The sequence below is a fragment of the Prunus dulcis genome, chromosome 1, assembly GCF_902201215.1.
Source record: "Prunus dulcis chromosome 1, ALMONDv2, whole genome shotgun sequence".
NCBI classification, from domain to species: domain Eukaryota; kingdom Viridiplantae; phylum Streptophyta; class Magnoliopsida; order Rosales; family Rosaceae; genus Prunus; species Prunus dulcis.
Window position 1 is genome coordinate 9,167,425 of NC_047650.1, and position 139,499 is coordinate 9,306,923.

At 36.4% G+C, this 139,499-nt stretch overlaps 14 protein-coding genes, 2 non-coding genes and 3 pseudogenes across 27 annotated transcripts; 11 read left to right on the top strand and 8 right to left on the bottom strand.

The window, feature by feature from the left end:
* Positions 1-571: 571 nt before the first annotated feature.
* Positions 572-36,786, top strand: LOC117634882. 3 transcript variants are annotated; one of them, XM_034369159.1, is made up of 63 exons: positions 572-879; positions 2,238-2,319; positions 2,568-2,671; positions 2,789-2,884; positions 3,031-3,075; positions 3,579-3,629; positions 4,275-4,378; positions 4,540-4,657; positions 5,055-5,156; positions 5,330-5,530; positions 5,877-6,034; positions 6,396-6,554; positions 7,494-7,586; positions 7,752-8,103; positions 8,412-8,525; positions 8,707-8,802; positions 8,900-8,967; positions 10,152-10,272; positions 10,354-10,575; positions 10,698-10,922; positions 11,022-11,131; positions 13,306-13,402; positions 13,776-13,874; positions 13,970-14,110; positions 14,307-14,375; positions 14,697-15,185; positions 15,347-15,667; positions 15,835-15,966; positions 16,076-16,189; positions 16,351-16,535; positions 16,977-17,085; positions 17,161-17,304; positions 17,877-18,152; positions 18,796-19,470; positions 19,815-20,030; positions 20,540-20,640; positions 21,891-22,186; positions 22,294-22,378; positions 23,264-23,965; positions 24,062-24,380; positions 24,834-24,992; positions 25,100-25,263; positions 25,354-25,534; positions 25,655-25,924; positions 26,023-26,229; positions 26,677-26,731; positions 27,274-27,404; positions 27,520-28,476; positions 28,565-28,641; positions 29,375-29,825; positions 29,948-30,034; positions 30,398-30,553; positions 30,647-30,831; positions 31,089-31,616; positions 32,412-32,589; positions 32,693-32,835; positions 32,924-33,050; positions 33,358-33,579; positions 34,426-34,782; positions 35,076-35,234; positions 35,337-35,621; positions 35,950-36,240; positions 36,338-36,786. In XM_034369159.1, exons 1-62 carry the CDS (start codon positions 865-867, stop codon positions 36,106-36,108), a joined length of 12,444 nt encoding a protein of 4,147 aa, XP_034225050.1. In that variant the 5' UTR covers positions 572-864; the 3' UTR covers positions 36,109-36,240; positions 36,338-36,786. The 3 variants fall into 3 exon arrangements, with proteins under 3 accessions (XP_034225050.1, XP_034225057.1, XP_034225066.1); XM_034369166.1 differs by having other exon boundaries at positions 36,341-36,786; XM_034369175.1 differs by lacking the exons at positions 21,891-22,186; positions 22,294-22,378.
* A 7,807-nt stretch (positions 36,787-44,593) lies between these two features.
* Positions 44,594-46,535, top strand: LOC117637319 (annotated as a pseudogene).
* A 1,613-nt stretch (positions 46,536-48,148) lies between these two features.
* LOC117634905 (zinc finger BED domain-containing protein RICESLEEPER 2-like) lies at positions 48,149-51,917 on the top strand. Of its 2 annotated transcripts, none has more exons than XM_034369194.1 (3): positions 48,149-48,238; positions 48,827-50,449; positions 51,793-51,917. In XM_034369194.1, exon 2 carries the CDS (start codon positions 48,829-48,831, stop codon positions 50,419-50,421), a length of 1,593 nt encoding a protein of 530 aa, XP_034225085.1. In that variant the 5' UTR covers positions 48,149-48,238; positions 48,827-48,828; the 3' UTR covers positions 50,422-50,449; positions 51,793-51,917. The 2 variants fall into 2 exon arrangements, with proteins under 2 accessions (XP_034225085.1, XP_034225077.1); XM_034369186.1 differs by lacking the exon at positions 51,793-51,917 and adding an exon at positions 50,550-50,730.
* Positions 51,918-52,746: 829 nt separating this feature from the next.
* On the top strand, positions 52,747-54,406 carry LOC117637415 (annotated as a pseudogene).
* A 2,054-nt stretch (positions 54,407-56,460) lies between these two features.
* LOC117637506 (zinc finger BED domain-containing protein RICESLEEPER 2-like) lies at positions 56,461-58,294 on the top strand. Its single transcript, XM_034372447.1, has 2 exons — positions 56,461-58,117; positions 58,250-58,294. The coding sequence occupies exon 1, from the start codon at positions 56,461-56,463 to the stop codon at positions 58,087-58,089; it is 1,629 nt and encodes a 542-aa protein (XP_034228338.1). The 3' UTR covers positions 58,090-58,117; positions 58,250-58,294.
* A 1,571-nt stretch (positions 58,295-59,865) lies between these two features.
* LOC117637592 lies at positions 59,866-61,679 on the top strand (annotated as a pseudogene).
* Positions 61,680-62,268: 589 nt separating this feature from the next.
* Positions 62,269-66,961, top strand: LOC117616540 (hydroxyproline O-galactosyltransferase GALT3). 6 transcript variants are annotated; one of them, XM_034345882.1, is made up of 8 exons: positions 62,269-62,586; positions 63,018-63,950; positions 64,282-64,517; positions 64,636-64,914; positions 65,577-65,705; positions 65,801-65,977; positions 66,065-66,172; positions 66,408-66,961. In XM_034345882.1, exons 2-8 carry the CDS (start codon positions 63,143-63,145, stop codon positions 66,612-66,614), a joined length of 1,944 nt encoding a protein of 647 aa, XP_034201773.1. In that variant the 5' UTR covers positions 62,269-62,586; positions 63,018-63,142; the 3' UTR covers positions 66,615-66,961. The 6 variants fall into 6 exon arrangements, with proteins under 6 accessions (XP_034201773.1, XP_034201774.1, XP_034201775.1 ...); XM_034345883.1 differs by having other exon boundaries at positions 63,039-63,950; XM_034345884.1 differs by having other exon boundaries at positions 63,047-63,950.
* A 2,797-nt stretch (positions 66,962-69,758) lies between these two features.
* Positions 69,759-72,331, top strand: LOC117615335 (probable protein phosphatase 2C 13). Its single transcript, XM_034344401.1, has 2 exons — positions 69,759-70,157; positions 71,068-72,331. The coding sequence occupies exons 1-2, from the start codon at positions 69,948-69,950 to the stop codon at positions 72,058-72,060; spliced, it is 1,203 nt and encodes a 400-aa protein (XP_034200292.1). The 5' UTR covers positions 69,759-69,947; the 3' UTR covers positions 72,061-72,331.
* Positions 72,332-72,988: 657 nt separating this feature from the next.
* On the top strand, positions 72,989-75,413 carry LOC117630502 (dihydrolipoyl dehydrogenase, mitochondrial). The gene is made up of 2 exons (XM_034363213.1): positions 72,989-73,392; positions 73,915-75,413. The coding sequence occupies exons 1-2, from the start codon at positions 73,114-73,116 to the stop codon at positions 75,163-75,165; spliced, it is 1,530 nt and encodes a 509-aa protein (XP_034219104.1). The 5' UTR covers positions 72,989-73,113; the 3' UTR covers positions 75,166-75,413.
* Positions 75,414-75,859: 446 nt separating this feature from the next.
* LOC117614126 (craniofacial development protein 1-like) lies at positions 75,860-78,610 on the bottom strand. 2 transcript variants are annotated; one of them, XM_034342824.1, is made up of 5 exons: positions 78,539-78,610; positions 77,592-77,681; positions 77,359-77,480; positions 77,059-77,265; positions 75,860-76,659 (listed from the first exon to the last, which is right to left on the bottom strand). In XM_034342824.1, the coding sequence occupies exons 1-5, from the start codon at positions 78,579-78,581 to the stop codon at positions 76,297-76,299; spliced, it is 825 nt and encodes a 274-aa protein (XP_034198715.1). In that variant the 5' UTR covers positions 78,582-78,610; the 3' UTR covers positions 75,860-76,296. The 2 variants fall into 2 exon arrangements, with proteins under 2 accessions (XP_034198715.1, XP_034198714.1); XM_034342823.1 differs by having other exon boundaries at positions 77,059-77,268.
* A 982-nt stretch (positions 78,611-79,592) lies between these two features.
* Positions 79,593-80,409, bottom strand: LOC117638679 (stress-response A/B barrel domain-containing protein HS1-like). Its single transcript, XM_034373776.1, has 2 exons — positions 80,163-80,409; positions 79,593-79,986 (listed from the first exon to the last, which is right to left on the bottom strand). The coding sequence occupies exons 1-2, from the start codon at positions 80,303-80,305 to the stop codon at positions 79,731-79,733; spliced, it is 399 nt and encodes a 132-aa protein (XP_034229667.1). The 5' UTR covers positions 80,306-80,409; the 3' UTR covers positions 79,593-79,730.
* A 1,882-nt stretch (positions 80,410-82,291) lies between these two features.
* On the bottom strand, positions 82,292-83,748 carry LOC117638695 (stress-response A/B barrel domain-containing protein HS1-like). The gene is made up of 2 exons (XM_034373791.1): positions 83,505-83,748; positions 82,292-82,641 (listed from the first exon to the last, which is right to left on the bottom strand). The coding sequence occupies exons 1-2, from the start codon at positions 83,642-83,644 to the stop codon at positions 82,452-82,454; spliced, it is 330 nt and encodes a 109-aa protein (XP_034229682.1). The 5' UTR covers positions 83,645-83,748; the 3' UTR covers positions 82,292-82,451.
* A 1,841-nt stretch (positions 83,749-85,589) lies between these two features.
* On the bottom strand, positions 85,590-87,868 carry LOC117638687 (galactinol synthase 2-like). The gene is made up of 4 exons (XM_034373782.1): positions 87,396-87,868; positions 86,416-86,736; positions 86,179-86,313; positions 85,590-86,051 (listed from the first exon to the last, which is right to left on the bottom strand). The coding sequence occupies exons 1-4, from the start codon at positions 87,684-87,686 to the stop codon at positions 85,785-85,787; spliced, it is 1,014 nt and encodes a 337-aa protein (XP_034229673.1). The 5' UTR covers positions 87,687-87,868; the 3' UTR covers positions 85,590-85,784.
* A 3,881-nt stretch (positions 87,869-91,749) lies between these two features.
* TRNAG-GCC lies at positions 91,750-91,820 on the bottom strand. The gene has a single exon. It is a non-coding gene; the product is annotated as a tRNA-Gly (tRNA).
* Positions 91,821-91,909: 89 nt separating this feature from the next.
* TRNAG-GCC lies at positions 91,910-91,980 on the bottom strand. The gene has a single exon. It is a non-coding gene; the product is annotated as a tRNA-Gly (tRNA).
* A 611-nt stretch (positions 91,981-92,591) lies between these two features.
* LOC117631813 (30S ribosomal protein S1, chloroplastic) lies at positions 92,592-95,602 on the top strand. The gene is made up of 7 exons (XM_034365127.1): positions 92,592-92,993; positions 93,391-93,666; positions 93,844-93,924; positions 94,215-94,496; positions 94,584-94,694; positions 94,983-95,069; positions 95,309-95,602. The coding sequence occupies exons 1-7, from the start codon at positions 92,700-92,702 to the stop codon at positions 95,414-95,416; spliced, it is 1,239 nt and encodes a 412-aa protein (XP_034221018.1). The 5' UTR covers positions 92,592-92,699; the 3' UTR covers positions 95,417-95,602.
* Positions 95,603-95,782: 180 nt separating this feature from the next.
* On the bottom strand, positions 95,783-102,701 carry LOC117631799 (nuclear export mediator factor Nemf). 2 transcript variants are annotated; one of them, XM_034365105.1, is made up of 14 exons: positions 102,403-102,701; positions 102,158-102,270; positions 101,969-102,065; positions 101,737-101,861; positions 101,004-101,538; positions 100,673-100,858; positions 100,104-100,397; positions 99,872-100,024; positions 99,423-99,577; positions 98,681-98,786; positions 97,623-98,564; positions 97,163-97,235; positions 96,637-96,996; positions 95,783-96,257 (listed from the first exon to the last, which is right to left on the bottom strand). In XM_034365105.1, exons 1-14 carry the CDS (start codon positions 102,505-102,507, stop codon positions 96,061-96,063), a joined length of 3,441 nt encoding a protein of 1,146 aa, XP_034220996.1. In that variant the 5' UTR covers positions 102,508-102,701; the 3' UTR covers positions 95,783-96,060. The 2 variants fall into 2 exon arrangements, with proteins under 2 accessions (XP_034220996.1, XP_034221004.1); XM_034365113.1 differs by lacking the exons at positions 101,737-101,861; positions 102,403-102,701 and having other exon boundaries at positions 102,158-102,269.
* Positions 102,702-103,977: 1,276 nt separating this feature from the next.
* On the bottom strand, positions 103,978-117,748 carry LOC117631819 (E3 ubiquitin-protein ligase UPL6). 2 transcript variants are annotated; one of them, XM_034365145.1, is made up of 26 exons: positions 117,287-117,748; positions 115,627-115,724; positions 115,382-115,509; positions 114,459-114,570; positions 113,829-114,009; positions 113,235-113,417; positions 112,790-112,984; positions 112,359-112,440; positions 112,012-112,130; positions 111,595-111,899; positions 111,325-111,421; positions 110,958-111,101; positions 110,676-110,759; positions 110,517-110,603; positions 110,124-110,264; positions 109,638-109,763; positions 109,066-109,164; positions 108,927-108,994; positions 108,752-108,818; positions 108,362-108,532; positions 108,114-108,203; positions 106,904-106,984; positions 106,280-106,353; positions 104,958-105,029; positions 104,755-104,844; positions 103,978-104,611 (listed from the first exon to the last, which is right to left on the bottom strand). In XM_034365145.1, exons 1-26 carry the CDS (start codon positions 117,443-117,445, stop codon positions 104,545-104,547), a joined length of 3,120 nt encoding a protein of 1,039 aa, XP_034221036.1. In that variant the 5' UTR covers positions 117,446-117,748; the 3' UTR covers positions 103,978-104,544. The 2 variants fall into 2 exon arrangements, with proteins under 2 accessions (XP_034221036.1, XP_034221028.1); XM_034365137.1 differs by having other exon boundaries at positions 113,217-113,417; positions 117,287-117,737.
* Positions 117,749-135,320: 17,572 nt separating this feature from the next.
* On the top strand, positions 135,321-137,667 carry LOC117616365 (transcription factor MYB108). The gene is made up of 3 exons (XM_034345667.1): positions 135,321-135,826; positions 136,412-136,541; positions 136,710-137,667. The coding sequence occupies exons 1-3, from the start codon at positions 135,625-135,627 to the stop codon at positions 137,425-137,427; spliced, it is 1,050 nt and encodes a 349-aa protein (XP_034201558.1). The 5' UTR covers positions 135,321-135,624; the 3' UTR covers positions 137,428-137,667.
* The last annotated feature ends 1,832 nt before the right edge of the window (positions 137,668-139,499 follow it).

The window sequence follows — 139,499 nt, forward strand, 5'->3', positions numbered from 1 at the left end:
CAAAAATATATTTCAACATATAAAGTGCCCTCTCAATGCAAATTTTTTGACTCCACCACTGCACCTTAGGTTAAATTGGTGAGCAAAAATGCTCTCCCAAAATGCATATTAAGATTTCACATAACTCATTAATAAATCATAACTACATTTATTCACTTATCTTCAAATTATTTCCAAAATGGGAATTAACAAAAAGACAAAATCATTACTTATTTGTAAGGTTGGACGTTGTAGCCTTTGTGTGGGTGGCGTCTTTATTAATTGCTTTGTTTATGTATTCGGCTGTCTCTGATTGTCCTGCTTACTGGCTAGAACCATCCCTGTGCTTTGTTCTTGTTTCCGGGGGTTTTGTCCTCCGTTTAATGAAATATCATTTCCGTCCAAAAAAAAAAAAAAAAAAAAAAAACAAGACAAAATCAAACGGCACCTGAACGTGTAGCGACACTACAGGTGCAATTTCAAAAGGAAAAAAGGGCAAAAATGGAAAATGAAAATAAAAATATGAGAAAAATTATTAAAAGAAAAAGGAAAAGGACACTGCTTGAAACCAAGCACCTGAGAGTACGATATTGCGTAATTTTACCCGGTACATATATATACAGAAGAAGGCTCACTCACACGCCTTGTTACCTCTTCTAGTTCCTACCCAGATTGTCCTCATTTGCTCCACTTCCTCTTTGTCATTTCCTCTCAAACCGTTCGCTTCTCTCTCTCTCTCCTGCCGCAAGGGTTTGAGTTTTCAAATCCTAATTTGACCCGGCTTCAATGGCAATGCTCGGGCGCCGATCACACTCAGTTCGCGCATTGTTTAGGTTGTGATCTCCGGCCGATCGCGTCCGGTAGGCATCGGTTCGATTCGCCGCCATGTTTGAAGCACACGTAAGGCTATTTGTTCTTCTTCTTTCGGTTTTAATTGTTAACGCCATGAATTTGACTATCTTGGTGCTCTAGTTTGATATATTTGATCGGGTTAACTTGTTTAATTCTTGAAATTTGACGAAATTCATTTATTTATTGGCTTTGCTGGATTCGTATTATTTCCTCTATGATTTTTTCTGTTTTTCCAGGTATTATGTATATCTAAGTGATTATTCAAAGGAACTCAGGATTATTATTAATCTTTAAGTCTTCATTATATGAATTGGCTGGCGTGACAGCGGAGAACTGGTTTCTTTAGAATGTTTAAGCCCTGAGAGTATAATAGGAAGTGATTGTTCTTTCGGTTAAGATAAGCTAGTGTGCATGTTGGGATTTTTGATGGCTAGCACTCCGCAAATGACAATGCAATGGGTTGAGCATTTTGAGTTCCATGTTTCACATACTTATAGTGTGATTTTTTCATTTTAATGAAACCTATTTTAAAGACCAAATGAAGTTGCCCAAAAGTTGATAAACCCAATGCTTGACACGACACATAAGAATGATCATGATGAATAGTTTGGTTCGACAGCATCACCAACACTCTCTCTCTCTCTCTCTCTCTCTCTCTCTCTCTCTCTCTATACACTATTGGTATGCGCGTGATGAAGTTGCTAGAATGAAAACATTGAAAGTGGCAAGCAAAGAATGCTTAGAATTCAAAACTGGATGTATTTTTTAACTTAAAAATCATTGGAAGATTCGAATTCAGACTGAAAATGATATATTATGAAGTTTTTTTCCTAACTTATAACTCCAAGGTTTTCAGTTTATAAAAAACATTGTCACAACCATGTATACAATCTTAACACGCTTACCTACAATCTTAACATACTTGCCGTCAAGTCTCCTCATAAGTGGTGAGACACGAAAGGTTAGGAGTGGAAAGGATGTGTTAAAAGCAAATCAAAGTTCAATCACGATGGACCTGCGATGCAGTGAGCTGACAGAGATACAATTAATGAAATTCACGGACTGCCTAAGAAACAACAGTATCCAGTTCATATTCCGCAGAACATAAGGATATCTCTGAAATCATTGGAAATTCTTAGTCCCATAAGAAAATCACTTTCCCCGATTTTGGCTTGAAGAGCCTGTATTCCAAAATCTCTGCATGTAATATAATTTTGTGTAAGTTTATAATGTAGTTTAGATTTAGATTAAAATCTTGTCCTTGCTTGCAATTTTTCTTTCTTGATAACAAAAGTTATGTTTACCCTATGAAAAAAGGGATTTACGTTTCAACACTAACGAACATCATGTTTGATCGTATCTAGTAGCTCTACATGAAATGATAACTTATAATGCTTTGTTGGTAGGTTCTGCACTTGCTTCGAAGATATTTGGGGGAATATGTCCATGGACTCTCAGTTGAAGCTTTAAGAATCAGTGTCTGGAAAGGTCTGTATTATGACTTTAGTGGGCTTGAGCCGCATATTTTCTCATCCTTCCTACCTAATTATTTAAGATTACTACATTTGGTCATAATGTTTGTGGAACTTTTAAGCAATGTGGTTACCGTCTTTGCAAAATGTACTGGCATACAGTGGTTTAAAATGACTCGCTGATGTGGCCCTTTTTTCAAAATAATGGTTGGTGTTTTTCTTTTCCATAGGACTCTACACTCATATCTTTCCTCTAATTAACAGGTGATGTTATTCTAAAAGATTTGAAATTGAAAGCAGAGGCCCTAAATTCACTAAAACTTCCAGTCACTGTGAAAGCTGGTTTTATTGGTACCATTACATTAAAGGTAGAAACTTCTTCACTACTTGCTCGCTGGTTGGGTTTTGGTTCTTAATTTCCGTTAATCTTATGGTCCCTTTCTTTTTGATGTCCTAAATTGCCTTGTTTCTCTTATAAATCATAGGTTCCCTGGAAAAGTTTAGGCAAAGAGCCTGTGATTGTTCTCATTGACCGTGTATTCATTCTTGCTTATCCACTTACTGATGGCCGGACCCTCAAGGTAGGGTGATCTTTCTTTTGTGTGAAAAAATTATATTTCAATTGCATATTGTTTGATGTCTCTTTTCTTATGTCCTAAGATCGTCTTGTTTTACAATTACTGTCATCATCAATTTGATAATTCTACTTATTAATTTTGTTTTGCAGGAGGATGGGGAAAAACTATTTGAAGCAAAACTTCAACAGATTGAGGTGAAATTTATGCACATGTAATTGTGTCTATATATGCTCTGTCAATGTATGGTTTTGATGGACATCTCATTCATCCCATTTGTGATGTTGTCTTTATTAGTAAAATTTGTGTTTCTTATAAAAATACTGGTAAAAGGAGCAAAATAGAAAATTCATATTGCGAGGATTAGAACTGGAAGAGCTTTGTCAGTTGAATTTGACAGTATAGTACGGGTCTATGACTGGCCTAGTTATCCTATATAAGGAGGTAGATAATTAAGATTAGTTGATGTAGAAAAAAAAAGATTCAGGAAAAAAATGCATACAGCACCTATGTTCTGCCTAGTGGGTTTTCTTATACATTCAAATTGAAGTGTTCATTGGTCATGGTATATGATAGTTTTTATTTATTTATTTATAAATATTATGTTTCGATAAAATTTGCATTTTCACACGGGAAGTTTTCAGATTTAATCCCAAGTTAAATATTTAGAATTTTTTTCTTCTTCTTATATTGCGTGCAGGAAACAGAGTCAGCGACTCTTGAAGCAATATCAAAGTCAAAGCTAGGAAGTGTATGGTTCTTAATTTTATTGATCTTTCACTTTGGGACTCTTTTATTGGTTGAACTTAATATGCATCCTGAATGGTTTTTGTAACCCCTCTCGTATATTTTGTCTTGCTTATTTCAGTGGAGTTGCCTGTGGTATATGTTTGTGGCACATATTAGTTAGACCCGCATTTTTCTTTTATGATCTTTTTTTTTTATAAGGAACACAAGACCTGCCCAAAATTCTCGTATATTTTTTAGTGAGGTAACCTAGCTAAAAATAGGTTTTGGATGAGGCCACAAACAAGATGAATCTTCTTGGCATGTAGTTTTCTCTCTCTCTTACCTCAAAATAGGTTTTGGATGAGGCCACAAACAAGATCAATCTTCTTGGCATGTAGTTCTCTCTCTCTCTCTCTCTCTCTCTCTCCCCCTCTCTCCCTCCATCTCACTATTATCACAATTGTGATTTATTCTTCCATTGTGTTTAAGTTTTAGGAATGGAGATCTTTCTTTGAGCTTTCTCTTGTGTACTTCTGATGTAGTCATTTTTCTACTTGGTTCATTGATATACTTATCATTGTTTACTGAATGAAATAGATGGTATAGTTTCGTTCCCATTGTTTGGGACAAAATTTAGCGGTTCGGTTGACAGCTGACTGTTTTGCAGCCACCTCCTGGAAATTCATGGCTAGGTTCCCTTATTGCTACCATTATCGGAAATTTAAAGATATCAATTAGCAATGTACATATTAGATATGAGGACTCAGTCAGGTTGGTAAAAATGTGCTTCCTTTGTTTCCTTGAAAGTCTGATATCTTTATTAATTTTGTTTACACTCAACTCAGTTTATTTCTACTTTTCTGTCTGGATAAATTGTATTCAATTTGAACATGCTCTTTGTGTGCTTCTAAAAACAACTGTTTGTTTTGTAGTAATCCAGGGCATCCATTTTGTTCGGGTGTAACTTTGGCTAAGCTTGCTGCTGTTACAATGGATGAGCAAGGGAATGAAACATTTGATACAAGTGGTGCACTTGATAAGTTGCGGAAGGTTAGCCTAGTCTTCTGTTCTTGTGGGCCTTTTCGAGAATGCATCATCTGTGGATCACAATTTCAAATTCCACTTTGTATAATTTTCTCTATTGTTTTGATGTCTATCTGGACCAAGCCACCTAACAAAAGAAGCAAAGCCACACTTAGCTGAACTGAAAAAACCAAAAACCAGCAGCAACACTTTGCACACAACAAGAGACCAATCAAGATGAATCGCACTATAGGGAACATCCCTAAATGCTTAGATAAGGACGTCCAACCCTTGTAGCATTGCTTTGATAATTAACTTTTAAAAATGTCTATTGTGTTTTGTGGGTTTTGCATATTTTTTATGCTTTTACTGGTACATTTAATATTTAATCTTATGTTGCCTACAAATAATCTCCTTGTGACAGTCGTTGCAACTTGAAAGGCTTGCTATGTATCATGATTCAGATAGTGTTCCTTGGAAGATAGACAAGGGATGGGAAGATCTCACTCCCGAGGAATGGGTTCAGGTTTGTTCTTATACTGCACTATTACTAGTCTGTATACTCTTTTATATTAAATGCATCTACTTTTGGTCATGTTGTATATCCTAACCAAGTATTGTGTGCAACCAAAAAACCAAATATTGTGTACTTCCTAATAATTTTGCTTTCCTCTTTTCTTTGCATCTATGTTGTACTAGATATTTGAAGATGGTATAAATGAACCTGCTGATGATCGTGGAATGGTGTCTAAGTGGGCTGTAAATCGCAAGTATTTGGTGTCACCTATAAATGGAGCTCTAAAATATCACCGCGTTGGAAATCAAGAAAAAAATGATCCGGAGGTTCCATTTGAGAAAGCTTCTCTTGTCCTTAGTGATGTTTCTTTAACAATTACTGAGGTGTGCAATTTTTCCTTCCTATCCTTTGCATCCGAATTCTCACCTATTCTGCTGCTGAGAAGCAGTATCTTTATATATTTTTTTCTTAATTCTGGGTGAGAGTTAATAAATGACAATTAATATTCTTTTAGGGCCTCCTTCAAATTTTAGTTTCTCTTGTTCCTCCCTCCCTCCCTTCCTCTCTCTCTCAACACTTTCTTCTAATACGTACTGCTTTTCTTAGCTCTCCAAGGAGAGTTTGAGGTGTTAATTTCTTCTTTTCCACATCCCATAAAATTTCTTCTTTTTCATACTTTCTTGGTAAGCAGCTGCAGTGCTATAACAGATTTTCACTTGTTCTTTTCAGGCACAATATCATGATTGGATAAAACTATTGGAAGTTGTTTCAAGATACAAGACATATGTTGAAGTTTCCCATCTAAGACCTATGGTGCCAGTTTCAGAGGGTCCTTATTTGTGGTGGCGTTATGCTGCTCAAGCAGGCCTGCAGCAGAAGAAAATGTGGTAATATATATGTTTCTGTATACTTGATAGAGAATTATTCATGTATGTACATATGTTATTGTCTATGTTTGTAGCATAGGCTGTTTACGGTCTGTTAGGTTTCCTTAATTCAAGGCTTACATGTTAGCTTAATTGTTCTTGTTCTTATTTTCTGAACATATATCTGTCAATGTTATAAACAAAAAATTGGGATTGAGTTCAAGAGTGCTTAACTTTCAGAAGATCTTTATTTTGATAAGCTTAACTTTCAGAAGTTGGTTCAACCTTTTCACCACATGCTTTTGGTATATTGCAAATTGGGAATGCACTTCTACGAATCTCCCAAAGTCGATTCTGACTTTACGCCTGTTTTCCTAATCAGTTACCGATTCTCATGGGACCGCATTCGGAGTCTCTGTCAGCTTCGTCGCCGCTACATTCAGTTGTATGCTGGTTCATTGCAACATTTGTCAAATGTTAATAATGCAGAAATTAGAGAAATTGAGAAAGATCTGGATTCTAAAGTAATTCTTTTATGGAGGTAAATGATTTAAATTGTGCATATATACCTACTCCTGTATGATTAATTCTATATTTATCTTGCCGTATGCTTCATAGTTATTATTTCAAGTTCAAAGGAACAACACTCGAGTCTGGATTAAATTTGGATTCTATTATTTATATGAAGTGCAAGAGACCTTTCACTTTTTTTTTTACTTTTGATTTTTCAACGTATAGTCTGACAGAATAAACATACAATTGATCTTCATGGGGAAATTACAGAACATGCTCCCGGAGCCTTTATTTATTTATAAGAAATTAATTAATCAAGATAAAAAAATCAATATAAAAAAGCATTAATTTCAAAATACAGGACAAGATGTCAACTGAACTATCTAGAGTATTGAGTTAACCCCATCTGGTATGCTTGGTATGGAATGTACAAAGTGATTAGCTAACGTTCCCTTATATTACTTGAAATGCCAAAGTATAAGACTATCACATGTGATTAAACTTGGAATTTAGTCTTGGGACCTGCTAGGAATTTATTTATATTGTTCAGTTCAAATTAATACAAATCGTTAAGTTATATGATTTTGTCTTCAACCCAAAAGTTACCCTTGCATGTCAGAGGTTTTGACGGGGGATAGGGCAATTTTGTCATGCTTTTGTAAGTATACCAAGACCTATCAATGTTACCCCTCCTTTCAATGTGGTAATCAGATTATCTTATTCTGAATTACTTTACTTGACCATATAGTGTTCAATTTAAACTTTACTTTCCATGGAGGGCGTACTGAAGAGGCATTTAAGGATTTTTAAAGGATTTATATCTTTAGCGTCTCTACGTATTTTACTTTCTTGGCTTCTTTGCTGAAGGGACCACTTTTTATGTTCTTGTAGCCTTTCTCTGCTAATATATACTAGGAAAACATACATTACATTTGTACTAATTGTATGTTGGGCATGTATCATATAGGTTACTTGCACATGCAAAGGTAGAATCTGTTAAATCCAAGGAAGCAGCTGAACAGAGGTCGTTCCAGAAGAAAAGCTGGTTTTCATTTATGTGGTTAGTCTGATCCCCACCATTGCAATCTCTTTGTGTTCTGTGATTGTTCTTGGCCATGTGCTGTGCTTAAGTTATTTGAACCTCTGTCTTTGTGAAAAATCTGCATGCAGTTTTTATCTATGTATGCCTCCCAATTTGTTTAGTTTCACTTCTTTTTTTCCTTAGGCGTACACCTGCTGAAGGTTCTACTATTGTGGATGCTGCTGAGGGATCACAGTTACCGGAAGAAAGACTGACTAAAGAGGAATGGCAGGCAATTAATAAGTTACTGAGTTATCAACCAGATGAAGCATTGACATCACACTCAGGAAAGGACGTGCAGAATATGATCCGGTTTTTGGTAACTGTGTCTATCGGTCAAGCTGCTGCTAGGATCATTGATATAAACCAAACTGAGATTGTGTGTTGTAGATTTGAGCAACTTCAAGTGTCAACCAAGTTTAAACATCGAAGTACCTACTGTGATGTGTCATTGAAATTCTATGGTTTGTCAGCTCCAGAAGGCTCACTTGCCCAGGTTTGTTGCCACATAAATGTCAGCATTGTTATTCACAGCAATAGGTTTTAAGTTGGTGACGGGAAAATGTGATGTGAGTTCGAAACTGTTTTGTACGAATTTTTTTCTTAACTTAGTAGCATTTTACAAATTGTAGGGTTTTTTTATTATATAAAATTGTTACTTGGTACTTCATTTTTTCTCTCAAATATTAGTGGATTTCTGATATTAATTTGACATGGAATCAAAATGGTGCTGTACTTTAAATTTAAATTTGTGTTGTGCAAGGTTATTCATCTGTTCTTCCTTTCTTTTTTCTCTTTTGGCAGAGTGTCTCTAGTGAGAAGAAGGTGAATGCACTAGCTGCTAGCTTTGTGTACAATCCAGTTGGAGAGAATGTTGACTGGAGGCTGTCGGCTACAATTTCTCCTTGCCATGTCACGGTGATTGTCCAATCTTTGAATATAGGGAAATAGCGGGAGTGAAACCTACTTCAAAGAACCATCTTCTTGAAGTGGTTACTTGCATGGATCCCTAAGGCTCAATTTTGGTTTTATTTGCATTCCCCCCTTTCGTCCAACATCCCTTTTACGTGGAGCTTGATGAATCTTTTTTTATTTGCAGGTTTTAATGGAAAGCTTTCATCGCTTTTTAGAATTTGTGAAAAGGAGTAATGCAGTTAGTCCTACTGTTACGTTGGAAACTGCAACTGCTTTGCAGGTAATGTTATCATCTTTGTTATTATTTTTGATTTGATATGTCTAACATGATCATAATAGTGTTGGACTAACCTTTTATCCTTCATTTCTGAGAGCAGATGAAAATTGAGCAAGTTACTCGTAGAGCACAGGAGCAATTTCAAATGGTATTAGAAGAACAAAGCAGGTTAATATACATTGTTATTTCTTATTTCACTAATTAATACCTCTAGTTGTTCAGCTTTAAGTCTAAACATCTAAACTTGTTTTTTCTTTCCAACGCTCATATGTTGATCGGAAAATTATATTGGCCATGAACTGATTACGTCTCATGGTGTAAAGTATTGGGTATTCAAGGAACCAGGTGCTTTTCTTAAAAAGAATATGGTAAAGGTGGACAGTGTTGACAGAAGAAGAATTTGAGCATTAGATAAAAGTAGGGGTGTCAATGGCAGTTAGGATAAGATAAGACTGAGTAGGCTAAGACATTGCTTTTCATGCACGATTTGAAGACCAATACAGATGTGTTGTGGTGGTGAAAGGGAGTTGTTATGGTTAGTAGTGATCTAAGTTTAAAACTTTCCTTATGTCAAGTGGTCAAAAGTACTTGGTTGTATAGTGAGAGCGAATAATTTCTTGGTTGCTATAGTGATGTTTCCTAATAATTGTGAGTAAGAAACTGGTGACGATAAGTCCCTTGCATTTGCATTTGTATAATTAATCTGAAAAATGTTGCAGTAGAGCTCGAATATTGTTTTGCATTATCTGTGGTCAAGTGTTCATTTGATAGAGAGATGGTTTTATGACATGGAGGTGAGTATTTTCTGAGGGTTGGAGTATCCTCAGCATTTAGATTTTGCAACTAGTTTCTGTAACACTGAGTTTTTAGTTTCTTGAATAGGATTGAGCTCCAAGTTTTATGGGAAACAAAACTTTCATTAACTAGAAAATAAGTACAAAAATAGTGAACAAGGAGTCCACATCTTATAAAAATTTGAAGCCTGCAACAACTCTACCCTACGAGAGATACATCAACACATTAACCATAGAATTGTAAAAAACGACAGAACAGCTGCTTTCCAATCTGATAAAATAACAAAGAAGGACAACTCTCTAAATACTGAAGTCCAAAGCTACAGACGTCCAAAATAAGCCTAAGCACTACATGATATCCCATAAGCACTCCACTTAGAATTCAACAAGCACATTCTCAAATACCCTTTTATCCCTTACCACCCATAATACCTAGAAATTTGCCATCGTAGGTGAAAATTGGAAACGATTCTATCTCTATTTTGTTTGTATTCATTCTGTACACTCTAAAGAAAATGAGTTTTCAACTTTTGACTTACATTACTTATCCTGTTTCAGGTTTGCTCTTGATATTGACTTAGATGCTCCAAAAGTAAGAGTTCCCATAGGAACTTGTGGCTCTTCCAAATGCGATAGCCATTTTCTTTTAGATTTTGGTCATTTCACGCTGCACACCAAGGTATGCCTTTTTCTTATGTAACTTTTAAAAATAGCCTCAGGTTGAATTTGCAATGCCTGAAATGATAAATAATCACTGCAGGATAGTCAGCCTGATGAACAGAGGCAGAACCTATATTCTCGGTTTTTTATAACTGGAAGAGATATTGCTGCCTTTTTTATGGATTCTGGTTCTGACTGTCAAAGTTGCACTTGGGATGTACCCAATAATGATAATCACCCACTTTTATCTCCTTCCCCAGACAATGTTGACAATTTTTATTCTCTCATAGATAGGTGTGGAATGGCTGTACTTGTTGATCAGGTACTTTATCTTGTCGCACTCCTACTTTTAAAACAAATACTATTTTATGTATGAGCCCTAGTCTGGCTTCTATTAGTTATTAGAATAATTCCTAATAATAGCTATGCATCTTTTAATTGAAGATCAAAGTGCCCCACCCAAATTACCCGTCAATGCGCATTTCAATTCAAGTGCCAAACCTTGGGATTCACTTTTCACCATCAAGGTTTCAGAGGCTTATGAAACTGTTAAACATATTCTATGGTACTTTGGAAACTTGTGGTCAGCCTGCTGTTGATGATTTTCAAGCAGAAACTCCATGGAGCCCTGCAGATCTTTCTGGAGATGCTAGAATTTTAGTATGGAGGGTATGCCCTCAATTCTAAGGACAACAAGTTGGTGGTTTTCTTAATATTTCCGTGCCTGGTGTTAATTATTCCTCTTTTTTATTTTTATTTTCTTTTCAGGGGATTGGCAATTCTGTGGCTACATGGCAACCATGTTTTCTTGTGTTGTCGGGAATAAATCTTTATGTGTTGGAGTCTGAAAAGTCACAGAGTCACCAGCGACACTCAAGGTTGCTTTTCTCCTCCCTCTCTCTCTCTCTCTCTCTCTCTCTCTCTCTCTCTCTCTCTCTCTCTGCCCCACCCCTCTTTCCCTTTTTGTTAACAAGGCTATATATTTATCAGGACTGTTGCTCAAGGTTTCTATTTTCCTCATCTATTTTGTTTTCTTTCTGGTTCTCTATTGTTGTATTTTTGTTTAGATTATATTAATAAAATTATGATGTGTTTTAACTTTTTTGTTTGATAAGTAAAAGATAAGTTTACCTGAACCAGGTGAATTTTAGGTACAGGGAGCATACATAAGAAACACCAGAAATTTACAACCGAAATTTCACTGAATCATCATAAGATCCTGAGTTAAAGGATTAACGAGACTAGCCAACAATGGGATCATATTCGCAACATTGCTATATTGATGTCTTGGAATACAGAACATTATGACTTTCTTGCAAATGAGAAATGAAAGAGGAGATGATCCACTGTCTCATCACTACCTTTGCACATATAGCCCAATCAACCCTCCAAACGCTGGCAAGAAACATCCCATCTATCCCTTAACAACTGATAATATGGTCTACATTTAATAATACTCCCTTTGCGAGGGAGCTACTACAACTTATCAGGTTCCTTCCTCCTTATCCTTACAGAGTACAGCAAATCCAGAAATGCACAAACAGGCTCTAGTTTCAAATGTGTGCCAACTTATTAAAAGTTGGAGCCCACTGAAATCCCCCACTTGATAGTCTCAAACCATATAATCAGTGATCAATGCTTCTTTGTTTGAAGCAATGATTCAGGCTGTGTTGTGTAGTATTCCTATCTACTACATGTCTCTCTTCCGGATTCCTATTGGAGTAGCCAATAGAATCGAGAAGCTTATGAGGGATTTCCTGTGGGAAGGCTTGGATGGGAAAAGTAACCACGCTGTGAGTTGGGAGGTGGTGGGCAAGGCAAAATTCTGTGGAGGGTTAGGGGTGGGTTCGTTGAGGGCTAGAAGTGCGGCTTTGCGGGCAAAATGGCTTTGGCGGTTTCCTAACGAACCTCATGCTCTTTGGCATAAAGTGATCAGAAGTATTTATGGAATGGATACAAATGGGTGGGATGCAAAACCTGCGACTCGGGGATCTTGCCGCAGCCCTTGGAGGGACATTTCTAGCGGCTATAATTTGTTTCTTCAAGGCTGTGTTTTTGTGGTAGGTTGTGGAGTTAGGGTCAGATTCTGGGAAGATGACTGGAGCAGGGGTGGTGTTTTGAAAGAGGTGTTCCCAAGACTCTTCAATCTGTCCAGGAAGCAAAACCACAATATTTCCTCTTTTACGAGCTCGGATGGGCTCCTTCTCAGCTGGGATTTTGGTTTCAGAAGGAATCTCAATGAATTGGAGATAACGGAGGTGGCTAGATTGTTGGATCTATTGGAGGGTGTGAGGTTGTTCACCTCCAGATTGGATAAGAGAATATGGAAGCTTGACCCCTCTGGTCTATTCACCTGTCATTCTCTCTGTTCTCATATTCAGAATTGTGGTGAGGGGGAGATCTTCCCCCCGTACACTCAAATTTGGAAGGCCAAGACTCCTCTGAAAGTTAAGATCTTTGTGTGGCAAGCGGTGTTGGGAAAACTAAATACTGGGGATACTTTACAGAGACGTTGTCCCTATTTGTGCATTAGCCCTCACTGGTGTGCTCTATGTAATAAGGCTGGGGACAGCGTGGACCATCTCCTTCTTCATTTCCCTTTCTCCCTAAAGTTGTGGGAAACATTATTGCAGGAAGTTAACACGGTGTGGGTAATACCAGAAGGCTGCTTTGAACTTTTTTCCATCAGAATTGATGCTTTGGGAAGGGGAAAGAAGGCAAAAATTCTCTGGGGTAGTCTGATGCAGGCAGTGGTTTGGAACCTATGGCTGGAACGTAACAGGAGAATTTTTGAGGATTATAAGGGAGTGGGAGTGGCAGAGTTATGGGATAGAGTGAAGTTTTGGGCTGCTCTTTGGGCATCAACTTCCCTTGCCTTTAAGGATGTACCCTATCCTTCAATTATGCGCAATTTGCTAGCCGTAGTATCTTAAGGGGCTGTTTTATGTTTGGTTGGCTAGTTAGGTGTTGAGTGGCCTTGTGTCTGTTTCTTTTGGCTGCAATTGAATGTTTTATGCTCCTAACGGAAAATCTTTTCATTGGGATGCTACAGCATGGCTGGCAGACAAGTGTATGAGGTTCCTCCAGCCAACATTGGTGGTTCATCGTTTTGTCTCGCTGTGAGTTACAGGGGGATGGACAATCAAAAGGTATGTCAAATTTGGTTGAAGTGATATTTTAACATTAAGGGTGTATCCTTTTTACTTAAAACTGAAAAAATGGCAAGTTAGCGTTGAGTCTTAGCATATGCCAATTTGCTTTCAAACATCTCTTCACCATGTCACTCATTCTTTTGTCAATCGTTTGGAGAAGCAGTAATTACAGGGGAATTGAAAAGTTATATCTCTGCTTTAGACTTTTTATCTGGATGTTTGGATTGCGGAAGAACATACATATGTTTATGTTCATTTTGTTCTAGCCCTTGTGCTTGGTGCTGGGATTTATTTCCTTCTTTAGATTTAATTTTTTAGTTTAATTTAATTTAATTTAATTTTTGTTGTTGCATATTTGTTTCTTTTGCAGGCTCTGGAGTCTTCTAGTACCTTGATTATAGAGTTTCGGGCTGAGGAGGAGAAGGCCATTTGGTTGAAAGGACTTATACAAGCCACATATCAGGCTTCTGTACGATATAAAATCTCTCTCTTGGATCTTAAATGTCCTAATTTATTTATATCCTTGGTCCTTATTTTTGAAATTTGTATTTATTCTGGATATAGGCTCCTCCGTCAGTTGATGTTTTGGGAGGAACAAGTGATCCTGTCACTGACTTTGGTGAACCACAGATCATGAACTCAAAAACAGCTGACCTTGTCATTAATGGGGCATTGGTGGAGACAAAGTTATTTATATATGGAAAGGTTAGTGTTTCTTTCAGTAGATCCATCTTGTCAAAGTAACTACGGGGTCCTCATCATTCTTGGTTTTGGTTATTTTAGCAAATTTATAGCCATGCATAATTGTTCTTTAGGAGGCAATGAAGACAGAAGGAAAAAAGTTACAAGCCTACTGATTAAGCAATTTGAATTATTTTTCCTTCTATTTTGTATTGTGCAGACTAGTGATAAACTTGATGAAGAACTTGGTGAGACTCTTATTCTTGAAGTTCTTGCCAATGGGGGGAAGGTTTGTGTGACTATTTCATACTCCATTATGATTTATGACAGCTTGTGTCTTGCGTTCACATGAAAATTTTGGATGTGGAAGTATATGAGATTTTAAAGTAATATATATATATCTACTGAGATTGCTGTCTTCTTCATCTTCATGATTGTTTCTATGTTTCTGATCTCACTTGCATATTTGCATCAGAATAGTTGGGGTGTGGGCGGGGAAGAAGTTTCCCTGTAATTTGCTTTTTCACTATCTTCTTGTTATGATGTACAAGTGTTCTTGGGTCCTTGTCATGTGTTTTGGTATTAAATACTAGGCCATTTTCTTTTACAGCTACACATGAGTCGTTGGGAAGGTGACCTGACACTTAAGATGAAACTGCACTCTTTGAAAATCAAAGATGAGCTTCAAGGTCGCCTGTCAACAACCCCACAGTATTTAGCTTGCTCAGTGCTGAATAATGACAATTCAGTTTCTTCTCCTGTCATAATTGATCCACACTGGAAAGAAATGTCTACTTTGCTTCATGCGGATGATGATACTTTCACAGATGCCTTGCCAGATTTTATGTCTATATCAGATGCAGGTTTTGGTTCACAAATTATGAATATGGATACAAGTGCAACAGCTGAGGACATCAATGATGGTACTGGATTTGCTTCTACTGACAACTTGATTCTTGAGAAGAATCTGGTAAAGGGAAAGGTCATTTCTGGAGAGATTTTTTATGAGGCGGAGGGTGGTGATAATTTAAATTTTGTATCTGTTACCTTCATGACTCGGAGTTCTTGCTCGCCTGATTATGATGGTATTGATACACAGGTACTGACTGACGTGGGCAGTTGACCTAGTTAGAGATCCTCGATCTTTATTGTATTTGTTTAATTTGCAATGACAAACTAAATTAATTTAAGCTTTGTTTCTAATAAAATAGAAAAAAAGTTTAATTTGCACACTGACCCTTTGTACTGAATTTTTGTCAGATGAATCTCCGCATGTCCAAACTGGAATTCTTTTGCAACAGACCCACTCTTGTTGCTTTAATTGATTTTGGCCTGGATTTAAGCTCTGTGTACTGCACGGAAAGTAGTGCAGACATGAGTAAACTTTCAGATGATAAACCTTTGATGAACAAAGAAAAGATTGAAGAAAATGGGCGTGTCAAAGGGTTGCTGGGTTATGGTAAAGGTCGTGTAGTATTTTATTTAAACATGAATGTTGACAGTGTGACTGTGTTTCTTAACAAGGAGGATGGCTCTCCATTTGCAATGTTTGTGCAAGAAAGTTTCCTGCTGGATCTCAAGGTGATGGGAATATTGTGATTAATAATTATTTAAATCTTCCCTTTTTATTTCAATATGTGTGACATGTAAGTAGTATTTTTAGTTGAAATTTACTTTTATGTGTACTTTCAGTTGATATTCAGCCTTTGTTAACTGTATCAACTGACTTGAGTTATTTGTTCCTTAAGGTGCACCCAAGTTCTCTTTCCATTGAAGGCACCCTAGGAAATTTTAGACTCCGTGATATGTCTCTTGGAACAGATCACTGTTGGGCTTGGCTTTGTGATATACGTAATCCAGGTGTTGAATCGCTTATCAAGGTATAGATGACCCTTTTGATCAACTATTGTATTGCAGACATCCAGTTTGTTTTATTCAGATATTTCTTCCGTTTTATGAGATACTATTATTTTTTCATTTGTTTTGCAGTTCAAATTTAATTCTTATAGTGCTGAAGATGATGATTATGAAGGATATGATTACAGTTTACGTGGCCGACTTTCTGCTGTCCGCATTATATTCCTATATAGGTTTGTTCAGGAGGTATGTTTGACATTGCTGACAAATTCATGGGAATATATTATTGTTTGCAACCCAAATGCTTAAAGTTTATATTTTTGTGGTTTTATATTCTTTATTTTATTGTTAATGATAATTTATCTTTGTTTTGAATTATGAAATATTTTATGGGCATGCTAATGCAGATAACAGTGTACTTTATGGAACTTGCCACCCCACATACTGAAGAGGCAATCAAACTTGTTGATAAAGTTGGAGGGTTTGAGTGGCTAATTCAGAAATATGAGATTGATGGAGCTACAGCATTAAAGCTGGATTTGTCACTTGATACTCCAATAATTATTGTTCCGAGAAATTCAAGCAGCAAAGAGTGCGTAAATTTGAATGCTAGTTCTTACTGGATAATGTATATCCGATTTACTTAGAAAGTTGAGTTGCATTTGGATGAATGGATTGAGAAATATCTGATAAAGGGTATTAAATAAAAGTTATGAAAATGGTTCTGTTCAAATTTCAAACAGTTAGCAGATGAATAGTTGTCACAGATTAGAGGGGCATAGTGTGGTGTTGATAAAGAGAGGTGAAAGCTTTAGTGCTATTGCTGGTGGTGCTGCTTGTGATTGATGTGCCTGCAGTGGTGCAGTGCTGAAGAATATGCTGGTGTTAATAGTGGCTGCAATGAGACAGTGTATAACTGAAGAATTTGCTTAATGACCGGATTTATGACTGGATGTTAGATTTTCAAAGTTGAATGCATTTGTTATACCAGTATTGAATATTGACATTGCCTCTATGTTTTGTTCAATTGCAGTTTCATTCAACTTGATTTGGGCCAGCTAAAAGTCACAAATGAATTTAGTTGGCATGGTTCCCCAGAGAAAGATCCTTCAGCTGTCCATATTGATGTCCTTCATGCTGAGGTAGATGATTATTGTCTTTTTGTACATCATGATTGAAATACGGAATTATTCATTACCTCTGACATCAAATTGCAGATTCTGGGGATCAACATGTCTGTAGGAATTGACGGTTGCTTGGGTAAATCAATGATACGAGAAGGCAAAGGACTTGATGTTCATGTGAGGAGAAGTTTGAGGGATGTCTTCAAAAAAGTCCCAACATTTTCTCTTGAAGTGAAGGTAACTTTTGCTTGTGAAATTGTAGAATTTCATTGCGTTTATCTTTCTGATCTTGCGGCAGGTTTCACATCTTTGGTAGGCATTATGGTGGTGGGGGGCAGTTCATCTTATGGTTGTTTATATTTACATAGGGCATTTGGGTAGGGTTCATCTTGTGGTGGTTGGTAGTTAATACATGTATTGGATGATATTAGTACATGGGGTTCAACAATATAATGTTTCACATGGTGAACATACTTGGGACTTTCTGGGCGTTTTGGATCGATCCTTGATTTTTTTGTATTCAATAGATTGGGACAACATGTTATATGGTTTGTGTCGTTACTTATTCAGCTTGATCTGATTTTTTTAGATTCCACTTATATGGTACAAATTCTTAATTAACTTTATTTTAATTGTTCAACTGTTTTTGCTTTCTAGACGGCTACATAGTTGAATGAATTTGACTTTCCTGAATTTCAAATAGGTTTTGAATTGATGTTCTTCCGTCTTTCAGTTTATTGGATTTTTACTGTCAGGCATGCAGAATGTCTCAATCATCTTGTTGAGTCCTTTTGATTGTCTTAAACTAGGTGGGCTTATTGCACGCTGTCATGTCTGACAAAGAATATAAAGTCATTCTGGACTGTGCATTCATGAATTTATGTGAAGAGCCAAAGCTTCCCCCTACTTTCCGTGGTGGCAAATCTGGTACAAAGGATACAATGAAGCTGCTGGTTGATAAAGTCAACATGAATAGTCAAATCCTTCTATCACGAACTGTTACCATAGTGGCGGTTGTAGTCGATCATGCCCTGTTGGAGTTGTATAATGGCATTCATGCTGAGTCTCCTTTTGCTCAAATTGCTGTGAGTATTTACATCAGTTATATTTTGGTGAAGTTTATTCTCAAATTATTATTTTTTGAATAGAAACTTTACAAATTCAAAAGAGATAAACAAAGAAACAAGCAAGTGGATAAGGAATCCACAAGAGCAAAACAAAAGCAAACAGCAACCTCAAGACCAAAACAAACAAAGGAAAGGACAAAAACAAACAAGAAGGCCACCCAGGAAAAAGAAAAGAGCAACACATCACTTCACAACCGCTAAAAAATCTCTCATAATAGAAGAGAGAGCCAAATCCTTAAAAACAGGAGTGACCAGAGCCCATAATGCTGCCCAAAACTTCACTCTATCCCACATCTCAGCCACCTCCACGCCCTTCTTGTTCTAAAAAATTCTTCTGTTACGCTCCAACCATAAGTTCCAGAACACTGCATACACCAAGCAACCCCACAGAACTTTAGCTTTCTTCCCCCTACCCAGCGCATCAATCTTGTAGGATAACAGCTGAAGGCAACCTTTAGGTCCTGTTTTAGCTTCTCTGAGATTTCAGCTTTTATTTTGGTGTTAAGACTTTGAACAAAGAGTGGTTGGTTGTTTTCTGACATGGTATGTTTTCTCCGAACATGTGGTTATGGATTTATGTAATTGTTTCTCTGCTTTACAGCTAGAAGGTCTTTGGGTATCATATCGGATGACTTCATTGTCTGAGACAGATCTCTACATTACCATTCCAAAGTTTTCTGTTGTTGACATTCGCCCTGATACAAAACCTGAAATGCGTTTAATGCTTGGATCATCCACTGATGCTTCTAAACAAGTTTCTTCTGGAAGTTTGCCATTTTCTTTGAACAAGGGGAGCTTTAGAAGAGCAGACTCTGATGCCGGATTTCATGTGGATTTACCAGTGTCAACAATGTTCTTGATGGACTATAGATGGCGTAAATCATCCCAATCATTTGTGGTTAGGGTTCAGCAGCCTCGAGTTCTTGTTGTAGCTGATTTCCTTCTGGCTGTGGGTGAATTTTTTGTGCCTGCATTGCGGACAATAACTGGTAGGGAGGAAGTGATGGATCATGAGAATGATCCCATTAGTAAAAACAGTAGCATAGTTTTCTCTGAACCTATTTACAAACAGACAGAAGATGTGGTGCACCTGTCTCCAAGTAGACAATTAATAGCAGATTCTTTACACATTGATGAATATACATATGATGGATGTGGAAAGACCATCTGTTTAAGTGGGGAAATGGACGCAAAAGAACTCCATTCAACTAGGCCTCGACCCATTATTATAATTGGACGTGGAAAGAGGTTGCGGTTTATGAATGTCAAAATTGAGGTACTGATCCTTCCCCTTCATCTGTAACAATATTTGTGGCTGTTTTTTTAGTTATTTTAATGCAGAATCAAAACAGGCCTAAGATTTCACTACTATTTAGATGGTGTGCAATTGGTGTCTTCCAATAAAGAATGAGAAACTTCGTGTATGACAAGGATATAGAAACCGGAAAAGTGACTATAGAAGATGGAGATTATGTGATCATGAGTCTTGTTTTGTTTTATTTATATATATTCTTGGGTGGTTTGTCTCATGTCTTAGTATTGGGCATGTGTATAGTAAATTCTTTCTTGAGTTTGCTGCATTTTTCAACATTTGATTGATACTTTCCTGTTATACATCAGAATGGTTCTCTTTTGAGGAATTATACATGCTTGAGTAATGATAGCAGCTACTCAGTATCCTTTGAGGATGGTGTAGACATCATGTTGCTGGACAGTTCCTCATCTGATGATGACGACAAGAAGAGTCTAGAATACTTGCATAACTCGTCTGACACCTCAAATATTTCTTCGTATTCTGAAAGTGATCCAATCCCAAGTTTCAGTTTTGAAGCACAGGTAAGTAAATTATTAATGATAAGGCTTAATTGGTGATTTGCCCCCTGAACTTGTACCTAAGTTTTGTTTTACACCCTGTCCTTTTTTTAAAAAGAAAATTAAGGAGCCGAACTAATTTTTTAGCCAATTTGCCCCCCCGACGTCAAAATCTGCCACTTCCCATCCATTCTGCCGTCAAGTTGGTGTTTTGGTGGAGACGAGAAATGACAAAAGTAACCTCCAACTTGATGGCCAGATGGATGGGAGGCATTTTATGTCCGGGGGCAAATTGGTGAAAAAAATTAGTTCGGGTCCTTAATTTTCTTTAAAAAAATTATAGGGGGTAAATCGAAACCTAGGTACAAGTTCAGGGGGCAAATCACCAGTTAACTCTTAATGATAAATCTGTTTATGGCGTACTAGTTACTAGGTATAAGGGGATCAATGTCTCTAGCACGGCATTTGCTTTTGCTTTTGTTGATAACCTTTTGTGTAGTTATGCTGGTTCTGATGTACTTACTGATTTTTAGGTAGTTTCTCCTGAGTTTACCTTCTATGATGCTTCAAAGTCTTCTCTGGATGATTCATATGGTGAAAAGCTTCTCCGTGCAAAGTTGGATTTTAGCTTCATGTAAGAGTTGTCATATTTTATTTTCACATAATAATTTCATATTTTCCAGGGAAAAGTTAGGGTGCAATATAACCTAACTGGAAATATGAGTTGAATTTTATTTTATATATATACACATATTGATGTTGATGGATTTATTGTGAGCATATTTCAGAGATATCTGTACTGATATAGGCAAAAATCCATGGATATTCATTTAAAAACAGACATTTTTAGTAAAACTCTGGGGAATTATAAACCCATCATTAATGCATCAATTTTAAGCAGTAGTAATCTTTATTAATTAGTATATCTATGATAACTATATGATATTTAGGGCGAATACAATATGTGGCGTTGATACATTAAAAACACACAATTTTTTTTTCTTGTAACTGATAAAAAACACAATAAAAAGTACCCATTGTCATCCATCACTTAAGGTACCACCATCTACAGTAGCCAGTTCTTTGAATGTGCTTATCATCACTCATCATCGTTGTGTATGTGTGTAGTGTTGATCAGAATTTTATGAAAATTTTGATGATCTACACAGATTGATAACCAAATCTTTTTCTTTTTCTTTAAAAAAAAAGAAAAAGAACAAACTAATTGTACTGAAATATTGAAAGATGTAATTGATGTGCACAAGCAGTCCACAAAAGATATTAGGCACAGCCTACAAGAGCACTACACGAACAAACACCACTCAGTCCTAAAAACAGCAACATTAACCACCCAATTGACACTCAATGACCAAGACACAGCAGCTTCCAAATCCATGTTCAAGAAAAAGAAGGGCAGTTCGGAAATCAGGAGAAACTTAAGGCCAAATAGAGAAGCCTAAAGTCTTGATTTATTGGCATAGTTCATCCTTTGACTCCACAATTATCCCTAAAAAATGATGGTGTTTCCCTGCTTTTGGTTCTTTGAATCATATGTGATTAAGTTCTAGATTTTCCATCTTCAAGTAATGTTTCCTCTTTTTTCTTTCCACCTATATTTGTTGTGGCTGATATGTCTTAAGACAAAATGCATATGTGACTTGTAGTTGCCTCAGTTCTTTGGCGGCTTTTGGGTTGATTATAGACACACACACACACATACATGTATATATGTATTCTTTTCCATCTCCATTTGCTCTCTCTCTTCTCATAAATGATACTCTTGAGTGCTTGCATTCTGGAAATTTACCACTTATATTTCAAAGTAGTATTGTAGTGGTAAAAGAATTTGCACTAATTGAGCTATATAACCTGTTAATCTAACAGGTATGCATCTAAAGAAAATGATACCTGGATTCGAGCCCTGGTGAAAGATCTTACAGTTGAGGCTGGTTCTGGTCTTATTGTTCTTGATCCAGTAGATATATCTGGGGGTTACACTTCTGTTAAGGACAAAACAAATATGTCTTTGTTATCAACTGATGTTTGCTTCCATCTTTCACTGAGTGTTGTTTCCCTTATACTTAATTTGCAAAGCCAGGCAACAGCAGCATTGCAATTTGGAAATCCTATGCCCTTGGTTGCATGTACCAATTTTGATCGAATTTGGGTGTCCCCAAAAGGTCTTTCATCAGATTAACTGGAGCAATTTGATATCTTACCTGTACTATTTTTTCCATGAGTATTGCTTTCCTGTTAGTCATCAAGAGTTTTGTGTATATTTATGCAGAAAATGGATCCTGTTACAACCTTACTTTTTGGAGGCCTCGAGCACCTTCAAATTATGTTATATTGGGAGATTGTGTGACATCAAGGTAGAATTTAATGGACTTTTTGTTTTGAGAAGAAATAGAATTTTATTAATGAACTGGAAATAGCAATCTGTAGACAAGCAGTTCACATCAACAGAGATGAAACTAAAAGCTCCTATTTGACAAGAATAGTTATCAAAGAATGTTGTTCCATGCTGCATATTCTTATTTGGGGTAATAGTTATCAAAGAATACAACAAGTATGCTATGATTTATGCAGAGGCTCTCAAACTGTAATAAATTAGAAAGGAAGGTAATGTACATATCAGGAGTGCAAGTTAATCCGGTTAGTTTGGAAGGCAGGAATAAGTTAGGATTAGTTGTCTAAGGTTAAAGATGGATTGGATCTTGCCTGTATGTTTCGCGGTTCTGAATGTGAAGGTGGACTTCTTTTCCACAGTACTTTTTGAGTGGATTTTAGTAAAAGTCCCTTCTTTTCCACAGTACTTTTTGAGTGGATTTTAGTAAAAGTTTCATTCTTTTCACAACAAAAGTACAAGTCAATCTCTGAGTCTTGAGAAAAAGATCTCTTTGTTTTAGGTTGCCAGTAGGTAGAAACATGCCACGCATATGCTGATGTCCCTTCATCATGTGGAATTAGTACTCTTTGAGGAGTTTTAATAAAACATGTTTAATAACAAAATAGATAGTGCATGCATAATGGTGTAAACAATAATATAAATCATGATTTGCATTTGAAATGAATAATTAAATGAGATGAACTAATTAATAATACATGGAAGGTTTAGGGTAGAGCTTGGTAGCTTCTTGTATTTAGTTTATTTTTAAATGTCGCTCTATTTGAGTAAGATGCTTTCTCGTGTAGTTCTATTATGTGTGTTCAGATGCTATATTTATTTATTTTGGGTTTTTGTGATATGTCTTCAGGCCAATTCCTCCTTCACAGGCAGTAATGGCAGTGAGTAATGCATATGGGCGTGTGCGTAAGCCAATTGGTTTCAATCTCATAGGCTTGTTCTCTGCTATTCAAGGATTTGGTGGTGGTGATTCTGATGTTGGTAGTGATTGTTCTCTTTGGATGCCTGTAGCACCACCAGGATACATAGCGTTGGGTTGTATAGCAAATATTGGGAAAGAACCCCCACCTAATCACATTGTTTATTGCATTCGTTCTGATCTTGTCACGTCAACAACATATTCAGAATGCTTATTTTGCTCTCCATCAAATCCTCAATTTGCATCTGGATTTAGCATCTGGCGTGTAGAAAATGTTCTTGGATCATTTCATGCCCATTCTTCTGCTGAATGCCCTTCCAAAAACAATTGTTGTAACCTCAGTCTTCTTCTTCTTTGGAATTGGAATCGGCATCATTCTTCTCCTAAAGAATCTGCCTCAAATTTGGCTGTTGATCATAGCTCTGGATGTCAGCAAACCAGAAACCAGACTGGAAATTCTTCTGGATGGGATATTGTCAGATCAATTTCAAAGGCAAATAATTGTTATGTGTCGACCCCTAACTTTGAGAGAATCTGGTGGGACAAGGGTAGTGACCTCCGCCGACCAGTCTCAATATGGCGACCCATTGCACGTCGAGGCTATGCCATAATGGGTGATTGCATTACCGAAGGGTTAGAAAATTTTATCTCTCAGTTTTCTTTATCAGTCTTAGTCATTTGATTTATTTTTTGTATTTTTTATTGACCATCATGTGTTCATTCTTTCAGCTTAGAGCCACCAGCTGTGGGCATAGTTTTTAAGGCTGATGATCCCGAAGTATCTGCAAAACCCGTGCAATTTACTAAAGTTGCGCATGTTGTAGGCAAAGGTTTCGATGAAGTCTTCTTCTGGTACCCACTTGCTCCACCTGGTTATGCTTCTCTTGGTTGCATAGTCTCCAGAATGGATGAAGCCCCATGTGTAGATACGTTTTGTTGCCCTAGGATGGATCTTGTTAACCAAGCTAATATTCTTGAGGTGCCAATTTCAAGATCTTCGACTTCTAAGGGATCTCAATGCTGGAGCATTTGGAGAGTTGAAAATCAGGTTAGGTTTCTTTCTTTCTTTCTTTTTCTTCTGACTCCTATGTCACATTAAGTCACATTAAGCTCAAATCTCTCACCTAATGACACTAAAAGGAGTATCCCTAGATTGCTTTGACAATGATGTTCATAAAGAAGCTAAATATGTGATTCGGTCCCATAAAAGTCCACTTCCGTGCCATGTCATCAAGTATCTTGTTATTTCTTTCCATCCAAATAATCCAGCAAGAAGCCAAAACATGTTAAGATGAATATTCAGTTCTCTCAGTCTGAATCTGGCGTGTACATATGTAGCTGCCATAGCTGAAGTTTGGAATAATTGTCTGTGAAAAGTATCTTCATGTGAAGTTTTTATTTCATATTTTATTATAATGTGTTTGTATTTAGCTTATTCTGTTGGTCGTGTCACAAGATTTCAAGTTTTTACATAATTTAGGGCTCTCTTCTGTTTTTGCAGGCATCAACTTTTCTTGCACGGGCTGATCTGAAAAAACCGTCAAGCAGATTGGCTTATGCTATTGGTGATTCCATGAAGCCAAAGGCTAGGGAAAACATAACTGCAGAAGTGAAGCTAAGATGCTTCTCTTTAACTGTTCTAGACAGCTTATGTGGAATGGTATGTCTTATAAACACATCCTAAGTCTGCAGTCTGATGTAAAGATGGTTCTCTTTCTTCTTACTGTTAATGTTTTTAGATTTTATTGAGTAACTTGGATCTTTCAGATGACACCATTATTTGACACGACAATCACCAATATAAAGCTTGCAACACATGGTCGACTGGAGGCTATGAATGCAGTACTGATCTCCTCTATTGCTGCATCAACCTTCAACACCCAGTTAGAAGCGTGGGAGCCACTTGTGGAACCTTTTGATGGAATATTCAAGTATTATATTGTTTCTTTCTATTTGGTCTTAATACAGTTTACTTGATTTTTTTGTAATATTCAAGAATTATTTTTCTTGGCTTTTTCAAGGTTTGAAACATATGACACCAATGTACACTCGCCATCAAAATTTGGGAAGACAATGCGCATTGCTGCTACCAGTATCCTTAATTTAAATGTCAGTGCTGCAAACCTTGAAACTTTTATAGGGAGCATTCTTTCATGGAGAAGACAATTAGAACTTGAACAGAAAGCAATGAAGATAAATGAGGTAATACTAGTGATGATTTGTTGTATAACAATGCTTTCCTTTTTTTTGGGGGGTGGGTGGGGGGGTGTTGTGTGGGGAGGAGTGCAGTAACTATACTCTGAACACCAATCATCTTTGCAGGAAGCTGGTGGTCTATGTGAACAAGGAGAGGATCAGACTTTGTCTGCATTGGATGAAGATGACTTTCAGACTGTGATTGTAGAGAATAAACTTGGGTGTGATATATATCTGAAAAAATTTGAAGAAAATACAGAATCAGTGGATCGGTTGCGTCATGGTGATTGTATTTCTATATGGGTGCCACCTCCAAGGTTTTCTGATGGGTTCAATGTTGCAGATGAATCTAAGGAAGCGCGCTATTATGTTGCTATTCAGATTCATGAAGCCAAGGTTGTAAATGTTGTTAGATTATCTATTTTCTTACCCTGAGATTATGTATCATTTTGTTTCCTTCTTTCAGGAGTTAAGATTGATGCTTTTGTTTGCAGGGTTTACCTATTGTAGATGATGGCAACAGCCATAACTTCTTCTGTGCTTTGCGCCTTGTTGTTGATAGTCAGCCGACAGATCAACAAAAACTCTTTCCTCAAAGTGCCAGGACAAAATGTGTTAAGCCTGCACTTTCGAAAATCAATAACTTGAATGAAGGCAAGGCGGAATGGAATGAACTTTTCATATTTGAAGTTCCTCGGAAGGTATCTAAAAATTTATTATCTTCTATTTTTGACGCACATTTTCCTCGGAAGACAACCATCAATTATGTGACAGGATTTCTTGATTTTTCTCCATACAATGCAATATGTATATTGCAAGAGTAATTAGAAAGATCACTAAAACAAATAATAAAAATACATATTGAAGAAGGTGATAATTTAGAAGTTTCGTCTTCTGTGTTTATGTATTAGAGAAACTGCATTTATACCTCAAGGCCCCGTTTGGTTCACAGAAATGAATTGATATGAAATCAATCCCCATAGTTTCCCACGAACCAAATGCAGCCCAAAATTCTGAAGTTCATCAGATTATGCTAAACCTTACATTGAACGCCACTAATTAAGTTACACTGTTGATGACATTAGCAAGCATTTAGACTTGATATTCTGAGTGTTAAGTTTCTGAGCTTGAGTGTATAAGTGTTGCAGGGACCAGCTAAACTGGAAGTGGAGGTGACAAACCTTGCAGCAAAAGCAGGAAAGGGTATGTGGCAACCCTTTTCTTTCTTGTGAACTCGCATCCACACATATTGATTCTTGCATTTAGGTTGCTGATTCACATGCTTATTTAAATTAAAACTAGTAAACCTTACACTCAAGAGGGGAATGAAATCTCCAACATCTTGAATATCTTCTTCCATGGTTCTTACTACATGTAACAATCTTGTATGTTCATAATCATAGGAACTTCTCTCATAACCTATCTGTTGCTGCTCTGAATGTGCTTCTCAGAAGTACTGTTCCCAAATACCAGCTCCACTTTGTAACTGCCTTTTTTAAAATTTTTAAATTTTTTTTTTTTTGCAGTTCCTTTTATTAATCCTGTTTGCCTAACAAATGAATCATGATTGTTCTCTTTTTGGTTGTTTCTTGTTTTAATTTTTTTTGTCAGCCCTTTCGGGTCTTTTTGTGCTGAAACTACGTATTTATGGTTATTTACCCTGCTTTCTTTGCAATTTCCCACCGAATAATCATTTAGACTCAGACTTCTCATACATTGTTTATGGTCTCAAAACAAAAATACAGGTGAAGTGGTGGGTGCACTCTCATTTTCTGTTGGGCAAGGTGCAAATATGTTGAGGAAAATAGCTTCCGTGAGGGTATTCAATCAAGGTCATGATAGTCAGAGTGTAGTATCATATCCGCTAAGGGGGAGGGTGAGCTTTCTTATTTCACATTATTTTTGCATTGATTGGTGACGTCAGTTGTGCACATGTACTGTTTGTGGAATTGAGTGTTCTTTTCATGCTTATATGATGTTGTACTTTGAAGGAACATAACAATCTTGAGGACATGGACGAATGTGGATGTCTGTTGGTTTCAACTTCTTATTTTGAGAGGAAAACAACTCCAATTTTTCAAAGAGATCTAGAGGCTGAAAATGCAAGTGATAGAGACATAGGTTTCTCTGTTGGTCTTGGCCCGGATGGTGTTTGGGAGAGCATTCGGTCATTGCTTCCATTGTCAGTTGTCCCCAAATCACTACAGAATGATTTCATGGCACTGGAAGTTGTCCTGAAAAATGGCAAGAAGCATGCAATTTTCAGGGGTCTTGCAACAGTTATAAATGAGACTGATGTTAACTTGAAATTTTCAATTTGTCATGCTTCTCGGATTCGAGGTTATGATTCCTCTTTAGGAAAAAGTGATAACATAAATCCTGGAGGTTCTTTTGTTTTACCTTGGAGAAGTACATCAAATGATTCCGACCAGTGCTTACAAATTTGTCCTTCTGTTGATGATCCTCAGCCTCCATATTCATGGGGTTCTGTCGTGGCAGTGGGTTCTGGTTATACATATGGAAAGGACCTGACTCTTATAGATCAGGTTGCACTCTCTCGACAATATACTTCAAAGCAGGAAAATAAGATACCTAATGTTACTTTTAGGTTGAATCAGCTTGAGAAGAAAGATATACTTTTGTGTTGTTCTAGTACCATAAATAAACAATTTTGGCTTAGTGTTGGGGCAGATGCCTCAGCTCTTCATACTGAATTGAATGCACCTGTTTATGATTGGAGAATATCTGTCAACTCTCCTATGAAGTTGGAAAATCGACTTCCCTGTCCGGCTGAATTCACAATCTGGGAAAGAACAAAAGATGGAAAATGCATTGAACGACAGCATGGTATGATCTCTTCACGTGGGGGTGTTCATATATATTCCGCAGACATTCAGAAACCCTTATATCTTACATTGTTTGTTCAGGGTGGTTGGGTTCTGGAGAAGGTAGTAGTCTGTCTAAATACAAGTGACTTACTATACATATCTATACGCCATTGTGAGTTTAATAAATATAGTTGTTTTTTTCTGGCAGGACCCCGTTCTTGTTTTGAATCTTTATTCCAATGACCATGTCTCATCATTCTGGATGTTTCACCAGAAAAGTAGAAGGTTTGTGGTTCCAAAGAAAAATGTTTATTAAAATTTGTTGTTCTTTTTGTTGTAAATTATGTTGTTTTGCTGTTGTTCCCATGTTCACAAAAGCTCAAGCTGCTAGGATGTAGTTCGATTCATATTATTTACCACTATAGATCCCAACTCGTAATTTTCAATTTTCCTTCCGTTATATTTGACCCCCAAAAAAAAAAAAAAAAAAAGAGGGTTTCAGTTGTAAGGATTACTCAGTGTCTCCCCCTCTTGTGCTATGTTAAGTTTTTTTCTTTTTTGATTTTGTTGGGATTACCATTGTTTCTAGAAGTTTAAGATTTAGGATGTGGACCAAATATTTTTCATATTGTAATTTTCAATTGATATTTGCTATTTGCTATTACTATTAAAGTTCCCCCCCACTGGGATGCAGTTCTGGCTTTATCACTAACTCGGAGCCATTGAAATGGTTATTAAATTTGTCACTCTCCCATAATGTGGATTACAATACATCTGTTCTTCTTTGGCACTTGCAAATGGAAATATTTGGAAGTGGAGGGAAATAAATATATGATCTTTCATCATATTTTTTTCCGCTATATCTGTGTGCCATTACAAATGTGTTAGGATGATGTCTTATTGGTATTTCTGAGATCTGTACGTATTGGAAAATAAAAAGACTTCTTGTAATTAGTACGAAGAATTTTTTATTTATCAATTATCATATCCATGATCTCCATTACCTTCATATTTACAGGAGACTGCGCGTGAGTATTGAACGTGACATGGGAGGGACCACTGTTGCCCCCAAAACAATAAGGTTCTTTGTTCCATATTGGATCACGAATGATTCATCTATTCCTTTGGCATATCGAGTGGTGGAAGTAGAACCTTTGGACAATGCAGATACAGACTCTCTAATACCTTCTAGAGTCAAGTCTGCAAAAACAGCCTTGAAAAGTCCTACAAACTCTATGGACAGGAAGCTTTCTTCCACTAGGAGAAACATTCAAGTACTTGAAGTTATTGAGGACACTAGTCCTGTTCCTAATATGCTTTCTCCACAAGATTATGCAAGCCGCAGTGGGGCTTCGCTGTTTCCATCTCAAAAAGATGTATATCTGTCCTCACGAGTGGGCCTTTCTGTTGCCATTCGTCATTCAGAAATATACAGTCCTGGGATATCTCTTTTTGAGCTGGAAAAGAAGGTGACTATAAGAACATCAAATTGGCTTCTAATATTTCTTCTTTCTCCTTTTAATTACTATTGCTTCGGAGTTGCTGAAATTTGTTCTCGATCATATGATGCTTCTTGAATTTTCATTTCCAGGAAAGGCTTGATGTCAAAGCATTCAGTTCAGATGGATCTTATTACAAGCTTTCAGCGCGACTGAACATGACCTCAGACAGAACAAAGGTTGGATTTTAATATCTTATGACTTAAATCTTTAATGATTCTCCTCTGAGGAACTGCAAGAATGTGATGATGGGCTTGCCAAATTAGACTGATAAATATTGTCTATAGATCTGATTTTAGGAAAATAAGATGACCCATAGCCCAAAAAAATATGATAAAAGATTCTGGTCAGCAGGCCATTTGCATGTTTAGAATGAACAGGAGGATCATTGCATGGGGAGGGTTTTTCTCATTTGTAAAAACTGTAGTTGCTTTTTCGTACTTGGTGGTAGTCATAAGCCATGCGTTTGTTAAGTTTCATTGATATGGGTATGTATATATATTTTTCTTTAATAAAAAAATTTCTCAATGGTTGATATTCAGGTTGTGCAATTCCAGCCCCACAGCTTGTTTATTAATAGAGTTGGTTCCAGCCTGTGTCTGCAGCAGTGTGGTTCTCAGTCTGTGGCATGGATTCATCCCACAGATTCTCCAAAACCCTTTTGTTGGCAGTCTTGTGCCAAAGTTGAATTGTTGAAGGTCAGTGAAGTTTAATAATTTTTCATATTCACTTAATTATCATGAATAGCATACATCGTCTGACTCCTATGTGGGGTTTATTTTTCTTTTCAGTTGCGGGTGGATGGTTACAAATGGAGTGCACCATTTAGTGTTTGTAATGAAGGCATCATGCGTGTTTGCTTGAGGAAGGATACTGGAAATGAACAACTTCAGTTTCGAATAGCTGTAAGAAGTGGAGCAAAGAATTCAAGCTATGAAGTTATTTTCCGTCCAAACTCTTCCTTGAGTCCTTACAGGTCACAGTTTACTATCTCTTGTGAAAGTTTGTGAAATAAAAAAAGATGATGTTGATGGCAGTGTATTTATCATAAGAACAAAAGAATTCTTTTTGACTTTATATTTTGGGAAAATTTTCTTGAACTAGTTGTGTCTATTAATATGGAAGTCTTCTTATTGCAGTACAATAAAATCATATGTACTAGTTTCTTCTTCTTTACTTGTATACATGTGTTTGTTGTTTCTTGGTCCAATGCTGATAATTTTCTATCAACAGGGTTGAAAATCGTTCCATGTTTCTACCCATCCGAATTCGGCAAGTGGATGGTACTAGTGATTCGTGGAACTTTCTTCTTCCTAATACAGCAGTTTCTTTTTTATGGGAAGATCTTGGCAGAAGGCGTTTATTAGAAACCCTGGTAGAGGGCGAAGACCCATTGAAATCAGAGAAGTATGATATTGATGAGATTTCTGATCACCAACCCATTCACGTGGGAAGTGGACCTTCTAAAGCTCTACGTGTTACTGTTATAAAAGAAGAGAAAGTGAATGTCATTAAGATCAGTGACTGGATGCCAGAAAGTGAACCTGCTGGAGTTTTGAGTAGAAGCCAGTCATCACTTTTGTCTCAACTTTCTATACAGCAACAATCACCTTTTCTCTCTGATTGTGAATTTCATGTTATCATTGAGCTAGCTGAGCTTGGGATATCCATTATTGACCATACACCCGAAGAAATTCTCTACCTTTCGGTTCAGAATCTTCTGTTTGCATATTCAACTGGCTTAGGCTCTGGAATCAGTCGGTAAGTTTGCTTTCAATTGAGACTTGATGGCTTAGAGAACAAAGTGCTTAATTTATTAGTCAATGGATCCAAGTAAATCTTTGCTGCCTTTTTTCTTTGCTTAATTTATTAGACAATTGAGACCTGGAATGTTTTCGCAATGATATCTACTGTTGTATTTTTCTGTTGGTCTTGCTAATAAATGTTGCTAGTAGAATTTTAGGTCTGTAGACACCTTGCCCTCTGTTTTTACAATTTCATTTTTATTATTGATAGTTTGTTTATTAGCAGAAAAAGAAAACAGAAAACAATCATACCACCTAGGGACTGAAAAATCTGGACCAAACAAGAATCAAAGCATTGATACTATATTGTTTATAATGCACCAATGCGCATTGATGAATATTATTTTCAGTTAGTTATAATCTTTCATGAAATATTTCACATTCCATGTATACACTTCGATACATTTCACTATCACTTAAAATTGAGTCTGTCTTAGTAAAATAAGATTTACAGTATTCTAGAGGTCAATAGTTGGTGACTGGCTTTCATATTATGCGGTCCATGTAAGTCTCAACAGACAGCTTTGTGGTTCTTTCCTGTTAGCAGATGTATATGAGAATCACAATTCTGAAGTGTAAACTTAGCTTAATTTACTCTCCAACTGACCAACCTATGGATTACCTACAAATTGGCTACTTAATTAGACAAAGGCTGAGGCCCCTTAGGATGCTATTGTTGAATTGTATTTTTGTTTATCTCTTATGATTGACAATTATTAATTCAGGAATTATGTTCTTGTCCTGTTTGCAGGTTGAAACTTAGAATGCATGGGATACAATTGGATAACCAGTTGCCATTAATTCCAACGCCAGTTCTTTTTAGGCCACAGAGAGTTGGGGAAGAGACTGACTATATCTTGAAACTTTCAATCACAATGCAATCCAATGGGTCGCTAGATCTGTGTGTCTATCCATATATTGGTCTCCATGTAAGTACAAGAAAGTTCTCATTGCCTAGAAGAAGATTTCTGATTTTTTTTACTTCCTGTTTTCCCCCAATTTATATTAACTATATGTCTACTGATTATTCAGGGACCTGAGAACTCTGCCTTTTTGATAAACATTCATGAACCTATCATCTGGCGCATTCATGAAATGATTCAGCAGGTCAACCTTAGTCGGTTGTATGATACTCAAACAACTGCTGTTTCTGTTGATCCAATCATTGAAATTGGGTATGCAAGGACTTTCAAAATTGGCATATCATTGTATTTTGCTACATTTAGTTGTAATTCCCGTAATTTATGGTACCTTTATTTGCAGAGTTCTTAGCATCTCAGAGGTTCGATTCAAAGTGTCAATGGCTATGTCTCCAAGTCAAAGGCCAAGAGGTGTTCTTGGCTTTTGGGCATCTTTGATGACTGCATTGGGCAACACTGAGAATATGCCAGTAAGTGTTGGGATTCTTCCTCCTGCTATTTCTTGAGGTTTTCTTCTCTGGAATTCCTCCCAGAATATCTTGTCTGGACCTAAGTAATTGTAATGTGAAGGCTCATTATCAAAGTCTCGGTGTTGAATGCTTTATCATGGGATAACATACTTAGAAATATGTATTTGGTAGATTGTAGATGACTTTTAGCTTTGCATCGCATACTTATAAACTCTTCATCTGACTTTGCAATATATACATGGACTGTTCTTGCATCATATATTTCATAGAGCACATTTAACGCAATATATTTACATTTGTTATTCAGGTGAGGATAAATCAAAGGTTTCATGAGAACGTGTGCATGAGGCAGAGTTCAATGATTAGTATTGCTATTTCAAACATTCGAAAAGATCTCCTAGGCCAACCTCTTCAACTGCTATCCGGTGTTGATATATTGGGTAATGCAAGTAGTGCACTTGGACATATGAGCAAGGGCATGGCTGCCTTATCATTTGATAAGAAGTTTATTCAAAGCCGACAGAGACAGGTTTGCTTTAGAGTTTGTCATTGGAATTAATATACTTACACATAATTGCTTAAAATTGGATATCATTAGTTGCCAAAGTTCTTTTCTTTTGGCCTGTGGACTGATTATTTTATCATACGTTACAAATTTATAGTTGGTACTTTATCGTACATGTTAGGAGATAAAATAATAAAAAATAATTATTGGCCCATATGCTAACTTAAACTTTTGGGACTAGTGGTAAACGAAAAAAAATTTATCACGGTATGTGAGCAGGAGTTTCTGAGTTTGAGTCCCTGATTGCATCTTTCCACTATAAAGTTGAATTCCACATATTGGGCTTAATGGTGGTAGGAGACCTGCATGCCAGGGGTAGTGAATTTATAAAACAATTGATGGCCACATCCTAATCGCTTAAGCTTTTGGGACTTGTAGTAAAACTGACAAACTTTATCAATACATGCGATGCTTTAGAGGAATAAACTGGAACCTTTTAATTCTTATTGCAAAGTGACTAAAATTGTTTTTAAAATTTGCTCATTTTGGACCTTGGTTATTAAGTAAGGCTTTCTATCGCCGGACCATGACCACCCTGTGATGAGATTGTCCGGATTTGCATTGGAGTCTTGTTGCGCCATGAGCAGATTTTAAAATTTTAGTTTGATCTTTTGATAGATGTTTAGTACATTGATTTCTTAGTTAACCATTTTTATATTAATTTGTTCATATATGGTCTGGCACATGAAAACAACCCGTGCAATCTACGATACTCTCCTTATGTTGTGCTTTTCGATCTCTTGCTCATTGCAATTTCTACACTCATGAATCTCAATGTCTGCAATTTATTTAAAAAATTTACTTTGGCAGGAAAGCAAGGGTGTGGAGGACTTTGGTGATGTTATTAGAGAGGGCGGTGGAGCACTGGCAAAAGGTCTCTTCAGAGGAGTCACTGGGATATTAACAAAGCCGCTTGAAGGTGCAAAAACTTCTGGCGTTGAGGGTTTTGTTCAAGGTGTTGGGAAAGGATTAATAGGTGCAGCTGCACAACCAGTGAGTGGGGTTCTAGATCTTTTGTCAAAAACTACCGAGGGTGCCAATGCGATGAGAATGAAGATAGCATCAGCTATAACTTCTGATGAGCAACTGCTTCGCAGACGATTGCCTCGTGTTATTGGCGGTGATAATTTAATTCGGCCATATGATGGGTACAAGGCACAGGGACAGGTACTAGTTGTTTGACTTTCTTTAAAATCTTTCAGTTGGAAATTTTATGTTAATTGAGCATGGGCTGGTTTTATTGATATCCCCTTTATTGCTCACTCTACTCCCAACTTAAACGTAAAATGAAAAGTTATGGTTGATACCCCTTCATATTCCATACTTTCTCATCTTCTTCAACCTTAAGTAAATCTACTTTTATGATTATTTGTTGGTTGATATCCAGCTTGCTGTCTTGTTTGGTTATAATCTACTTGTATTCAGTGGCTAAAATTAATGAATTTTCTTTTGTCATGAAGGCTATATTGCAGCTGGCAGAATCAGGTTCATTTTTTCTCCAGGTTGATCTGTTTAAAGTACGTGGGAAATTTGCCTTATCAGATGCTTATGAAAATCACTTTTTACTCCGGAAAGGAAAAATTCTTCTAGTCACTCATCGAAGATTGATACTGTTGCAAGTAAGTTAGCTGGATTAGAATCATTTCTATCTATCCCCTCCTATCTGCTATACACCATACTCAAAAGTCACCAAACAATGACTTGTATTTTTTGTCATTCAGCAACCCTTCACCGTAGCTCAGAGAAAGTTCAACCCGGCTAGGGATCCATGTTCTGTACTGTGGGATGTACTTTGGGATGACCTGGTCATAATGGAAAAGTCATATGGAAAAAAGGACCACCCAAAAGCCCCACCTTCACGGGTCATTCTTTATTTACAAGAGAAATCAACTGAGGCGAGGGAACAAGTTCGAGTTATAAAATGCATCCCTGATACCCCCCAGGCTCTTGAGGTGTACTCCTCGATTGAACGAGCAATGAACACTTATGGGTCAAACAAACCAAAGGTTCGTGTTTAATGCCATCTCTTTGACCATAGAATGCTAAAATTATACCTGCAAACTAAAAATGAAATTCTAAAATGTTTTATTCCCTTGCATTGAAAGTTTCGACAAGAATATAAAATTTTCTGAAATAGATTGCATATGATAAGTTTGTCTTGAGTCATTTATTAATGATCTGTTGTTGGCGTAGCTGATAAATACTTTATTTTTGGGGGCTCATTCGCTGCACCCATATAACAAGTTACTAAAGTTTGAAATATTCTTCCTAAATAGTTTTGTTATGCGACATTCTTCTGGATACTTCATAATGAAAAACTTTGCTTTAATTCAGAGAATGCTGAAAAAGAGTGTGACAATTCCATATGCACCAATGTTTGATAGCGCCAGCGCTGAAGCTATACCAAAGGAAGGGGCTAGCGTCTTGTCGCCCAGACAGGTGCCTACATCAATTCCTCGTAGTTCAACTTTTGGCAGCAGCAGCAGCAATTGATTTCTAGATCATTGCCCTTGAGGAAATATGGTTTTTGGGATTTCTGTTGTGGGTCAGGTCATGAATTCCGACTATTGGTGTTTCTTTTTCTGGTTTCAGCCTGCATGTTCAGATGTTCTCACCGTTTGACAGGTATTCTATTTGTGATCGTTGCATGAATGTGTTGCAGTTATATTGATGTGTGTATGGATTCAAATATTTAATGACATTAATATTCAATTTTGTTCAGAAGTCTTTGCAGATTACAACAATGAAGAGGTGGTTTGTGTAGGTGTTTTATAAGAAGTCATGTCAAGGACAAGTGACAGAGACCTTGTAGGGCATGGATATGAATGGTGTAGCTTCAATTACACATCCATAGGTTTTTTATATTTATAGATACCACTCTCCTAAATATGTACAGGTTTGAACATTCCATGTATATGTCTTAGAATAGTCAATGTATATGAACAGAAATTACTGAAGGTGATCAAGCCGATTGGTTTAAGATCCCACTGTAGATCTGGTCCCGTATGAACATGATGATATATTATAGGTGACGGATAGGCTTAGGAAGTAAAATCCTAGTGGTTGAGCACCCTGTTTAATGTACGGTGTAGTGTAGCGTATAAATTGCCTTCAAACAAAAGTTAAAACCTCACCTGTTCAATTATAAAGCTGTAATCTTTTTGGTTTTCATATCTTTGCTGCATGCAAGTTACTACGTAGGAGTTTTTGTCAATTGTCAGCCTTGAATATAAACTAAATTTTGTCAGCAACTTTCCTTTTCTTTTTATTTGATCAGAAAAAACACCCAGCTCAAAAAATGAAGGTTCTTTAACTTTTATTTTTAGTTTTCCGTGGCCCGTGGTAAAGTTGTGTTTCTTGTTTTGTTTAAGAGCACTTCCACCAGTTGACTCTTGCCATGGCAAGATTAGCCCTAGGACAGGCACTATTCACGTGAATAGTGGCTGCCCTAGCCCCCTCCAGCAAAATGTGTTTCCAGCAGTTGGGGCTTGCCATGGCAATTACTATTCATTTTTTTGTTTTTTTTCACAATTTTGTTTACTTAAACAATTAATTTGGATAATATTTTCTGATAAGATTTTTGGGTTCCTACGTGTCAATACTATTCATATCGGATAAGATTTTCGGTTTCAAATTTCAGATAAATTTCAAATAAATTTCAAATTTCAGATACATTTCAAAATTCAAATTTCAGATAAATTCAAAATGTCAAATTTCAGATACATTTCGGAATTCAAATTTCAGATAAATAAATTTGAAATTTGAAATTTCATTTGAATTTCAAATTTCAGATAAGATTTTCACCCTCTAAGATTGCGCCACGTGTCATATCTATATGTGTACATTTTTCTATAAAATCAGAGGTTCAGCTCATACCTCCCACACCAATTCTTCTCTACATTTCCATTTCTCAAATTTTAGATTTCATTCTCCATTCTCAATGGCAGACATGGAAGAGGTTTTGGAGAGGCAAGAGAGAGAAACTAGAGAAAGAATGCGTAGACGAGCTGCAAGCAAAAGGGCGCAGAGAGAACTAGATGAGCAACTTGGCATAGCAGTTGCTTTGCTGGAGGAAGAAAACCAGGGTCGCCGTGGTTCACGAGAAGGCCGTCGCCCAAATGTGGACAGACATAGACATTCCCGGGGTAAGAATCTTATGGAAGATTATTTTATCCCACAATCTCTGTACTCTGATGTTCATTTTCGAGGGAGATATAGAATGCAACCTCATTTGTTCAAAAAAATCATGCATGATATTTGCAATTATGATGAATATTTTGTTCAAAAGAGAAATTGTGCTGGAAATTTGGGACTTCTTCTAGAGCAGAAGTTCACAGCTGTGATACGAAAGTTGGCGTATGGGTCATCTGCTGATCAGGTGGATGAGATTGTTCGGATGGGGAAGTCCACTATTTTGGAGAGCTTGGTGCGATTTTGTGATGCAGTGGAAACTCTGTACACCAGAGACTACCTCCGCAGACCTACGCCCAGTGACCTGCAAAGGCTTCTCCAAAAAGCTGAGTCTCGAGGATTCCCTGGCATGATTGGTAGCATTGACTGCATGCACTGGCAGTGGAAAAATTGTCCAACTGCTTGGCAAGGGGACTACGGAAATAGAAAAGGGCAGAAAAGTATCATCCTGGAAGCAGTTGCTGGTTTTGATACATGGGTTTGGCACGCCTTCTTCGGAGTTGCCGGATCTCAAAACGATTTGAATGTCCTAGGTCAATCCCCGGTGTTCAATGATGTTTTGAGAGGTGAAGCCCCAAATATCACATATGAAATTAACAATACCATCTACCAGACCGGGTATTATCTAGCTGATGGCATATACCCGAGGTGGACAACATTTGTGAAAACAATTCCACATCCCCGATCCCATAAGCAAAAAATTTTTGCTCGCTATCAAGAGGGGTACAGAAAAGATGTTGAGAGGTGCTTTGGTATCCTTCAAGCTAGGTGGGCTATTATCAGGGGCGCGGCACGTCTATTTGACGAGGAGGTGCTTAGGAGTATAATGATGACTTGTATCATCCTCCATAACATGATTGTGGAAGATGAATATGATTACGATGCTGATGACGTGTATGAACCAAATCCCATGGACACGGCCCTAACACGAATTTATGAAAAACCAGTGGGGCCAAATGGAGAAGCAATGCAGCATGAACCGTTGGTTAGAGACGGTAGTTTCATGCCCCGTATGATTGATCGCTACACGGAGATGCAATCGTCCTATATTCATGAACACCGTCAAGTTGACTTGATGGAGCATTTATGGGCGGTGAAAGGCAATGAAGGAAATGAAGGTGAATAAAGTGAAGTGAAGAAGTTGTTTTTATTTTATTATGCTTTGGTTGTGGGTTGTTTATTTTTTATGCTTTGGTTGTGGTTTGTTTTATTTTATTATTTTTTATGCTTTGGTTGTGGTTTGTTTTATTTTTTATGCTTTGGTTGTGGTTTGTTTTATTTTTTATGCTTTGGTTGTGGTTTGTTTTTTATGTATGGAATGTTTTGAATAAAAAGGAATTTTGTTGAATATTTTCTTTATTGAATAAAAGAAAAGCAATACAACTAATAATAAAATAAAATACATGAATTAAACAAAACAAAAAATACAATGAAATCAAAGGTACATGAATTAAACAAAAAAAAAAAAACAATGAAATCAAAGGCAAGTAAACTAAGACATTAAAGGCAAACAAACTATTTTAATGGTTTCCATCATTTAACCAATCCGTGTTGCTAGGTCCATCGTCACGAAAAAGTCTTCGTCTCATAACATCCCTTCGTTCTAGCTTCCAAAATTGTTTTGTTTCAGGAGACATATGGCTTGTATCCATGGCCATGGTTTCCCGATCTTTTTTTTCAATGTTTTGTTCGCGTACATACTCCCTTTCTTTGCGTACATACTCCCTTTCTTTTGCATATTCTACTTGAACTGCCATATCGTGCTCTTGTTGTTTCAAGTCCATTTCAATTCTCATGGCTTGGTGCTTTGAAAGTTCCTCCAAAAATTGAGATGCATTCTTGCTAGAATTACTCCCTCTCTTCGCCTTCGCCGCCTTCCTCCCAATAGGCCTTGGATTATTTTCAATGGGTGAGTCGGTACTCATCGGGGAATCCATAGGTGAATCCGATGCCGGCGTCTCATGAAGTGGAGTCTCGTTCAAGACTACCGTCGGACCGGTTGGAATAATTTGGAATCTCTTACAAGTCTTCACCACCTCCCAACAATGGGTATGGTTGAAACTTTTTTTCCCTTGGCCGGTAGCACCAAACCACATTTGTGCTTGTATAATCTATAAAAAAAAAAATGAAATGGAAATGCAAGAGAATTTTTAAAATATTGGCAATGCAACATGTAAAAAAAAAACTAATGGAAATTAAAGAAATAAAAAAAAAATGCAACATGTATTAAAAAAAAAAAAGAGACATATTAACAAAATATATAAATTGCAAGAAACATTTAAATAAAAATTAATATGACATAGAAATTAATAGAAGAAAAATGACAAATAATTTACCTCATTGCTAAGATTTTCTCCGCTTCGTTGGTTGTCAATCGCTTTTGCTAAAGCATTTCTCCATTTCCCCAACTCTTTATTAAGAACTTTCCACCTACTGGATAATGCCATTTCTGTACGTGTAGAACCAATTGCCCTTTCACAAAATGCTTGATGAATTTTTTTCCACATATGAGAAAATTTAATCTCATTGCCCGTTACTGGACAATGACTAACTTGGACCCAAGCCTCACACAAGCTAACATCTTCCATCATGCTCCATGCCCCTCCATTTTCATTAGAAGAACCCATAATATGCTAGAAAAAAATTACAACTTCAAAGTGAAAAAATATTGAATAGAAAGTGAATAAATTTTGAGGAGAAAGTGAACAATAGTAGAAAGAGAAGAAAATATATGAGGATTTGGTGTTAAAAGTGAAGAGTATTGGTTGGTATTTATACACAAAAAATTATGTAATTTTTGTGTATTTTTTTTTTAAAAAAATTCGATTTTTTTTGGCAGAAAAATTGACTGCCGTTGGATTGAAGAAAAAATTCCAATCGGAGCGACCAGAGGCCGCCACGTGTCAAGAAGCCGTTGGCGGCACTGTAGCGCTGATTTGAAATTTTTTTTAACGAATGCACGCGCGCCAACGGTAAAAAAAATTTCAAATCTTCAGGGCTGACGCCATGCTGGCGTCAGCTATTTTGTCCCAAACCTCGGGCCCGAGCTCGGGCCGATTTCGCCTTCGGGCCTGCCCGTTTTGGTGGCCCCCACGCTCGCCCGGGCTGGACCTTTGCTGCTGGACGTCGTTTTTTGAGCCAAACCCCCCCAGCCCTAGTCGTCCAGCACTGCTGGACTTGCTCTAAATGAAGTGTAAGTGGATAAAATTGGAGTGGGGAAATCACCACTCTTATTATATTCCAAATATTGTGAATTTGGGCCCAAAAACTTCATCAACTCGGCTATTTAGGGTCCAAAATTTGAGACCAAGCCCCTCCTAGGTGTTACGGTCAGACGGAGCCCAACTTCAGTGGCTTGCTTCAGGAAGAGGGAGCTGCGTGTAGAAGGCTTTTCGAAAAGGCTGATCTTGAATTGCTTTCAGAGTTCGGTCAATATACGATTGAGGCATTAATAGTTCATGTAAGACCTGGATCTTATGGTTGTTGAGATCCGACGGCCACCATTTGAATTTGCTTCTTTTGTCTTTTTCCTTTTCAGGTAAGACAGTTTCCTTTGTTGGCCATCACGTGTCCTTCATTCAAGTATTCCAAAAATTATTATAGTTGTTTTCCCCAAAAAACAAAAGGGAGATTCACTATTATACCCAATATGGGGGCCCAAATTATAAAAATACCTTATATAAAATGGACTTTAGAAACACACCCAAAGCCCATTTACAACATAACAAAAAAGCTTTTAACTTCTTATAAATTACAAAACTGCCATCAATTTCTTAAAAACAAGCCCAACCCCAAAATCTCATAAAAATACCCAAAGCACTCAATAGGGCATCAAAGTAATTTAATAATCAATATTAAATTCAATAAGGCTAGCTATCATTTTTTGGATTTTTTTTGGGTTTGTTTATAAGAATTCAATTGTGTAGGGTTTATTTATAATATTAGTGCTAGAAATGGGTATATCACTAAATATCCCAAAACAAAAACAATAAAATGTTATCGTTTTTTTAATATATACAAACGATATTAGAGGAGTGCCAGCGGAGGCCCCCTCTCAAATCTTCATTGAGTCTATTGTCTTCTTAATACAATCATACTTTTCTTAACTAAATTTTATTTATTTCTTCCTATTTTTCTCTTATTTTCCCTTCTCACTATCATTGCTAACCTTTCAATATCTCTTATTGCTCCGACTCTTGATTTTATAGTGATAAATTATCGTTCAAATTTTCTTTGTGAGTATTTTTTATAAAGTACATTTCATTTTTGCTAGGATCGATAATGAGTAGATAGTTAATATAACATGTAAAATAATGAAGGATATAAATTAAAACTAGGGATTTTGTAATCAGTTTGGTTGTCACTCTAAAAAAAAATTATTTCAAAATATGAGGTGCCCCCTCTGTGAAGATTTTCTGATTCCGCCATTAGGGAGGGGGCTTTTCTCACACACTGTTAAGTTGTTATGAAAATTGTAACCTTAGGGGTCTGTTGTTATGGAAGTTGTAACCTTAGTTGTAAGGTTCTTTGTAATCTTAGTTGTAACCTTGATTAGGGGTGGACACGGTACGGTACGGTACAGTATTGAGCTCGTACCGCTACCGATATCGCAAATTAAAATCGGTATGGTATGGTATGTGATTATCGTTTGCCAAAGTTGGTATCGTACCGTACCGTGCCAAATCTATATTGGTACGGTATCAGTACCATTTCGGTACCAAAATGACACAACTAAAAAATGCAAGACGGAATAAAAAAGATAATAAAAATAACTACTAAATTTCATAATTCATTCGTATGATATGCCTTGAGAATCCAAAACTTCATATTGAAGCTTGAAGACAAAACACCACTTTTATCTGTACAAATTAGATCCTAATAAAACATATTTAAGCCACTACAAATGCGATACCCTATTGTTTCATAAAACATCTATTTCATGAAAAAGAAAATCTTCTCAAGAAATGAAAAGGAAAAAGGTCTTGGAGTACATAAAGAAATTAACCTCAACTTAATTGATACTTGACCAACCGGATTGCTCATGTCTCAAGCTTATTTAACAAGATCCTCTCTGAAGAGTATGAATTATTCACAAAACCGAGTAGCTCGCTCTCGTTAAACCACAGTTAATTAGCTCCAAATAATATTCAATACATACTCCTGCGAATAGTAGCCAAATATGGAGAAAAGTGGAAGTTAGATAATTATCAAATTAATATCTTTAGTATATATATATATATACAAATTAACTAATTAGGATCTAAGTTGCATAGACATTGATCAAAGAAAGTAAACAACAGCTACCCCAATCCCTAGCAGCCTCAAGAAATTCTTCTTTTTTATTTGTACAAATTTGTAAAACGGGACTTTGGAAAATCTCCTTCCTTCCTTCACAATTCATCACAACAACTATATATTTATATTTGAACATGTTTATATTTCGGTACGGTACGGTATTGACCGATACCAAATACTTGATACAGCTATCATACCATACTCTATTGGCATGGTACGGTACGGTACCGATTATCTCCCTATCCCAAATGAAACAGTATGAAATCGGTAAGGTTAGTGTACGTTCAATATTTCGATTTTAGATGCTCACCCATAACCTTGATAGTGTAAATAAAGGCACTTTTTCACTAGACTATATCCATTGACTTAAATATTATATTTTATCTACTTCTCTTTCGTATTTAATGTATTAAAATTTTGTTTTTGAAATTTGAAAGTTTTTAGATTAAAATGTTGAGAAAAATAAATCACATAAATCAAAATCAACTTAAAGCAAATGACACACAAAATTGTTTGAGGCTTGCATGGTTGGAGAAAAAAAACTTTTTGAGTGAGTCCGAGATATATACAGGAAAAAAAAAATCTCTTCAAGTAATCCTCTAGCACTGGAGATGCCTAACTCGCTTAATTTATTAACCACATTTTTTTATTTAACCAAACCATTGACGTCTTTCCGTCAGAAGAAAAAATGTAAACCAATTGACAGGTTGAAAAGAGAAATGATTTGATGTACGCAGAAAAATTACAGTGGGAAACGAGGGGGTGAGAGATAAACAAGAAACGAAAAGACTCTTGCTAATAAGCTAGCCACGCGTACGGTTATAATGCTGTTCTTCTTTACTTTCCCGCTAACATGAAGCATTAGCAACACATACACTCTTTATCTCTCTCACTCTGTTTAACTTCCCATAAGAGATACAACACCCCAAATTCCCTTCTCCTCCTCTTCTCCTCTTCTCTTTCCTCATTTCCTCTAGGCAACTCATTCCAAACGAGGTTTGGCTTCAACTTACTTTGTGTTATGTTATTTTCTTCTGAAAATAAATGTTTGAAAGACTTTTTGCTTCTTTTATTGTCATTTTGTTATGCTTCTTATCTTGTTTTTTTATTTATGTTTTTTCCTGGTTCCGGCTTATTCTGTCATTTTCACGTCTATAATTTACCAACATGGTCATTTTTGCATATTTTGTTCTTATTGTTTCATTCGTTATGTTAGTTTTGAGTTCACAGTTCTGTGGGTGAATAAAGTTTACATTTTTAAGATTCCATTGCAAGATTTTTGGCTCTGTTGTTAATGGGTATCCATGATTCTACCAATAGTATTTTACTTTTGTTTTTATTATACAAAATATGGGGTTGATAAGGTGCTAATAATTTTGTTTTTTTTTATAGATATGTCTGGGGTTCCTGAAAATAATGAAGCTATTTGTTCTGGAAAGAATGGAAAATCTTATCATGGAATGGAAGAAGCTCTAGGAGAACTTGCAATGTTATGTGCTGTGTAGGTCTAGTTCCATTTAAGGTGGTTGAAGATATGTTTTTTCTGAATCTGGGATATAAGCTGGTTGAATATGATGAGCAGAAAACTCTGAGGGCTCTTGCAGATTTTGTTTGCTCTGTAGACTTTCCACCTCGGTTGGTTAACCATATTACTTATAGAAAGTTGGCAAATAGGCTTAACCCTTTGTTTAATCTTACTTATGGCATGGTTAGAAGTGAATGCATAAAAGTCTATGAGGAAAGGAAATGGTGGATTAAAGAATATTTGGGAAATTTGGATGGACAGATTAGCCTATCGGTGGATGTATTGGGGTATGAAAATGTGCGTAACTTCTGTAGTTATGATTATGTTTGTCTTTCTGCACATTTTATAGATGAGAATTGGAAGCTCAGAAAGTGGGTACTTTACTTCCGTTGTCTCTGGGATCCCTCTGTTAATTGCTCTGAAGATTGTGGAATTTTTAAGTCCCTTGAAGCTTTGGAGATTGCGGACAAGATATCCACACTTGCCACAAGTAATGATCGCTGCTACGCTAAAATGTTTGAGTATGTGAAAACTCACGTCCAAGAAAAGAAGGAACTTCAACTTAATGGTCAGCTGTTTAATGTGTGTTGTTTTGGGGAAATAATCAGTCAAATGGTTGAGGATGCATTTCGCAAGATTAGCGATCTCATTGACAGAGTTGGTGAACTGTATTCTTTAAAATCGTTACCCTTGTGGTATCTCACAAGTTCTAACCTAAAACAAGCTCTTGAGTTATGGTCTATGGGAGAATTTTCTTCAAAAGATGTGACTGATTCTTACGACGTACCATCCCCTGAGGAATGGAAGATTGTTGAAGGTGTTTGCAAAATTGTAGACAGCATATATGAAGTGTCAAATGCATTATCCCCTGAGGAATGGAAGATTGTTGAAGGTGTTTGCAAAATTGTAGACAGCATATATGAAGTGTCAAATGCATTATTCCAAACCAAACATCTAACTGCCACTTTATCACCTTCATGAGCTCTGTGAAATCCTATCCCAAATGTCCTCAGAATCAAAAGGTTTCATGGCAACAATAGTTCCAGGACATGATGAAAAAGTTTGACAAGTATTGGGACGACATGTTCTTGCTGTTGGCAATATGTGCAGGATACTCGATTTAAGATGAAATATGTAGAATTTATTTGTTCAAAAGTGAAGGGTGGAGATGGAAGCTCACAAGTAGCAGCTGTTTTGGGGGCCTTTCACAAATTGTTTGATGACTATGTGATCCGTTTTCCTGAAAAAGAGAACTTCATTAGTGAATCATCTTCTTCTGATTCAGACTCAGAAGAGGAGTCTCCTCCTAGACAGGAAAATCATACTTTTGGTGTGCTGCAAGCCTACCAGCAATTCATCCAATTGGATAATCAGCCTACAAAAAAATCAGATTTGGAATACTATTTGGAAGAACCTGTTTTACCTTGGAGCCAGGATTTTAATGCATTGACGTGGTGGAGAACCGCAGGTGCTCAGTATCCTATACTTTCCAGGATGGCATGAGATCTTTTGGCTATTCCGGTTTCTCTTGCAACCTCATTTGATGCATTCTATACTAAACCAAGGCCAGTTGATGAACGTTTAGTTTGCTTGAAGCCAGACTTGATGAATTCCTTAATCTGTACTCGAAGCTGGTATGGGAGGTTCTTCTGAAAGCATATTTGCAGGTTATCACTGCTATTTTATTCTCTGTTATTTGTTTCTTTTGTATTCTTGATTATTATTATTCTCTATCCTGCATAATGATTTCTCACAAGTGTTTGTTTCTTTTTAATGTGGTGTTGATGTCTTCAACAGGTACAGTTTTTTGCTTTCAGCTCATGATTACTGGAAAGTTTGGGAATCAGTTTTGTTAAGCAATTGTCATGGACACCAAGTTTGTTACTTTTGAACAGCATTAAGGAAATTGGATATTTAATTTTGTTGGTATTAGAACTGTTTATGGATAATTTTCCCTTGGATAGTGAGAATTTGTTATCTTGATGTCCACGGATGGTTTAATATATGAATTTCATATTTGACTAATAGCCTGTGTGTGTGTGTGAGAGATGATGCACTTGTGGGAATTCAAAAAAAAAAAAAGCCCATCTTCAATTTTGTCGATTGTAATTGATGCCTATCCCATTTGTTGTTGTCCTTTATGAATATTTTGTTCTCGTGGTTATGCAAATTCCATGCCATATTAGTCTTTCTGGTATTAGATCTTCTTAGTTGTTAATGATTCTTAATCTTAGTTCTTAATGAAAGTGGGTTAAGCTTCCCATTTCTATGGAAGTTTATTGAACCTATAGAAATATAAAATTTTAAGGATCTAAAAGATAAATGTTTTAGGCCAACAGAGTCTACCTCAATGAATATCATTGTATAAAAATAAAAGGATGGGATTCATGTGGCATGGCATTACTAAAATTTTCTGATATTTTTAAAACTAGATTGCCTACTATTATTTTACATTTATATGCCTAAGAGATTGGACGCCAATTTTTTTCATGCAAAAGGTGAAGTGATTTTTTTTTTTTTTTTTTGGGTCAAGGTGAAGTGTTAAACAGCCAAAAAACACAAAAACTTCACGACATTAAATAATGTGACGAAATAATTAGATTAGGATTGTGATAGGTGAAGAGTTGGATTCACCCTACTGTAACCTGGCCACGTGTACGGTGCTGATGCTGTCCTCTTTACTTTCCCGCTAAAATGAACCATAACGCAAGCAACCTGCCTATATACTGTGTTTCTCTCTCAGTCAGTCTAGGCTCTAGCCATGCATTTTGGAGCAAGTATATTGAATTGAAACATAGCCAAGTTTGGTCTAAACAATCGCCTAAACCTTCTTTCAAAGAAAATATTAGGCTTATTGCATTTATATACTAATTTGTATATTATTTTTTTAATGGTATACAATGCGAGGTTTTTTTTTTTTTTTTTTTGGGAGGACTTTTCTATTAAGATGGACAATAATATACTGAACTTATACACACTACACGAGTGTTAGAACTCAAACCCAAAACCTTACCTGGATGAGCAATTGCTCCAAACCTCTATACTAACTAGTACATAATATGATATATAAATATAATAAACTTAACATTTTCCCTTCTTTTTAACATACGAGAAAGGTAATGTATGCATTTTTTAATGTAATATTTAGGGATTTGTCTACATAAATTGATTTTTTTTTATTTTGGGAAAAAAATGGTTTGGTTTCCCAATTTTAAACAAAAAGGAAAATACTAGACTTATCACATTTCTCATACTACATTGTGTACTACATCTCTAATAGAAGTGGGCTCCACCTCGATTAAAGAGGTGGTACACGTTCGTATAAAAATGTAATAAGCCTAGCATTATCCAAATAAAAAAGATAAGCGAGAAAATGAAAAGACATGTTTTGTCCTATACCAGAAAAGGAAATTTAATGCATGTCTTATCAACAAGGTTAGCCACGTGTACGGTTCTGATGATGATCATTCTAACTTTCGCGCTAAGCAACTCATAACTCACTCACACAGTGTTTCTCTGAGAGTCTATTTCATTTCCCACAGAAACCCAAAAGTCCCTTTGGCTCCTCCTTCCTCATTTCCTTCTTCCTCTCGCCGACTCGACGCAAAGGAGGTTAGGCCTTCAACTCAAGATTGTATCTTTATTGTTCTCTTATCAAAATCAACAGTTGAAATAACGATTCCATGCATTTTGCTTCCTCCGCTGTCATTATGTGTTATGCTTTTTATGTTTCTTTGTTCTGGGTCTGGCTTCTTCTCTCATTTTCGGGTCTATTTGCTTACCAATATGGTCACTTTTTTGTGTGTTTTGTTATTATTCTTTCGTTCGTTATTTTATCTTTGAGTTTTTTGTTCACTGGGTGAATAAATTTTGTGTTTTTAAGACTTCACTGCAAGATTTTTGGTTATATTGTTGATGGGTATCCATGATTGTACGGAAAGAGTTCTTTTCTTGAGTACTTTCGACTTCATACATGATTTACTGGAAGAACAAAAAAAAAAGATGGGGTTGCTATGAATGGTGCTAATAATTTTGTGTTTGTTGGATATGGCTGGGGTTCCTTCCTGGAGCTATCCATGATTGTAAACGGAAAGAGTTCTTTCCTTGAGTACTTTCGACTTCATATATGATTTAGTGGGAAAAAAAAAGAAAAGAAGATGGGCTTGCTATGAATGGTGCTAATAATTTTGTGTTTGTTAGATATGGCTGGGGTTCCTGGAGCTAACGACGTTATTGGGTCTTCAAAGAATGGAATATCTGATCATGAAAATAGCGGCAGTGGTCATAGCAAGGATGTGAATTCCATTTCATCAGTTTCAGATACGGAGGGCACTGAGGAGGTACTTGAAGATGATCAGCAAAGTGATTTAAGGACTCTTGCCGAGTTGATTTGCTTTGAAGAAGTTCCACCTAAATGGTATGCACGCTTAGGTGAGTTCAGCCCCCTGTTTAAGCCTAGTTTCAGTGAGATTGAAACTGAATGCATGGAAGTCTTTGAGAAAAAGAAAATGGAAACCAAGAAAATATTAGGAAACTTTGATGGACAGATTAGCCTCTCGGTTGAAATTCTGAGGTGTGAAAGTTACTTTGACCCTAGCTGCTGCGGTGATTATTTGTGCCTTTCCGCACATTTTATTGATGAGAATTGGGAACTGAATAATTGGGTACTTCACTTCTGTTCTATTTCGGTTTCGGGTCCATCTGATGATTCCCTTCACAAATATGAAGATTGGGGCATTTTAAGGTCGCTTGAAGATTGGGGCATTGAGAACAAGATCTCCGCACTCACTGTGAAAAATGATAATTGCAATAATGAATTGGTTGAGTTTCTGAAAACGCACATCCAAGAAAAGATGGAACTCCAACTTAATAGTAAGCTGTTTTGTGTGTATTGTTGTGGGGAAATGATCAGCGTAATGGTGCAGGATGCATTTGACAAGATTGCAGATATAGTTCACAAGGTTCGTCAGGTGTATACTTTTAAAACTGATTACCCCATGTGGTTTCTCAAATTGTTAAACCTGCAAGAAGCTTTGAAGTTATGGGCTCAGGGAAATCTCTCTTCCAGAGATGTGACTCACTCTCGTAACGTGCCTTCCCCAGAGGAATGGAAGAAAGTTGAGGGTGTTTGTAAAATTGTAGAGAACATATATAAAGTGACAGAAAGTGAATTCTTCAACGAAACACCCCTAACTCCCAATGTTCATCTTTGTCGCCTGCTTAAGCTTCGCAAAAGTCTGGCCAAAATGTCCATTGACTCAGATAGTTTTAATAGAACAGTAGTTGAGGACATGTTGAAAAAGTTTGATAAGTATTGGGATGACATGTTCTTGCTGTTGGCAATATCTGCAGCGCTGGATCCTCGATTGAAGATGAGATATATTGAATTTGTTTGTTCAGAAGTTAAGGATTGGAATGGAAACTCACAAGTTGCAGTTGTTTTTGGGGCCATTCACAAACTGTTTGATGAATATGTGGTCCGTTTTCCGTTGCAATACAACCAGCAGTTCATCCATTTGAATGATCATCCTAAAGAAAAATCAGACTTGGATTGCTATTTGGAACAACCTGTCTTAACTCCCAGTCTGGGTTTTAATGAATTGGCTTGGTGGAAAACCGCAAGCGCTAAGTACCCTACCCTTTCCCAGATGGCACGTGATTTTTTAGCCATTCCAGTTTCTCTTGCAACTCAAAGTGAGGCATACTATACTGTACCAAAGCCAGCTGATGAACATATAGTTTGCTTGAAGCCAGACTTGATGAATGCCTTGATGTGTACTCGAAGCTGGGTATAGTGGGCAGGCACTGATACAATGTTAACAGGTAATTATCAATACTATTTCCTTTTGTTCTTAATTATTTTCAAGATGATTTAATTCTCACTAAACTTTTTTCCCCCTTTTTTCGTGCGTGTGGAGAACAGGTACAGTTTTTTTTTTTTTTTTTTTTGGCTGCTCTTCCTTAGCTTATGGCTGCCTCACTTTTGGAAGGCTTGGGAATCAGAATAGCTAAGCCATTGACTTAGGCATTAAAACCAGTTACTTTTGAACTCCACTGTAGTTTTGAATTGTTGTATTGAAAAGATGATGGAATGTGTTGCTCAATGTCGTGCTCAATATGATGGAAGCTACCAGTTAATGATATTAGAAGCTTAAAATTCATCTGACTTTATCTTTTCCAAAAAACATGCCTTGAAAACAACATCTATTGAAAAGATGATGGAATGTGTTGCTCAATGTCATTCTAATTTAATTTAAGTTCCAAAAACTAATAGTAAGTATTACCTTGGAAGACATTTGAACGATAGACGTAGGGGTTTCCTTCTAAGTACACAATTTCTGAAACAGATAAGAGAATTATTTGTGTGCTCAATTCTCTATGGTTTCCAACATTTAGACTTAAGGTCGTGGCTTGGAATCGTAATAAAAAATTAAACTAGTTTGTTCATGCAGATTTTCTTGACCAAAACAATAGACAAGATTTCTTTCTCAGAAACTTCTTTCTTTCATATATGTAGTATATTTATATTAAAAAAACTCACCTTGTCACATATTTAAAAGACATTTAAATTAGATTTAAAATACATGGTACTTGGCAATTATCAATTATCCCACTTTTAATCCCCTTCACAATCAAAGATTTAAAATATATGTTGTGACTAGCCGCGAATAACAAAACAATGTGATCCCCATGTCACACTAGTGTTTCTCCTGCTATAGCCCAGTGCACTCATTGAAAAACTTACAAAACAACAACAATAGTTTGTGTAATGTTGCTGAAAGAAACAAAAAAAAATTTAGCCCATGCAGGGATAAATTTCGGCTTCCTCCCTTGTTAATAAGTATTATTTGCATATTTTATTTATATTTTTCACGTATTGTTGAACAAAAAATCCAAATTTAAACAAACAATTTTTTTTTTATGTTTTTAAAATAAATAAAATGGTCCAATTTTTCAGGGTAAGTTTTTAAGAAATTTGCCAAATAGGAATGTGAAGGCTCGGTGTTGAATGCTTTATTAGGGGATAACGTACTTAAAAATATGTATTTGGTAGATCGTAGATGACCTTTAGCTTTGCATCGCATACTTATAAACTCTTCATCTGACTTTGCAATATATATTTCATAGAGTCCATTTAACACTATATATTTACATTTGTTACTCAGGTGAGGATAAATCAAAGGTTTCATGAGAACGTCTGCACGAGGCAGAGTTCAATGATTAGTATCGCTATTTCAAACATTCGAAAAGATCTCCTAGGCCAACCTCTTCAACTGCAAGTAGTGCACTATGACATATGACAAAAAAGCTTACATCTAACAGGATTAATATTGTTTTGCTATTCCCGGTCAATAACACATGACATATGGAAAAGTTATTCTACGTGTCATTGCATTATTAGCCGAAAATAGTGCTTTTTCCCGTTACATGAGAGTTTCTCTCGACATATGAGCAAGGGCATGGCTGCCTTATCATTTGATAAGAAGTTTATTCAAAGCCGACAGAGACAGGTTTGCTTCAGAGTTTGTCATTTGAAATAATATGCTTTCACATAGTTGCCAAAGTTCTTTTCGTTTGGTCTGTGGGTGGATTATTTTATCGTAATAGCCACGTATTACGGTTCTAATACATTTCATTCATACTTTCGCGCTAAGCAACTCATAACTCATACTCTGTTTCTCTCCCAGTCTATTTCATTTCCCACAGAACGCCAAAACTCCCTTCTCCAAAGTTCCTTCTTCCTCTGGGCTACTCCACGCAAAGGAGGTTAGGCCTTCAACTCAAGATTGTATCTTTATGGTTGTCTTATCAAAATCAACTCTTGAAATAGCGATTACAAGCATTTTGCTTCATCTACTGTCATTATGAGTTATGCTTTCTATGTTTCTTTGTTCACTGTCAGATTCACTGTCATCGTTTTTGTACATAATCTTTGAGTTCTCTTCTCAGTGGGTGAATAAAGTTTTGTGTTTTTAAGAATTCACTGTAAGATTCTTGGTTATATTGTTGTAGGCCAAGATTTCTTTTCTTGGCTACTTTTAACTTCCAAAATGCAAAACCAGAAATATATGATCTAGTATAACAAAATGGTGCTCATAAAAATTTTGTGTTTGTTAGATATGGCTGGGGATACGAAGGGCAATGAGGAGGTGGTACTTGAAGATGATCAGCAAAGTGATTTAAAGACTCTTGCAGAGTTGCTTTGCTTTGAAGAAGTTCCACCTAAATGGACTCAAGATTTTGATTCCTTACACTCAATAGGTAAGTTCAGCCCGCTGTTTATGCCCAGTTTCAATGAGGTTGAAACTGAATGCATGGAAGTCTTTAAGAAAAAGAAAATGGAAACCAAGAAAATCTTAGGAAACTTTGATGGACAGATTAGCCTCTCGGTGGACATTCTGAGGTGTGAAAGTTATTTGTGCCTTTCAGCACATTTTATTTTTTATTGATGAGAATTGGGAACTGAAAAAGTGGGTACTTCAGTTTTCTTGTATTTCGGTTTCGGTTTCGGGTCCATCTGATGATTCCCTTCACAAATATGAAGATTGGGGCATTTTAAGGACGCTTGAAGATTGGGGCATTGAGAACAAGATCTCCGCACTCACTCTGAAGAATGATAATTGCAATAATGAATTGGTTGAGTTTGTGGAAAGGCGCATCCAAGAAAATAATGGTAAGCTGTTTCGTGTGTATTGTTGTGCGGAAATGATCAGTGTAATGGTGCAGGATGCATTTGACAAGATTGAAGATATCGTTTACAAGGTTCGTCAGGTGTATACTTTTAATATTGATTACCCCTTCTGGTTTCTCAAATTGGCAAACCTGCAAATAGCTGTGAAGTCATGGTCTACCAAAGATGTGATTGGTTCTAATGACGTACCTTCCCCAGAGGAATGGAAGAAAGTTGAAGGTGTTTGTAAAATTTTAGAGAACATAAATGAAGTATCAGATGCATTATTTTACACAACACCTCTAACTCCGAATGTTTATCTTTGCCACCTGCATTGGCTTCCCAAAATTCTGGCCAAAGTGTCCATTTACTCAGATTGTTTTAATAGAATAGTAGTTGAGGACATGTCGAAAAAGTTTGATAAGTACTGGGATGACATGTTCTTGCTGTTGGCAATATCTGCAGCACTGGATCCTCGATTGAAGATGAGATATATTGAATTTCTTCTTTCAAAAGTTAAGAATAGGAACGGAAACTCACAAGTTGCAGTTGTTTTTGGGGCCATTCACAAACTGTTTGATGAATATGTGGTCCGTTTTCGGTTGCAAGACTACCAGCAGTTCATCCATTTGAATGATCACCCTAAAGAAAAATCAGACTTGGATTGCTATTTGGAACAACCTGTCTTACGTAATAATAAGAATTTTAATGCATTGGCTTGGTGGAGAATCGCAGGCATTGAGTACCCTACCCTTTCCCGGATGGCACGTGATTTTTTAGCCATTCCAGTTTCTCTTGCAAGTAAAATTGACTCACTCTATACTGTACCAAAGCCAGCTGATGATCATTTAGTTTGGTTGAAGCCAGACTTGATGAATGCCTTGATGTGTACTCGAAGCTGGGTATAGTAGGCAGGCACTGATACAATGTTAACAGGTAATTATCAATATTATTTCTTCTTTGTTCTTTTTGTTCTTAATTATCTTCAATATGTATCCTGCAAGATGATTTAATTCTCACAAGATTTTTCCCCCTTTTCTTGTGCATGTGCTTGATGTCGAGAACAGGTACAGTTTTTGATTTTTGCTGCTCTTCCCTAGCTTATGGCTACATCACTTTTGGAAGGCTTGGGAATCTCAGTTTAGCTAAGCAATTGACATAAACATTAAACCAGTTACTTCTGAGCACCATTATAGAGATTGAACATTTTTGTGTTTTTGTATTGTAACTTTCTTTGGATCTGTTTCCCCTGGATGGTAAAAACTAGTTGTCTTGATGTCTAGAGATGGTTGAATAGATGATGCTGAAGTTTACCTTATTGCCTTTATGTGTGTGTTTTGAATTGCTCTGTTGAAAAGAGAGAGCATGGTGGAATGTGTTGCTAAATTATAATATCATGCTCTATTGGATCACAAATCCAAATTGGAAGCTACCAGCCCGGATATTAGAAGCAAAAAATTCATCTGACTTGATGCCTAATTGGGAGCTACCTTGCCTGACCGTGAATTTTTCGTATTTTAAAAAATAAATAAAAACAAAAATTCCATATTGGAAACAACATATACGCCACCAGAAAAGTCTGTAATAAATTTTTTACTTCCAATTTATTTAGATTTAAGGTTGTGGCTTGGAATAGTCATAAAAAAAAAATGAAACTCAACAGTTTGTTCATGAAGATTTCTGGCTCCTTTTTTCCCCGTCAAAACACACAAGATTTCTTACTCAAATACTTATTTGTTTCATATATGAAGAAAACTCACTTTGTGCAAATGTGTTATTCGCATATTATACTGTACTAACGTATTTTTCACGAATAATACACGTTTTTTTAAAATTTTGCAACAAGGGCGAACCAGTTATAGCTCCCATGTGCTATATATTGCACAATGCACTCTTTGAAAAACTTACAAAACAACAACAATAGTTTATGTAATGTTACTTAAACAAAATAATATAGCCAACCCTAGATAAATTTCTAGTTCCGCCTTTGTATTATTAGAGTATTTTGTTCATTTTTCGAGTACTATTGAGAAAAAGACAACAAAAAATTAAAATTTATAAAAATGGCCCAAATTTCAAGGTACGTTTTTAAGAAATTTGCCAAATAGCGCACCGGCCGTATTTTCAGGGTATGTTTGTTTGTGAAATACCGAAAGAAAAATTGTGGCATGTGTTATAAATAACGGTTCTGATGCATTTTGTTCATACTTTCGCGCTAAGCAACTCATAACTCATACTCTGTTTCTCTCCCAGTCTATTGCATTTCCCACAGAACGCCAAAACTCCCTTGTCCTCAGCTCCTTCTTCCTCTGGGTACTCGACGCTAAGGAGGTTAGGCCTTCAACTCAAGATTGGATCTTTTTCGTTCTCTTAACAAAATCAACTCTTGAAATGGAGATTACAAGCATTTTGCTTCTTCTACTGTCATTCATTATGTGTTATGCTTTCTATGTTTCTTTGTTTCTTTGTTCTGGGTCTGCCTTATTCTCTCACTCTCAGATCATTTTTGCGTTTTTTTTAAATTTCTCTTTCATTCTGTGTATTATCTTTGAGTTCTCTGTCCAGTGGGTGAAAAAAGTTTGTGTTTTAAAGAATTTACTGTAAGATTTTTGGTTATATTCTTTGAGTTTTCTTCTCTGTGGGTTAATAAAGTTCGTGTTTTTAAGAATTCACTGTAAGATTCTTGCTTATAGTCTTGAGTTTTCTTCTCGGTGGGTGAATAAAGTTTGTGTTTTTAAGAATTCACTGTACGATTCTTGGTTATATTGTTCATGGATATCCATGATTGTAGGGCAAGATTACAAGCATTTTGCTTCTTCTGATCTGCTGTCATTATTTGTTATGCTTTTTATGTTTCTTCGTTCTGGGTCTGCCTTATTCTCTCATTCTCGGGTCCAATGTGATCATTTTTGCCTATTTTGTTATTTCTCTTTCGTTCTTTATATTATCGTTGAGTTCTCTGCTCAGTGGGTGAATAAAGTTTGTGTTTTTAATAAGATTCTTGGTTATATTATTGATGGGTATCCATGATTGTACGCCAATATTTCTTTTCTTGGGTACTTTTAACTCCAAAATGCAAAACCAGAAATAGACTGCATACATGATTTAGTAGAACAAAATGAGGTTGCTGTGGTGCTTATTAGAATTTTGTGTTTTTTTAGATATGTCTGGGGTTCCTGAATCTAATACAGTTACTGGGTCTGCAAAGAATGGAATATCTGACTCTACTGAAGAGAATTCTAGCAGTGGTCATAGCAAGGATGTGAGTTCCTTTTCATCAGTTTCAGATACGAAGGTCAAGAAGGTAGTTGAATATGACCAGCAGAAAGATTTAAGGACTCTTGCAGAGTTGATTTGCTCTGGAGCAGTTCAACCAGAACGGGCTGGAGATATTATACGGTCAAATAGTATGTTTAATCCGCTGTTTAAGCCTAGTTTCAATGAGGTTGAAACTAAATGCATGGAAGTCTATGAGGAAAAGAAAATGGAAACCAAGAAAATCTTAGGTAACTTTGATGGACAGATTAGCCTCTCGGTGGACATTCTGAGCTTCGAAAATCACATTGACCCTCGCTGCTGTGGTGATTATTTGTGCCTTTCCGCACATTTTGTTGATGAGAATTGGAAACTGAAAAAACGGGTACTTTGCTTCAGTTCTCGTTCAGTTTCGGGTCCGTCTGATGATTCCCTTCACGGATATGAAGATTGGGGCATTGAGAGCAAGATACGCGCAGTCACTGTGAATAATGGGAAGTGCTATAAGGAAATGGTTGAGCATGTTAAAAGGCACATCCAAGAAAAGAAGGAATTCCAACTTAATCCAGTGTTTCCTGTGTATTGTTGTGGGGAAATATTCAGAGTAATGGTGCAGGATGCATTTGACAAGATTGAAGATATCGTTCACAAGGTTCAGCAGGTGCATTCTTTTAAAACTTCTGAGCCCCTGTGGTCTACAATATGGTTAAATCTGCAAGAAGCTGTGAAGTCATGGTCAACAGGAGAACTCTCTACCAAAGATGTGATTGGTTCTAATGACGTACCTTCCCCAGAGGAATGGAAGAAAGTCGAAGGTGTTTGTAAAATTATAGGGAGCATAGATGAAGTATCAGAAGCATTATTTTACACAACACCTCTAACTCCCAATGTTTATCTTTATCACCTCCATGAGCTTCACGGAATTCTTACCAAAATGTCCACTGACTCGGATAGTTTTAATAGAACAATAGTTAAGGACATGCTGAAAAAGTTGGATGAGTATTTGGATAATGACATGTTCTTGCTGTTGACAATGTCTGCAGCACTGGATCCTCAATTCAAGATGAGATATATTGAATTCTTTTGTTCAGAGGTTAAGCGTAAGGATGAAAAAACACAAGTTGCAAATGTTTTATGGGCGATGCAGAAACTGTTTGATGACTATGTGATCCGTTTTCCTACCGAAGGGGAGTCTTGTCGTTCTAGACGTTGGAAACGCAGTTTTAGAGTGGTGCAGGACTACCAGCAGTTCATCCGTTCAAATGACCACCCTGCGAAAAAATCAGACTTGGATCGCTATTTGGAAGAACCTGTGTTACCTTGGAGTCCAGATTTTAATGCATTGTCTTGGTGGAGAACCGCAGGCACTGCGTACCCTACTCTTTCCCGGATGGCACGGGACTTTTTGGCCATGCCAATGTCTCTGTCAACTGGAAATGGTGTATACTATACTGTACCAAAGCCAGCTGATGATCATTTAGTTTGGTTGAAGCCAGGCTTGATGAATGCCTTGATGTGTACTCGAAGCTGGGTATAGTAGGCAGGCACTGATTCAATGTTAACAGGTAATTATCAATACTATTTCTTCTTTGTTCTTTTTGTTCTTAATTATCTTCAATATGTATCCTGCAAGATGATTTAATTCTCACAAGATTTTTTTCCCCTTTTTTTGTGCGTGTGCTTGATGTCGAGAACAGGTACAGTTTTTGCTTTTTGCTCCTCTTCCCTAGCTTATGGCTACCTCACTTTTGGAAGGCTTGGGAATCTCAGTTTAGCTAAGCAATTGACATAGACATTAAAGCAGTTACTTCTGAACTCCATTACAGAGATTGAACATTCCTTTTTTCTGTCGTTGTATTGTAAATTTGTTTCCCTTGGATAGTAAAAACTAGCTGTCCTGTCTTGTTGTCTTGAGATGGGTGAATATATGATGCTAAATTTTACCCTATTGCTGCATTTGTATATTGCACTTTGGTTGAAATTCTGGTAACTTTACTAGTTCATAATATAGTAAAAGTGGAATTACAATATCCTGTGTGTTTTGAACTTTGATTTCATTGTAGTTTTGAACTGATCTGTGGAGAGACAATGGACATGATGGAGTTTGCTGCTCAGCAATTATATTAGGAACAATTTCAACAAAAATTCATCTGACTTTATCTATCCTAAGTATGTTACAAAAATAAATGAAATCGAAATCTGGGCTGTAATAAATAAAAAATGACTTGATCATATTTTTTAATCCTTAGCATCCCATTTTTTTTTCCAACCCTTTCTTTTTGGAAGTTTTGTAAAGAACACTGTAATTATAAATAAAAAAATTCAACAATTTGTTCATGAAGATTTCTTACTCCTTTTTTCAACAATTATTCAGACTTGCTATGAATATTGGAAGAGGTCTGTCAATTTGAATCCCCCTTCCTTATAAATGTTTAAAATATATATATATATAATTAAAAAAACCAAATGATCATGATCTATAAAGACACATACCTCAACTGGTAAAAATTCAAAAATCCAAAAAATGCTATTGATTAATCAAAATGCTAAAATTCACAACTTAAACAAAATATAATTATAAACAAACACAACAAAAATATATTTTTTACTTAAAAACAGAAGGACATGTCTTGTAAATAAGGGAGCCACGTGTACGGCTATTCCGTAATATTTTCCCGCTAAAATGAAGCATAAGCACCCATTTCTCTCTCTGTCAAATTCCACTTCCAAGTTCTAACAGAACCCTAAATCCCCTTTGTGCTCTCATTCTCTCTCTGAGCTCTTTCCTCTGGGCGACCATCCCAAACGAGGTTTGTCTGAATCTCAAGTTTGTGTCTTCCTTATACATTCTAAACAATGATCACGCGCTTTTTGCTTTCTTGTACCGTATTACGCTTTCTGGGTTTTCTTTTTGTCTTTACAATGCTTTGTTTTTATTCATTTGTTGGTTATAATAATTTTGAGTGTGTATAAATTTTTTTGTTTTTAAGAGTTTATTGCGAGATTTTTGCTTATATTGTTAATGGGTATCCATGATTTTACGCCATCATTGATTCTATTTTGTGCTTTAGCTCCGTAGTTATAAATAGATGCTGGCATGCATGAACGCAAATAAAAATGATGGGGTTAATGTAAAAGAAACGAAGTGAAAGACTAGATTTTTCACTTGTTTGGAGTTGTGGTGCTAAAAAGTTTGTGTTCATTAGATGTGTCAGGGATTCGTGAAGCTGATGAAGCTGTTGGTTCCAAAATGAAAGGAATGTGTGATCATGAAAATGACAGCTAGGGTAGCGAAAACGAGGATGTGAATGGTATGTCATTTGATTCTGATGCAAGGTTTGAGGGGTTTGAATTTGATGAGCAAAAAGCTCTGAGGGCTTTTGCAAATTCTGTTTGCTCTGCTCATGTTCCACCTAAGTTGGTTGAAGGTAGTGATTTTTGAGAGTTGGCACATAAGTTTAACCCGCTGTTTAAGATTAGGGTCAAAGAGGTCGAAAGTGAATGCATCAAAGTCTATGAGGAAGGGAAAGAGACAGTTAAAGATAACTTAGGAAATTATGAAGGACAGATTAGCCTCTCAATGGAGATATTGAAGTACTATAATTTCTGTAAGTTTTTGTGACTTTCGGCACATTTTATTGATGAAAATTGGAAACTGAGAAAGTGGGTACTTTACTTCCGCTGTGTTTTGGATTCATGCGATGAAGATGATTTACCTGATGATGTCTCTTGTCAAGATTGGGGCATTTTTAAGTCGCTTGAAGATTGGGGTATTAAGGATAAGAATTCTTCATTTGTAATGACTAATGGTTATGGCTGTGTGGCTGAGTTTGTGATAAATCATATCCAAGAAAACAAAGGAACTCTGTTTTAATGGTCAGCTGTTTCATGGGTTTCGCGTGTATTGTTGTGGGGAAATGGTGCAGGATGCTTTTGTTAAGATTATAGATATCATCAACAAAGTTCATGGATTGTCTTCTTCTGTAAAATCATTACCCTTATGGAATCGCACAATTTTTGATCTACAACAAGCTCTGAAGTTGCGAGCTATGGGAGAATTCTCTTCGAAAAAAATAATCGATTTTCATGATGTACCATCCCCTGAGGAATGGCAGAAAGTTGAAGGTGTTTGTAAAATTGTAGGGAGCATATATGAAGTATCAAATGCATTATTTGAGACGAAACATCTAACTCCTAATGTTTATCTTTATCACCTCCATGAGCTTCACGAAATTCTGACCAAAATGTCCACTGACTCAGATAGTTTTATTAGAACAATAGCCGAGGACATGTTGAACAAGTTTGTTAAGTATTGGGACAACATGTTCTTGCTGCTGGCAATAGCTGCAGTTCTGGATCCTCGATTTAAGATGAAATGCATAGAATTTGTTTGTTCTAAAGTCAAGGGTAGGGACAGGAACTCACAAGTTGCAGCTGTTTTGGGTGCCATCTGCAAACATTTTGATGAATATAAGATTCTTTTTCCTGAAAAAGAAAACTTCATGAGCGATTCATCTTCTTCCGATTCAAATTCAGGACACTCTCCTAGTCCAGCACATGTGAATCATATTTTTGGTGTGTTGAAAGACTACTACCGGTTCATCCAATCGAGTAATCAGCCTACGAAAAAATCAGACTTGGATTGCTATTTGGAGGAACCTATCTTACTTGGAGCCAGGATTTTAGTAAATTGACTTGGTGGAGAACTACAGGCGCCAAGTATCCTACCCTTTCGAAGATGGCACGTGATTTTTTGGCTGTTCCAGTTTCTCTTGCAACTTCATATGAGGCATCATTCTATACCGAACCAAGGCCAGTTAACGAACATGTAATTCGGTTGAAGCCAGACTTGGGAATTGCCTCGATGTGTACGCGAAGCTGGTACATTAAAAGAATAGTAACGGGTTATGGACATAATTTTCCTCTGCTCTCCTGTTTCTTATCCATAACAATTTTCGATTGTAGATCCTGCAGAATGTTATACTATAAGATAGTTTTGATTTTTCTCTTTGTTGTGGTGCAGTAAGTGTCTAGAACAGGTGCTCTTTGGCCTGCTGCTGCTCTTGCCTAGCTTGTGATTAGCTCTATTCTGACAGACATGGGGATCAGATCAGCTTAGTATAGCAATTGGCATGGACATCAAGTTTGTTACTATTGAATTCCTTCATGGAGACTAAACTTTTAAACTTATTTTGTTTGAATGTATCTTTTTGATGGATCTGTTTCCCTTGGATTCTCCTGGAGAATGGAGATTGTTCCAGATATGAAGTTGGGTCTTGTGGTGGAAATTCTGGCCATTTTGACTGGTTGATGAATGAAGCATTGTACAAGACTACAAGTAGAGATGAAATCTTATGGCTTTTATTTTTATTTCATTTTTTATAAGAAGCAATTTAACTTTATTAATAAATATAAACAACAGCTTAAACCTTGATAATTTTAAATAAATAAATAAAATTAAACCTGATCATATCAATTAACAGCAGTTGCCCAAGTAACGCACACCTAAATTATTGTGGTGGACCATAAAAATAATAAAATCATTAGTAAAAAATGAAGAAAAAAAAATTATTGATTCCAAAGATTTGAAAATATATGTTTTTTACCATAATAAAATTAGCTCAAAATTCGATATATATTTTTTTTGGTCGAACAAAATTTGATAGTTTGATGGGTGCGACTGCACACACTGGATAACGACCCCCCAAATCTCATAATCAAATCAGACACACCAAAAAAATCCAGACAGCAACGTCCCACCTGGGACCTGACAAGGCAACCGCCTTAGACGACGCCGTATTAGGAGCTCTCCGAAATCTAGAATGCTACTACTAGCAGTGAAGAGTGCAGTATCTGGAAGTTGATTTCCAGAATACAAGAAGATCATCTTTTCATATTGAGAAGAATAAGAAGAAGAACCATTCTTAAAAGCTTTGCAAGTTTTGCATAGACAGCAGATTTCCTTTCAAATTTTGGATTTTTTTTCGGGAGAGAATCAGATTTGAGGTGCTCAAGTTCTGGAAGAGCATATAAGGTATGTGCGAGTAAGCTTGTGTTCATTCAAAGCTTTATAGAGTTTTCAGTCATTCGTTGCTTTGATTGATACTTGATACTGGCACTAAAACTAGACCCTCATTAGGAAGATTCAAATTTTGGTGACATTCTCTGTGTTTGTGTGTATAGCTGGAGCATAAGTTTTTATTTTATTTTATTCCTAAAGTTTTGATTTTTGAGAATTCAACTATTAGATTAGGCTTGCTTGAGTGTTTTGAATTATTATTTGTGTGTGTGTGTGTGTGTGTGTATTGGCTATTGAATAATCGAAAGTAGTATTCAATGTCATTTTGCAAGCTCTGTGTGTGTGTGTGTGTATTGGCTATTGAATAATCGAAAGTGTTTTTGAATTATTGTGTGTGTGTGTGTGTGTGTGTGTGTGTGTGTTGGCTATTGAATAATCGAAAGTAGTATTCAATGTCATTTTGCAAGCAAATCAGAGCAAGAAGCTTACAGAGCAAATCAGAGCAAGAAGCTTACAGAAGATGACAGTTCACGAACTGGGTTACAGACAGAGAGGACTCTAGAAGGGTCATATGGTTTTGTTTAAGCATCAGCTTCACCAGATAACCAAAATGAAGAAGTGGTCCGGAGGCCTGTTTATCATTGCTCTTGCTATGATATTGGTTTTTCGTTACTGCAGCATTGTCAAAATTGAGCCACCAAAGCAGTCGCGGAAGCAGTCAGCTTCTGATTTCTTCGGAAACCATCCAACCAATGATTCTTTTATTACGTCGTCAGAGATAAAAGTGAAAAAAGAAGCAGAATCATATAAGAAACCCCATTTTATAGAAGTTGATGGGCCCAATGAGCTGTTTGCTTCACATGACATCTTCAAAGAAGGGTCAAGGGCCTTGCTTGTATGGCCTCACATGCGTCCCCTACTGTCAAGGTCTGATTCTTTGCCTGAAACTGCTCAAGGGGTTAAAGAGGCCTCCCTGGCGTGGAAAGACTTGTTGTCTGCAATTGAGAAGGACAAGGCTTCCAAATTAAGCAAAAGTAACAGTCAAGAAGATAAAAATTGCCCTTTCTCTGTAAGTACACTTGATAAGATAGTGTCAAGAGACGGGGTTATTCTTGAAATCCCTTGTGGCCTTGTTGACGATTCTTCCATTTCTTTGGTTGGCATTCCTGATGGGCACTCTAGAAGCTTTCAAATTCAACTTCTAGGCTCCCAACTTGCAGGAGAGCCTGAGCCTCCTATTATCTTGCATTACAATGTCAGTCTCCCTGGTGATAACATGACAGAGGAGCCATTTGTAGTTCAAAATATTTGGACTCATGAACTTGGGTGGGGCAAAGAGGAAAGATGTCCTTCTCACAGGTCTGCTAACAACCTGAAAGGTAAATTTTTTGTTTAGACTTTAGACTGTATGAGAATTGCAAGTCCAACTCTTTTGCAAGAACATTCTCGTTTTTTTTATCCTATGGTAGCTCAAACTTGAAGACCACATTATATGAAAAAATGTAATTAAACTCATGATAACTTTAGAACACTGTTTGTCCTCTGTATTAATCGAAAATGTTATAATGTATAACACTGTTTTCATACTAATCAAATAAAGATTATTTATTATATCCTGCTTTTTTTCTTTAACTTAAGAATAAGGTTCCTCTTAAAAAACAATAAGGGTGTTACAAGTAGAAATCTAACACATTTTAGCAAATTTGACAGTTGATGGACTTGTTCTTTGCAATGAACAAGCTGTCAGAAGCTCCTTGGAAGAAAATCTAAATATGAGTCAGCCTAGTAGTGAAATGTTGACCAATGTTTCCAGGGGAGGTGCCTATGGAAGTGCTAATTTCCCATTTGTTGAAGGGAACCCCTTTACTGCTACATTGTGGGTTGGTTTAGAGGGATTTCACATGACTGTGAATGGAAGGCATGAAACATCTTTTGCATATAGGGAGGTAAGGTATGATTTTATTGGTAATAACAGATTATTGCCGAAAACTTGTTTTCTGCAAGACAATTCCATTTTGGAAAAAGTGAATAATTCCACCCTACATTGCTTTTTTGCATATGTAGAAACTTGAGCCATGGTCAGTTACCAAAGTCAAAGTGGCTGGTGGTTTGGACCTCTTATCTGCCTTAGCTAAAGGCTTGCCTGTTTCTGAGGATCATGATTTAGTTGTTGATGTTGAGCACCTCAAAGCTCCTGCGACTTTGAAGAAAAGGCTATTGATGTTGGTTGGAGTGTTCTCTACTGGAAATAATTTTGAGCGTAGAATGGCATTGAGGAGGGCTTGGATGCAATATGAGGCTGTACGTTCTGGGGATGTGGCTGTCCGGTTTTTCATTGGCCTTGTAAGTGAAACATTGCAGACTCTGAGTCATTTGCTTATGCATACCAAGATGGTCTCATATTCTTCAATATCCTCGGGTTTTTCCCAATAATAAGTCTAAAGGCTGTGGTTTTGTCTGTTAGCTGAAGTATTTTCATCAATTTGCCAATTATTGATGCCAAGATAAGGTTTCCTTTAGTTGTGTGCATAGTGTTTTAGAAATTATTATGGCTTGAAAAGGCCATCTGTGATGCCAATACTATGCAGACTGGAACACTTGATCATCTAAAGAGTTCTTCAGCAAGAATTGCTATGTTGGTGGTGCCTCAATTGAGAGATTTAGTTTTGTCCTTATCCCAGATCTAGGTCGTCAAAATCTTCTTCTACTTTTTTTGGTTCTGGTACTCTCACATTATTATTTTTTTCAGCAAGAATTGCTGTGTTGGTGGTGCCTCAATTGGGAGATTTAGTTTTGTCCTTATCCCAGATCTAGGTCGTCAAAATCCTCTTCTACTTTTTTTGGTTCTGGTACTCTCACATTATAAACTTGCAGAATTGAAACAATCATTATGTAACATACTCCTGGGACTCCAATATATGCATTCTAATTACAATTCATCAACATATTGCTTTCTCAGAAAAAATTGGTTGGCATCAAAGTTTACAACTTGTTCATACCTGCAGCACAAGAACAGTCAAGTGAATATTGAGCTGTGGCGAGAAGCTGAAGCATATGGAGATATCCAACTGATGCCATTTGTTGATTACTACAGCCTGATCAGTTTGAAAACAATTGCAATTTGTATTTTTGGAGTACGTCATTACAAAATATTATGTTCCAGCAAACTGAATTATCAATATATACATTGTTAGAAAAGTTATCAATCATCTTTATCTTAAATCTGCAGACCAAGATCCTCCCTGCTAAATATATCATGAAAACAGATGATGATGCTTTTGTTAGAATTGATGAGGTGATCTCTAGCCTCAAGGGAAAGGCAACAAATGGTCTCTTGTATGGTCTTATAGCCTTTGAATCAGCGCCCGATAGGGAGAAAGGCAGCAAGTGGTATATTGATAACAAGGTACTCACATCAAATTTCTTTCTATATATGGTTAATGTTTGCTTTATTTCACTTTGACTTGATTTTGATGAGTGTTATTTTGCCCAGGAATGGCCTCATGCTTTGTACCCACCATGGGCCCATGGTCCAGGTTACATTATCTCTCGGGACATTGCCAAATTCATTGTCCGCGGCCACCAGGAAAGCGACCTCAAGGTAAAATTACTTATGCAAAATGCAACCTCTAAGGTTCATTCTTCTAAGGATCTGCATGAAGTTTGTAGAACATGTCACTTTATCTTGAAAAGAAAATGACAGAGAATTTCTCTTTCTTTTAAGACTGGTCACTGAAATACAAAGTGGGGCATGTAAAGACAAGTGAGCAGGGCCAGCAGGCGGTGTGTTGATTTTCTCATTCCTTGGCTAACCTGTTAGCATTATGACTTTTCAGCTTTTTAAACTAGAGGATGTTGCAATGGGCATATGGATCGAACAATTCAAGAACAGCGGTCATGAAGTGAATTATGTCACGGATGATAGGTTTTACAGTGCCGGATGCGAATCAAATTACATTCTCGCTCATTACCAAAGTCCAAGGTTGGTGTTGTGCCTTTGGGAGAAGCTGCAGAAAGAGCACGAACCCGTCTGCTGTGAGTAAATGCCAACCATGCAATGCGAGTCTTTTTGTGAGATCGACTCTTCTATGTAACAACCAAAGCTGAAAGCTTTACGATATGAGAATTTAACTGCATGTCAAGCAGATTCAAATACTAAAACTCAAAATTTTACTCTTTTGTGGGGTTTTCTTGGCAACATCAGATAAAATTGTAACTGTACAGGTATATTCTTCAGCCTGAAGATGTGAAAATTTGGACTGAACCTGTGTTTTCTTGGATCAAACTGTAAGGTTCAGGTGGTTTTCCACACCTAATGTGTTCCTTTGTGGCAAATCAAACGGTGGGACAATTTGCCGAATAATAGAGAGCATGTGGACATTTGAACGAATAATTTAGTTGAGAGAGCAAAATGCAAATCGTGTTTATGTTTGTGGACCATTTGAGTTAAAAATCGGGATTTTTATAGAAATGTCACGTGAACTTATATCTCAGTTTCAATTTGTCACCTTAAAAGAAAATTTTAAGAGGGAAGGGTTGGTCGGAGCTGCCGGTGGTGCACATGGGGTGGGGGAATGTGAGATTTTTTTAAAATACAATTTTTTATATAATGATTTTTTCATTTTTAAAATACTCTTAAAAATGAAAAGACTGAAATACCCTTTAAAATGGATGGAAAATGAGATGGTGTTAAAATCAGATGACAAATCATAGATTTTAAAAAATTAAGGTGATATTTCTCTTTAAAAAAATTAAGATAACAAATTGAAACTGAGGTATAAATTAAGGTAACATTTCTATAAAAATCACTTAAAAATCCTTTTTTCTATCAATTTAGTTAGATGAGGTTGACCTCGTATCATAATGGAAACAGAAGGATGGTAAGTTGACTTGTGGCTGTAAGGCCACCCCTCCCAACTTCCAATTCTGGGCCATCAATTGTGGATCAAATAATGAGGAGGGCACACTACCATTGTGTTTCACACAAGCCACGTGTATCAACTCTTTTCAATTTTTTTTCTATTTTTGGTACTAAATTATGGTATATATTATTGTCGACAGACAAGAGTCACATTAATTTTCTAATTTTAAGCTGATGTGACATTTTTCCAGCTGGTTGATGAGCATTGGCCAGTGCGGATTGGGCAAACCGCAAGATTGGCCAATCAGTTGTTGGTTTGATGAGTATGGGTACGTTTCTTCAATCTCAATGCCAAACTCTTGGATGGTAAGAACTTTGCAATATAAGTGATTTTCGTTCGGACACGTGTATCGCAGAAACTTGTACACATCATTCTCCTTTGGTGACACTCTTCGTAACAAAGTTTCTACACCTCAGCTAAAAAACAGTCGGAACTTTGCTTGAATAAAATAGTTATTTATGACCAACTAACTTACACGTATGAAAAGTATTCATGGCTTCTTTTCTGCCACGTGTAAGATCCAACCCAAAAATATCTTAAAATTTGAAATGGCTGGTAGGTTTTCAACCAATTTATGAATGCTTAATATCTAGAAACCTCACCGACTAGCGTTTTAATTTATGTTATGTAATAACTTATTTATTTGTAGTAAAACCCACGGGTTGTTATTATTTAGAACTTTCTTATACCAGTAATATTAGAAAAAGGAATTCAAACACAAAACTTCCAGTACCGAAATAACTGCTATTAAATATTTAAGTTACAAGCCGTATGTAATTTTTTTTTTTTTTTAAAGTTGAATGATCCACAAAACATCAAGAGAGTGCACAAAAAACCTCCACCTTATTATGATTGGGATAACAACGGAGATAAATGCGAGGGTTTTTTTTTTTTTTTTTATAGATAGGCATTAAAGAAAGGAAATATTTTTTCTCACAATTTTAACTTAAAATGTGTATCATCACGAACATGTGTCAAGTGTTGACAATGATGGTAATGGTATACTTTAAGTTAAAGTGGTGAATAAAGATACTCTCTTAGAGAAAAGGTAAAGGAAATGAAATGAAAATGCTTGTTAGTTAAGTTACTTGGATTAGTCTTGGCCTCAAATGGAATCAAAGCGTGCTAATTGCTGACTCTGGCCACAAAATTTAAATCCAACAAGGCAACGACTAACAAAAACCGAACCTTCGTACGCAACCTTTGGATATGATTAATATAAAGTGCCAGCACTAATGAAGGTGCATAATCAGTCAGCTTCCTTAATTTTAAAAAAATTATAATTTTACTTTACCTAATTCTTGAGATAAATAAAATATAACGTGTAACATAAATACTGCATTTTTATTATGGGGACATCGCCATGCATGTCGAATTCCTTATAAAATCATGTGTGAAATGAGGGAGAAATTCCGGATATATTTTCTTCATCATTCATTCATGATGGCCCTTTCCCTAATTTAATAATCTACTTTGTTACACAATTCAATGCTTTGTTATGTGCATTCTACATCAAGGCCCCATGTGATTTGAAGTTTGAAGGATCTTGCTTACTTTCATGGCTTTATATTTTGAAGGAAAAAAAAAAAGGTTTTTATAAATTTTGAGTGGTAAATGAAAATGTTTTCTTGTTATGAATGAGGAAAGTCATGAATCAGAAAATTTAAATTCGTGAACTAAAAGAATTGGATTAACTACCCTCTTAGTTGATTTCATTCATGATTTTGAAGGTATTTGATTACGGATTTTAATTTGTAACCTACAAAAGTTTTGATTCATTATGGATTTTATATGTTAATAAATATATGAACATAGCAAATCAGTGTTATTCTCGTGACATACAAGTTATTTTCCTTTGCAAACTCCTTGCAAATCCGTGCTACCAAATAATTACAAAAAATAATATTTTCGGAAAAGTGAAATATTAAATACTGTTGCCTAGTAATAATAGAGGCGTGAAGTTAGGTGAAGCGCCAATCAATACGTCGGTGCTGTTTAGTTGTCACTCCGTAAAAGGAAAGCTAAACCCGAAATGGAATCGGCAGCCGCAAAGCATATACCCACGCAAAAGGGTAAAACGGTCAAAACAAATACAGCCCCTTCAGGTTACCTCCAGCAATTACCCGCCATGAGATTCACGTGTGGCGCACACTTCCCTTAAAACCACCCGAACGTGTCAGCCACAGGCACGTGGCGGTCATCAAGAGCCGGTCTACAGGTTCAGCCGGTCGTTTACTTCTCCGAACCGGAAATGGATTCTATTCTACATATATAACCCAGCTCTTTTCACATTAAAACACACAGAGAAATTCAAGAGAGGCAGAGCGATCGAAAATTAGAAACTAAAACCGAAGCATTTAACGAATAAAAACCCTAATTTCCATCTCTGTTCACCTTCACTGAGAATAAAAACCCTAAATTGCTCTTTTTTTCACGGTACGACGGCGTTTGAGGATGATTGTGAGTGAGAAAATGGTTGCTGAAGCGGAGGTTATATGCCAGAAGACCATGGCCATGCCTGTGCTGGACATGAAGTACCGTGTCTGCGTTTCCAAGGAGCACAACCGTCAGATCGACGTGGCCTCCCCGCCTTCTTCTGCTCCGAGCTTCGGCGAGGTTTGCGTCTCCGAAACGATTTCCACTGAGATATCTCGCTTCAAATCGGTATGTTCTTTAGCTTTGTTACGAGTTTGTATGAAGAATTAGTGAATTACTTGCTGTTTTCTTTTATTGGCTTTTTTGAATTGGGATTTATTCTGTGGCTTTGTTTTCTTGGATGTCTATTCTCAAGATTAGCTATGGGTTTTTAGAATTGTATGAGGAAAATCAACGTTGGTTCTTGAATTTCTGTGGGTTCAGTTAGAGTCTACTGAATAGCTAGTCCGTAGGGTTTCCTTATCTCTTTTTGGATGCTATAATGTTTGTCATTAGTCTGCAAAGTTTATTTATTTATTTATTTTTCTGATGAGCTCAGTAATTTTTTCGTGGTTTTTCTTTACAATAAATCCCAAGTAAACTTTTAATTTGTAAGATTTGTTTTTTGATCAATTGATTTGAGAATTATTTACTCTGTAAAATTTCTACTGTTCGCATATTTTCTAGTCTCTATGAGTCCTCTGGATTAGATATTGTGCAGATTTATTGATTAGGGCTTTAAAATTGATTGTATTATATGCTTTTCTCTATGCTGGAAATTCTGTTTAATGGGTTTGTCAGAAGTTTCTGGACCTCATTGGTTGATTTTGGTTTTTCTTTCTATAAGAATTTGGTTTTATGCTTTTTGGTTGGGAAAATCTGACTGATGCAATCAACAGCTGTTTAAATATGGAATGCAAGGTGAAAGTAAATAGAGAAATTACTCTGTAGTAATTCTAAAAGAAACTTTATGAGTGAAATCTTGTATGCTCCACAACAGTCAGTTGTTTAGTTTTGAGGATTTGTTTTTTATCCTTTTTATGCTTGTTGAATTTCATATTTCTTTGTCTGCATATTACAAATGCATTTCAATTCAGGATTATTGGTTTTGAGATGCATGGAGCATGTTTAGTCACCTACTTATTTGATCTTTTATCAGGTTGTGAGTTGCACAGAGACCATTAATAAAGCCGTAATGGAGTCTTCTGCCATCAAGTTTGTCCCGGACATTCATTCAGGAAGCCACACTGACATCGGAGGAAGGGATTCAATGGATGATGAACACATTCGGATAGATGATCTATCTGCCCATGTGGGGCCTCTCTTCAAGTCTCCCTTGCCAAGTGCATTTTATGCAGTTTTTGATGGTCACGGTGGCCCTGAGGCAGCTTCTTATGTCAAAAGGAATGCCATGAGACTCTTCTTTGAAGATGCTGATTTGCCGCAGAGAATGGATATGGATGCTGTTTTCTTCAGAGAGTTGGAGAATTCCCACAGGAAAGCATTTCTACTGGCAGACGATGCCTTGGCTCATGAACACAGCGTGAGCAGTTTGTGTGGAACAACAGCACTGACTGCTTTAATTCTTGGAAGGCATTTGCTGGTTGCAAATGCTGGTGACTGTCGAGCAGTTCTTTGCAGGAAAGGAGTAGCAGTTGACATGTCTCAAGACCACAAGCCAACTTACTTGCCGGAACGCAGGCGTGTTGAGCAGTTGGGTGGTCACATTGATGACGGGTATCTTAATGGTCTCTCAGTCACCCGAGCCCTTGGAGATTGGGACTTGAAATTGCCACTCGGTTCATCATCACCTCTCATTGCTGAGCCAGATGTTCAACAGGTTATGTTAACAGAAGATGATGAGTTTTTGATCATTGGTTGTGATGGGATCTGGGATGTTATGTCAAGCCAATATGCTGTGAGTCTTGTTCGGCGTGGTCTGCGGAGGCATGATGACCCACAACAGTGTGCCAGAGAACTTGTCAAGGAAGCCTTGCGCTTGAATACAACTGACAATCTCACCGTTATTGTTGTGCGCCTCTCTTCTCCTAGTCGTGTTGTTGAGTGCTCACCCCAGCGCCCAAGGTTGAGGATCTGCAGTCTATCTGAGGAAGCACGCAGCCGGTTGAGAAGCTTGTTAGGAGGCAATTGAATGTAAATACAAGTTGATTACTATTTAGTGGTTCCTAATGGAAAATCATTTTTATCTCATTGTGGCTGTTCCAGATTAGTTTAGAACAAAGCAGCTAGCAGTTTTGTAGGACAGAAGTAGGACATGGAATGTAATGTTGAGTTTGTGATTGTAGCGGTAAAACGTAATTGCATTTTTTTGCAAAAGTATGTTTTCAAATGGATTGGGTTCACCAGAATGGCCCTCCATATTCGGTTCTTATTTACATTATATTATCCATATTTGAGGTCCATTTGTCTCAGTGAGCCTGTGCCAACCGCATGGCTGAAATGTTGATATTAGGATTTGTTTTTTTTTGTTTTTTTTTTTTTTTCCTTCTGCTGGTGTGAAGTTGATGGAATTTGTTTCAAGGGAATTTTCTCTTCATCCAAACAAGCTTTCTAATTGTCCTCCTTTGGAGATTGAACGATTCATGGGTCACTGTCTTCTGATGGATTGGCTTCACTGTTGTTTTGATTCGCAGCAACAAATAACCTCATCAGCTTAGGGCAATTGCACACACCTCCTCCAAACATTCCAAATGGTGATATGCTAAGGCTCTGTGAGGCTACCATTTTCTCCATATATATATCAACGTAAAAATAAAAAATAAATAAATAAATAGCCACCCAGCAGATGATTATGTTCTTCCCACCCAACTATTGTGACCCAAAAAAAAATAATAAATAAATAAAATTTTAATAATTGCCTTGCCAACCTATTGTCGTAGTCAAATATGTAAGCGTAGAATCGATCGCGATCCAACGGCTATCATCCCTTCTCGTTTCTGAAACACAAATGCATTGTTTACGTGGCGAATATCGGATGGAGTAACAGGGACTTATTTCTGGACCCTAACACACAAGATTACGAAAAAAGGAATATAATGTTAAAATAACACACAATTTATGAAGGCAAAGCACCCACCCAATAGTCTGCGGTCCTATTTGAAGGCCTTTACCAAAAGCCGAAGCGCAAAACGAAACCAGACCAAAATCAAACCCAAAGAGGTTTAACGATCTCGAGTGTGAGAGAATGGCTATGGCAAGCTTGGCGAGGCGGAAGGCCTACCTTCTCTCTAGAAACTTGTCCAACACGTCATCGGAGGCCGTCAGGTACTCCTCGCTCACCTCCTTCTCCAGGGGCTACGCTTCCTCGGGATCTGACGACAACGACGTCGTCGTGGTTGGCGGTGGCCCCGGTGGTTACGTGGCGGCCATCAAGGCCTCTCAGCTCGGCCTCAAGACCACCTGCATCGAGAAGCGCGGGGCTCTCGGCGGCACGTGCCTCAACGTTGGCTGCATACCCTCCAAGGTCTCTCTCTTTTACACTCTTTACTTCACTTGGACAGTCTCGTACTAGCCTGCTAGGGTTCTTAATCTGTCCCTAAATTTCGTGGATTGTTTGGTTGATTTACCACCTGTCAGATCTATTTTTTTGGTTCGCTGGTGTTATTTAATTGAATCAGTTGATTGATTTTGTTTTTGTGTTTGATAATATTCATTTGGATTGAATTTAGTTAATACTAAATTTTTTAATATAATCGCATTTTTTAAAGCCAAATTGTGGAAATTTATTTCACTCTGTGCTAAAAGGGCTTCCTCAAAAGTATATAAAAGAACAATCTTCAGTGGATAAGCATTTACATTTGAAAATTCTATAATTTGCCACAGTTTAGTAATTACTGGTTGTGTGAATTACATATTCAGATATTCTCTTTTTGGTTGTTCTTGGTATGATTAGATGTGTTTCTTTTCCCTTGGAAATGGAATTAAATATATTGGTATTAGTTGCATGTGAAATTTATCTCTAATGTCATCTGCTTTTTGTGTCCAGGCGCTTCTTCATTCCTCTCACATGTACCATGAAGCTAAGCATGCATTTCACAACCATGGTGTTAAGTTCTCCTCTGTTGAGGTAGATTTACCTGCCATGATGTCCCAAAAAGATAAAGCTGTTTCTAATCTTACTCGAGGAATTGAAGGGCTCTTCAAGAAGAATAAGGTCACTTATGTTAAAGGCTATGGAAAGTTCATCTCCCCTTCCGAAATCTCAGTGGACACCATTGATGGTGAGAATACAGTCGTGAAAGGCAAAAATATCATAATTGCCACTGGTTCTGATGTCAAATCTCTACCTGGGATTGCCATTGATGAGAAGAAAATAGTATCATCAACAGGAGCTCTGGCTTTGACAGAAATCCCAAAGAAACTTGTGGTGGTTGGAGCAGGATATATTGGCCTAGAAATGGGCTCAGTGTGGCGTAGACTTGGTTCCGAGGTAACTGTTGTTGAGTTTGGACCTGATATCGTCCCAACAATGGACTCGGAAATCCGCAAGCAATTTCAGCGTTCCCTTGAGAAACAAGGGATGAAATTTGTGCTCAAAACAAAGGTGGTATCAGTTGATACTTCTGGAGATGGTGTGAAGTTGACCCTTGAACCAGCAGCTGGTGGCGACCAGACCACCTTTGAAGCTGATGTTGTTCTTGTATCTGCTGGTAGGGTTCCGTTCACATCCGGGCTTGATTTGGATAAGATAGGGGTTGAAACTGATAAGGGAGGGCGAATTTTAGTCAATGAGAGATTTTCTACAAATGTCCCAGGTGTTTATGCAATTGGGGACGTTATTCCTGGACCTATGTTAGCCCACAAGGCAGAAGAGGATGGGGTTGCATGCGTGGAGTACCTTGCTGGTAAGGTTGGGCATGTGGACTATGACTTGGTCCCTGGGGTTGTCTATACGCACCCTGAAGTTGCATCTGTTGGAAAGACCGAGGAACAAGTGAAGTCCCTTGGTGTTGAATACCGAGTTGGAAAGTTCCCTTTCATGGCAAATAGCAGAGCCAAGGCAATAGATGATGCTGAAGGACTCGTCAAGATTTTGGCTGATAAGGAAACAGATAAGATATTGGGAGTTCATATCATGGCTCCCAATGCTGGAGAGCTCATTCACGAGGCAGCCATAGCCTTGCAGTATGATGCATCAAGCGAGGACATTGCACGAGTTTGCCATGCACATCCAACTATGAGTGAGGCCTTGAAGGAAGCTGCCATGGCTACTTATGACAAGCCCATTCACATCTAGAAAAATCATTACTTGATTAATCTCGTTTTCATTTTTGTTTAAGAAATTTGGATTGACTTGGTAAGAACTTTCCATTTAGTTGTTTAACCTTCATTGAAGGTAGCAGATAAAAGTGCTTGAATACAAGATTGCTGTTTTTTCTGCCCCTTTGGCAACAATAAGGGACCCAACTCTGTATGCTTTCTCATCTCACTGTGAATAACAACATAAGCAGGGTATGTTGAGCTAATGCTAATGAATCATTATCATGTGTGGTTTACTGTTCAGCAACTACATGTTCATGTATGCTATTATTGGGGGGCTAGTAGGGCATTGGATCTCTTGCTTTTATCATGTCTTAAAGTCAAACTATTTTAATCGGATTCGTAATCAACTCTTCAGGCAGATTTACAGAAGATTAGAACTCTAAAATGATTATGGACTGACGGGCATTCGATACCATGATATAAACAATTCCCTAATACTTATCAAGAATTTGCTCATTCCAAAATGCAGCAATCTTGTATGCGATGCTCAAGATTGCTGTTTGTTTCTGCCCCCTTTGACTAGAATTTGTTCTCAAGATGTGATGCTCAAAATTGAGTCTCAATATCCCATCTCCCGTGTGTGGGGATTTTAATATCATGCTGTTCCTGTTTCGATTCTGGTTTTAGTACAACACTCGGTAAATTTTGCAAAGGATAAAGCACGGTCGAGTTAGAAGACCAACAATTATTTGACAAAAAAACAAACAAAAACAGATGAAATAGAGCGAAGAGAAATCATCAGATCACCATTCTCTTCTTACTTTCAACAAATGAAGGGAAAGAATTGAACTGTGACTCATGTTCCCATCATGTGATACTGCAAGTTCCTGCTCTAAGAAATCCCACCCCTAAAATCTGATAAGATGAAAATTCCTTCCCTAGTTTACAATTAACGGCCTCTCTCTTCTCATTGAAAATCCAGGAACTGTTGAAAAATAGCTCACGCAAATGCACAATACCCCTTAAAAGATATTTTAAGGATTGATTTCTCTCTTCAAAGCAGAAAACCATACTAAAACTTTCAGCAACTGCCCATTCTCCTCTCCACAATTCCCAGTTTGGCGTTCGCACAAGGCAATTGAAAGCAACCCAGAATATTGTGCAGTTATGGATCCTCCCGCATATCTGGCCTCCTTTTCGACTGCAAGGCTAGACGTGCATCCCTCTCCCGTTCGAACTCCCGGAAATCTGCTCTCTGCAAGAAGTTTACCTTATCTAAATATTGGTTTGAACTCTTCTTGTAAGCATCCAACTCCTCATCCAACCCTTTTTCCTCCTTAAACTCCCCCCAGTCCTTTTTTGTTTTGTCAAGCACACTGAGCTTTTGTTTCTTCTTAATCTGTTCGAGCACTGCATCCACAGCTGAAGCTGCTGGAGCTTTCGCCTTTTCCGATGCTTCCTTTGAATCAGCATCAACAAGCTTCTTATATTCAATTTCTTGACCGGCAAAATCCCGAACCTCTGTGATCTATAAAATGAAAGAGATCTGTTTAATATGATTATTGCCAATAAATTTTAAAAAATGAACTGTGCGTCCATACCATTAAATTTTTTTAAAACTAATTTGTATACATCATTATGATAATTATGATTTTTGGTTTAAGGATCAGCTCCGAGAGATTCAAGTTAAACAGGAAAACTGCTTGGCCATCACAGAGACTACTCAGGTGGTAAAAATTGGCATGTAACCAAATACATATATTAACATGTGTGTGTAACATCATATCTTCAAAGTGATTGGAGAGGAAATTAACAACTAGAAACTAAGCAGCACTACTTAGTTCCACATCTGAAAAGCCAAAGTTTACCCGCAGACAGGTCTCCCAACAGAACACAGACAAACAGGTGATTCAAATAATATGCTAACCTCAACTTTCCCTCTGCCTGATGCTGCAGCTGCAGCATCCTTAACTTCTACAAGAGCAGCAGCAGCAAGCCTCCTGGCCTTGTCACTAGAGCTGTCCTGCACGACATCATCACTAGAGCTGTTCTGCGTGACATTTGATCCCTTCTGTGGTGCATTTTCTTTTGGTGACTCTGCCTTCTTTGGTGCCAGGCCCAGATATGCCTTCCACTTCTAAGAAATAAATAGAAGTAAAAGATTAAATTCTAGCAAACAATATTTTTATAATTCCAACACAGATGGAAAGAACGAGGCAATCCTCACATCAGATGCCTTCTTTGGAGTTTTATTCACAGTTGAAGACTTCTTTAATAAATCCTTGAATTTCTTATTAGATACTCCTTTATTCATTTGCTCCCACATGGCATCTACCCGAGATTTTACATCTATCAAGATAGGAAAAAACATTAGTCCTTCTGATCAAGGAATTTATGTGACCAAACAGCAGAACAGGAATTGGATAAACAAGCACTTGTGAGTAAAAAAAAAATTCTGACCAGTCTGTTCAGGTTTAGTCTCTAAGCTTGGAAGGGGAGCAGCTCCATTGGTAGACTCAATTGGTAAAGCATCCTTTTCATTTGCAGTACCTGAACCAGAAAACCAAACTACTCAATCATAAGTAGGAAAAAAAGAAAAACGAAACTGCACCCAAGCTGCCTATGAAAAAGTTGTGGTATGAGTAGCCCTGGCAGTGCCTGAACAAAATCATCAAATGAATAGATCTAGTGACCAACGATTTTGTCTTTCGCCTAAAATATATAAAACTTCAAAACAAATTACAAATATAGGTCTTTGATAGTTGTAATATCCAAATCATTTTGGACACCAAGCACCGAAATTGGATTGCAACTAAAAATTGGTAAATTACATTACAACAAAAACTGTGATGGTCAGGTTCGATGTTTTTATGTGCTACTCCACCTATATTACATATTCTGTGGCATCTAAAACTAAAAACACCTAATTCTAAAGTGAAAGGAAGTTTAGCTTAACAGTTTGATGAGACTTAAGCAAATGACACAACAAAAGCTTCAAACCCATTATCAGTAGATAACTCAGCTGAAAATCTGACACTATTCCACGCAAGTTACTATTTTTTGAATTGGGTATGCAGCTTTTCACCCATCTTCGTTTACAAACAGAAAAAGCAAAAATCTTTAGCTCATAAATCTATGAATGCTCCAAAGAAAATACTACCTACCAAGGCTCCAAAACCACCTAGCCCATGAAAACTGATAATTCACATACCCATTATTTTCCAGAAAATGAAAGGGCAAAAATATTTTCAGTGCTCAGTCTGTTTTCATCGTTAAAACCCATTGATTTTCTAAAATCTCCAGAGGTCCTTTTTCGGGCAACACAAACAGACCCGACTGAGCGTAAGCCAAACAAAGAAGGAATTAAAATAAAATAAAATCAAGAAATATAAAAATAAAATGCGTACCTGAACTTGAGGCACCGAGAGCGTTGGTGGTGGTTGTAGCCATCGAAGACAAACAAAAGTGGAGAGAGTCATTGGTTTGGTGTTGGTGTTGGTGGTATAAAAAAGAAGTCTGTTATTGGGTTTCGAGGTATCCGAAGAGACCCAAAGCCTTTCGAGCTTTTCTGACTTGTTGGAGGCCCATGAGGCTATAACTAATTAACCCGCCAATAAAATTAATTAATTGGAAGATAATCTAATTAGTTATAAAAATTATTTATTAATTTCAAATCTAATTGTTTAAATTTCTAATTAATCAATAAAACATTAATTATGAATTATTTATAGCTTATACTTCTAAACTTGAGAACCAAAATATAATGATAAAAACCAAAATATCAAAAATAATTATTGTATTACAGTATAAATTTATTAATATATGGGCTCTTTAGTTTTAACCCATAAAAAACTTAACTAATTTGGAAGAAAGATAATTAATTTTGTTTAATTAATATAAAACCAAAGTCACCTAATTTTACCAAAAGGACATCCAACAACCCTAAAATTACTACATGTGCCATTGTAGAATTGTACCAGAAGGGTAGAATTGTCTTATCAGAAGGGTATAATTGTCTTATCAGTTGTTATTTTTTACCTGGCCCAACGAATCTGGGCCTCTCTTTGGGCTAATCCAAAATAGTAATTTTTTCCTATGTATTAAAACTAAAACTAAAATATCCAATATCTTACAAACTAATTAATAAAGTTAATTATGTCTAAAACCTAATTTTTCTTTAATATAACCTACATTTGGATAAATAATTGCCCATGTAAAAAATTTTGTACGTAGTTAAACCAATCTCAATAATTCTTTTTAACCCCTTTGTGGGTAATTGTAATGGCCACGTGGCTTTTGTATTTGTATTACCCTTATGACGTAATTTATTAATGCAATCTCCATTCCGTTTGATTAAAAATAAAAATAAAACAAACAAACAAACTTATCATGTTCCTTTTTCGTTTCTTCATTTTTCTATGAGCAGATCTTCATAAAAGACACTAGGACAAAGCCCAAAGATAAACAGACACAAACAAAGCCCAGATAAGGTGGGAGCTTCATTGCATAAAATTAACACCATTACAATCAGTTGACACTTATAATTACTAAGAAAATAAAACCCCAAATTAAAAGAAAAGAAATTGACAAAATGGTTTATTATGATTGATCTTTTGGATCTGGTAGCAGCTCCATCATCATAACCTGTATTTCACTAGGGTTTTTCATGGTGATGACTTGCTGGTCTGCAGTTGAGCTGAAAGATAATTGCTCTAAATTCGGAAGGAACAAGTTTGCAAAATCAAGATGGGCAGGGTGAGCTATGTACTCTGCAACACCCTCCACACTCTCAAAGGTTGTTTCAAACACATGAGTGTACCCTTCCAGCTGCTTCTCAATGCTCAATTCATGTCCCCTTATTAATCACAAAACATCAATTAATACATAATTAACTAGTTAATTATTCAAATTGACCACAAATATGCATCATTTTCAGAACCAGGAAAGCCAAAGTGACACCAAAAGATAAGAAAAAAATTAGCTGAGAGAAGAAAAGAAAAGAAAAAAAGAAAACAGAGGACTCTGTTTTACCAGTGGAAGGACTTCATGGGGTCAATGAGATTGACTAGGTTGGCATAGCCTTGGATCAGTTGGTCAATCTGGCTCTCTGAGGTTCCTTCTTTGAATTTTGCTAGCAATGAATTCTTAACACCTCCCTTTGCTTCCTCTTCCATCTCTGTGTCTGTGGACTGTGATCTGCCTTCTCCTTTTTTTCAAACTCACAGTCCAGGTATAATATAACTGTTTTGTCTCCTATCCGAACCCATTAATCTAATAATTTAATTATTGAATAATGGGCTTGCAGAGGTCATATTTTTTAATCTTCATTTCCTCATGTGTGCTGTAGTTTTGTGTTTGTTGGGCCATACCATCGAGGGGTTTGACCTTGGGATAAAAAAACAGTAGTACAGCCGCGCAGTTGTACTATTTTAAATAATAAATACTTAAAAAATCAACGTATAGCTGCTCTGTTATGTTAGTTTAAATAAATAATAATAAAAAACCCCGTGTATAGCCCAGCGGCTATTCTATTTATAAGAAGAAAAAAAACCTGCCTAGATCCAGGGGCCGTGTGTGGAAATCGGTATAGCCGCATGGCTATATTATTTTTTATAAGAACCATAGTAAAGTCGCGTGGCTCTACTATTTTAAATGATAAATAAATAAATAAATCAAAACCCTGAGTATATATTTATAGAAAAAAAGGACCCGCATGTAATGCCTCGCGCGGCTATACTATTTTTTTAAAAATAAAAAATATCCTAGTATAGCTGTCCGGCTATACTATTTTGAATAAAAAATAATAAAAAAACCTCATGTATTGCCACGCGGCTATACTATTTATAGAAAGAAAAAAAAAAGTGACCCACCTAATGCCTAGCTGCCCATGTGTCAAAATAAGTATAGCCACACAATTATACTATTTTTTTAAAAATAAATTACCGTAGTAAAGCCTCGCAACTATACTATTTTGAAAAATACCCAAAGAGTATAGCAGCTCAGCTATTCTATTTAGTACCAAAAAAAGGGACCCATGTGGCTATACTATTTTAATATATATATATATATATATATATGTTCCGTAGTATATAAGAATGATGATATGAATGTTCTTTGATGTAATTATACAGACCTAGGGCTTGTGTTTAAATAGAATGGCTGATACATGTTCCAACAGGTATCAGTTAAGGACAAACCCAATCAGACAAAAACATTATATGATATTTGAATTTTAAAAATAATTCAAATAAATAATTAATTAATTAGCTTATTGGGTTTAATTTAAATCACATAGCCAAAGAGCCCTAAGGCCGAAAGAACGGCTAGACTATTTATAGAAAAAAAAAAAGGGGGGGGGGGGGACAGCCAAGAACTAGGTGTCCATGCGTGAAAACAGGTATAGCCGTGCGGCTATACTTCTTTATTATTTTAAAAAAAACCGTTGTAAAGCCGAACGGCTATACTATTTTAAATGAAAAATTAGAAGAAGAAAAAACCCCGCGTATAGCCGAGCGGCTGAACTATTTTAAATAAAAATAAAAAACCACAAGTATAGCCGCGTGGCTATACTATTTATAGAAAAAAAATAATACTCTGAAACTATTTTTAAACTCCGAGTCCTGGTATAATATAACTATTTGTCACATTCCAATGCCATGCTCAATAGAGACCACCAAGTCCAGTGGCAAAAACGTACGGACAATCCTCAGTTGAGGGCAAGGTACACATCTTGTTCCAGCAATTACAATGATGGCACTGCTGATTTCCAACAAGCCAGGCAAAGTGTAGGGCTTGGTGTCTATAGGGGTAAGAGATGCAGCATCTGGTGCCTTGGGAGAATTCAATGGGTGTGCAGAGAACTTCAGGCAGTCACCAGCTGAACCATCAACACTCCGGCAAGATACTCGGGATTTGTTAGATCTTTCTAGTATGGTTTCAGTAATCTCTCGTATGCTGCTTCAACCATACTAATGCTTTTATGTACCCTTTTGTGGTCATGGATGTCAAATTTCGTTGCTTTAAGAAATAACCATATCCAGCTCGTGCTTGACAGTTTCTGTAGATCGGAGATTTTAGCAACAAAATATAAATTGACATCAACCTCAATACAGAGTTCAAACAGTCAAATGCAATGAAATGAAAATTTGAGACGCAAGCAATGACTTGGAAGTGGAACAACATTAGCTCATCTCTCATTATTGAATTTTACAGAGTGTTTGTAAATCAGAGGAACACAGCCAAATCAAACTCTTACAGAGAAAATTAAGTTCCGTTCAGAGCAATAGCATGATATATGACACCTTTGATAGGCCTTCCAATTTAGACACGAACCATAGTTGGTTTGTAATCGAACACAATGACTTTCTCCACATGGGAAAGGAACAAATTTGCAAAATCAACATGGGCAGGATGAGCTACATACTCCGTCACACCCTCCATACTCTCAAAGGTAGACTCGAAGATATGGGTGAAACCTTGATGCAGGTTCTCGATGCTCACGTCCTTTCCCCTGATTACAAAACATTAACGAACAATTAAAAAGTTATGCAGACCACATATCCTAATGCTTGAGTCACAAAAATTAACCGCAACTTAACTAACCGTAGAGAAAACTTGGTGATAGCTTTAGGTGCAGGGGCACTATCTGGGAAAATTCCATGGCCACACATGAACAAAAACTACAAAGTCGTGTCTAATAATCTATGAAATGCTAAAGAAGTTGTTCAGGTTAAAAGATTGGCATTTCAGTTAGATGCTCAGGTCTTGGGTCATAAATTAATCCTATATGTTATTGGGATGATACAAGGAACCACAGAGTGATATGCCAAACATGAAAATAGTGAACCTGAGTGATAAGAAGATGGTCTAGCATGAGTTCCGGGAAAAATAACCAAAATTTGCCCATCTAATACAAATAGCCCTTTTTTTAAAGACAAAAACTGCAACTTTAACCGATATTTGATGATTGAACCCCTTTTCAACATCAGATTTTCAACAAAAGTTGCAATTTTTGAAAAATGGGTGCTAAGTTTTCCAAAAATCTAGCCTTTTGAGGACCCATCTGACTCCAACACTGAATCAGGAAACGCAAAGTGACACAAAAAATATAAGCTAAAAACTCTGTTTTACATGAAAGATGATACTGGACACAAATAAGGTGAATACACGACAAGATATGTGTATTTGGCTAGAACATAACTTCCCAAGTTAACAAATTGCGGTAAAAGACAGGTACCTAAATGCATAAGTCTTTAAATTCAATTTAAGGATTTGAAATATGAATTACCAAGAAGATCTGAGAATTGAACTCAATATAAAACAGAGATTAGTGTGAGGACAAATGGAAGAGGGAAAGGGTTGGGTAGTGGGTACCAGTGGAAGGACTTCATGGGTTCAATGAGATCGACGAGTTTTGCATAGCCTTTGGTGAGTTCCTCAATCTGATTCTCTGAGATTCCTTCTTTGAACTTTGCTAACAATACATGCTTCACCACTCCCTTCGCTTCCTCCATCTTTCTCTCTCTCTTCCGTCTTCTGAATCTTCTCCTTTTTCTAATGTTTCTCGCTCCGCAGTCCACTCCACACCTACTTAATGAAAAAGAAAAAAACGTGCCAACCATTTTCTTTTTTCTTTATTCTTTTTTTAAAATAATAAATTATAGGATATTTTTATAATTGGATAACTCAACCACAAAAACTGCGCACAAAATACTTGTCTCATTTCTTGGAATTAAGAACATTTACTTTCAAATCATATAAGAAAACCCTAGCCGCACTCTGATCCCCTTTCTCCTTGTGTTGGTCTCTAGTTGCGGTTCTCATCGGAGGTCTTTGTGTTAGGTTTTGTTTTTGATTTGTTTTTTTTATTGTAATGATCTAAAGTAACATGAATTATCATGTCGCTTTTTGTACGTCTCTGGTTTTATGAATGAATTTCTCTTTCTCAAAAAGAACATTTACTTTCTTGTCATGGCAAAAGGGGCTTAGGCTCCAAAAACAACCTCCACTCAATGAAAAATTGTTATGGCAAGAAGTGGGCCACGAAACTGGGCAAGACTTGCCTGGGTTGCTGTCTGGGCAAGTTGACGTCATGCTGACGTCAGTGACTAATTTAAATACCAAATTTTTTTTTCTATAAATATCTAGCCATGTTCTTCACTTACCACACCAAAATTCATACAAATTCATTTCCTCATATCTTATGTGAATAGTGGTTGCCTTTGGGTTGCCATAGCAATGGGTGGGAATGCATCAAATAAATTGCTATGGCAGTCACTATTCACGTGAATTTTGCCATGGCACAACGAGTGGAAGTGCTCTTATAGTTTGATATGTGTGTAGAGATTTCTCTTTCTGTAATTTTTATGAATTATTTTTTAGATATTTTTGTATGCGTGTAAAATTGTGATTTTCATGAAATATGAATGTCTCCTTCCATGAAAAGAAGAGGAACGCAATGCTAAAAGAATAAATACATAAATAAACGCTCTTAAGTTACAAACATTTGTTTAACTTTTATTAATTATTAAATTATATATTTATTTAGTTTCTATTGAAACCATTCCTTCAATAGTGAACAAAAAATAAGAGAGAACCTATTCCTACTATTATTTAACTTTAAGTGCACCCACTAAATTACTCTTTAACACAACCAATGAGTACCAACAATTATCTCAAATTTTTAATAGAATAATTTCAACGAAGTACGATTATTATAAACAATTATAATGCATCGTTTCGATACGAATATTTCAAATTTAAAGACTTTGTTCAAATGTTTAATATTTAAATTATTTTTTTATACAAATAATATTTTACTTTAATCTAATCTAAATTATAAGGAGGGAGATTTGAATTCGGGTGCAGAGTGAGGATCACACCCGCTTTAACCACCTTAACTAAGCTCATGTCTGTTAATAGTCAAATTACTTCAACTTGTATGAAAAAGGAAAAGAAGAAAGAAATTATTATTACTTTTTCAAAATGGACTTCAAATGATAGAGTAATTGTAACTAGTACTTTCCAAGCACAAAGATCATAATTTATGGTTCTTCCAACATAATTTTTATTATTATATTGATTTGGAAAATCTCTTTTCTTAAATACTTACATCAAATGAAAAACGCTCACATATTGTGAATTTTTTTTTATATATACAAGCGACATGAAAAAAAAGAGAATCGAACCTGGGACTTCGAGTACAAGGGTAAACGTTCAAGTTGAAATCCACTACAAAAAAAAGTGGCAATAATCACCATTATTTGGTGACATTTGATGACTAATGATGGAGTGACTAAATGCCTTTTTTGGTGACTTGACTGTTGCCATTGTTTTTTTTAGTGTACCACCTTCATCATGTAGAAAAACGTGCCTCAAAACCCAACCCAAAAGGTATATAACAAAAAGAAGGTAAATAAATAGAATAAAACTCTAAATAGTGCAATATAGTACTGTTTTATTGCAAACTGATCGGGTCACATTACCAACACAACCCACGACTTACACACTATAAAAGTGTAGTTTCCTACACTATACAAATTGGTAGCTTTTTATCCATAATCCCATGCACTTCATATCCATATATATATTTAGTTCATACATAATATGGCTGGGAGACTAATTAATCCCTTAATTAAGTAGTAATTAACCAAATCAAGCGGCAGATGGTGCACTCCTTTGGTCAACAGCATCAGTCTCCGATATTACATCAATAAAGGGTGGTCCAACCTTTACATCCTCGTCTGCCTTCACCACAATTTCATCATCATCATCATCATCATCATCATCATCATCATCATTATTCTTCATGTAATCCAGTGACGGGTCCTCATAAATATCCCACCATTTCTTCACCAGCATCTTTATGTCTTCTCTCTCCATATGCTCTTCCTCTCCTGTGTACCTCCATGGCTTTGATCCCTGCACCAACATATTATAGTATGCGCAACGTTCTCTTGTCAGATAAATATTTATATATCGCCAAACAATCTGCTTAGAGAACATTTTTGTATATATATAGATGAGATGTGTTTTGATTATCACATACCGCAGCACAGTAATGAACAACCTTCACTTGGTCAATGTCCAAATTTTCAGGGTGGCGCCACAAGAAAGCCAATACAAGATTGTATGCAGGTGGGATAGGCTTGTATACATCCTTGAAGAACATGTTCAAAAAGTCCTGCACATCATCAAAATTAATTTTCAAAAATCCCTAGGCGAGTTTTAAGGATGAAATCAACAGAGAAAATACAAGCAGAGGATCGTATTGGATTATAATTACCTGCTCGGCAAATGAGGAAGGAGGGGTGACTTTGACGGCCTCTAAGAGATCACAGTAAGTCGGAAGACGAGGCTCATAGACAAACATGCCAGCATTGAAGTAAGGTGGTGGTGGTGAGCCCAAGTCGGCTGGCCATTGAACCTTCTCAGGGCACTGCTGGCAGTATCCAATCTTATACTGAGGAGTCTTACTCCATGTCTTCTCACAAAAGCAATCCATCACAGCATAAAAATAACCCTCGGGCATGTCGAAAAGGTGATCGATATTATCAAACACTTGTATGTCTCCATCCAAGTATATCATCTTCTCGTACTCCACAAACTACAAATGTATATTATCATTTACATATATCGTACACAGTTAACTTGCATGATTGAAATGCACTCATGACTGGTAAATCAATCAATTAAGGGAAATTTTTCTCTCGCCAAATAGAGTAACATGTTTTATTTATTTAATAACATATGAAGTACAAAACGGATGTTACTAAACCAAATGATCATGCATAATAATTTGACAAGTTATTTTGAAAAAATGTTGATCCGTTTCAATAATCATGCGAAACTTTGTTCATATGTATGGTTTAAATTGGTGATCCGATATGTTATGTCATAAATACAAATCGGATGTTACTAAACCAAATGATCATGCGTAATGGTGTGATAAGTTATGTTGACAAAGTGTCTAGGTGGGACCCAAAAAAAGTGTGGGTTGGTTTTGAACAATGAATTATGCGAAATTTAATTTAGTTTATATGCATGGTTTAAGTGGGTGGTCTGGTATGTTATGTTCTGAAGTACTGACCGAATGTTATTAAACTAAATCAACATGCGTAATAGTGCGATAAGTTATGTGTATAGAGTGTCAGTCAGTAGGTTTGAATAATGAACTGTGCGAAATTTTAAATCGGCAGACCGACATAAGATATAATATTTACCACTAAACAAAACAATAACACTCAAGGTTTATTAGTTTGGTACCTCCCAAATACGAAGCTTTGAGTAGTTGATGACATAATAAGCCATGGCAAATTGGGTTTGGTTTTCAGGAGGGTAGACAGGCTCAATCTGGCGCACAATGCATCCTTGAGATTCAAGAATCTGGAGGTGGTCCTCAGGAACATCAGGCAGGACGGCCACCACAAGTGGGTATGCAGATTTGGTCTTCCTAAGGCCCTTGGCCAGGCCAACCACACCTTTCCAATAGTCTCCATTTCCAGCCAAGAAGGTCACATAGGCCCTCTTTGGTTCTTTTGTCTCTGCAGGCGACATATCTTTGGATAAAAAAGAAAGAGAGAGAAAAAACACAGAACAAAGCAGAAAATTATTTGAGAGGAGGGTTTTGGAAAGCAGAAGATAAAGAAAATTGGATGCTGAAGATTTATTGAGGAAATTGAAGAAGTAGAGATGAGTTTATATAGAGGCATGAATGTTTGATGCGGTGGCATTTGATATGGGAAAATGCCAAGTCTGGAAAAAGCTTGAGTCAAGTGTACATGATTCTGTGTAACCTTTTTTTATTTATCAGCATGTACGTGGCAACAAAATAAAGAGATTGGACTGTTTGCATAAGGCTCTCAACTTTTCCAGTTTCAGCACATCACTCACTCATATTTAATAATTATTGATATTTTCTAATATTTGATCATATATATAAGAATATGTGCTGAAAGTTAGGGTTTGATACTAAATAATATTTTCCTTAATAAACAGCAAAAGTTCTTATTTAAGGATGCTTATTTTTAGAGAATCACAACACGGCATGCAAATTCAAAAGCCATATGTCATAATTTTCATTTCTTTGAAGCTATGGCGTTTGTTCTAGCCTTGAGGCTTTTGTACATGTACTGACGTAATTTATAAATGCAATTTTCTTAGTATTTGGCTAAATTTAAATACATAAATAAAAAAAACTCCCCTCTGTTTTTTATATATATATATATATATATTTTAAGAAGTTAATACATACCAATCAGGAAATCATTATTTTTTTATTCTCGATCAACTTTAGGATCCTGAGTGACTAGGTTTTAGAGATTTCTGATAATTTCGGGAATTAATTTCATAAGTAAATATCAGAAATCAATTTCAATTCTTTCTAGTTGAAGCTTAAAAAATATACAAGTTCAGATTCAATCGGTATAATGTTTTTTCCTTTTCCATTTAGGTACCAACAATAATGTTTTACCTTAATTGAGTAAGATTCTTCTAGATAGCAAACATACTAGCAAAAAATAAATTAAAAACCAGTAAGACAAAAATAAATTGGGTTTTATGCTTAAAATTAAGAGTGATGCTAAACGAACCCTAAAATTAACTTAGAACACCTTATTATCAAACTATTTGAATTACTAATTTACCCTAATATAAAATGACCAAAAAGGATATATTGAATTGTGAAGCAAATGTAATTTTAGTAAGTACACCTTACTCACCATATTCAACCCTAATATTCGATGGAGCGACGTTGAACACTATGAATCCAATCCAACCCCACCACCACCGTCCCTCCCTCTCTCTCTCTCTCATCCAAATTATCTCATTTGCTCTAAATTTTTTGCAATGAGTCATAATCTTCCATGTGTATGTGGCGTTCGTCCATTAGACTTGGTTAATGCATTCAACCCACCCAAAACAATAATCATTTGATGTTCATCTACGGTGTTGGTGGTTTCAAGTGAGCATATTTCCAAACGGCTCTTACGCTTGCCCACTAGAACTCCAGCTCTTCACCCTCTGATGAATCTAATGACAATTATGTTGCCGTTTGCACCATAAACACCAACTTCCAACAACTCCAATGCAACCTATTTCTTCTTAATTAGATACCTTTGGGGTTGATAGCAACCCCAACAGTCTAAGAAACAAACTCACTTTGGAATTTTCCTTCTTCCACTAGTTGAAGGGAGATGAGTTCCAACACGATATTACGGGCTTATTAGAATCTTATGCTCATAGGGTCTGGGTTGGCTGGCGATAAGCAGGGGAAGGGTGGAGTTGGGCTGAGAGAGAGAGAGAGAGAGAGAGAGAGAGAGAGAGGCGGTGGTGGTAAGGTTGGGTTGGATGCCAGAGGGCTTAAGTCTGAGGAGGAAGGATGGGGTTGGCTGGGTGGGGGGATGATGGGAGGTCGATTTCATAAGTTTAAGTGTTGTTAAGTGGTTTACCACATGTCAAAAAAATAGAAGGGAAACATGTCGGCACATGGCATTTGGTAACAGTAAAATTGGACTCATGAATGAGTTAGGTGTTGTGTGATAGAGTGTATTAGGGGTGTACCATGGGTGTTTTTGGTAGTTAAATAGGGTGTACTGAGTTAATTTTATAATTTGATTTAAATATTAGGGTGCACTTAGATCATAAGGTGTACTCAGTTAATTTTAGGGTTCGTTTAACGACACTCAGAATTAATGGTCTAAAATGAAAAATATACTAGCTAAAAATAATTCTTTTTATAGAATTTAGAAGCCTAACCATTTTGATGGATCTTTTATACGTTTTTTTTTTTTTTTTTGCTTTAGTCAAGATAGGTTGAGTTCCCCGGAGATGAAGGATTTTTATTTATTAAAATTTTTTTTTTTTTGTGTGTAACGAATTTCATACTCTCAGTTTATCTATTTACACTTTTCCATCAAATTTTTTGTGTTATAGTAATTAAACACACAAAATGAGAGAATCAAAGAATATGGGACAAAAGCAGAAGAAATTCTCAAAGTATATTTTGTATACTTGAATTGTAAATTTAAAGTATTAAGAGTTGGTTTGGAAGTGATTTTGGGAGGGCCAGAATTACTTATAAGGAAAAGCACATCTCACATGCTTCTCAATATAATTACTTTAAGTGATTTTAAACGATTGGTCTATCCAGAATCACTTCCAAATGAGCTCTTAATAACATTTCTACTTTTCTTCCACAAAAGCTCCTCCATCAAAATTAGAGGAAGACATATTGCTTTGGTAAAGAATCAAATTTTGAATTGTACACAAACAAGCAAAAGAAGATCAAAGCAAAACGCTAAGATATACTCAGAATAATATCCTTTTGTTTTTGATTTTGACGAACAAAATGTTCCACACGGTTGAAACACCCATAGGGGAGAGATCGATCAGTTTGCCATTGCAAAGATAGTATATACTATGCACAAAAGATTAAGATCCCTAGCTATTGTCGTTTACTACAGCTCACTACATATACTAGTTGTTGTGGATCACGTCGTTTTCATTTGAACCAAACACATATTGAAATCTGCACACACTTTTTCTTAACATATTAGTTGGACCAAATTAAGGTAAAGTCATGAGCAAACGATAACATTTTATAAAGGGTTTAGTTTAGTAACTAACTAACTTAAACAGATAATTTTAAATAATAAATAATAATGCTATAGTTGGTTGTGATCTTATTAATTGAATGGAGTTGTCACAATGTAGAAGCTCGGGATTCACATAAAACACTTGTGCAATAAAATATATCGTTTTCTTTTTTCCATAAATTAAAAGAAGAAAAAACGTCACATGCATTATTTATTCTTTGGTTTGATTCCTGGACATGTATATACTCTATGCTTGTATCCTGCGAACAAGTGTCCATGGTGACACAAAATCATGGGAATCTGCCTGAATAATTCAGCGCGCTTTATTTATTTATTTTTTCTGAGATTTGGAAGCTGTACAAAGTAGAAGGAGAAGAGAAAGCAATAACATGATGTAGTTGCTTTAGTCTGTAAACGAATAAGGTCATTGTAGCTGAAAACTACATATCTCATACGTGGAGAATCATAGAAGTGTCTGCTTTGGGTTGGTTGAGGATAATATATAAATTCCAAAATTTCTGTGCTTTTTTTAAGTGTAGTGAAAAAGGATTTACTTGCATTGCTTGGAACGTTGATAAAATGTATACAAATTTTCGTGGGAAGAACTTTCCAATTTATCAGAAGATATGGTTTAAACAAATTTACCTTTTTCTTTTTTAAATTGCTTCCAGTAAATTAGGTGACATATTATTGGAGATGCAATCAAAGTGGTAAGAAAACTAGTTGTGATCTTCCAAGATTATACTTTCTCAATTTTTCCTTATCATAAAACACTTACTAAAAAGAAACGTTAACTAAAGTGAAAGCTTTAGAATATTAGTTGAATTGGCACAGATCTTTAGTGTCTTCCCAAGTGGTTCTGGGTTTAAACTCTTATGATATCGCACCCCCCTAATTTTAACTTTGGCTACAACAACAAACTAGAAAAGTGAAAATTAAATAATAATTTTATGAAAAAAAGGATAAAATCATAAATTTGAAAATTAAATAATAATTTTATGAAAAAAAGGATAAAATCATAAATTTGCACCAGCCGGGAATCGAACCCGGGTCTGTACCGTGGCAGGGTACTATTCTACCACTAGACCACTAGTGCTTTTCTGCAATGTCGGCGTATTATTCTGTTTTATTAAGTGGCTGAAAAATTATTTAAATAAATTGTAAAAAATGATAAAAAGTTACAAATGCACCAGCCGGGAATCGAACCCGGGTCTGTACCGTGGCAGGGTACTATTCTACCACTAGACCACTGGTGCTGTTTGAATGTCACTGTCAGTATTATGGTATTTAATGTTTGTTCCCGTTTTTTAGTTATTTTTTGATGAAACGGTTTATTAGTTACTATAAAACAAGAGCTAGATTTAGTAGTTTCTGAAACCGAACAAGAAAGGGTTGAAAGAAGTTATAGATAGGGCAACAAAAGAGGACAATGAGAGTACGCGAATGAAGGTTAAGATTAAATACAGGATTGGTGGTAATTTCATGCGAGATGATAGGTGATAGGCATAAACAATATTAAGAGCATTTCCATTGAGCTCATTAAAAGCATGTTATAGCAAAATAAATAATGGCGGAACATTCCACTCCCTTAGTATGTGTGCATAAAACCAACTTATTATTAATTTATTTGTAATTGTTTTCACTTTTGTGAATGAGACCTCGATTTCGAAGGGACTCGATCAAATAATATGGGAACATGGTCCAATCTTCTCTTGAGGAGCAATTTCTTAATAGCACCTCAATAAAAAGTCTTTAATTGGGATGGTGGGCCAGTTGGGCCCATAGACCCATTTAAGCCCAAAAAAGGATCTTGATAAACTTCAATGGGCCTAATTTCATCTTGACCCACGGAATTCAACATAATCACATTATCCATGTAAGTACTCTCTCTCTCTCCAAATCACTGCCTTATCTAAGCGCGACCAAAAGCGTTCAATTTCCTCAAAAGCACTGTGAGCGATAGTGAAGCAGAAACATGGCGTCTTTGGCTCAACAATTCACAGGCTTGAGATGCCCGCCACTCTCAACCTCGCGGCTCTCAAAGCCATCAGTCTTTCCAAAGCAAAACAAAATGGCGGGTTTACTTCCCATAGTCTCAGCTGTGGCCATTTCCAACGCACAGACCAAAGAGCGCCTCAAGCTCAAAGAACTCTTCGAAGATGCCCACGAACGGTGTCGAACTGCCCCCATGGAGGGCGTCTCTTTCAATCTCGACTCTTTTTACTCCGCTCTGGAGAAGTATGACTTCAATTCTGAGATTGGAACTAAGGTCTGTCTTGTAAATTTTTTTTCTTTTTCTTTTCCTTTGACTTTAAAGTGAAAATGGGTTAATGGGTATGAGCTCAAATGAAGAAATTACATGTCTGTATGTCAAATTTGACACTGGGTCTGTGACTCTGTGTTATTGGGCTCACATTAAGCATACCCAAAAGAACTCTTTTTTATTTCTCTTCTATCTTTTAAAGTTGTATAAAGTTGTAGAAATGGGCACTAGTTTGTTGGTGGTTATGTAAGTTTATTTATTTATGGATTTGAGATTTTTTTTCACTTACCCCATACCTTGGCAATGTGAGCTTGAGTGAGTAATCGTTACTGCATAGTCTTTGTGATTCCATGGAAGATTAATTTGTTAACTTTGTGCATCTGAATTTCTTTTTCTTTATCAGGTAAAGGGTACAGTTTTCAATATAGATAACTATGGAGCATTAGTCGACATTACTGCAAAGTCTTCGGCGTACTTGCCTGTGCAAGAGGCATGCATTCACAAAATAAAAAGTGTAGAAGAAGTAGGCATAGTTCCTGGAGTGAGAGAGGAGTTTGTGATTATTGGTGAAAATGAAGCTGACGATAGCTTGATTTTGAGTTTAAAGTCCATCCAGTATGACCTTGCATGGGAAAGATGTAGACAGCTCCAAGCTGAGGATGTTGTTGTCAAGGGTAAGGTGGGTATCTGCTTGTCTTGGTTCCTTCCCTGGAGTTCTTTTATATTTGAAGCATCAAAAAGAAAAAAATTGTAGTCTTCCAGACAAATTTCTTCTTCTTCTTTGCAGACAAATTCATCTGTTTAACTATTTATTCTATATATTCTTAGAAAGCTCTGTTAAAATATATTTATGCAGGTTGTTGGTGCGAACAAAGGTGGAGTGGTGGCTGTGGTGGAAGGCCTTAGAGGTTTTGTTCCTTTCTCCCAGATATCAACAGTTAGTTCTTTAACCTGGCTTCTAAGCTTCCAAGCGTCTTCTTAGCTTGATATTTACACTCTTTTCTGATTGCATTTTCTTGTGTGGTAAAATAATACAGTTGTAACTTGTAAGTAATAATAACCAAAATGAACAGGCAGTGATTCTCCATTACATTTTTTGCTTCTTTCTCCCGAAATTGTTTTCAATCCTGCATTCAGCTATCACTAGCATAGTTCCAAATTCTGATCACATTTAGCCCTTACTGTTTCAGTATCTGAGTTTGTCACATTTACTTTTGTATATCTTAGAAATCAACGGCAGAAGAGCTTCTTGATAAAGAGATTCCTCTGAAGTTTGTGGAGGTTGATGAAGAACAGTCCAGGCTTGTCCTCAGCAACCGTAAGGCCATGGCAGACAACCAAGCCCAGCTTGGAATTGGATCAGTTGTCCTGGGAACTGTTCAAAGCCTGAAGCCATATGGTGCCTTTATTGACATTGGTGGAATCAACGGCCTACTTCATGTTAGTCAGATCAGTCATGACCGAGTCTCTGATATTGCAACAGTTCTCCAACCTGGTGACACTCTCAAGGTATAGATACTATATCCTAGGCAAGTTATTGGCTGAGAATTTGTTGCCACTCTGTTAAGCATTTCTAAACTGCTACTCTTTGTGTAGGTCATGATATTGAGCCATGACCGTGAGAGAGGCCGTGTAAGTCTTTCTACCAAGAAGTTAGAACCTACTCCTGGAGATATGATTCGCAATCCAAAGCTCGTCTTTGAGAAGGTATTTTCTGGATAATAAACTCCAAAGATCTTTACTAGTTGCACTTACTGGATAGTTAATTCTAGTAGAGAAGGTCGGTCTTGTCTTCTTCTTGTGTTTTTTCCCCAATAGATAGTAATTTCTCGTAGTGAACATGGTCTTATAATCTTGTAGTCTGACAGGACAAGAAAAGCTGAAGTTTTATCATGTGTTTCCCTCTTCTCCTAATATTTAACATAATTGTACACTAGTTAGCTTTCCTGAAACCAGATAAATGACTGTATATATGTTTGTCATTTGTTCCAATAGGCGGAGGAGATGGCGCAGACATTCAGGCAGAGAATTGCTCAAGCAGAAGCTATGGCTCGTGCAGACATGCTCCGTTTCCAGCCTGAGGTACTTGCTGCGTTATTTCCTTGTAATAGGTTCTATTACTTGATCTGAATATAAAATGGAAAAAAGAAGGCTAGATTAGGAAACCAAAATTGGATGAACTTAAATCAGCTTTTTGGGCAGATGAAAGTAGCCATCCAATGGGGAAATTTTACGTTTCATTTCGATTGCATCAAAAAGTGTTTAACCTTGAAAGTTCTCAGTTTTGTTAACTTAACCATGCGTCTGTCCTTAATTTGCAGAGTGGATTAACCCTCAGCTCTGATGGGATCTTGGGTCCGCTTACTTCAGACTTGCCAGTAGAGGGTTTAGATTTGAGCGATGTTCCCCCGGCTGAAGTGACCGAGTGAGACAAAAGTTCTTCAGCATTTTGGGGTTTTTCCTGCTTAAATTTTCTTGTAGAAATTGATGTAAAAGCACATACCCCAGCCTGCCTGCCTGTAATGCTAATTCACAATCGCATTGCTTTAACCAAACTGTTTATATTTGTTATTCATTTTGAATATATATATATATATATATATAGCTTTCAAAATGATTGCAAGTGTGGCGCAAAAAATCATAATTCTGTACCTGTACGGCCGAGCCAAGCAACAAAACTTCTGTATGATTTTTAGGATGTTTATCAACTAAACAGGCTTTGTTCCATTTCTAGGTACAGGAAATGATATTGAACAAATGAAATGCGATTTACATCAACCATGGATCAATCTTAATTAACTAAATTCAATTTTTCTTTCATTTGGTCTGACACCATATTCATAAATATGATCTAAGGAGAGGCTCTATTTCTATGGAAACACCCCTGATAATTGATATCAATCTTTTCTCTAACACGTAAAAATGCTCTTACATTCAAGTTGTCTAACAGGATTATGTCGATAGCTGCTTTTATACAGTAAAGATTATCCTAAGTAACATACTGGAGACAGCCCCAAAACAGAGAAAACTAACGTGGTCAGTCTTTACAAAACTTGACGCAGCACTACGCTGTCTAGCTTCCAGCTTTGCTGTTGCTCTTCTTGACTTTCTTTTGCTTCTGCTTCAATTGAGTGAGGCCTGCGGATGTTATCTTCACATTGCCAATAATTGCAGCAACCAGCTCAGGATCAGTGCATGCTTTCATCAACTCTTTCTCTCTAACTGTTGCTTCCATCATGTGACTAAACAAATTCATGGCAGTTTTTGCAGCTACAAAAGATTAGAAAGATAGAGGTCAATGATCAATCTATGCGATAAAAGAAAGCACTTGAAACTAAAATTCCATACTTAATCCCACGAGTGTTGTTATTTGTACCACATTGTTGACCACCTCTCTAATACAGGTGGGTCCAACATATCTTAGTGGGGCCCACCTCTATTAGAGAGGTGGTCAGCAAAGTTGTCAATGAATGTGGTACAAATAGTATTATTGTATTAGTCCACTCTCTACGAATGCAAAAACTAGTTTATTACTTCCATTGCCAGAGTTAAGGGAAAAAGAAATTTCCTAGTAACGCAGGCACATCTGCCTACTACCATGGAAAGCATAAATACAAAAAAGCAAGTACCAAGTGGGATAGTCATTTACCTTTCCCTCTCTTCACAGAGCCAGGAGTTATCTTCACACGATATTTGTAAGATTGGACTGAGCTATAAGGACCACAGACAGGGACCGCATATAACAGAATATCACTGGGAAGTGGATTGCCAGTCAAGTAATCCACATCATTTAATTTCTCTTTTTCTTCTTCACCTATCTCGTGAATATCATCCTCCTCAATTGTCACCTTGTCTAGTTCAGAAGCAGATTTATCCAAACCCAGAGGGTCATCTTCAACTCCAACATTTGCATGACTATGTAATGAATCATCTTGATGTTCTTGACAATCCCGGGACAGATGACCTGGCTTTTTACATCTATAACATATTTTTGGAGCATCCTCAGGACCTGCTAGATTTAAGAGAATTGATGTTATTACAAAAAACCAATAGACTTCCATTAAACATGGTACTAATAAAAAATAACCAGTAAAGCCTTGTGAAGTACAGAAGATGATAATCATCACATACAGTTTGAAACAGTAATCAACCGTTGAAGATTGAAGATGACATACCGGGTTTCTTATCTTCAGCTGGAGCTGAATTTTCATTTTGAGGCTCTCCATTCTTCTGTACTCTTCCAGCAGACTGAAAATTCACAAACATTGTCATTTAGATTGATGATCAGGTCTTTTGAACAAAAATATGAGGTAACTTCAGAGAATCGAGGGTACAATTCCAAAGGATGTATTTGACTTTCCCACATTCAATAGGGAAATAATACTTTTATAGTTGTTCATTCATATGGACATATCAGAACAAGAATTCTAAACAACTTGTGCGCCTACAAAATTACAAATGCATGAGTGGCGAGAGAAAATATGCCAACAGAAAAGGCAGGAAACTCTTACAGATAATCAACTTTAAAGGCATGAAAACTCAAATTGGGAGCTGAGAACAGACAAATTTATAGGCTAGAAAGAATCAAATGGTTATGACGATCAATATAAGGATGGTGCAAGTTACTGTACTCACAGCTAGTAAAGCCATACGGATCCTTCTTTCTTCCTCATCCTGATCAGCATACTTCTCTTTCATCTTCTTGAGTTTACCCTTCTGTCCACGACCAACTTTTCCACCACCTGGCTTCTTATCATGAACTTCCTTTTCAGGCGGGCTTGCAGAAACATCATGTTTCAATTTTTCGTTTTGCAGCTTAGCATGTTCTTCAGAAACACTACTGGTCTGACCTTTCTTGAGCTTTCTTCTTTCAGCTTTTGAGATATGAGGTTTCTCTCTTACTGCAGCCTTATTCTCTTCAACATTATGTTCCACTACCAAATCAACTGGAGAGGGTTCAACACTATAATTCTTAACGGACATAGCTGCCGATCCAAGCCCAAGAGCTCTATCAATGAGATCCTCAAGTTGTGGGGTGACAGATGCAACACCGTTTACAGCGACATTAACCACATTTTTCTGATCAGAATCATTTAAGGTCCTGTCTTTCTTGGGAATTTCATGTGAGTCTTGCGCTTTATCAATGGTTGTAGTTAATCCATTCTGAGAGGACATAGCCTCAGATAGGTCTTTCAGATCTGGTTGTTGGATAGGTATAGCTGAATCAGGAATGATTTTGGATTCTTCTGCAAGTTTTTCCTCTGCAACTTCCTTCTCCGACTCAGAATCAGATAACTCTTTTAGAGGCCCACTTTCATCAACATCATTCGTCCCTTCCTCCTCACCTCTTACCCTCCTCTCATTCAGATGTGAACCCAAGGAGCTCTCATCCAACCGGAACAACAACCCAAAGCCCATAATTAGAGGGTGTGGGGGAAGAAAGTTCTTCTTCCCACGAATCATGAAACTCCCAACTGTCAGATACTCCCCTGTAGGAGCAGTTTTACTGACCTGGTGAGGATGAACCCACCAAGCACTAGTGACAATCTTTGAATCCCATGCCTGGCTGTGGCAAACCTATACGAAGCATCAGTAAAACAGTTCAATATTACACATCCAGGTGATATGAAACACTCACAATAACATAGTAAACTAATATGAAAACAAAAGCATTACAGGAAGGTCAGACTTACTGTGAAGCATCCAGCTTGGTTTAAAGTAAGTGGAGGCACTGGTTGTTCAGGCCTGTGGTTCTTTATCACCGTACTAGAAGCCCCATGCAACTCTGCATGGACATACCTGTTACATAACAAAATCAACATCAGAAAGAAGATACAAGTGTGGCTATAATAAACAAGATGAGCAGAGAAGTTTGTAAACTAAAATTTCATGCAACCAGATTCTTGAAAATGTGACATTGACCAACTAAGAATTCCCATCTCGCATCAACATGACAAGAAATTATATCATCTGCATTTATGAACAGGATTTCGTTTCTCTTCTCTTGGAGTAGCAAGAACAGGAGAAATCATGAAAAGGAAAAATGGAGAGAACATGAAAAGAAGAAAGACCAAAGTCACTGGAAGAAGAAACAATTATTCAGACAAAAATAAATAAAAACAGGAAACAAGAATGATCAATATCGCAACACAGGAATTTCTTGAGAAGAGTCAGCCATAGAGAAGATTATGAGACTAAGCACAGAGATTGTTCCAGTGGCCCAAACGAAGGACATAAAAACTTGTAAAATAAACATAACTAAAAGATGCACATAAGCTACAGGAACAATTTTTTTTACCCCATGGTCATAGATCAGAGCAGTCTTAAACCACTAAGTGCATAATTTGAACCTATAATTATAGTGCTTCAGTGGTAGTTTTGGTATATGAGAATTTTTTGAAAAAACATATTATTTCAACGTCTAAATTGACTTACAGATCTCCTTTTGACATATAACGCTTGACTATCATCTCATTTTGTTGAGCATCACGTCCACTGATAACCAAATAGTTCTCACTGCTGATAAACCAGTTAAATTTTTCAAACCAGTGAACCTTGCGCATATGTGAAATGGTAGCAACAGATTTTTCCTGCATATTATTTGAAACAAATGTAATTAAGAACTGGAAAACAATTTATCTTCTAAGAATATATTAGGCAATGGTGGCAAATATTTACAGCTAATTGCCGTTCCTCTATATTCTTCATATTCTGGTTGTTTTGATGTTGACATATGGCACTCATCACACACACGCACACGCACAGTATTTATGCTCTGATGCTGTATTAGTCTGTCCTACCATTTATGACACTGCTGTCTTGAAAACTCATATTACCTAAATAGACAAAAATATGGGCTTGCTAAACCAAGAAGATGAAGCTACCTGTGACAGCTGGAGACGAGTCTTTCTCTCGGCAGCTTTAAATGCTTTTTCATGTGCTGTTACAGTCTTCTCCTGTTTGTTCTCTTGTTTTTTCTTTTGTTCATACCACCGCCGAGCATTGGCGTGTGCTGAAAGTGCTAAATCAACTTCCACCTATAAGAGAGAAGAAAGGTAATGGATAAGATACTTATTTCTAGAGAAGATAAAGAAAAAATTGAAGCTTCAGACACACCTTATCTGCAGGGAGAGTCTTCTCATCATCATCCATTTCATCAAGATTGTTGCTCAGCAGTAATGTCATGCAATTCCTTTCAAGCTGAAGCTTGTCAATGATGGCAGCAACAGGGTTTCCAGATTTCTTTTCCTCCTTCACCGTTCTAGCAATATCCTCCCAACTCGTGCCCTTTGCTAGAGCTACACGAACAGCTATTATAGCAGCATCCACATCATCTAGATTATATTCTATCAATTCCGCCATATTAACGCAATGATCAACTTCTTTCCTTAGCATATGAACACGATTTTCCTATGTCATAAGATTGAAATAACTGAGATGAAAGATGCCGCACATACATAGTACACAGAATGTAAACCAAAAATGTGTTAACATTTGATATTCTCAAACACCTTACCCCACCATCCACCCCTCCCCTCTCTCTCACCACAAAGGGGGATGGGGCTACGTCGAATTTCAGTTAAACTCAAGTCATAACACAAACACACACACACACACACACACACACACACACACACATCTGCCTTTGATTTTCAAATAGCACAGCAGAAGAAACAGTGCAAAACCTGATCCACGCGTATTTTGTTGAGCTTCTGGGTGGCGGAGCTCTCTTTCGCCTTTTGCTGTTGTTCTGACCTTTGGCTCTCAATTTTGCTATAAAACTCATCCAAAGAAGCATCAAACGTTTCAAACTCCACATACTCCCTTGATTTGAATTGGTTCAATAATATGGGGCAGAATTCATCATATATCTGCAAAAATAAGTCCAGAAATCATTTCAGATACCACACAATGGAAACCTGACTAGGCAGATCTCCTTCAACCAAGGGAAAAAGGGGAAATTACACTCTACTCTAAAGCATGTAAAGGTAAAATTATCACAGAGAAATCGGTAACCTGGCCAGAACTTCCTGGTTCAGATGGGGGATTACTCTTCCCTGAATTTTTGTTCTGCATCAAAATGTACCCTTCAGGAATTTTATCACCTGATATAACATCATGCAGCCAGTCCTCAAACTTTGCAACAGCTTCGACCAAAAGCTGAATTGTATCATCATCTAACTTGTTCTCGTTACAAAGTTTTGTATTTGGAATGAGGCCAGCATCTAATATAATATGCTCAGAAAGAGCAGGTCCATAGCCTAATGCCTCCCCAAGAACATTCTTCAAGGTGACCTGTTTGGCTTTAGCATCACCAGTATTTTTACTTGACTCGGCAGGCTTCCCACCTTTACGACTACCTTTTTTCTCTTTCTGTGCATCAGACACATTATTTGCACCTTCTTGATCCTTAACAGATTCATTGTTATCAGGTTCCTTAGAAAACGTAAGAGCTTCCTGCAACTTTGCAGCAGTAGTTCGCTCGAAAAGTCGACAAATTTCAATTGGATAACGATGGCGTGACATGATCGCAACCCCTTTATCATCATCCCTATTTAAACAAAAATTGACCACCTAATTAATATTTCGACTTAAGAAAAAGAATCAGAAGTTTTTGGGTTTCTCTTATTGAACACATGCGAGAACAATCAGAAGACAGCAGACATGTTTCTAATCAATATTCAAGTTTTTTAGTGTCTCTTATGATTTATTACTAAAATGGCATAGGAAATAGATGTTAAACACTAACCTATGTGAGCGAAGAAGAGTCATGACCATAAAATCGGAATCTGCGAGAATAACATTTCCTTGGGCATATAGCTCCAATATGACATAGTAGGCGTTAGCACCCAGCCCAAATTGAAAGAGAACAATCTGAGAAGGAGGCCACACAAAAATCAGAGGAAAAACCCAAAAAGTGCAGAAAGTTAAATCCAACAATGAAAGAAGAACCCAATTGGAAGGGTTGTTATAACTCATACCCTATCATATCCAAGCTGCCGCACATCCTCAAGCCTTCTTGTGCGTATATGCTTCCTCAATTTCAGTGTAAACCCAGAGGGAGTATTGCTTTTGTCCCTGCTCAGAAATCAATATGAATTTCAAAACTCCACATTCTTTTTTTGCATTATCTGTAAATTGTAAAAGAACCCAATGAATCATAAGCATACCGAACATATGCAGTAGTGTGCAATCTGACGCCACTCTCCATCAACAAAAAGACCTTCTCGCTCTCGCCGGACTCGGTGACACCGCTACTGTTCATAAGCTTCAACATATAGGTCTGCAAATCCAATTCCAAACCACATTCAAAAACCCACATATTAAGAATGAAAATTTCATTTCATGACAGGATATAATTGATTTGCTCGAGGGGCTTAAGAGTGAAGAAGGAAGAAAAGAGAAAAGAAAGGACCTTTGGAGAGAGATCGTAGACATTGGCACAGCGCATGCCGATGAGCCTCCGCAAGCACTTGACCTCGGCGGCCACATCGGCCGTGTTCATGCGCACCTTCACCATCTTCGTCTTCCTCCTCTCTCTTCGTCTTGGGTGGTCGGCGCGGCGGTATTATTAGCTTTCTGTGCAAGGCGAGCTTTGTCTTCTCTTGTTTGCTTTGCCTGCGGCAAACAATCAAACAGGGGGCTTATTTGGCCGTGAGAGATTTATAGACAAATTAAGCGGGGTCGTATTAATGGCGCTTTTGGCACTTCTTCTTTCCTAGGCACGCGCGTTAAAATACTCTCTAATTTCCTAATCCTCATTCTTTCAAGTTGATTAATGTCATTTCTATCCTCTTATTATGTAACACATCATCTGTTAAATTTTTCGTCAAAATTGATCATGTGACCAACATCAATGCTTGTTTTTTTTTGTTTTTTTGTTTTTTTGAGAGGCAACATCAATGCTTGTTGGGGGAGTGTTAAGATGAGTTTGCCCTTAAGAGTTGGTCACGTGCCTCACTCCTGATCAATCAGGCAATGTACGACATAAGAAAATGAGAATAAGGTTGACCTTCCGTTTGAATTGGGGGAAATAACTCAGAATTTAACTGAAAGTTGAAAATTTAAAATAAGAAATTGATAATTCTCTTGTCGCGGAATTTATTAAATGACAGCATAAAAAAAATCGTGAAAATTGGGGCATCAAATTCCACATTTTAATTTCCACTAAAATAGGTATAATTTCACAATTTTCATAGTGTCATTTACAAAATTCGACATACATAAATCCAAACACTGAAATCTTCAATTGCCAGAAATTGAAATGATGGAAATCTAAATTCCGTCATTTTTAAATTCTATATAATTTTCAATTTCTTCATCCAAACGGAGATCGAATTCATAGAATAAGAACGGAAATTATCGGTTTGAAATAGTACTAATCTTGATAATAATAATAATAATATATATATTTTTAAAGACTACTCTATTAGTGAACCGACTTCTCTTTGTTCAATTTTTTAATTTTTGGTACCAAATTTTAGTTTAGTTTTAGGTGATTGGTGAGATGTTGAAAAGTTGACCAAAAAGACAATGAAGGTAGTGTTTCGTTTTAAAAGAATTATAATTCAAGTGGTTAAATATATTTACCAATGTAGCCAACGATTGAGCTCCTCCGTTAATATTGCTAGTATTAGAAAAAGAAAAGTTGGGTATGTGTTTTTGTAGAGGTTGCATAATGTAAGTTAACGACAAGCAAAACAAAATGTTCTTTGTTTAAATTTTTTTGAAGGGGTTTTGGTTTGGAACCATAATGGCTCTTCGTATTTATAGATTCAAGGAAACCGCATTCTGAGAGACAATACATGCCAACTTGTGAAAAAATCATAGCCCCGATCATGTCTAATTCTACCAAACCTCACTTTTACATGTCCACATCATGTTTTTTAAAAAAACGCAGCAGGAGATGGCAGGTGAAATCTTGATCATGACATATCTCTTCAAATTGAGGTTCATTCAACAACTTGCTCACAACTCATGAAGGTTCCACTGAAATAAATTACTCGTGGAAATATTATATTCTTTGTCTTGCAAAACATAATTCCATGGAAGGATGCAGCCATAGCTCCTTTTTCCTAGCTGATGATTATGTATGGCTTCTCTAAACGAGGAGGAATTAAAAGCACTGTATCTTTATAAATAAGCTGCCCCCTTTTCATTTACATAAATATATAAAGGAGTATTGTTTGAACAATGTTACACTTGTCAAAACGATCACCTATTCATGTTGAGAAAAAGGCCTTCACATGGCATTCATATGAGCCCTAATTTCTGTATAACTTAACAAAGCTGCTGAACTTCGGCAGACTCACCCCAACATATTTACAAGTCAAATCAGGAGCTTGCCAGAAATAAATATCTACATGTCATTCAGTTCAAGCTTCACTCTGCTTTGCAGTCCTTGTTGTTTATTTGTGAAGCTCTGATACGATCGTCAACACTTCCAAGCAGGGACATCAAATTAACAAGGCATGATGTACTGCCTAGAGAATGGTTCACTCCACAGAAGATTGGAGCAAATGATTTGGTACAACTTCGAATGCATGGCTTCCTTCCATCAGCTCAAATCAAAGCCAGCATCTGCACTTATAGCATACATCAATTTGGTTTCCAGTTGCTCTTTACTGCATCAAAAGCATGTCATTGAGAAAGGTTAATGTGGGTGGAAGGAAGAAATTTATGCATAAGAATACAACTAGAAAAAGAAAACAAAAGAATATTCAATTATTAGAAACAAACAAAAAGCAAAGAGAGAAGAACAGCAAACCTCCTATATGGTGGAAGCTTTAGGAGATTCATACAAGTGGCTGCAGTTGGCAATCGGTCAAGAGCTCCTTCAGATGCATTACCACCAGCCCTGTGGAAAGAGGCAGAAAAGGTAAACAAAGATAGACTGTAGAGAAGAAATTTGGGAAACCAAACAGAGGGCCTCTGGGAGCACCCAGTCGCAAATCTGGCATGAACTCTTACCTCTGTATGCAAAATAATGGTTCCAAGTATTTAAATCCAAGCAGAGGCCCTCGGGAGCACCCGGTCACAAACCTGGATAAAAGCTGGTGTGGTTAGTATCTCTTGATGGACATATTTTATATTATATATTTAACCTCATTCTTAGTATATTTTGGTTAATATTTTGGAAGAATTTTGATACTTTGAATTATATTTCCAATATAGGACTTTTGAATCTCTCTGGAGCAAAACATAATCAAATGGAGGAATTTTGGAGTAATTCCAGTTGGAGGACGTTCTTGAGTCACTTAGCTTGATCGTATCAAAATTTCAGAGTTTCTCTTCCAATTTGGACTTTATTTCCTAGTTTTATTTTATTTTAATTAGTTTCTTGTGGGGATGGAAAAGCTGTACATTGGCAGCTAGGTTTTAAGGGGTATTTAAGCTCTTTCTCACAAGGAATTCTGGACTTCTTTTTCACTTTTGAACTTTGCATTGTGGAGAGCAATTGCTAGGGTTTTGGGTTTTCACAACTTTCAGGTGTTTTCGTTCTTTTCTTCTTAATGATATTTTCTTGGATTTCAATTATGAGTATGCGTAACTAAATTTCTTTTGCTAGGGTGAAGCCTTGAACCTTAGCATGAATATGTGATTTTTATTTAATTGCTTATGATGAGTGCATGCCTACTTGAATTGTTAATCACTGTTTTAAACTATCTAATTGTCTTAATGCCTGATCACCATTAGGATCTTTAGAAAAGTAATTGGATGCAATTTTGGTCGGAAGGTTCCCTGAAATTGATGCTAGCTTCTTGTGATTAATAATTGTAATTTCACTTAAGATGAACACCACGTCTTAAGGGTTGCATGGTTTTTCAAAGGGTTTTCACAAAACTTAATGAGTCTTTCATGTTCAGATTTGATCCGAACGTCCGGACGGGTTGCATGTTGGATATACGTTCTGTGTTGGAGGTTCCAAGTAGAATATACATTAGGAAAACCTAACCTTCAAAGTGGCATGTGCAAATCATAAGTAATTGGTAAAAGTTCATAGGATTGCTAGGTGATGGTGAAACCCTAGTGCTTTTATAAATTGATATTCAAAACTCTTTCCTTCAATCGTATTTGTTTTTGTTTAATATTTGTTTTTAGAATCAACCAAATTCATAATCATCTTTCTTGACCTTTTATTTTAAGTAGTCATTTGGAATTTGTTTTTACTTAAATTGCTAATTAGTCCTCGAGGAAAACGACCTTGCTCATTAACTTCAAAGCCAAACACAGGAAATTGAAACAGCCAACATAATGTGCTCAAGGGATATTGTGACATGCGAAAAACTCACTTTAGAAATTTCTTCTGATTTTCCAATGAAAAGCTTTTCAGAACTTCCCAGAACATCCCAATGACATAGTGATCCTGTCCAAACAAATAATGAACAATAAATATGTTGCTGGAACTATAATTATAAGTAAAGAAAAAGAAAAAGAAAAGGTCATAATGAGAGCTATAATGCACATTTAGGTAAGATGGCGCCATTAATATTGTGATTAATGATAAGTACAATGGACAAACAAAACAATTTTCCCGCTCATGTTAGTAAAACTAAAAAAATCAAACCCCAAAAGAACCAAAATCGTAAAATAATAACATTGATGAAACCACAAAACCATGTTTAAGTTTCCTCAAGGCAACTAAGAGCACACGCCGGTCACTCTTTTTCATGACAAAAACAGTTAACAGGAACAGAATTGACTGAGTGGTGGAGTCGTGGAAACACCAAAAGAATTTTGGTTCCAATAAGATATGGACATGAAGGCCAAAATGTCCAACCAAAATTGGAAAAGGTGGGGATAGCCCATATAAGACCCCGATATTCACTAGTGAAAACATCGACACAAACTTTAACTTTATAAGTCTCACCAAGCCACTAATATAAAGAAGCCAAAACCAATGTAAGGGAACTTACACTATGATAGCCACCCACATAGTTGGTGTGCATCCGTAGATCGTCAACATCCAAGCTGTCAAGTGAACCTGATATCAGAAGCTGTAGAAACAAGGTAGGTCAAAAAAAAAAAAAAAAAAGAAAAGGACACGTAGACAAGCTTTGCAAAAACTAAGAACTGTGTCGCATTAATAACTCAACACAATATAGTCCACATTCAGCCTTTATACCAATTTAAAGACGAGGACAATCAGGAAACATTCAAGGAAGAACGAGTTGAACGATTATACTAATGGAAGAAATGAAAATAATACTTGAAAGAAATGTACAGTTGTCTCAGTGACCTAAGGAAATCAGGAAAATGAGTTACTGTAATATGAATTCAACTCGAGAGCAAATAAATCTTAAAGCCTTGACAAAAGTTGAAGAAGCAAGAAGATGGAGGTCTAATTATATACAGACGTTCCAACATCGTTTTAAAGAATAACTGTTCAAAGAAATGGTAAATAAAATATATTTTACATATAGGCCATCAGAGAGACTGTAGGCCATCAGAGATAGCAGCAAGGAACCACAGATGAAAACTCTACCGTTCACAGTGACCATAAAAATTACAATCAAAGACAGCCTACTGCATCAGATGATGGATTCCTGATAAACATTACCAACCAAAATACTCACCTGCATCAAACAATCCATTACCAATACAGCCTTTTCCTTCCTAATATAATTTTCATCAGATTGTAACTATGGAATAGATCAAAAATCCAAACCCAGTTTGTAGGCAACTTTGACACAAAATGGAACAATATTGATCTGACACCAGGTTCCACCTATGAGAAACTCTAGCTTGTGCTGAGTATACAACGCATGCACATGCAATATATCATTGTCATGACCTCTTGTACTCCATAATGCCTACCAGAAGATTTTTTGTTTTTTCTTTAAGAAGAACAATCTTAATGCTCCAATGCGGAGACAGCACAGCAAAGACTGACATACATGATACATGTCTTCACAGTATACTGTAGCTCTCGGTAATAATTTGTAGCATCACTAGAAACTCTTAAATGCAAAATAACATCAGAGACACATATAAAAATGGAAGATAATGACTAAGATTTTTTTAGTTATTGATCTTATAACAACAGGCAAGCAAGAAGAGAGTATAATCATGTGATACTATGTAAACAAAGTGTAACCAACATGGCCTAGAGGTAGACTAATATACCTGAAGTTCATGCTCATTAAACATATCAATCCAATCTTTCTGTATAAGCTGCTGAAACCCCCTTAAGAAATGAGAACTTTGTTGACGTATCTGAAAATGAGAATGGGTTCCAAATGGAAAGTTTAAAGATGGGTTTAATTTTAAGAAAAGCTGATAAAACATATCGATCCAGTTTTGTTTCGCCAAGTCATATTTGCACAATGAAGATATACGGAATAAGAATGGTTCAAGATAAAAACTTGCACTACCTGAAAATTCAAACGGTGATTGGCAACAAGATGAATAAAGGTAATGACATTCTCATTAGTAACACGTAGGTTCTTTCCCCCGGGAAGCAGCTCTTCTTCTGTTTGCTCTCCATATTCATTGTTTACGATGACAAAGTACAGTTCTAATTCCGATATATCACCTTTATAATGCTGCAGATCATAAATTGGGGGGGTGTGAGCACTCCATATTTAACAAATCATTGCAAGATGATGATATAAAATGGGAAAGAAAAAAGAAAAAAAAACACTTTAAAATCATCAGAAAAACTGTCAATTTAAATGCAGATGATGGTGTCAATAGAAGCACAAGCGTTCAGTACAAGCTAAAATATGCCATGAGGCACACAAAGGAAGAAAGAACTACGTTACCTTCAAGAAAATAAGGTGGCGGTACAATTCTTGGTCCAATGAAGGCAAATCATTTAAATAGTTGTACCTAATCAACAAACAGAAAGAAAATTCCAGTATTAAGAAGATTGTAGTAAAAGATACTAGATATAATCATGAAGTAGTCTAGTACGTCAGTTAAATATTGCACACTTACTTTTGTTTTAGTTTGCTCAGAAAGAACGTTGCAAACGGTATATCAACAAGAATCCCCTCAAACATGGCCTGTAAGGGGAAAAACATGTGATACCATGATGAAGCACCATATCGACTAAAACAGTACAGAAATTTGATACCTTTGCTAGAAGTATTCCAAGAAATTGGAAGAATTGGAGATGTTGTTCATGAATCATTCCCGAACCAGGATTCGGGTAGAGTAAATGATCGGATGTTTCCTGGATATACCAAGCCAAGCAGAAAACAAATAAGCAACATGAGCAGAAATACCTAAGTCACAAAGTTATAATTTGTCTAGATGTGAATATCAAATTTCTGACAGCATAATGCAAAAGATCTGCCATGTTCATTAGTCTGACCATATTGAGTCAGCTTTTGCCAGAATCTCTGCATACATCTCACGGAAGAACTGGACTTTCTACTGTAATTTTCTTATCAGAGAGCTGATTCAAAAGAGGAGGGGGATTCAAACTGTCTTGGATGTGTGGGGGTAAATGTTCTCTACCACTGAAGCTACAGGCCCCTAATTCAAACACCTTTTATAGTTTCATGTATGTAACTTTGAGATGTTAAAATGTAATGTAGCATCTTCTTTTGCAGAATCCAAAGTAGTGGCTCGTAAAAAGTGCCTAAATCTGAAAGTGAATATGGTACAGGCTTCGGAAACATAAATGACAAAAAAATCTGTAACCTTAAATAGTCCATATTGCACATCAAAGGCTGCTCGAGTAATATTCTCCATGAAGTCTTTGAAAATCCCACCACCATCAATTCCAGCCTCCTCAACCCCAAATTCATTTACAAACGTAACACGAATCTGCAAGTAAACAGGTAAAGGTGATGAGGTGATTATCCTGGCAACGGATACGAAGGGGAGGGGATATTACAGTTCCTTTCAAGTGCTAGCATCAAGTAAGCAGAAAATCATTTTTCTTAGTTGCGTGAAAGAGGCCTCAGAGCCTGTTTGGGAGTTTGTCTAAAGATTCTGTCTAAAATGCTTCTGTAGATACTTCTCCCAATAAAAAGTCTTTTTTTGACCCCAAAAGCACTTATCTTTCCAGTTAAGCAGTAAAAGATAACTTTTTTGGTTATTTGGAAGCGTTTTCGGTACTGCTAAAAGCACTCCCAAGGCAACCTTCATCTATTAAATGTACAAAAACAAAAAAAGACGAATTACCGGTCCTCGAAGATCATCTTCAGACAATGCACTCATTTGATTATAAGCATCTTCCAAGATCCGATCCCGCCGGATTCTGAATCGGTTTCTGGTAAATACAGAATTAGCCCCATGTCTTTGTCTAGCTGCTGCCAATTGTGACTGACAAATTGGTTTAAGAATAAACTAATTAAAAAATCTAAATGATAGGACTTAAGGTACATAAAGATTTCCATCTCTCTTAAAAAATGCCCCAAGAAAGGATTGTACATTTGAAATAAGAAACAATACTCCGAAAAATACACTGTTGACGACCCAGTCAAACTCAAGTCCCCAATCCCCATTACTCGGTTGGAACATTCCAGGCTTCCAGCTAAAAGTTTAAAGCAAAGTCATAACCAATTAAATACTTACAGTGAATATTTTAACTCTGCTTGTGAATGGTACGAGGAAGGGAGCTTGCTTCAAAATGTCATTTGCTCGTGTATTTTCTATTGCGGCCTTCAGAATAAAAATAAAGACATTAGAAAACAGTGAAAGTAAGATCTTGGTCCTAGGAATGGGATCCATTACCTGTGAAATAAAGAACTCGTTGACACCATCAGCATGAAAGTCACTGGGGGATGTGAACTCTCGTCTATTGTTCCAATCTTGCAACTACATATGCAACAAATTACCCATACAAAAAAAACAACAAATGGAATGTAAAATTTCCTGTCCTGTTCATTTGTGGACATATACAAAGAGAACCAAAAATCACAAAACCTGTGGTGGAAGGACAACCACAAAATACTGCTACATGGAAAGTAAGCTTTTTTAAAGAACACATACTCAAAATCTAAAGCTCGTTCCTACCTGTGATAGGAGTTCAGAGGCTACAATGCTAACCCTGTGTTGAATGAACTCCAAAGGGTGCTTCTTATTAGAAACAGTGTTGGTGAAAGATTTCAGAGGATTAGTGGGAGCTGTAGGATTCACCCAAAGAAGCTGCCATAGGGCCTGCAGAGAATAGAAAATCCACATAATACGACAATTCAATAAAATTACCCAGTAAAAATCACAAATCAACATAAGTGTAATAGAATTAGCAATCAGTACAGTACTGTATATCCTGTTTGTCATACATAGAGAACAACTAATTACATTCCTACAGACTCCTATCAGTTCAAGAATGATCACCATTCTTTTGATAAGATGACAACAGATATTCAACAAGAATCACCTGTCTGAGTATGATAATTAGGACTCTGATATCCTTCAATGATAATGGCTTCTCCTGCTCATAGAACTCCTCATTATCAACTATTGCTAGCATGTGCCTGATCCATAAAAAAAGGGAGTCAAAGGATCACAGTTAATCCTATCTCAACCAGCCACATCTTACTCTAGCATCAAAACAGCATACATAAAACAGGAGAAGAGAATGACTAGATACTTCAAACCAATAAAAAATATCTACAAAATTCAAGCAAAATTAAACAGGGACTATTACTTGTATACAGGGCAGAATACTGCCAAAGGTAATAGCCAACCAGGTGCATCTCCTGGCAGCAGATATGCCAACTGCTCAGACAATGACAGCCATTTTTGGTTCTCATGGCACCGTTTCATAAAATTCCAAAGCACCGGAACAAGTTCAGTTCTATAAGCTAGTACAGTCATGATTTTCTCTAGAGGTAAGGTGATGAAAGTAACATGTAGAAAAGCACAAGCCGCACCAACAGCTGACACCTCTTTATCATCCGGTCCGTGGTGTGAGCCACTGGCAAGTGAAATCCCTCCAAACAAAACATTTGTCTGCTCAAAGAATTAAACAAAATCTTGCTTAGAATTACAAGGTAAAGACATATTTGCTTAATATAAATGTACTTCAATGGAAAATAGAAATACATAATCCAAGATGGCTTACTAATTGCAGAAGAAAGCGCGGATCTATGGCATCACATATCTGTCGTTCCAAATCATTATTCAAAACTACTTCCATTACATCATCTCCCACAATCATATCATCCTCGCCCATCATGAACTCTGAAAGTCAACATATGCATGTTCTTATGTAATGCAGAATTTGATGTAGCACAAATTAAACAAGTGAACAGAATGTACAGAGAGTGTCCATTATTTAAACAAGGGGACTGTGTGTATATATATATATATATATATATATATATCGAGACATCTTGGGAAAAAAAAAAAAAAAAACCCACTAAAAGAAGAGTAAGAGAGGATAAAGTACAACATGTGGAAGGCATATACCTTCTCTGCTTTCTCTATTTGATGATTTAATTGAAGGAAGGGCCTCCAACAAGAATTTTGCAACGCCAGCAAGGTCTACAGCCTGATATTATAAAGAATACAACAAAATCGAGAATCAAAGCCATCAAAGAGGTTGCATTACCAATAAATACACATGCATAAAATACGCATGTGTGAGAGTGCATAGGAAAATGGAGAAAAAAATAAATGAACATTGTCAAAAACCTATCCCTCCAAATAAGTTAGTCTTCCAAATTTTAATTCCTTAATAAATCACAAAGTGCAACTGTCAATAATATTGCTTAAACCTAAGGATCTCCCTGATTACTGACTCCAAAATTATAGAATGCACTCCTATAATGGACCTAAATCATATTTTAGCAAAATAACATGTTGCCCATTTCTACTTATGATAGCAGGCCAGTAATTACCATTTCAAATGAGCAGCCAGGCTGAGATAAGGCAACTCCAGAAGATTCTAATATATTTCCAAGAAGGCAGGCATAACCAGGTAGCTTAATTGATGTATCATTTGATGTATCATTGGGAAGTACATGAGCATGATTTTGCACACAGAGTGCCATCTGACGAATGTAATGCTGACTCATCCCCTGTGTTGCAAAAACCTAAACAAAAAAATGATTACAACAATTGCAGAATAGGAAATATTAAAACAAGAAAAAAGCACTTCAAAAGACAACTAGATCAACAACAAAAGAAGGTAGGGAGGGATTCTGCAGCACACTGAAATCATACTGAAAGACACCTACAACTCATTAGATGAGAGAACTTAAAATATAAAAAAACGTATCATTGTGGTTTTGAGCACTTATGTCAGCATGTGATGACCATACATACCAAGCCCTTCAAATTTACCTCTCCTAAGTATGGGAATAGCTTCCATAGAAAAGGAATCGTAAGAATTTGAGATGAAAAGCTCCAGTGTGGATCGATGTTTGGGCAGGTACATGGCTTCTGACCAATGTGAGGAATTACAGCAGCAAGACTGCGTTCCAACGAAGATACTCTGCCAATGGAAGTACGGATCTTTATACTTTCCTGCACCACAATACTCATAGTTGTAGAAAATATTCCCATTTGTGAATGCCAGTAGAGTAAATGACAAATCTCCAGAAACAAGAAAACTATAATATATTGGAATAATACATAAACTAGAAAGGATTAAAAATAAATAAACAAATAAATGCGTACAGTTAACTTTCCTACTTTAGTTAACAGGAAAGTGGATGGGTGGTAGAAAGCTTCTTGAGGGCTAAGACAAGGTGATCCTTTATCATCTTTCTTATTCACTTTTATACTAGTGACCGAGATGTGACCAAACATTTCTTAATCTCCTTAATGCTTTTGTAAAGAGATAGGGGGGTTGGAGGGGTGGCTTTTGGGTAAAAGCCTTTCCTGTTAAAACAAAAGCTATGAAGTATGAACAAATAGCTGGAATCAGAAACATACCTTTCCTGTTAAAATAATATCTCTATACAGGGTAAAAGCCTTTCTTTGCAAAAGATAGCTAACTGTCTTACAAGCCCATGGAAGCTTGGGATCCATCAATAAAACTACTGCTTCTAACAGTAAAGTTGTTGACACAGTTTCCACCTCGGGGGCTGCAAAAAGTTGATCCTTCAATTGATTTCTGTCCAATAAAACACTTAAGTAAGCAACTCAAAAACCATATTAATGTAAATGGCATTGAGACCAACAAAACCAAAGAACTAAGTTCATATTCTACTTATAGTGCAAATGACTCCTTTACAAGTCAGCAAATCCTCTGCTATAACATTATCAGGTATACCATACAATTAGAAAGTGAAAATATATCATTTATCCCATGCCTCCATGTTATATTAGATATGAAAGAGACTTCATCACGGTATAAGTAGAATGTGCCCAGGAATGAGAATCGATATAATGACTCGATTAGTGATTTTATAAAAGAATCAATGAATAAATGAGATGCTTATGAAATAAATGAGCTAAGCATAACAAACCAACACATGAGATTAACAAATAACGCCAAATTGGTAGTCTAAATCAAAAGAATCAAATGACCAAAAAACTTTAAACTGAGTGGACACAACCAACCTGTTTTGATGAACAGCCTTAACACACTGATATGCAAGTTGCTCTACTCTGTAATTTACCAAAGCATGGTTGGACGAATAATCCATGCCTGCAAAGAGGCTAACAATATCCCCTGTTTCATGATCAGATAATTGTCAATAACACCAAGAGGTCCTAAGCAGTGTGAAACAAGCAGAACCTCGAGAGGTTCTAACTGGTCTTTATTAAACTCTTAAAACCAAAATTACTATGTAATTGTACCAAAGGTTAAAAAAGATGCTTTCTTTAGCTATTTCTTGGCAAACTTTGAAACAATTCCACAGGATAAGAACTAAATGAATAGCATACTCGTGGCCGGCTCCATAATTATCAAATACATCATGGGGGTTTAATGTGAAGACAGCCTAGTCACGTCCCTTTAAGTCACAATCAACTGCACGGAGTCGTGGACAGTTCAAGATCCTTAATGGAAGAATTGGCATGTTATCCTTGAGAATTGTTCGGGTGATTGGTGATTTCCAATCTAGAGAATACTGGTTGAAGGTTTCAAGTATACATTTATCATAACAACCTACCATAAATTAGTTATATCTTTATAAACTTCTTACTATCTTAAAACTTACAGAACCATTAAATGAACATGTCTAAATAACTTAAAGAACATTAATCAGCAGGGCTAGTACATACACTGCTAATATATTCATTACTTGGAATTTGGGGGGAGAGGGACGGGTTTCAGGTTTAAGACTTAAAAATACATGAACAAGTAGAAATACTGTAATAACCATCCCTGCACTAAAATGAAAGTTCCAGAGAAGAGTCACCCACACCAATTTATTACATGAGGTTTTCTTTTTCAAGAAACAGGATTTATCATGTGAGATATATTAATCAAAAGATTACTTGAAAAGACAGCTTTTGAAAAGGAATATGATTCAAATTACCTGTATCTCTGACAAATTGCTGAAGCAGCCGGCACATCTCCACAAGGATGGAAAAATCACCAACACTTCGAGCATCAAAGAAAAAAAGTAACTGGCGGAGAAACTCTGAATCGGGACCAAAACTAAACCTGAATGCACAGAGACAATTCGAACAAGGTGAAGATGCTTAAAGCAGAGCATTAACTTACTTGCCAACTACCACGACTGAAGAGGAAGTTAAAAGATAATAAGGATCCAAATCTTACCTGTCCACATTCTGGCAATGTTTCCCATATGTTCCAACAAACTGCTCTCGCACCTTAGAATGTTCAGCCGCTGCTACCTTTCTCCCTCTGAAGCATTTCTGTAGTTAGTAATTAGTCAGCACTTTACAAAACATAGATGGATGGTAATTACATTGCCAATCTAGACAACAGCTTTAGTCAGACAGTTGAGTTGGCTATCTCAAATAAAAGGAAATTAAAAAGCACTCATTACCACCTATCAACATAAGTGGCATGTTAGAGACATCATTTGTATATGGATATGCGGTAAAACTGATAACTCCATGCAATGTAGATCTAAATTGTGTAATCATCCGCTAATTCACCTTTTCATGTGCATCAACAGATTTTATAGCAATACGTAATAATTTCACTAATAGAGCACCAAAAGGAGAGACCATATGTATTACCTTCATGCCATTAAATTTATGCTTTCAAATGTACTTAGCTTTAATGACCAGTCAAAATATAACTTGGAAAAACATTATTTTAAATACCGTCCTTGAAGGATTTCCCGTTTTGTCAGAAGGGGAGGACCCAAAATTTAGCACTCATTTGTTGGAAAAAAGAAGAAAGTGACAAAAAGGTAGAATAGCAACGGATGAACGGTAATCTTTCTCCTCTACCTACATTAAAATGGGAGTAAGGAAAAGGAAACCACCTTTAAATATTTGATACTATTTCCAGCTGTATGATTTGCTTATGTGCGTTTTTTCTTTCATAGTTTATATTTTTGGAACTCTAGTTTAAGATAATTCTTATGAACATTCTAGTTCTCAAAAGATTAGACATATCATTTAGGATAATGTGTTTGGAAAACGTGCTACAAACCAGAAAACTAATATGAGTTTCTCACATCTTGGTCACGTATAATTCTTCTTTTCAGTAATAAAGAATTGGGGACGAGGGATTTGAACTTGGTATCTTCTCTTTACACAATAAGTGTAACTAAAAACTGAATTATGCCTCAGACACACGTAAATCGTGTATACATTTTTCATATTATTTTGTAGATGTCTAGTAAGGGTTTACTTCTAAAAATTCCACACATGTTCAACATTTCACTCTTCACATCATCATCTAATCCAAACATAAGGTTGTAAGGATGAAAAAATTTGAGGGTCTACATAGAGGTCAACTCATGTTAGCTGCATTTCCCCATTAATTCGTGAAGATCAACATAATGGACATTGGGACCCACAAATAGCTGAATCCAGCTACATACTAATCTGAAAAGTACGTCCCGCTCAATCAGGCATAGTACTTTAGCAGTTAAATGCATTCAGGATCAGCTAAAAACAAAGGCTAGATTAACAAACATATCAACGGCCACTTCACAAAATCCACTCATATGGCACCAAGACAATTAGAAGACATGTTCATATCCATAAACTACACACATTTTTATTAAAAAAAACCTATCATTCAATGCAGAAACCATCACCAATAAGGATACTAAGAAACTCAATTTACTGTATTTTTCAATCGCACCTACACGTATAATGTGGCAACATAGCGACAACACATTAGGTTAAAACTACTATAAATTGATGCAATTTTCACCAATTCCACAGAGTCTTAACTTTTTTTGCACTTATAAGCTAAATCAAATCGCAGAGGCAGTGAATGCAGAAGTCCAAACCTGAATTTTAAGTGCAGCCGAGTTTTGCTGCCGTAGCCATAAGCGGCGGTTGCGCTCCAGCCTTGTTTGCTCCAGAAGCTTCTGCCTGTCCCTTTCCTTGGTACTCCGTCCCCCCAAATCAACTCGCTTCCGAGTCGATGAATCGCCCGAGAAGAACATCCTTCCCAATTGACACCGTCAATTTCAATTCAAGCCCAAGCGACGAGAATTGGGGTGTATAAGGCTAGGTTTAATGCTTGAGAGACTCGTTTCAGACTCTGCGAGTGTTTGATCGAATGGAAAAGTGGGCAGAGAAACTAGAAAGAGAGAGAATTCGAGGATGTATCGTGAAAAAGGTGGATGCTTTGTTGTTTGGTTAGCGAGAAAAATAGAAGCGGAAAAGAAAGCTCAAGAAGCAGTGAGTGCGTATTGGCTCGCTATTTCCCTTTCCTTTGCTTGCTTGGACTGGAAAATAGACGTCGACTCGGCGAATACAATAAATTAAATTTTATATGTGCCGTCAATAAATTAAATTACATATGTCTTTAATAAATTAGAAATAAAACAAAAGAAGTAGGAGATAAATATTACAATCGATTTCACACTCCACCACTAGTCTGTAAATTAATGCTTTTTTTTATTAGGTTACATTCTGTTGGCTTCTTCTCATTAAACAATAAGGTTTTAGTTACTTGTAGGCTACCCTCAAAATATTATACATACTTGATTCTATATAGTTGGTCAATGCCCTGTCTTGAAACTTGTTTTTGATGCTTTGTTTCATGGTTCAATTAAGGAATCCTTTTTCTTTTTTTAGGTCTGGGTTTTTGGATTGAAAATTTCTTGTCACAAATATTTATCTATATATTTACAGGGGTTTATATACTTGTAGTAGGGAGGATGTTAGGATTTTCAAATTGTAAGAGTATCTCCAATAGTAGTAGCAAATTAAAGTTTGTTAATTTATGTGGCAATTTGAAAATGTTTGTTTGCTACTTTACTTCAACAGTCTCTTTAACAGCTTTAGAATTCTAAAATAGGTGAGTCACATCAGAAAAACTCTTAGTCTCTTCAACCTCAATCATCAAAGCTACAATCTTTTTCTCTCTCTTCAGAGGATTCCTGCGTTTACTTCATATCTAGGAATTGAAAAGTAAGTAGGACCCACACAAAATTAGGAATTGAATTCCTGATTTGGAGGAATTCAATTCTTGGGTCCTAGAGAACTAACCCATTAAGAATTCATCTTTTTTACCCATTATATCCTCACATGATTTTAAAATTCTCAAATTTATCATCTACTTTAACCCAACAATGAGGACATTTTAGTAATTAGTTCAAAATTGGGATATGGTTTAGTAAACAACTTCAATAGGAATCAGGAATCTAACTTCCCTCTGTAACACCCCGACTCCAAATTTAACCCTTATTTAAATTATTTAAGTGAAATTACAAATTTACCCTTGAGGTATGGGTATTTTGGTCTTTTTTTTACCCGAAGAGAGTTTGGGACAGTGACTGGTATTTTTGGATAAGTCGTACTGATGAGTTCGTAGACACGTGGTGGGCTTGAATCGGAGTTGTAACGAGAGCGATATGGTCAAAAGAAATTCAGTGGCACAACCGTAATTATTTCAAAATGGGATTTTTATAAAAACCAGATTTTTCTCTCTCTCTCTCTCTCTCTCTCTCTCTCTCTCTCTCTCTCCCCGACGGTTTCTCTCTCTCTCCTCGAATCTCTGGCCGTGGCTGCGGACGGGACAGGTGCCAAAAGGACCGGCTCGGCCTCGGCGTCACGACCCAGCCCTTCCCCGATATCGACCGCCACTCCAGTCCCCGAAAAAAGGCGATTTTTGCCCGGTTTTCGCTCGAACTTGGCCGGCTCCGATCTCCCTCCTCCGGCAGCCATTTCTGGCGATCAAGGTATGAAAATTCATACATTCTTCATAATTTAGCTGCCTGTTAGGTAGGATTGGATCGATTCTTAGCGTAGGTAATTCGATTTACGAATTGAAATTCGGCAAGTTTTGGGATCGCGATTCAGGCTACTTCCGGTTAATTTTTTGGGTATGTCCAAGAATAAAAGTGGCTCCAAATAGGGTGTTATACCTATGGTAGGAGTTTAGAGTCGTGGTTTTGAGATTCTCCTGCGATGCCTAATCGCTTTGGGCACCAGCTCTGCCGGTGCGTGTGGCGGCGCGTGGACCAGGGTAGTGAAGTTGCACTGTGTCTCGGTGAGATCCTTAGGTTGTCACGAGTGCGTAGGATTTCGCGGATCTCATTTTGGACGTCGTTTGACTATCGAACGGATATCGCCTATTGCGCGTTATCCGTTGGATGGTCTCAAATTTAATATATGTTAAGCTAGGTATTTCTAGGATCGTGTAGGAATTCACGGATCATGAATCGGAGCCCCGGATGTTCCGATTTAATAATTTAAATTTTATGTTTTATATTAATCGTCAGATCGTGCGATCGTGAGCGATCTGGCCGTCCGATCTGAACCAAACTTGCAGGACGAGTGTCCTATACCTCGTAGAACCCATAGAAACTTTCGGATCGGAATTTGGAGGTCGTGGCCCCCTTGGGCCCGTTTGACCAGAGTTAGGGTAGTTTGACCTTTGGTTGACCGTGAGTCTCCCGGAGTAGCCTCACCTTCCCAGGGGGATTATCGGGTGCTATACTATTGATGAGGTTTACACAATATTAGAAGTAAATGATATATTTATATATGGTTGTAAATGTATAAAAAGAGTCTAGAATGTCAGTTTGAAATGCTATACGCACTACCTTAGGTACCTCTCCGGATTTTGGTTACACTACAAGTACCACCCTGTGAAAGTTAAGTCCCACGTGGCGTAGGTTATCCGGCATGCGGACAAACCCCATACGTGGCGTTGGTTGTACCAGCGTATGAGGAGATATTGTGATATGATGTTCAGGTCTCGCGTGGCGTAGATTATCCGACGTTGAGACAGGCCCCATACGTGGCGTTAGTTGTACCGGCGTATGGGGAGATTATGTAATAATATGTTGAGGTTGCACGTGGCCTAGGTTATCCGGCGTGTCGACAGACCCCATACGTGGAGTTGGTTGTACCGGCGTATGGGGAGATGTTGTGATAGTATGGTATGGTCGCACTTGGCGTAGGTTATCCGGCGTGTCGACAGACCCCATATGTGGCGTTCGTTGTACTAGCTTATAGGGAGATATTGTGATAGTATGGTATGGTCGCACGTGGCGTAGGTTATCTGGCGTGTTGACAAGCCCTATACGTAGCGTTGGTAGTACCGGCGTATAGGGAGATTATGTGAAATACAGAAAAATGAAATAAGGTATTGCCTATGTGTGGAATTGGGTTTTAAGGAAGAACTACGTGTGGCTTGATCCCTCAGTGAGGGTACGTAGGCAACCTAAGGTTATTAGGTGCAGCCGCGGACATAGATGTGATTGTGTTATGAGGTTAAAACCTCGTATGTTGAAATTTAGTAGTCATAATTTATATTTGAATTTGTTGTTTGCTTTGTTTAAGGCATGAATTGATTTCTTAGTGTGCTTGGTAATTGAGAATTATTGGAAGGCCGAAGGCCGTTTATGTGAATTACATGAAATTATATTGTGCATGCTGCCAGTTATGGATATTAAATGTGTTTTTTTTTTTTAAGCATATTGAAATTTTGGGAAATGTCCAATTTACAGGGGAGACTCTGCCGAAATTTCGGCAAAAAGTCTCTGGCTTTAGTATGTGGGCCCGACATCAGGGTGATATCGGGAATTCCACAGGATTCGTCTCGGATTTGAGAAATTCAGGGCGAGTCCTTTCAAAGTCCATATGGTTTAATAAACGACTTCAATAGGAATCCGAAATCCAACTCCTCCACAATTCAATTTTTTCTAATCCAATTACAGATCATTAAACATGCCATAAATGTTTTGAAAAGCCAAATTCCACTTGTCAATCATGAAGATATAGAAAGGGGTCGCATCTTTGATGACTGAGTTTGACAAGTCTGTTGGGAGAGTTTTATTAATATGGCTCAACTATTTTAGCATTCCAAAGTTGTTGAAAAGGCTATTGAAGATGCTCTAAAGTTGCATGTTGGAGTTTTAAGTAAATTTTTTCTTTCAAGTATATGAGTCTTTCCTTCATTGCTTATGACAAATTTTATGATGCATTGTTTTAGAGGTTACTTGATGTCCGTTTTGCAGATAACATAAGTTCTTGTTCCAAATTCTATTGTGTATATGCATCAAACTAGGAAATACCTTTTCAATAGGCACAAGGTATGTATGATGACTTAATCAGGATTTGGGAATTCATTTGGGTTAGGTTTTAATGAGTTTCATACAACAGTTAAACAAGTAGGGGTGGGCACGATTTGATTTGGACCGATTTTTGCCTCAAATTGGAATCCGATACTATTTATCTGGTTCGATTCGGTCCGTTTTAACAAAAAATTTATAAAACTAAAACTCTCTCGGTTCGGTTATGGTTCAGTTCAAATTTGAACCGAATTATTATTATTATTATTATTTCAAATTATTTTTTTATACAAATTTCAACTGAAATTTTATTTTTTTGGCTTGAAAACTAACAAATTATCTAATTTTATACAAAAAGAAATATTGAGGCTAGAAAGAGAGATGTTTTGAATTGAACTTGGATAAATATTAGTTATAAGATTACAAATATAGCATTGGATATAAATAAATATTAAAATTATATATTTTTTAATTTGGCATGTTCTGTTTGGCCAGGTTCGATTTGTTGGGGTATAGAACCAGAACGAGAACCGGTTAGGTTTTTTGAATTGGGTTTGACTTTTAGGTCAACATGGTTTTTTTCTGTTTTTTCGAGTCCTGCTTGGTTCGGTTCTTCGGTTCCAATGCCCACCCTTATAAACAAGTTCCCTAGTAACAATAGGTCAATTTCAAAAGCAGTTGAGTAATTTTTCTGTGTGACAACAATCTACCCACTCATATTATAATACGCGTATATTTAATTTTATAACTTTAAAATATAATCGTATTGTTCACTTATACTATAGCATGTGACCAGATAACACAACGTGGCGCTATTTCGGATAAAACAAAAGTTTATCGTTAGTCTAAACATCAAAACACGAAATCAGTTGAAGAAAACTTTTGTTTCTGATGGGGGAGTTTTTTTCCAAGTGAAAATTAACAGATCAACATATCTCTTCCAAAGAAAAGAAACCTCAAATAAGAAATGGGTCTAAAAGACTGTTCATTTGGTCTAAAACTAGCCCAAATGATCTCCACACCATTAAAAGTTTAAAATATTGAATTTAATTTTAAAGCCCAGCAGAAACCAGCCCAGTGCAGCCCAAGGAAACGTGCTTCAAATGGTTGTTCCCTAGACCCTACACACAATTGACAATATGAATATACATACAGACTTTTCAAATCTTAGCCCAGTAAATTCCAAAAGATTTGATTTGGTCTCGAAGTGGTCCAACCAATTGACAGAAGAAAAAAAAAAAAAAAAACCATGAAAGAGGGAAGAAGGTCAAATCCATTGACCAACGTGTTCATATTATAAAAGAAGCAGCAGCAGCAGCAGCAGGAGGCAGATTGCTACTTGGCAACTTGGCCAAAAGCTTCTACAAGAATCAAAGAATCTAAGACTTTGCATGTGAAATATTCAAACATCCATGAAGACCATGGAAAGAAATAACACTTCTAAATCATCTTTGCCACAGTAACATACAAATGGGCAAAGTTGGTTAGAGCCCCACCTTCTTTCTTCCTCCCTCCCTTCAGTGTCAAACTAAGATATTTTTCAGTAAACCCTAATTGTTAGGTGTTATTGCATCTTCACATTAGCAATTGATTTAGTGCTTCATTCTAATACATTGAGCAACAAGAACACCTTATATTTCAGAACCATCTAGACCTCGTTATTTTTTACTGCAAAAATGCTTGTTGAGCTGATTCACTTGCAAATTCCAAGTTGACATTTTGGTTTGACTTTGTTTTTTCAATTGGGGATGGGGGTTGGTGTGGTAAAAGTAAAACTCTGGTTTTGACTTCCTTTCCTAGCATCCATTATTTGGAAGTAGGTGAAAATAGGTCAGCTGGGGAACTCAGGTTGTCAACTCTGAACTGAAATCATTACTGTTGAAATTGAATTGTTAACTCAGGCCAAAATCCCATTCTGGGGAGAATTTTTTTTTCCCCATTTTAAAATACAATAACTATGGATAGAAGAACTGGGTCATTTTTTTCTAGCAACATTATTTAATTTGTGAAAGCTTCTTTTGTTGACTTGACAAGCAAGCAAGTAATTACTATATTTATATTAATTACAGTGAGTTAGAATAAAATAATAGGGCATCATGAAGGGCTTTGGAATACGAAGCAGAGTGGCTTTGTTGCATTCACATTTTGGTGGCTTCTGGTTAAGTTAATTCAAAGCTATATTTTTTTAAGGGTTTATTTTTGTACAAATTGTCTGAGAACTGCAGGCCCTATATGATAGGCCAGTTTAATTCCACTGAATGAATCGATGCTGTTGGGCTTTATCCAACCAAATGTCTCTAGCTGGTACTAAATTACTAATATATATGTCTACAGGACAACAAGTATGTGACAAGTTCTTTGCTTTCAACTTTGGAGGGAATGTGGAGTTGAAACTCAAAATCATGTGCTTAATTAGTGACTTTATCTTTGCTTTGTGTGTTTAATTTTACCAAAGGGCTTGGCTTTAAGTCCTTGGCTCCTTGCTCAAGCTTTGCTATGTTCTTCCTATGCTTTTTTACTTTTTCCCATTCATATGCCTTTATGCTCATGGAAAAAGAAGATATGAATAGTATACCCCAAAAGGAAGGAATATAGCAATATGATTAACTGCAATTTCTCATAAGGTTCCGTTTAATACAACGAGTACTTCTTTAGTGTGTTTGACGCATTGTATCGGACTCTAATAACAATCACCGTAAACTCATAAGACAACCATTGATTTCGCCTCCTTCCAAGGACAAAATTCAACATAAAAAAAGTTTTCATTGATCTTTCAACTAAACTATCTATGTGATGAATGAATTTACGTGCATAATTCTCCAAGAAGCCATTATTAGTATCATTACAATCATTTGTTAACTTCATCAATTTGACTTCCCTTATGTGTATGATGGTACCCACATGATTTACCCCCTAAAATGGGTTAAACTTTAATCAATCACAAATGGACTATATTGGTCTAATTTTTCGACATGACAATGGAGTTTACTCGTTTGGCCGTACTAGTTTCCTAACATTATTGAAAATGAGAGACTTAGTGGGGATTTGTTAAATAAATCATTATGAAAGCCAAATGCTAGTTTCTTAGTGGGTAGTGTAAAGCCAAGAAAAAAGAAGGCTTAATCATGGAAATAATGGGTAATTAACTAATACTTTTGGGAAGCAACACAAGCTATTGAAATTTTCAAAAAGTAGGGAAAAAAAAAAAAGATACCTCAAAGAGAAGTCGTTTTACAAGGAGGACTTGAGGACTTTGATCGTAAGAGGTGCCATTGAATCTGGTCTAAATTTTTCATCAATATCTGTAGTCTTATCACATGTGTCTTGACATTAATTCATGGTTCCATATACAAACACATCGCAATCTTCAGCCATTCTCTTCCCTTTTCTTTTCACTTGCATAGTTACAAAACCATTACCATCAAATTCCATGTCGTCAGTATCCTCGTCATTTTCATCGTCACCATTATTATTCTCATAATTCTATCATAAAACCCTTTCCTTTTTTTGCCTGTTGAAATCTAAACCACTGTTCTTGTTGACCATTGTTCATGATTTGTCTCACAGCCTCAAGGATTATGCACCATACACGGTATTTGGTAGCTACCTATTATTTTCAAACAAGTAGCTAGGTTTTGGACGCTTGAGTTTTTGTACGTGCCATGTTATATCAACGTCACTCATGTTCATATTGTATTAATTAGAGACGTTAATATATAACTGGCCGGCACATACAATAACTCATTGACATATTCCTTATAAACCCTATTTATCGCTATCTTCTAAGATTAAACTCAAAATCAATCAACGATTAAAAATCGTTTCTGTAACGCTAATATAACTGGCAATTTGATTAGATGATCTCCTCCTCATCGTCCTCCTGCAATCGCCTTCAAAGGATGTCTTTGTAGCATGAATGAATTGGGTGATTGATGTATATTTAACTTATTAAATGAATGATACACTTTGATTGTACACGTGTATGGGTCAATCTACCACATGAAAACGTAACTTTGGACGGTGAACTAATCCATATAATCGTATCTCACTATTGGGATTCTCCTCTAACCTGAACCTTTTAGCAAAATTGACATTTGTATTGGCAAACTAGCTATAGCATATAGGATAACATAATTTGCATACGTGCACCAATCACAGATTGACACCACTAATACTACAAGTATTGCTTTACGCTTCCCCACATACATGTGTAAGCATTTGCAATGGTTAGCTTAGGTTTAAGTACAGCTAACACGAATCATAACCCAGCACTGGATGGCCGGCTTGAGTGGTCCGTGGCTAAAGATCCATCTTTGTCCTGGTCTTTCCTATGAAAGGTCACCAACCCTTAAAGTGGTTTTTTTATATTTATTAATGAGTATCTATTTGGGGAAAGTCCGTCAAAATGGCATGATCAAGGACATGTGTCAAAACATGTGTTTGTGACCAAAACAAATAAGAAATCTTACCATCAGTCCTTCACGTGTATCGATTATAAATAACAGTTATCAATTGCATAAATGATTAATAATAACAATTGAGAGTCATAGATGATTGTAAACTTCGTTATAACAGTATAAACTTCATATCTATCAAAAGTTTAAAATCAGCATCAATCCAAACCACTTATAGTAACAACAAATTAAGCTCCGCGGCATCGAATCTCCTCCGTCTGCCACCACCAGTATGAACTCTAAGTAAGAAAGATTGTAAAAAGTTGCAATAAAGCAGCTCAATGGAGGCAATAAACAATCAAATCAAGCATAATGAGGCTTTTTTCTTCTTCTTTTAAATCAATGATTAATCTAAGCAAGCTTATGATAGACCACCTTTTTTTTTTTTGCCTAGTGTGGCAACAACACGCTTGTCCACAAATAAAGCGTGTTGTTAATCAGAGGAAAAGCAATCAAGCAATCTAATTATGTTTAGTTTAATTAAAACCCTCTAATTGTAGTTAGAGACCAACAGAGTTACGCATACTAACAAAAATAGCAAAGACTATGGGGAACACGAGAGGACACAACTTTAGTCTTGGAGCCCAAGCTTTTAAGGTTTTAACCTTAAAAAAGGGAAGGCGTGCATCTTAGAGATGAGACACTGGTCATCATCTTTTTTTTTTCCCTTGTTTTTCTTGGTCTCTTTGGCGGCTTCCTCATGCTTTAGCTTCGTTCTACACGTCATAAAGAATAGAACCAATAAGTCCAAAATATATACATATAATTAAGACATAGTGCTACATTTTCTTTATATGAATTAATATAGCTCGATTGTGAGTTTAAGAGAAGGGGATTTTCTCATACACGCTACTAATATGTCATAAAAATTTGAACTTGATATCATTGGTCTGCAAGGCTATATCCCGTTGGCATTTATATGTTTTTTTATTTTTATATTATTAATTCATCTTATGTTTGGAGAGGTCCATTAGCAAACAAAACATAAGTCAGCTTGGTCTCTGACCTCAGTACCCTCCTCGCACTCTCTCAATTGGCCAAAGCCATGCACTAAAATTAATCTAAATCTAATAAGTAGTCAAATTAGTTCGTTAAAATATAGGATATGGCTCACCAGCTCAAAGACCTTTGGAGTTGCAGGCTGACTCAAAGAATCTGGAGAGGCCAAACAATGGGAACAAAAGAAATAAAGAATTGGCATGAAAACGAGGACATTAAGGTTGGGCTATGTAGGGCTGGGGTTGGCACAAAGGCACTGCAAGAGGCAGAGCCATCCATTTGAGCATAAATGCAGGAAAATTGTAAGATCATAAGGTCAATCTGGGCAGGCCATACATAGTACATAGCCCCTCAACTTCCCCCAAAGTAAACCGTTATCAAGTTCGAGTGGATATTAGTGTATATGATTGGTCTTGTCTGAGAATGAAGTCTACCATGCGCAGAGTTTAAAGTTCAGATTGGATTGATTGGACATATTGCCAAATACAGAGTTACATACCCTGTTCTTTCATGGACTCAAGCTTTATCTTTGCGATTTTTCTACGATACGTATCGTATACGAACAAGTTCTGAATAATTATAAAGTGACGGTTTCGCATTTCCCTATTAACTAATGTATCGATTAATCTCCCTTACTTTTGTTTTCCACTTAATTTCCTTTTAGAGGATAAAGATCTTATCCAATGCATGAATATAGAGCTCATGCAAAAGTTGAGATTAATTTACAAAGATGGTTGGTGTAGGATTATAACCTAGTGCTTGTTTCGTTTGTCTTTTTACTTTCATAATTAAAAATACATGAAATGAATAAAATGATTCTTTAATTCTACTTTTTCAATGTCTTAGCTTTTGTTCTGTTATTTTTTCGGGGGTCGTTTGACAATGTTACAAGCGTGTATAATGTAAGATACAATGGATTGGTTCATTTTTTCATGGCACACCTTTTTACCCCTTGAAATTATATTCAACTAAGCATATATGGGCTTAACGGAAGTGCTCCCCACTCTACACCAAAGTTTGAATTCCCTCCTCATAGTTTATATTAGTTTAAAGTAGATAATCACTTGTAATAAAAGAAAAGTTTTAAAAATTATATTCAACTAATTACATTATATACCCCCGTCAAACAATCATTAAAATTTGTATATCTACCTAACACATGTATATAATGTATACTTGTTGAGAAGAAAAATACATACGCATGCCCTCTTGGCCTCAATTCTCAAAGGGGTCAAAACGAGGGTGGGAAGAAAAAAGGGTTCCAAATCCAAGTTTGGGTCAAAGACGCTTCACATATACAGAAGAAAAAAGAGAAACGACTAAAAATTATACAAATTTGTAGATAAAACTGTCAGAGAGGAGAGAAGAAGAAGAACACCGGCCAATAGAAAATGTTAACCAAACCACATACGCCCTTAAAATCCGGCTTAACTTTTGACAAACAGACCAAGATACTGTAGATGGTGTTCAGTCTGTCGCTCTCATCATCCATCTCCCTTTTTTTTTTTCTTTCTTTTTTTCTGGTCTTCTTATTGATCGATTGGTTTGATTATTGATTGTTGAGCATATGGCTTGGAGGACTGTGAGGGATGAAAACAAAATTATAAAAAAATTCTGAGAGAGGATTGAATGGAGTTAGTTTTGATGATGAGAATTGGAGAGTCCTTTAGAATATTATGCTTTTCTGTGGGAACAGTATAAAGTAGCTTAGAAAGAACGAAGTGACACATCTTCCTTTCATGGCTGCATATTCGTTAGTAGAAACCTAGACCAGATGCAGCTTTCCTTGCTTAGTTGTACATAGTTATTTAGGTTTCATGTTACACTGACACTCTATATCCATACCATATCTACAGTAAAACACAGACGTTATAGTGAAAGAAGAATTGAATAATCTGATTCTTAAAACTTGTCACATATATATACGCGGATTAAGTCTAATTAATCGCAATTTCGGATGCTCGGATGATTTAAATAGAAAATGATTTTTTTTAGTGGACTTGACTTAATTAGAAACTTGTCTCAAGAATTATTTGGGAATATGGAGAAGGGAAGAAAAGTGTGGCGAAAAAAAAGAGGGAATGAATCAAATTTGTAGACTTCAACCATTTCTTTTTAAAGCATCCTACCTACTAAGAAATTAACAATTACTGCTTTAAAGGGACAAATTGTCACACATGTTTATGCAAAAGAAAACGATTGAAACAAGAGATGAGTTGAGCCAACAAGTTAACGGTGAATTTTATATGTGAACAGTGCAAGAAAAGTATGTGGCTGGATGGGTCACAGTCATGTTTTATACTATTTAGAAGCTGCTGGAATTGGAGGAGGGCATTTAATTGCAAATTCAAAACTGGTGTGAAATGAGTGAAAGAGAAACTAAACTGGAATTTTGTGCCTAAAATCCTGAAATAGACCTGCAATTGCTGCTGGTGGGTTCTGTGATGGCAGCAGTTTTTAAGCCCCAGAAGAAAAAAAATTTGGTGATGGTGGTGGTGGGACACGTGTCACAGATCTAGAGCATGGAGTCCATAGTTTTCTTTTCTTGTTCTACTTTTCTCCCTCTGGTTTCCTTTAGGGGAGTAGGAGCTTTGATTCTTAAGAGTCCATAAATATACCCCAATATATAGGCCCCAGCTTTTGAAGAAAAAAGCCTTTTCACACTATAATTATACTGCTACAGTCTGTAGGCCTTTTTATATATGATTAAATTCTGATGATGATACTCAAAACTATTTTTAAACCAAAGGAATAATTCAAGAACAAAATTATTAACCTCCTCACTTTAATAATCTTTGTGTTTGTTGGGGAAAAGGTCCAAATAGTAGTTGTTCTGCACAGTAAAAGATTGTTTTTTTACCCTGCCTCTGTCTCAAGTGGAGTGATCCAGATAGTGATTGTGATTTCCACATTGAGTATTTAGTTTGTCTAGGAAAAAGTGTTGAAGATGTTATATCTGATAGTTACCTACGATGCGCCTTTCGCTTGGTTAAAAAAAGTTGACACCATGTTTTGGGGATGGCAATTTGGATTATTGGGAAGTACATTTCTACATTCTTTATCTTTTATAAAGATATCTTGAATAATCAGGCATGTACAGATAAATGATTTATAGCAATTAATTTATTACGTGTCTTATTTGCATCAACAATTATAGTCACCTGCTTGTATATAAATAACTGTTGAGAACACTCTTCTATCTTTTAACCGAACTTTATAATAAATACGTGTGTATTGTACAATAAACAAAATGAACACTAGTATTGTACAAATTTTTATATAGGCATCAGGTTGTTGAATCTGAATAATGAATAAAATGGTTTACTTTTCTTTTCTTTTCTTTTATATGCAATTTGGATTTGTGAGAAGTTCATTTCTACACTCTTTATCTTTTACAAAGATGTCTTGAACAGTCAATCACGCACATATTAATGATTTATAGCAACTAACATATTACGTGTCTCATTTGCATCAACAATTAAAAAATTAAAAAATTTATAAAAAAAACTTTATAATAAATACGTGTGTACTATACAATAAACAAACTGAACACTAGGGTTGTACAAATTTTTATATAGGGATCAGGATGTTGAATTAGAATAATGAATAAAATGGTTTTCTTTTCTTCTCTTTTTATTTATGTTGGAGAGGGCAATTTGGATTTGTGGGAAGTTCATTTCTACACTCTTTATCTTTTACAAAGATGTCTTGAACAGTCAGTCATGTACAGATAAATGATTTATAGCAATTAATCTATTACGTGTCTTATTTGTATCAACAATTATAGTCACCCGCTCGTATATAAATAACTGTTGAGAACACTCCTCTATCTTTTAACCTAACTTTATAATAAATACGTGTGTACTGTACAATGAACAAAATAAACACTAGTATTGTACAAATTTTTATATAGGGATCAGGTTGTTGAATCAGAATAATGAATAAAATGGTTTTCTTTTCTTCTCTTTTTATTTATATTGGAGAGGGCAATTTGGATTTGTGAGAAGTTCATTTCTACACTCTTTATCTTTCACAAAGATATCTTGAACAATCAGTCACACACATATTAATGATTTATAGCAATTAACATATTACGTGTCTCATTTGCATAAACAATTATAGTCACTCGTTCGTATATAAATAACTGTTGAAAACACTCCTCTATCTTTTTACCTTTTTTTTTTCCTTTTTTTTTTTTGTCCGGGCCTCTATCTTTTTACCTAACTTTATAATAAATACGTGTGTACTATACAATGAACAAAATGAACACTAGGGTTGTACAAATTTTTATATAGGGATGATGTTGCTGAATTAGAATAATGAATAAAATAGTTTTCTTTTCTTCTCTTTTTATTTACGTTGGAGAGGGCAATTTGGATTTATGGGAAGTTCATTTCTACACTCGTTATCTTTTACAAAGATGTCTTGAATAGTCAGTCACACACATATTAATGATTTATAGCAATTAACATATTACGTGTCTCATTTGCATCGACAATTATAGTCACTCGCTCGTATATAGATAACTGTTGAAAACCCTCCTCTATCTTTTAACCTAACTTTATATAATAAATACGTTTGTACTATAAAATAAACAAAATGAACACTAGGGTTCTACAAATTTTTATATAGGTATCATGTTGTTGAATCAAAATAATGAATAAAATGGTTTTCTTTTCTTCTCTTTTTATTTATATTGGAGAGGGCAATTTGGATTTTTGGAAAGTTCATTTCTACACTCTTTATCTTTGACAAAGGTGTCTCCAACAAATAATTTATGGCAATTAACATATTGCATGTCTCATTTTGCATCAATAGTTGTATTCACTTGCCCGTATACAAATAACTGTTCCAAACACTTCTCTATCTTTTAACTACCTTGATAGTAATATAAGAGAAACAAAATGAACACTAGAGTTATACAAATTTTTATACAAGGCTTGGGGTTGTTGGATCAGAACAATGAATAAAATGGTTTTCTTTTCTTTTCTTCTCTTTTTTTCTTATATTGGAGAGGGCATAAGGGATGCCATGATTGGTTTTGTATAATAGAGATATGTTCCTTTCTCACTACAAAAAGCTACTTGATCCATCGATGTGTGTTTCAATTTTGAGAGTGGATATATATTTATATATATATATATATATATATATATATATATATATATAAACGTACGTCCCTAGCATTGTAGGCCTCATCATGTGAGTTAAACTATAGCTAGGCACTTACACCTTATTCATTGCCATACGTGCTCCGTAGGCCTCCACCATCTCCTTCTTTTTTTTTTTCTCTTTAATTTTACTATATGTAGCAGATTCCTGCATAAAACTCCATTAATTTAATAAAAACGTTATCGATATACCACTACTAGAAAATACACCCGTGACATATATTCCTTTGAGCCCTTTTCCTGCTGGTGTATATTTTGGCCTAAGTTCACACTGGCCATGTTCATAATGTTTCCCCTCCTAATTGAATCATCACCAGAAGGGGCTAGTCCCACCATGGGGTATGTGATGTTTCATGTGACCCCAATTCCTCTTCTTTTTATTTATTTATTTATTTTTATGTTTTGTTGTATAGCTTTTTCATATTTCGGCTGGTTCCCTTTCTCTGCTTTGCATCCCACGGCCATGGCAATTTGATACTCATTCGTTTAAATTACCCAAAAAGAAGAATAAAGAAAGATACACTCAATGGTATATAATAGATAAATTAATGTATCACCGAACAAGCGATAGTATTTTATTAGAACAAATAACGATACGATATACACACGTATATATGTGACAATGCGACAACCGTCCTAATAAAAAACTTGAAACACAGACATGGTTTTCCGACCAAAATGACGATAAAGTTTGAAGAACAGAAAAGATGTCCCCTGCTATATATAAAAGAGACACAGCCGGAATTGGATACTGAGTGAAGAGGAACAATAAAAACCTTAAATTTAGCAAGGTGCATGCATTGCACATATGCATTGGCCCTAGCTAGCACGTGTTGATCATGCCATCAAAATATTTGCTCCTATTTTTATATATCAACATTTCATATAAGACAGAGATTGTGTCCATGGATTGCTTTTATAAGTATGTCGATCAAAGTGCAAGTTTCCTTTTTCTTTCCCTGTTTTTTTTATTTTTTATTTATTTATCTTCAGAGTTCCTTGTTCGATTTTCTTCTCGAGCCCTTGTATAAGAAGATCAAAACTTTGGAAGCTATATGAATCGTTCATTATACGATAGTATTTCTTTTTAATATAACGGACGAAAATTTGAACTTGCAACATCGTCTAAATTGAAAAAAAAATAGGATGTACAACTAGATCAAGAGCTAATTGATTAGAATAAAAATACATTTAACTACATTAGACTAAACCTTCTTGATTAACAGTAATAGTGGTACCGGAATCAAGGAGTACATCTACTGGCCTTTCTTCAATTATCACAAGCACATTGTCAACTTTCGAGCAACTTTAATCACTAATTTGCAATGATATTTGATGGCCATCTAACTGTGCTTTAATTTAAGTGGGATAAGAATTAAATACAAGGAATTAATTAAAGTTTTAGCCTTTTTGCTAGGTAATCCAAACATTTATTTTGATGAAAACTATTAATTATCAGCCTTTTAATTAATCTCTCTTCTATTCAATGTAAATGATGTGATTAAAATCCCATTTTGTGGTGAATCAAAGCCGACCTATTGGACGTGTGGGGACAGATCTCAGACAATTAAATTGTGCTAAAAGAGTTTATCTTGAAGTTAATAAGTGTAATGAAAAGAATATTATTTAGAAGAAGTTATAATTTATATATATATATATATATATATATATATATAGATATAGAAGTCTGCCAAGCTACAGTAAAAGACAAAATAAGAGGGCAGTGAGAGCAGTCAAACGCTCTACCTTCTTCTCATCACTCATCAGAGTCTCAGACCGTAGGTTGGGGTTTGTGACTATTTATTAGTAGCCTATACGATTGCTTGCTTCGACGAGCCACCAGTGGGGAAAAAAAAGAAAAGAAAAAAAGAAAAGAAGAACGTATTCTTTTCTTTAATTGTCAATCCATGCAAATAAAATAAAATAAATTGTAATTACAACAAATAATTGAAGTAAAGGTAATCAATAGGATGTGTATTATTCTTATATTGGTTATTTATTTGTGTTTTGTACAACCGATATTAGGGATATAGAAATTAAGTTTAGAACCTCGAATGTAATTATAAATACTAGAATTAAAAAAGTCTATGTTATTTTATTTCTGTTTGGTAATGGGGTTAGATATATAGATCTCAGAGTCCATTATATCTTATGGGCACATACATAGTTAATAGGACCACACAAAAGAATTCTCAATAGTTAAGGTTTGTTTGGGAATGATTCTAGATAGACCATAATCACTTATTGGAAGAAGCACTTCCCATGTGTTTCTCCATATAATCACTTTTAGTGATTTTAAGTGATTTTAAGGAAAATCACAAATTACTTAAAACCACTTAAAGTGATTATATGGAGAATTGATTCTTCATAAAAGTGATTATTAGCTTATATAGAATCATTCTTAAACTAGCGCTTAGTTGTGTAAGCTCTTCACTTGGCAAGTTGGCAGCTTAAAATTTTTAGATTGAACATGGCGATGGATATATGTGCAAGGAGAAAGGACCCCCCCTTCTCTCCCCAAAAAAAAGAAGAAAAAAAAAAGAATCCTCCACCCGTAAAGAAAAAGTGCTGCCAATATATACATAGATAAAGTTTTATTTGTAATTCTTTTGATCATGTGGTCCTAAATTATGCTTTTTTTCCTTGTGATTCTACAGAGAGAAATTCTGATTTGCGAAGTTTATTATGGCATCTAATTAGCAAGCACAAGATCAATTAAACTAATTAATTAGAGTATCCTGTTGTTCGAAAAGAATAAGAACAAGAATGGAAGAAAAAACAGAGTATTTAATTACTACAAAACATTCCATCATCATTACAAATTAGAATTTGGTAAGAAGAAAAAAAAAAAGTAACAGATGGTGCCCTCTCAAAAAAGAAAAAGGGGAAGCATGCTTCGAGAAGGAGAAAACCATTTTCTAAATCTAAACTCATATTTGCACGCACGAATTCACAGAGACGCACACAAACAGAGAGAGAGAGAGGGAGAGGTAGAGTCAAAAGGTCAAACTTCAAAGCCTCTTTCTAACTATAATAATTACTTTAACAAGCTTAACTTAAGTGTGTGTGTTAATTACTTTAATTAAACTATAGTTAATTAGAGACTACAAAACAAGTCCCCATTGCGGCTTTGCTCTCCTCTCTCTCTCTCTCTCCCTCTCTCTCCTCTCTGTATCCCTATCCTCCTATCTCATCACCTCTCTCTCACATGCTTAACTTTAATATTTTTTTCTCCATTTTCAAACCCATCTATACATCTATAAAAGCAAACCCTCTCTCTATCTTTCCCGTACATCCATCCAACTCCCTCTGTCTTTTCCTTCTCTTCCCCACGCTCTCTCTAACTCTCTCATTTTCTCTCTCTAATAATCTCCAAGAGCAACCAAAACAAGCAAAGAAAGCAAGCAAACCCTTTTTGCTTCAATCAACAAGTGTGTCCATTTAGAGGAACTATATATATAGAGAGAGAGATATGGACGGTGTTCAAGGAGGAGGAAGAGGCTGCAACAACTCCTCATCAGCCTCGGCCACCATTGAAAATGATATTCATGAGGAAGCTGAGGACCAGATGGACCTGAGAAGAGGGCCTTGGACTGTTGAAGAAGACCTTGCTCTCATGAATTACATTGCTAACCACGGCGAAGGTCGCTGGAACTCCCTCGCTCGCTGTGCAGGTAAATTTATTTTCCATGGCTTTTTTCACAACGTGATGATCAATTTGGTTTTATTTCGGGGCACCTTCTTTTTGCCTTTTCTTTGCTTCATTGAGATGGGTTTTTTTTTTGCCTTACAATGAAAATTCCGTGTGAAAGAATGAAACGTCCACCAGATAATTTGTGAGCTGTGGTTGGAAATCTCTATGCTTCTTCTTTTCTCTATTTCTTCCTTATTGGGTCCTATGAAAAGGATTCGATAGAGTGGGAAAAGCTTCACTTTCTCGAAAGAGAAAATTAGGGAGTAAAAATAAAATAAAATTGTGAGCTGAGCATATGCTGGATTGATGATGATGTGAACTGTATCTTCTGTGATCATGATGATTGTTCTTTAGCCTTATCCCAGATACTAGAAAGAGAGAAAGAAAACCTATATTTTAGAGAGCCCAGTTGTCATAAAGTATATATGGGAATGACTGTATGAGCAAATAATAAAGTACTAGTGTTTGTTCTTAAAGATCTTTATTATTATTATTATTACTTACTTCAAATTATTTTGCCACACAAATATCTAACAAAATTATTGAACTTTTGCAACCAACCCAGGTCTGAAAAGAACTGGAAAGAGCTGCAGATTACGGTGGCTCAACTATCTCCGGCCCGACGTCCGACGGGGTAACATCACCCTTGAAGAGCAGCTTCTGATTCTTGAGCTTCATTCTCGCTGGGGTAATAGGTAATTATAATTATCCAAATTCAACATCATCAATGAGAATCATAATCAAGTCTAATCTATATCTAAATATGGCTTTTCTGCCCTTTATTTGTTGTTTTCTTGAATTAACCCTAAAAAGTAAAAACTAAAAACTAAAAAGCAGCATGTTTGTTTTTTTGGCAATCACAGATGGTCAAAAATTGCACAACACTTGCCAGGAAGGACTGACAATGAGATCAAAAACTATTGGAGGACCCGTGTCCAAAAGCACGCCAAGCAACTCAAATGTGACGTCAACAGCAAGCAGTTCAAGGACACCATGAGGTATCTCTGGATGCCTAGGCTGGTCGAAAGAATTCAAGCCGCGGCAGCCGCCTCCACCGCAGCCACTAATTCCTCCATCACCAGCGCCACCGCCGCAGGGGCCACCTCTCACCACTTCAACAACAACAACAACAACAACAACAATAACAACAACAACACCACCTTCCAATCTTCTTCAGGACAAATGTTGTTACAACCAAGTCACCACTTTGGGGCATCGTCACATTCACATGTCACACCAAGTTACACCCCGGACAACTCTAGTACGGCGGCCTCATCAGACTCTTTCGGGGCTCAAGTGTCCCCGGTTTCCGACCTGACGGATTATTACACTCCTACTACTACTGCTACTACTACTATCTCGGTTAAAAATAACCCTACCCCGGATAATTATTTGGTCCAAGCAAATCACCAAGTTGGTAGCTATGACCAGTGTTTCAATCCAGGGTTGGGATCGGAACATTTCCAAGGCATGGAGCAACAAGAGAATTATCAGTGGGGCGTGGACGGTGGGGACATATCGGACAATTTGTGGAATGTTGAAGACATGTGGTTCTTACAAGAGCAGCTCAGCAACATTTGATGATCGGACGTGTCGAGTTAATTACAAAAGGGGTTGAAAGTGATATACATTCATTGTAGAGATCAAAACCAACAAAGGGAAGTGAAGAAATCCTATTTGGGGAATTTAGAAACAAAACCCATGATCAAAATTAGAATTAATATAATATTCTAGATTATTTCATGCTTATAGGATTTGTGAGCAAGGACTGAGATCTAATTGTGGATTAATTTATTTTCGGTTTGTGTTTTCTTTCCTTTATTTTTGAGTGAGGAAATTTGTAATTTCAGATTTAATTTAATTTATTTTAATTTTCTTCTCTCTCTCTTAATTTTTTTCTTCTTCTCCCAATCTCAAAATTCTTTGAAATTGAAACGATTCATTGTCTTTTTCTTCCCTTGTTCAACCAGTGATTGCATTATAGAAGTATGTTTGATGAGACATTTTTAAAATATAATATAAGAAAAATGATGTGCATAATTGGTTTCACCATCTTTACTTACACGTCCTTATTAAACTGTTAATTATATAAATGTAATTAATTAAGTTAGTGCAATACTTTTGAAAGCCTTGTCCACGGGGCCTGAACCAGGTTCAAGTCCCCTCAAGTTTCTAGATTGCAAAAAGGTAATTCGCAATGATTTTCTATTTCTATACGTGTCCTTGTGGGATTTGTGGACTTGTAACTTAAGCTACCCATTGAGGACAACTTTCCACACTTTAATAAAAAAAATAATCGAGAGCTTTATCTTGTTCTAAAGCCATCAAGCCCACCCAACCCAAACGTACGTTTCCAAAGCTTCCTTTCTTTTTTGTTTACCGTCGTACGGACATGACAAGATGCTTAATTAGAACCCATTTAGCAAGACAAATCACAGATGGTGGGTGACGTGTACCCATATAATCCAAATCTTCAGATGGGTAATCTTGTGTTTTAGCTTTTGTTTACTTTTTTAGGGTTCTAGAATTAGGATTTGTTTCATACGTTAATTTTAAACTCGTTTTGAGATACAAAAGACCCACAATACTTCTTTTCAGATAATTTTAGAAACGCATAAATAACACTAATTTTTAGTTCCTTTCATTATCGATGAATAATAATTTGTATTGTTTAAAAACAAAAAATAAATCGTTATTTGAGGGATAAAAATATGTAGGTCGGCACGTGCAAAGGTGAGAAAAATGTGGAAATAAAACGTGATGGAATGGTAGACTACATAGAGAGAGAGAGAGAGAGAGAGAGAGGGGGGTATGGCGGCGGGGAATCTTTGTAGGCCGCGTGCCCATAAGGGAAGCCACCACAGTGGTCCCGGTGAGCGAAAGGTGTTGAGGAGCTTCCACTTGTAACATATGTAAAAGGCAGGTAGGGTGCTCTTATTGCTTGGCTAATAGCTAGGCTTCCTGGACAGAAGCACTGACAGCCGCAAGCCTTGAACCTGCCCTATAAAATTAAGTCCACCGTATGACTATACGTACACATTTCATGTATGGTATGTATAGCTTTATATCATCTACCATATGTATACGCTAAAGCCACATTTGACGAGTAGGATTGAATTGAATTATTTTAATTAAAATAAATAAAAAATCTAACTATGGTTTGATGTGCTGAGATTGAACTTATTACAAATCTCACCTAGACGAGTAAAACTAATAACAAGAGGCTTAGACTCGGAGTCGAATCTAATCCAAACCCAACCATCAATAAATATACTAAATGCTGTAATTAAGATGGATTGAATGTACAACTGGACTCCACAATCAGAAATGGTGTTGAAGACTTATCTTTCCGCCACGTTGATTTCCAATTTTTCAACTTTTTAATTCAATGCACAGCTTCTATGAGTGGGTCCCGCCCTCTCCCTTTCCTTTCGAGAGTAGACCATCTCCTACATAACGACTTCTGAGTCAAGAAGTGGGACCAATTGTGGCTTGCGTGGCATCTTGACTAAACCTTATCGCGGGGGTGGGTATCTGTTGGCTATCGAATGTATATAATCCACATAAACCAAATATGTACATGTGATTTCATTATACAAAACCTTAGAAACAGATATTCATTTTTATAAGAACAAAAAGATATCCCATCTCGG

What these genes read in the sequence shown, in the direction of transcription:
- LOC117634882 (XM_034369159.1), top strand. An exon ending in CAAAACTTCAACAGATTGAG is followed by an intron (nt 3,076 to 3,578) that starts GTGAAATTTATG and finishes TATTGCGTGCAG; the next exon opens with GAAACAGAGTCAGCGACTCT. An exon ending in AAGTTGGATTTTAGCTTCAT is followed by an intron (nt 20,641 to 21,890) that starts GTAAGAGTTGTC and finishes TTAATCTAACAG; the next exon opens with GTATGCATCTAAAGAAAATG.
- LOC117616540 (XM_034345882.1), top strand. Translation starts at nt 63,143, where the DNA reads ATGGTTTTGTTTAAGCATCAGCTTCACCAGATAACCAAAATGAAGAAG. An exon ending in AGTGGTATATTGATAACAAG is followed by an intron (nt 65,978 to 66,064) that starts GTACTCACATCA and finishes TATTTTGCCCAG; the next exon opens with GAATGGCCTCATGCTTTGTA. An exon ending in ACCAGGAAAGCGACCTCAAG is followed by an intron (nt 66,173 to 66,407) that starts GTAAAATTACTT and finishes ATGACTTTTCAG; the next exon opens with CTTTTTAAACTAGAGGATGT.
- LOC117638679 (XM_034373776.1), bottom strand. Translation starts at nt 80,305, where the DNA reads ATGGAAGAGGAAGCAAAGGGAGGTGTTAAGAATTCATTGCTAGCAAAA. An exon ending in CCCATGAAGTCCTTCCACTG is followed by an intron (nt 79,987 to 80,162) that starts GTAAAACAGAGT and finishes GTGATTAATAAG; the next exon opens with GGGACATGAATTGAGCATTG.
- LOC117634905 (XM_034369194.1), top strand. Translation starts at nt 48,829, where the DNA reads ATGGCTGGGGTTCCTGGAGCTAACGACGTTATTGGGTCTTCAAAGAAT.
- LOC117638687 (XM_034373782.1), bottom strand. Translation starts at nt 87,686, where the DNA reads ATGTCGCCTGCAGAGACAAAAGAACCAAAGAGGGCCTATGTGACCTTC. An exon ending in CAAAGCTTCGTATTTGGGAG is followed by an intron (nt 86,737 to 87,395) that starts GTACCAAACTAA and finishes ATACATTTGTAG; the next exon opens with TTTGTGGAGTACGAGAAGAT. An exon ending in CTTCCTCATTTGCCGAGCAG is followed by an intron (nt 86,314 to 86,415) that starts GTAATTATAATC and finishes GATGATGTGCAG; the next exon opens with GACTTTTTGAACATGTTCTT.
- LOC117631799 (XM_034365105.1), bottom strand. Translation starts at nt 102,507, where the DNA reads ATGGTGAAGGTGCGCATGAACACGGCCGATGTGGCCGCCGAGGTCAAG. An exon ending in AGACTCTCCCTGCAGATAAG is followed by an intron (nt 100,025 to 100,103) that starts GTGTGTCTGAAG and finishes TCTCTCTTATAG; the next exon opens with GTGGAAGTTGATTTAGCACT. An exon ending in AGCTGAAGATAAGAAACCCG is followed by an intron (nt 96,997 to 97,162) that starts GTATGTCATCTT and finishes TAAATCTAGCAG; the next exon opens with GTCCTGAGGATGCTCCAAAA.
- LOC117631813 (XM_034365127.1), top strand. Translation starts at nt 92,700, where the DNA reads ATGGCGTCTTTGGCTCAACAATTCACAGGCTTGAGATGCCCGCCACTC. An exon ending in ATTCTGAGATTGGAACTAAG is followed by an intron (nt 92,994 to 93,390) that starts GTCTGTCTTGTA and finishes TTTCTTTATCAG; the next exon opens with GTAAAGGGTACAGTTTTCAA. An exon ending in CTTTCTCCCAGATATCAACA is followed by an intron (nt 93,925 to 94,214) that starts GTTAGTTCTTTA and finishes TGTATATCTTAG; the next exon opens with AAATCAACGGCAGAAGAGCT.
- LOC117637506 (XM_034372447.1), top strand. Translation starts at nt 56,461, where the DNA reads ATGTCTGGGGTTCCTGAATCTAATACAGTTACTGGGTCTGCAAAGAAT.
- LOC117630502 (XM_034363213.1), top strand. Translation starts at nt 73,114, where the DNA reads ATGGCTATGGCAAGCTTGGCGAGGCGGAAGGCCTACCTTCTCTCTAGA. An exon ending in TTGGCTGCATACCCTCCAAG is followed by an intron (nt 73,393 to 73,914) that starts GTCTCTCTCTTT and finishes TTTTGTGTCCAG; the next exon opens with GCGCTTCTTCATTCCTCTCA.
- LOC117616365 (XM_034345667.1), top strand. Translation starts at nt 135,625, where the DNA reads ATGGACGGTGTTCAAGGAGGAGGAAGAGGCTGCAACAACTCCTCATCA. An exon ending in CTCCCTCGCTCGCTGTGCAG is followed by an intron (nt 135,827 to 136,411) that starts GTAAATTTATTT and finishes CAACCAACCCAG; the next exon opens with GTCTGAAAAGAACTGGAAAG. An exon ending in CATTCTCGCTGGGGTAATAG is followed by an intron (nt 136,542 to 136,709) that starts GTAATTATAATT and finishes TGGCAATCACAG; the next exon opens with ATGGTCAAAAATTGCACAAC.
- LOC117631819 (XM_034365137.1), bottom strand. Translation starts at nt 117,445, where the DNA reads ATGTTCTTCTCGGGCGATTCATCGACTCGGAAGCGAGTTGATTTGGGG. An exon ending in AGGTAAATTTGAAGGGCTTG is followed by an intron (nt 112,985 to 113,216) that starts GTATGTATGGTC and finishes TTTTTTGTTTAG; the next exon opens with GTTTTTGCAACACAGGGGAT. An exon ending in TAATTATCATACTCAGACAG is followed by an intron (nt 111,102 to 111,324) that starts GTGATTCTTGTT and finishes TATTCTCTGCAG; the next exon opens with GCCCTATGGCAGCTTCTTTG.
- LOC117615335 (XM_034344401.1), top strand. Translation starts at nt 69,948, where the DNA reads ATGATTGTGAGTGAGAAAATGGTTGCTGAAGCGGAGGTTATATGCCAG. An exon ending in AGATATCTCGCTTCAAATCG is followed by an intron (nt 70,158 to 71,067) that starts GTATGTTCTTTA and finishes ATCTTTTATCAG; the next exon opens with GTTGTGAGTTGCACAGAGAC.
- LOC117614126 (XM_034342823.1), bottom strand. Translation starts at nt 78,581, where the DNA reads ATGGCTACAACCACCACCAACGCTCTCGGTGCCTCAAGTTCAG. An exon ending in GACTAAACCTGAACAGACTG is followed by an intron (nt 77,481 to 77,591) that starts GTCAGAATTTTT and finishes CTATCTTGATAG; the next exon opens with ATGTAAAATCTCGGGTAGAT. An exon ending in CAGGCAGAGGGAAAGTTGAG is followed by an intron (nt 76,660 to 77,058) that starts GTTAGCATATTA and finishes TTCATTTTATAG; the next exon opens with ATCACAGAGGTTCGGGATTT.
- LOC117638695 (XM_034373791.1), bottom strand. Translation starts at nt 83,644, where the DNA reads ATGGAGGAAGCGAAGGGAGTGGTGAAGCATGTATTGTTAGCAAAGTTC. An exon ending in CCCATGAAGTCCTTCCACTG is followed by an intron (nt 82,642 to 83,504) that starts GTACCCACTACC and finishes TTTTGTAATCAG; the next exon opens with GGGAAAGGACGTGAGCATCG.